Source organism: Gossypium raimondii, chromosome 4 (assembly GCF_025698545.1).
Source record: "Gossypium raimondii isolate GPD5lz chromosome 4, ASM2569854v1, whole genome shotgun sequence".
NCBI lineage: Eukaryota > Viridiplantae > Streptophyta > Magnoliopsida > Malvales > Malvaceae > Gossypium > Gossypium raimondii.
In genome coordinates, this window is record NC_068568.1 from 48,638,894 (window position 1) to 48,783,072 (window position 144,179).

The 144,179-nt window shown below is 33.3% G+C and overlaps 13 protein-coding genes, 2 long non-coding RNA genes and 1 other non-coding gene across 23 annotated transcripts in view; 6 read left to right on the top strand and 10 right to left on the bottom strand.

The window, feature by feature from the left end:
- The window catches only part of LOC105780966 (protein NRT1/ PTR FAMILY 5.4), a 3,868-nt gene extending 1,834 nt beyond the window's left edge, over nt 1-2,034 (top strand). Inside the window, exon 5 of the mRNA XM_012605517.2 lies at nt 858-2,034. Coding sequence (XP_012460971.1) covers nt 858-1,743 — 886 coding nt within the window. The 3' untranslated portion in view covers nt 1,744-2,034. The remainder of the gene's footprint in view (nt 1-857) is intronic.
- A 4,743-nt stretch (nt 2,035-6,777) lies between these two features.
- Nucleotides 6,778-7,637, bottom strand: LOC105780906 (aquaporin SIP1-1). Its single transcript, XM_012605439.2, has one exon. The coding sequence runs from the start codon at nt 7,501-7,503 to the stop codon at nt 6,778-6,780; it is 726 nt and encodes a 241-aa protein (XP_012460893.1). The 5' UTR covers nt 7,504-7,637.
- Nucleotides 7,638-10,938: 3,301 nt separating this feature from the next.
- LOC105779362 (uncharacterized) lies at nt 10,939-13,018 on the bottom strand. The gene is made up of 3 exons (XR_001128975.2): nt 12,486-13,018; nt 12,309-12,360; nt 10,939-11,407 (listed from the first exon to the last, which is right to left on the bottom strand). It is a non-coding gene; the product is annotated as an uncharacterized LOC105779362 (long non-coding RNA).
- A 13,270-nt stretch (nt 13,019-26,288) lies between these two features.
- Nucleotides 26,289-27,480, top strand: LOC105780318 (two-component response regulator ARR8). The gene is made up of 2 exons (XM_012604572.2): nt 26,289-26,585; nt 26,669-27,480. Exons 1-2 carry the CDS (start codon nt 26,480-26,482, stop codon nt 27,130-27,132), a joined length of 570 nt encoding a protein of 189 aa, XP_012460026.1. The 5' UTR covers nt 26,289-26,479; the 3' UTR covers nt 27,133-27,480.
- Nucleotides 27,481-27,820: 340 nt separating this feature from the next.
- On the bottom strand, nt 27,821-30,848 carry LOC105780317 (60S ribosomal protein L7-1). Its single transcript, XM_012604571.2, has 6 exons — nt 30,687-30,848; nt 30,406-30,610; nt 29,439-29,536; nt 29,217-29,354; nt 28,249-28,351; nt 27,821-28,161 (listed from the first exon to the last, which is right to left on the bottom strand). Exons 2-6 carry the CDS (start codon nt 30,604-30,606, stop codon nt 27,943-27,945), a joined length of 759 nt encoding a protein of 252 aa, XP_012460025.1. The 5' UTR covers nt 30,607-30,610; nt 30,687-30,848; the 3' UTR covers nt 27,821-27,942.
- A 1,713-nt stretch (nt 30,849-32,561) lies between these two features.
- Nucleotides 32,562-39,466, bottom strand: LOC105779932 (F-box protein At3g54460). Of its 2 annotated transcripts, none has more exons than XM_012603952.2 (9): nt 38,949-39,466; nt 35,338-37,956; nt 35,027-35,240; nt 34,651-34,938; nt 34,501-34,560; nt 34,282-34,412; nt 33,602-33,716; nt 33,192-33,339; nt 32,562-32,899 (listed from the first exon to the last, which is right to left on the bottom strand). In XM_012603952.2, exons 1-8 carry the CDS (start codon nt 39,410-39,412, stop codon nt 33,193-33,195), a joined length of 4,038 nt encoding a protein of 1,345 aa, XP_012459406.1. In that variant the 5' UTR covers nt 39,413-39,466; the 3' UTR covers nt 32,562-32,899; nt 33,192. The 2 variants fall into 2 exon arrangements, with proteins under 2 accessions (XP_012459406.1, XP_012459405.1); XM_012603951.2 differs by having other exon boundaries at nt 32,562-32,909.
- Nucleotides 39,467-41,527: 2,061 nt separating this feature from the next.
- LOC105779975 (hypothetical protein) lies at nt 41,528-49,075 on the bottom strand. Its single transcript, XM_012604010.2, has 7 exons — nt 48,607-49,075; nt 48,271-48,498; nt 47,717-48,052; nt 46,804-47,359; nt 46,158-46,344; nt 42,677-43,037; nt 41,528-41,892 (listed from the first exon to the last, which is right to left on the bottom strand). The coding sequence occupies exons 1-7, from the start codon at nt 48,886-48,888 to the stop codon at nt 41,749-41,751; spliced, it is 2,094 nt and encodes a 697-aa protein (XP_012459464.1). The 5' UTR covers nt 48,889-49,075; the 3' UTR covers nt 41,528-41,748.
- A 6,406-nt stretch (nt 49,076-55,481) lies between these two features.
- LOC105778821 (uncharacterized protein At5g39865) lies at nt 55,482-56,584 on the top strand. The gene has a single exon (XM_012602579.2). It carries the CDS (start codon nt 55,589-55,591, stop codon nt 56,384-56,386), a length of 798 nt encoding a protein of 265 aa, XP_012458033.1. The 5' UTR covers nt 55,482-55,588; the 3' UTR covers nt 56,387-56,584.
- Nucleotides 56,585-64,979: 8,395 nt separating this feature from the next.
- LOC105779525 (uncharacterized) lies at nt 64,980-67,163 on the bottom strand. Its single transcript, XR_001129027.2, has 3 exons — nt 66,625-67,163; nt 66,402-66,466; nt 64,980-65,123 (listed from the first exon to the last, which is right to left on the bottom strand). It is a non-coding gene; the product is annotated as an uncharacterized LOC105779525 (long non-coding RNA).
- Nucleotides 67,164-75,915: 8,752 nt separating this feature from the next.
- LOC105778856 (uncharacterized) lies at nt 75,916-82,963 on the top strand. The gene is given in 2 exon segments (XM_052629290.1): nt 75,916-78,761; nt 79,504-82,963. Coding segments are annotated over 2 exon segments (6,306 nt in total).
- Nucleotides 82,964-96,428: 13,465 nt separating this feature from the next.
- LOC105779523 (probable mediator of RNA polymerase II transcription subunit 26c) lies at nt 96,429-101,584 on the top strand. 3 transcript variants are annotated; one of them, XR_008195410.1, is made up of 9 exons: nt 96,429-97,125; nt 97,211-97,279; nt 97,376-97,458; nt 97,595-97,668; nt 97,787-97,839; nt 97,928-97,961; nt 98,069-98,190; nt 99,722-100,188; nt 101,025-101,584. XR_008195410.1 is itself a non-coding variant. In XM_012603310.2 (9 exons), the coding sequence occupies exons 1-9, from the start codon at nt 96,751-96,753 to the stop codon at nt 98,844-98,846; spliced, it is 1,014 nt and encodes a 337-aa protein (XP_012458764.1). In that variant the 5' UTR covers nt 96,432-96,750; the 3' UTR covers nt 98,847-99,220. The 3 variants fall into 3 exon arrangements, 2 of the variants coding, with proteins under 2 accessions (XP_012458764.1, XP_012458765.1); XM_012603310.2 differs by lacking the exons at nt 99,722-100,188; nt 101,025-101,584 and adding exons at nt 98,541-98,634; nt 98,737-99,220 and having other exon boundaries at nt 96,432-97,125; XM_012603311.2 differs by lacking the exons at nt 99,722-100,188; nt 101,025-101,584 and adding exons at nt 98,541-98,634; nt 98,737-99,220 and having other exon boundaries at nt 96,433-97,125; nt 97,790-97,839.
- A 426-nt stretch (nt 101,585-102,010) lies between these two features.
- LOC105779524 (F-box protein SKIP5) lies at nt 102,011-105,619 on the bottom strand. 2 transcript variants are annotated; one of them, XM_012603316.2, is made up of 5 exons: nt 105,216-105,619; nt 104,160-104,304; nt 104,000-104,078; nt 102,885-102,943; nt 102,011-102,528 (listed from the first exon to the last, which is right to left on the bottom strand). In XM_012603316.2, the coding sequence occupies exons 1-5, from the start codon at nt 105,343-105,345 to the stop codon at nt 102,183-102,185; spliced, it is 759 nt and encodes a 252-aa protein (XP_012458770.1). In that variant the 5' UTR covers nt 105,346-105,619; the 3' UTR covers nt 102,011-102,182. The 2 variants fall into 2 exon arrangements, with proteins under 2 accessions (XP_012458770.1, XP_012458769.1); XM_012603315.2 differs by having other exon boundaries at nt 102,011-102,573.
- A 3,887-nt stretch (nt 105,620-109,506) lies between these two features.
- TRNAR-ACG (transfer RNA arginine (anticodon ACG)) lies at nt 109,507-109,579 on the bottom strand. Its single transcript has one exon. It is a non-coding gene; the product is annotated as a tRNA-Arg (tRNA).
- A 2,059-nt stretch (nt 109,580-111,638) lies between these two features.
- Nucleotides 111,639-113,960, top strand: LOC105780534 (U3 small nucleolar RNA-associated protein 18 homolog). Of its 2 annotated transcripts, none has more exons than XM_052629792.1 (2): nt 111,639-111,734; nt 111,972-113,960. In XM_052629792.1, exon 2 carries the CDS (start codon nt 111,981-111,983, stop codon nt 113,655-113,657), a length of 1,677 nt encoding a protein of 558 aa, XP_052485752.1. In that variant the 5' UTR covers nt 111,639-111,734; nt 111,972-111,980; the 3' UTR covers nt 113,658-113,960. The 2 variants fall into 2 exon arrangements, with proteins under 2 accessions (XP_052485752.1, XP_012460376.1); XM_012604922.2 differs by having other exon boundaries at nt 111,640-111,734; nt 111,937-113,960.
- A 4,323-nt stretch (nt 113,961-118,283) lies between these two features.
- LOC128040615 (uncharacterized) lies at nt 118,284-118,799 on the bottom strand. The gene has a single exon (XM_052629793.1). It carries the CDS (start codon nt 118,711-118,713, stop codon nt 118,414-118,416), a length of 300 nt encoding a protein of 99 aa, XP_052485753.1. The 5' UTR covers nt 118,714-118,799; the 3' UTR covers nt 118,284-118,413.
- A 3,135-nt stretch (nt 118,800-121,934) lies between these two features.
- On the bottom strand, nt 121,935-130,436 carry LOC105780158 (BTB/POZ domain-containing protein At3g56230). 3 transcript variants are annotated; one of them, XM_052629796.1, is made up of 4 exons: nt 130,160-130,436; nt 122,868-122,901; nt 122,639-122,785; nt 121,935-122,543 (listed from the first exon to the last, which is right to left on the bottom strand). In XM_052629796.1, exons 1-4 carry the CDS (start codon nt 130,351-130,353, stop codon nt 122,097-122,099), a joined length of 822 nt encoding a protein of 273 aa, XP_052485756.1. In that variant the 5' UTR covers nt 130,354-130,436; the 3' UTR covers nt 121,935-122,096. The 3 variants fall into 3 exon arrangements, with proteins under 3 accessions (XP_052485756.1, XP_052485755.1, XP_052485754.1); XM_052629795.1 differs by lacking the exon at nt 122,868-122,901 and adding an exon at nt 129,809-129,842 and having other exon boundaries at nt 121,941-122,543; nt 130,160-130,435; XM_052629794.1 differs by lacking the exons at nt 121,935-122,543; nt 122,639-122,785; nt 122,868-122,901 and adding exons at nt 128,884-129,484; nt 129,580-129,726; nt 129,809-129,842 and having other exon boundaries at nt 130,160-130,427.
- Nucleotides 130,437-144,179: the final 13,743 nt, after the last annotated feature.

Sequence of the window (144,179 nt, forward strand, 5' to 3'; positions counted from 1 at the left end):
TACCCTTTTTATTGTTTAGTAATTTTCCAGCCAATTTCTAAATCTTGATTGATGTTCACACAATTAGAATAAGATCCTATTCTCTTGCTAAATTAATTCCATCTCATCTGTTTATACACAGTTTTTTTAACTATTAATTTGAAAGGAATATCAAAGTTAATCTATTAGAATTAAATTACTACATAATTTAAAATATATTTTTTATCTATAAACACCTTTCAAATAATTTATTTATTTCTTTTCAAAATTGTGTGAAACTGTGATTCCACGTCATCCTTATCCCTTTTTAATAGGATTTTAACTTTTCCTCCTCAAAATTTCAAATCCAACTAAAAATACTAAAATCAGGAGAAAAAAATCTTATTTATCATTTTTTATTGTAAATAGATAAGGATGACGTGGAATTACAATTTTATACAATCCTTCTCTTCATTTAAAAAAAAGATATTCAAATTATCATATGTATCTTTTATTCAAAATAATATAAAATATTATACTAATAAGATTAAAATTAAAAAAGTAAATAATTAAAATCAATATTTACTTTTATCAAACAACATGATTGTATTCCGTACTTATATTTACTAATTTACCAAATAATTTTCTAATATAAATTCAGCACTTATTAAATTTAACAATAAAAATTCAGTATTTAATTTTTCTACACTTAAAATTTTAATTTATCAAATACAAAATTACTATTTATATATTTTCATTCAATTAATAGCCAAAAGATCATTAAAATGAATTTTATTATTATTTTCATTTAGAATTTAATTATAGTTTAAAAGTTTTTTTTTAATATTTATATTCAATTTAAGAAAATGATGATTACTAATATTAGATTGGAAATGCAGATTTTTAGACAAGGCAATGATGATTGACAATGATGATGCGATGAGGAAATCCAGGAATCCATGGAAGCTTTGTTCATTGAACCAAGTGGAAGAAGTTAAGCTTCTACTTCGACTCATCCCCATTTGGGTTAGTTGCTTAATGTTTTGTGCAGTGATAACTCAATTACACACATTTTTCACCAAGCAAGGCAGCACAATGTCCAGATCCCTCGCCCCCAATTTCCAAGTCCCTCCCGCGGCACTCCAAAGCCTAGTAGGCCTCACCATCCTCATCGCGGTCCCGGTTTATGATTGTGTTTTCGTCCCTATAGCCCGAAAGCTAACCAAAAACCCCACAGGAATAACCATGCTACAAAGAATCGGTATCGGCTTGTTTGTATCCATACTTAACATGGTCGTTGCAGGCATTGTCGAGACTGCTAGAGTGAACACCGCTAGAAAACACGGCCTAATTGACACCCCGAAAGCAGTGATCCCCATGAGCATATGGTGGTTACTTCCGCAATATGTACTCACTGGGATCGGAGACGTGTTCACCATCATCGGATTACAAGAACTGTTCTACGATCAAATGCCGGAAGAAATGAGAAGCATTGGAGCAGCAGCTTATATAAGTATAGTGGGAATTGGGAGCTTTGTCAACACTGGAATCATCTCAGTGGTTCAAATGATCAGCTCAAAGCATGGAAAGGAATGGTTGCGAGATAATCTGAACCGTTCAAATCTTAATTACTTCTATTGGGTATTAGCAGGGTTGAGTGCTATTAATCTATGTGTCTATATGTGGATTTCTAGTGCCTTTGAGTACAAAAAGGTTGAAGAATATAATGAAATAAGTGAAGGAAAAGAGTTGGAAATGGAAGGGTATTCGGATGTTAGAGTATAAATTACATGATATCCAGATATACAATATATGCAAATACTCACTAGTTTACATCTTAGATATACCAACTAGGACTTGGAAGTAAGAATCTCAAATTAAAGCTTAAATGCAAAACTAGTTAGGGCTTTTTCCTTTTCTGTTTTTAATACTTTTAGGTCCTTTAATTTTAAGTGAAATACATGGTAGTATTATGCATGTAATATCTCATTTTTATATACTAGTTGTATAAAGTAAACATAGATATGTTGAGTTCATGAATATCAAACCTATCATCATGTTGGTTGTGTTTAAAAATATGTTGTTGTGTTTATTAATTGATTTCATATGTATTAAACCTTAATTATTTCCTTGAACCTGTTTAAAAATATCATCATGTTGGTATGTTTGAGATTAAGGATAATTCGTCGAAAATGTATTTTACAAAATTCAATAAGCACTTCTATTTCACAAATGAACAAGGAGCAAGAATAACAAAATATCACTTAGCTAAAAGAGGGATGAATGTCGATTGGGAAAGAAGGAGAGTGATAGTTGATTTCTTTTTGTGTGTTTTGACTACTTGGCAATGCATGGTATTATAAGTGCCATGTACTCCTAAATTTAGAATATCTCTATTTTGTCGTTGAAAGTTTTATTCTTTATAACCACTATTGTCAATTGACAATCATAATGCTCATGATTTGGGTTGTGTATAATGCCCAATCCACATACAACATATGCTATATTAGGTTGACTAAGATTCATTAAATGGATTAGACTTCTAATAATATGTGCATACTTAGATTGAGCAATGAGATCACTTTTATATTTCTACAATTGAGTTTTAGTATTATAAGGAGTACTCACTAGTTTGATATTAAAGTACCCAAACTTCTTCGAAAGTTTCTCAATATAATGTTCTTGTGACAACATTATGCTACCACGTTTATTTATGATTTTAGCACCCAGTATGGCATTTGCTTCACCCATATCTTTCAAGTCAAATTTAGGAGCAAGGAAACTTTGTTTCAAGTACTAACTCATAACTAGTACTAAAAATAAGCATATCATCAATATACAAGCAAATGACCACACAATATCCATCAACAACTTTTGTATATGCATTTATCTACTTCAACAAAATCATTCACTAATATTTGATCGAATTTCTCATATCACTGTTTAGGTGTTTGTTTTAAGCCATACAAAGATTTGAGAAGTTTACACACTTTGGTTTCTTGGCTTGAAATGACACAACCTTTATGTTATTCCATATAAATTTCTTCAAAATTCGATCCTTTTTAGCTTCCAACCTTATGAACATGCTTTCGGCTTTCGGTATATAACATTGTTTTCTATGACAATTAGATATATTTCTCAATATGGTAAATCTTTTTTACAAAACTCCAATACTTCGTTCAATCACATTTTGAATAGAAGATTGCCTTATGTTAAATCATTCTTCCTTTCCTCTTGGTTAATGCTTACTTATAAAGTCACATTGCATGATATGTTTGCCTACAATACTGAAGAAACTAGTTAGCCTGCCACTTAAATCAAATTGGTTGTCTAAACATGTGTTCAAATACGAAATAAAATAATCAACGAAACATAAATGAAAAACAGAGAAAGTAAGGAGATATTTGCACACAATCATTTGTTAACGCAATTCGGAAACAATCCTACTCTGTAGAGCCTCGCTCGGTGAATGGTTTCATTTTACAACTAATCCAACCATCTATTGGCTAAAACCCAATCTACCATTACACAAATAAGTAATTACAACCCCAGTAACTAATCTAACTTGTTACAACTACTCACCCAAAACCTCACTTACAAAAGTTCAATCTCTCAGAGAGAATTCCTACTAATAGATTACGAAAATACAAGAAAAAATTAACAAAGATAACTTAATCAAATCAGAATAGCGCTTCCTTAATCGATGCATCTTCACATACATATGAGCATAGTCTAAGATAAAATCTTCTTCTTTAATAAAATCATCAAAATAAATTGCCTCCAATCTTAACCCAAGAAAAAAAAGGGTTAATCTCCTTAAAGTCAACCCATAAATTTGCTATAATAATGATAAAGGATAAGCATAAGCTTTATCCATAAAGTCATGTCGATCTCACCCTCTCCAAGAACTCCAACTTCGTCTTAAAAATTTATTTGCTTGTAGAAACATCACATTAAAAATCCCAAGTCAAATAAGGTAACAAATAAAACACTTAAACTGTCCCAACATCTTAACTAATTAGGTGATTGATTAGACGTGGAGTTGTTAGTGCTGGACAGCCTTTGTCCTAACAAATAAAAATAAGTAAAGAAAGAAAAACTTAAGACCAATCTGGACTATCCACTCAATCCTTTCTCATCACATCTGGCATTGCAACAAAGATTTGTCTCCATTCTGCAGATATGAATTTTTCAACTGCTTTCTTATAAGAATGTGAAGGAACATACTCCATTTTTTTTCCAAAAGGTCCACGCACATTCCTATAGAATAAGGGTCGAAAACAATACTAATTGTAGATGCTTTGTATTTTTCAGCTTTTGTTTTACCAGTTTCTTCTTTTGCACTCAATATGGATACCCACTTATCCAAGAATGCTTTCATTTTATCCATCTTATCACCTTGCTAGATCAACGATCTTCGGAAATTGAATCGATACTGTGTGTGTGTGTGTGTGTGTGTTTTTTTACCTTTTTCAAACCCCTCACCATCTGAACTATTGCCGCCGAAGTCAACATGTATAGAACCAAATAAGAAGCATCTCTCTTCATTAGAAGATGGTGGATAATTGTTGAAGCTTTCTAATTGCAGTTGTTGTTTTGAATATTTCACCAAGTAATTCATAGGCTTCACAACCTTGTTTCTTCAACTTTTTGCAATCTTTATTTTCTTTTAAAGAAATCAGGGCTAAGAGCAAGTGCCACAGATGATTTTTAAGAACATTCAGCTTTGCTATTGGTGGCATGACATACCTCTCTAAATTTGTCTACTTTGCCTATCTCTATTCTTTCACAAGTCATTCATGCAAAGAAAAGAGTCTGAGTTTTACGCAGGTTGTGGCACCTCTTGAGCTCAATCAAAACCAAATTCTAGTGCTTGCATTCTTATGAATCGATCTCTTTGGTAACCAAAACAACAATTTTAAGTAAGTCAACCTTAAATCAAACAATCAAAGCAAATATTGTGGAAAAATAATCCCATGTTTATAGAATCAGATTTATATATATAATTAGATTAATTATTTACTAAGATAGTGACTCCGCTTGAATGATGAACTTAATAAATAAAAGATTTAAAGAATTTAAACCAAAATAAATTTAATGCATAAAATAAATTTAAAGATTTAAAGAATTTCAAAAATCATTTTCAGAAATTTTCCAGGAAAATCAAAACTTCAATTATTTTCTGAGACTCTAAGTTCTTGAGATTTAGAAAAGTTTTTAAATTTCTTTTAGTGAAAAATACTTAAAATTTAAAATGAAAAAAAAAAGGGAAAGAAAAATAAAAAGACCAAACCTTTCACCAGACCCCCCAAGTTTACTCAATTATTATAGAGACTTGTTTTGAAAATGGGCTTAGTATTGAAGCTACCAGCCCAAACATAAACCTTAAATATATGTGTATAGAATAGTCCAAATTTTCAATCCAAAATGTAAACCTAAAGATAAAATTGATATGAAAGCAATAATAATTATTAGGGTAAATTATATCCACAATTACTCAACTTTGATTAAAATAATAAAACAGCCATTAAATTTTGAAAAGTTACAACTTAATCACTAAACTTTAGAAAAATGATAAATTAGTCACCCACTAACATTTTCTATTACAGGCCTAATGGAACAGGTGACGTGGCTAGTTAACTTGCCACGTTGGATATGAGGAGCTGAATGGTCTCAATTTTGGGGGAAAAATAAATAAAAAATACAGAGAAAGAATTTTTAAGGAAAGTTGGAAACTTGAAATCTGATATTGTAGTTGAAATAGAGAACCAATTGTCATTGGTAATACAATTATACATACAAGAAAAAGTGAATATGGACAAGCCTATTATTGAGCAACAAATCTCAAGTAAAACCCTTTTTCCCTTCCCATACAAGCCCCAAAACAACTCATAATAAAGTCAATAGCACACATCAGAGCAGCAATACCTTAATTAGAAGAGTCAATCAAAAGGGATGCTAAGATAATCTAAAAAGAGAATCTTATAAGCAAACCATATGATAAAAAAGAGGGTTCTATCTTGGTTGGTCGAAACCAAAACCCCCCCATGAAATGAACAAAAAAGAATAAGAAAACAATAGAGAAAAATAAATGAAAAGGTGAGCAATGGCATACAACAAACTAAAGCATATTCCATTTAACTATTAAGATTTGGAACTAAAGAGGAACAAGAAAAGGAGAGGAAACGGGTCCTAAGTTAGCAACTACTAAAAACACCCCAAAACAACAATTGAAAAGGAAACTTGAATTCTCATATCTGAGAATGTGGCAGTTAAGATGTTAAAAATCACAGGATTCAGGCTTAGATTTAGAGCTTTCGGTGTTGATTTTGAAAATTATAAGTTTGACTTTAGGGCTTACAAGTTAAAAAGGAATGTTGTCAATTTTGGGAAGTTTCTAAGCTTATTGATAGCCATGAACGGTGGTTGCCACCACGAACGACTGAAGCTAAAGTGACAGAATCACGTACGACATCTCTATTTTTTCTCTTCTTCTTCTACTGCCTAGCCCAGTTAGAGTTTTTAAATTGGGGCTGTTTACACTATGGAATGACAGTCAGCTTTTCGTTACAGACGTAACGAAAAATGGTTACTAATTTCTAAAGTTTAGGGACTGTTGTAACTTTTCAAAGTTTAGTGATTGTTTTATTATTTTAATCAAAATTAAGTGAATATTAGTGTAATTTACCCTAATTATTACAAGGTTCTAAGTTTTGGTAAAACTTAAGAAGAAGATAATCCCAAGATGATGAATAAGGTAAAAGCAGGCAAAATGGAAATGTTTTCATAAGAAATAGAGAACAAAATTATTCATAAAAATCAAGCTTTTTTCTCCTTGGTTGATGATGAAGGAGAAAGCAAGAATCTAAAAACCCAAGCAGCCAAAGTTGCCCCAATCAAAGGACCCATCCAATAAACATAATAAAGCTCCCAAGAGTTATGCCAATTGTTAACATATGCCCATCCAAAAGCATTTGCAGGATTCATGGAGGGTCCTGTGTAATTAGCCCCTCTCCCAACAAATCCCACTGTTGATATCGCCATCAACAACAGCTTAAGCAAAGGGTTGTTAGGACCCCTCACCAAAATCACCAACAGAGCTGGACATAGCCCAAATGTCAACAACCCTTCAGCTAAAATCCCTGTCTGCATATCTACTTTCAAAGAAGGTCCTTTGATGGTTTCTTTATATTCCCTTGGAAGAACCCCCAGAACTGCCTTCACGCCCACCACTCCACCGGCGGCCTGCAAGGGAAAACGCACTGCCATGGAAAGGGCAGACCAGTCTTTCTTGAGGCCAGCGACGTAGAAAGCGACGGAGGCGGTGGGATTGAAGGTGGCGCCGCCGAGTGCGTTGCCGACGATGGTGAAGATAAACATCATAAGGCTAACCAAGAGGGTGGTGATGAAGAAAGCAGCCAAAGGGAAGGATCGAAGGCCGAGGAAAGCTGCAATTTCGAGGGTGAGAATCCTGAGAAAGGGCATGCTGAAAACCCATATGGATGTCAAAAGGGCGTCTGCCATGGCTGACTTGATGACTCCCATCTTTAAGCAGCTACACTCCTTCTAGGGTTTGGGGGGCTTTCCTTTTTAATGCTAAAAAATGCATAACAAACAAATACCAAGATACCAACTACTGATCTTCGGCTTTATGCGATGTAGTAGTAATTTCACGTGCTTCTCACCGGCCTTTTTTTTTTTTTGAGCAAAGTTACCGGCCAAATTATCAATAAAATAATTAATGGTAAAATATTTTAAAATGTTTTATAAACTCTGATTACTTACTAGTCAACCATTACTAGTTCAAATTACTTGAAAACATTTTTTTTTTTGTAAGAAGGAAGATAAAATTACAACTAAACTAGGCGAGGCCAAGCCATACTAGATTTATCATCGTGGAACTTCATCCTGTAGTTGCATAAAAATATACCTACTTAAAGGCCTTGAAAACACCATTGATGCCAATCCACCAGCTACCTTATTGTTTTCTCTGAAAACATATGTAATCTAAACCGTCTAAGATAGTTGAAGTAACCCCTTGATAGCTCATAGTATTGCTGAATGATGGTGCTTAGTTGAAAAGGTTTGAATCAACTGGATGGCTGCAACACTATCCATCTCAAGAGCCACCTATTTCAAGCCTAAATTCCAAGCTACTTGGGGGCACTCAAGTGCACCCCAAACCCAACATTAATAACAGAGCAATATCCAATATTTTTAGAAAAACTAGCTACCTAATTACCATGCTGGTCACGGACTAAGCCCCTTGTTATAATGTTCCCAATCTCGATACAAACAACACCATTCGTATTAACCTTGTGTCAACCTTCCGCAGGTGCATTTCAACTAATGAGTCTGCATGTTTTAGCTTGTCCATGCATCAACGAACATACCATTCCATGCTTCGAATGAAGAAACATGTCTCTCATCCAGTAGCTTTTCTCCAACACACTTTCCCATTCAATAAAGTCTATATTAAACACATAATTATTCCTCCTAATCCAGAGATGCCAACAAATGAAACCAAATAGAGCCTTCCATTCATTAGGGTCACATGCAAAATAAGCAGGATTTGAAATATTGACCTCGAATGCTTCCAAATTGATGGTGAAAATTTCATTATTCTTATTTGGCTTTACCACCAACACTTATGTCGACATAGTTGGAGTACATAACCATTGTACATGATTTATAATTTCTACCGAATCACCACAAACCCTGCAACTTGTATCAGTAGTAAGGTGCCTTCTCAACCAACATTCATTGGTAAGGACTTTGTTCATATATGCTAAACAAAGGAAGATACGTACCTTGTGAGGTACAAGAAAGTGTCAAATACGATGCCAAATTATGTCCCTACGAGCCAAAACCAGGCCACAAATACTAAAGTAAGATGAGCAAACAGTAAATACACACTTATTATCATATCTCCATCCAACAAAATCATCCACATCATGATCGGACGAAAGCTTATAGGCAGAAATACTCTTGATTACTGGAAGCGACAACACCAACGTAAACACATCCCAATTCTACTCCCCACTAGGAGGTACCATATCCTTAACAGGAACATGTTCATAAGGAATGTATAGGGGTTGGGTGCAAACATTAATAAGAGGACCCCATTCCTTAACCCAATTACCTTTCCAAAAGCCTACATTCATGCCCTTCCCTAAATTCTAGATAACACCATAAAAAATCTTACTCCAAGTACCACAAATTCCATTCCATATCCATGACACATTACCCACATGTAAGGATGTAGGTAGATTTCCCCTCCACTTATATTTGGTTCTAAGAACCTAAACCCATAACTGGTTAGGTTTTTTAATAAGATTAAAACCAATTTTTCTTGAGGAAAGCATCATTTTGACAATCAATCTTCTTAAAGTCAAGGTCACTATGTTTTGGAACCTTGCAGAGATCATCCTACTTTACGAGATTTATCCCTTTCTTCTCTTTAATGTGTCCCCACACAAAGTTATGAATAATTTTCTCCATTTCAAAGCAAACTCCTTTCAGAATAACAATCGATTGCATAGCATAATTAGGGGTAACTGCTGACACTACTTTGGCCAACGTGATTCTACCTGCTAACGAAAGCACCTTAGCCTTCCACCTTACTATCTTTTCCTCATGTTATCAATAATGTTATTCTACAAACCCGACTTTCGGGGTGTGACAGTTATTCTTGCTATTTTCATTTTTATTTCTCCACTCTATTATTAGGCATTTTTTGTGAGAGATTAAACCTTTGTAAATGAGGTTTTGGGTGAGTGGTTATAACAAATTGGAACTAACTACTAGGGCTGTAATTATTTCTTTGTGTAAGGGTAGATTCGGCTTTAGCCAATAGGTGGTTAAATCAATTATGGAATGAAATCATTCATTGTTTCCAAAATGCATTAACAAACGATGTGTGCAAATCTCTCATTACTTCTCTATTTTCATTTCTAGTTAGTTTTTTGTTCAAACTCGTGTTTGAACATGTGTTTAGGCAACAAGTTGAACTAGTTAAAAAACTCACAATTATCAACCAAACAAGGAAGGCTTCGGTGGCCTTTTCAAATGGTGGATTGAATATTCACATTTTTCTATAGTGAATGGTGCTAATAAGAGAATTGAGCTTCTTGCGAGTCTTTGTTGAAATATCCAGACCGCACACAATGCCTATATTTTTTTTTTTTGAGAAAAATAGGTGACCCAATCTCAGTGTGGTTTAAATATTTAAAACAAAGCTTATGAAGTCTTAGAAATTGTTGAAGCAAAGGTGCTTGGAAGCTCTATCACTTGAAATGGCAGATGAAACCTAAGCAAAAAGTGATTAAAATTAATTGTGATGTCACGGCTTTCTTAGAATCGTTTGGTAGTAGATATAGTTGTTGTTGTGAGGGACTGAAACAGTGTGTTGATTGGAAGTGAACGTTCTAGAATTTATGCCTCTTCAACGTGGATGACAGAAGGTTTGGCCATTAGACTGGTGCTTCCTTTGTCGCTTGCTACCATTGGACTAAAGTGGAGATAGAATCTGACTGCAGTGATCTTATTTCATCTCTTAGTCTAGTTTTTGTAATTTTTGGAAATGTCATGCTGTGGAACTGGGTATTAAGGGCCTTCTTAAGTCGATTGAGGTTTTGTTTCTGTATCCAGGTCTTGTAAGTACAAATGTGAAATCACTTAAAACTAGAACAATTTAAATTTAAACTCTCAAAATTCAATTCCTCACCCTTAACTAACAAAACCTCATTCACTATAATTATTTTTTCTACTTAAAAGAGTTTAAGCTTAAATCCTTTCATCCTTTAATACCATAATCAAAATTTGAATCTCCTTCTAGCCAACCCAAAGTTTAATAATCTAAACATTAATACTCTTAGTGATCAAGAGATGATAATTCAAATTTATTAAAAAAAAACTCAAATAAATCTTAAAGATTAAAACATTCAATTTATTTGAGTAAAGTTGTAACACCCCAAATTCGATTCGACCTAGACGTTATGACCAGATTGTGGATTGTGGAAGTTACATGATACGTGAAAACACTAATGCTTAATTTTGGTGAAAACCCACTTTCAGCTTAAAGAAAAACCAATTTTGAATAACTCGTTGAAAAGCGTATCAATTCTGAAACCCGTGAATATGTTGATGAAAATCTCGTTTACTTAGCTTTACTAATTGAGTCCAACTTAATTCATTTGCTTGATAAAACAAACTTTGTAACAAATCAATCTTATAACCCTTGTTTATTTTAGTTGTCTTGACTTAAGCACTGATTAAAGTTAAAACTTTTGCAAAACAAATGCCAAAATAAATTTTAATGTCCCAAACAAATTTAAAATGTCCAAAAGTCTGAAAATCCATAAAAGAAACAAGTCCAAAATATACTTAGACCAATATTTGTGAAATCCGGGCTCCAAAGTTGTCATTCAATCGTAAGTCCGAGGATCACCTGAAATAAAACAAACAAATGCGTGAGCTTTACGCTCAATGTGTGAATTGGCCCATATATCGTAGTATAGGTCAAAATATATCATATTACATATTGGTGCTTATCTTACAACATATTATAGCATATCAGATTTCGTAATGGAGCATAACTTACAACATATGATAGCATATCAGATTTCATATCGAAACATATCTTATAATATAACATATATTGCCCCCATTTGCTACACAACATCTCTGTCCAACCAATCATACCAATTAGGACTACGAGAATTCATCCATCCAATCACACCAATATGTGATGGTATGCCACTCATAATATGCAGTTGAGCTGCCAAACAGAAATTTGTGGTCTAGCTGTCATAATTGCAGTAATAACTGTCATATCACACTTCCTCCATTAAATCATAACCCACCCTAATGCATATATATAGCATAATAACATACAGATGTAACTCACAAATCATATAGCATGCACAACTCACGTACATGCTTATAAAGCATATCATATCTCATTATTATACTTATCGGAACTTACTTAACATGCTTCCTACACTTACCCATGTTTGTTTACTAAAACTTATGTTTTTCCGTGCCCACATAATGCTCATGGACCAAATTCTCAAGTCTTTTAATCGGCCCCTAATCGGGCCTTAAAATTGGCCAAAAAGGCCCACACAGATCGTGTGGTGCACACGGCCGTGTAGCACTGGAAAATTTCAAAAATAGCCCATGTTTCTCAATTTTCTCGAGTTTCGAACTATTTTTCAGGTTAGTCTCACACACCTAATTGTTGATTTGATCGGGTACACAACTGGACTCACAAAAACCTACAATGGTTCATTAAATGGCACTAATTAACAGAGATAAAATCCATCTAAAACCAAAATTCAATTACTTACTTCTCCTAAAACCGAGCCTACGTTGGAGGGTCTTGATTTCCACACCGTTTGCCTAATCCAAAACCACAAAAACACTAATCTTAACATTAAACGGAAAATATACCAATCAAAATCCCACTTTGTCCAAAAACGAACTAGAAATCAAAGAAGCAAAAAAAGATATCAAGCAAAACTTACACAGCGAACAAAATACGTTCCAAGTGTAACGGAACACCCGAAAATAATTGATAGCACCCAAGATTTAATCAACAAAGAAGGAAGAGGTCAAAGAAAAAGAAGAAGAAAAAGGAGCAAGAAGAAGGGAAAAAAACGGCAGACTTGAGGAAAGAAAGAAAATAACGTGGAATTGGTGAAAAGCTTGGACGGTTGGTCGTGGGAGAGAAAATAGGAATCGATAAATTCAAAATAAAAATAAAAATATTTAGAAACTCAACTTCCAACAACAAAAATTTCACAATTTGAAATAAGCTAATAAACATCTTACCACCAAATCAGCAAGTTCATTTTATCATAATTTGTACGGAAATAAAACTTAAGTCAAAAAATTAGGGATGGGATTAGAACAAAAGATTAACAAAATTTTCAGGAAAGGGCTTGAATCCAAAACCTCACACACACCACTACAATTGTCGACCTCTAATCCAAATTAAATTAACATTTCATAGTTAAGAAAATTCGGGGCGTTACAAAAGTTATATCCCATGCTACATGAATTATCTCCAAACATCTACAACCATATCTTGAATTCTATATATATTAAAAAAAAAACAATCTTATGGGATTTTACAGACTTAGAGAGTGAGATTTTATAAAGTATATTTTCTGTTCATTGAAGAATTGATCAAGTGATTTCGTTCGACACTTGTTTATTTTTTTCAATGATAAATTGCAAAGTGAGCTAGAAGAGTTCATACTAAATGTATTAGTATGAGGTTGCAATTAGACTCGGTTTAATCATCGCTTGTATTATGTGTTTAATAATAAATTCTTTTTGGATAAAATTATGCAGATATAAATTAAGCCTGAACTATATAAGCATTTTTTTATGGTTATTTTCTTTTTATTTGTACTTGACCTAGTATTTATGTCATAACCACAACAAGTTATTGCAACTAAACATAGTAAAACATTTGATCCTTTCACCCTTAATTTAATAATATATGTTATAGTAATTGATTCAATAATGTCTAAAGATTGAGCTTGAATCCTTTCATCTTATGCATTTGATTCAATCTTCCTACTTAAAAACCTAAAACTAAATGTGGAGTTGGAATTCTCCATTCATAGGAATTGGTTCAATTATCCTCTTCGAAACCTAATCACCATATAATCTAATAATAAGTGTTGGGTTGGAATTTTGATGGAATTTGGTTTGGATTTTGTCAGAATGGATTTTGTGTATTGGGATAAGGGGACATAACAAGATATGGCAGCTCTTCTCTTCAATTTTGATTCTACAAATTAAACAGCAAAGGTGACATCCCATGTGATGCTACATCTTATTCCCAATCTCACAAGAAATTCAATCATTTCACTCTTAACTTGAAGTTTAATTTAATTTACTCATTTCTCAATCCTCAAACTACACCACCTACTTTGTAAATTGTAAATTGTCACGCCAAATTTTTATTTTAAAAAAAAAAACCCATCCATCTGTTCAATATAATATTTATTTAGAAATTGTATTAAATTAAAGAAAAAATAAATTAAAAGGTTATATAAATAATTTAGGATTTTATAAAAAATATTTAATATTTTATCAGTAGAGTTTTTAGACTCCACAGGTTGACAAATGTCCTATAAAATATTTATAAAAAACACATATGTTTAAATATTTAAAATATTTAAATCTCACTATTAGTCATTTTAGAGAGGCATTTATAGAGAGACAATCCTTGGACCACCACCTATCTTTATTTATTTATTTTATTACCAACTTGATGTATTATTTTTCTATTCAGTCTCCTAAAAGTTTGGTTTTATGTGTTACTATAAATAATAAGGTGGATTAGGCTTTAGATAAAATCAAGAGAAAGTTCGAACAAGAAAAAAAAAGAGATCAAATCTAGAGAAAAGTGAAGATTATCAAATAAACAAATAAAATATCATGAGTTTAATTAGTACAAATACGATACAAGTATGTTATAGATATAAATATATGAAGAATTGAATAAAATTGAACTAATTCAGAAAGAATCGATAAAATTCATACATAACATATGCACATAATGAGAATGAGACCACACATCATAATTACGGGTAAAAACTTGAACCCAAATCAAAGTTTGGGGTATATATATTTGAGTTAAGTTGAGTCAAGATATTTTTAAAAGTTTTAGACAATCAGTTATCTACAACACTTATATATTTTTATGATTAAATTTAAGTGAAAAAATTAGGGTAAATTATATCAAAAGTCACTAAGCTATTAGTAAGTTTACGTTTTGGTCACTCAAATTCAAAATGTTACAAAATAGTCACTGAACTATTCAAAAGTTTTCATTTAAGTCATTGGACTGTTAAAATTGTTGTTGTATAATCTTCTCAGTTTGCACTGCCTACACCAATCAAAAGCTCTCCTTCCCCGTCTCTTCAACAAATCAATTTTTTTCATAAAATAGTTTTAAACATCACGAATCTACGAATCAAAATCCAAATAGCTTTCTTCTTCGATCTTCAACATTGATTGTCAAATCGACTTGGATCTAAGGTATGTTCTTCCATTTGTCAATGGATACTGATCCACTGTACCAATCATTGAGTCGTCGCTTGGAACTCGCTAGCCGAACTTTAAAAAAGAAAAACCTAATAGCCTAGTGATTTAAATAAAAACTTTTAATAGTTCAATAACTTAAATGAAAACTTCCGAGTAATTCAGTAATCATTGTATTACTGACCATAACGTAAACTTACTAATAGCTTAATAACCTTAAATGTAATTTCCCCTTGTTTTTTTTTTAATAATAGTAAATGAGAGGTTTAAGTTTTGAATTAATCTAATAGTCGGTCAAGAAATATATCTTTTAACAATTGAAGTTTTCACATCAAACAAATAATTAATTTTAAAATTTATTCAAAAATCGATACACATGATAAATTACATAAAATTACTAGAAGTCTTATCATATGCATATGCGTGTGGAAACTACGTATTTAAAACATAGATGTATTTTTAAAAATAACATACAATAAATAATTAAACATATGGTTTGAAACTAGGAGTGTTCAAATAGTTAACCGAACGGAATTAGTATTAACCGAAGTTTTTAATCTTTTAGTAGTTAACCAAACCAAAATTTTTCAAAAAAATTAACCAAACCGAAATATTTCGGTTAATTCGGTCGGTTAACCGAATTACCCGAAATTTATATATATTTTTTGTTAAAACAAGTATAAAACATATCAAAAAAATAAATTGATAATATTCATTTGACTGAATTAACCGAATTAATAATAGCCTAATACATATAATATATAATATTATTTATTAAGTTCGCTTAATTCAGTTAATTACCCGATTTCGAACCGGATTAACCGATAACTGAAATTTTAAAAAACCTTTAACTGACCTCCAACTTAACTAGATCAGTTAACCGACCGATTAACTGAAACTGATCTAGATCGGTTAACCAGCCAATTAACCGAATTAGATCGGTTCGGTCGATTAATTCAGTTTTAACCGAAATTTGATCACCTTATTTGAAACTAATTAATCATAATAACAAATTAAATATATACGATATTAAAATAAAAAATAGATTAAATTGTAAGTAAAACGAAATTTAAACACATAAATATATCATATTAACAATATTAAAGGTATTACAATTGTTTATTATGGTGCTATCATCAATTGTGAGTTAGTGTCAAGTTGGCTTGTGAAACCAACTCAATTAACATCATTAATACTAGAAATTAACTCTATCACACGTGTATATGTGTGAAAGCCACGTATTTAGAACACATATTTGTATTTCAATATAGCATACAAGAAATAATTAAATGTATAGTTTGAAACTAATCAATAATAACACATAAAATATGTACGATATTAATATAAAAAAATAGAGTAAACTGTAAGTAAAACAAAATTTAAACTTATGAATAAGTCATATTAAAAATACTAAGTGAATATAATTATTTACCATGATATTGTCACCGATACTAAGTTGGTGTCAAGTTAATTTGTGATATGGCTTAATCAACAATATTATTAATACAAAAATTCTATCAAACGCATATACGCATGTAACATATATACAAATATATAACAAATTTATATAAAATATACTTATTATATAGTTTCAGTATTAAAATTAAAATTGGTTTAGTTCAAATGGTAAAAGAAAAAGTTGTATAAATACATATTGTCTTTGGTTCAAATCTCATTATAGATAATTTCTTATTGATTTATAAAATATAAAAGTCAAAACAACCGCATAATCATATAACCTACTTTGCAAATAAAATAATTTTTGGTAATTTCCTAAGCGAACTAGGACCCGATTGATGGGTGAAACGAACTTAGTAAAGGTTTTTCTAAATAGTATAAATATACAATTGATGGAAGTAATAAAGTGTGCATAATAAAATTAAAATGTATAAAAAATTGAAAATAAAGCTTTAGTTTAGTAGTAAATTTAAGATTTTACGCGTTGGCGTGGGTTCAAATCCCACCATAAGCATTTTTGTTTTTGTTTTTTTTAATAGAAAAATTAAAGTATCCTCGAATAATATAACTTATTTTAAATTTGAAATGATATTTTTGTAATTTTCCTATCTAAGTTGTTGTCCGGTTGACTCGTGATACCAGCTCAATCAAGGGTTTAAATAATAGTAAGTATAGATATACAATTGGTGGAGGTAATAAAGTGTACATAATAAAATTAAAACGTATAAAAAGTTTAAAATAAAGCTTTGATTGAATGGTAAATTTAAAGCTTTATGCATTGGTGTGAGTTCAAATCTCACCATAAGTATTTTTTAATAAAAGACTAAGGCACCCTCGAATAATATAACTTATTTTAAATATGAAAAGATTTTTTGTAATTTTTCTAATTGAGTTGGTGTCTAGTTGACTTGTAAAACCAACTCAATCAGGGCTTAAATAATAGTAAGTATAAATTTATAACTAGTAGAGATAATAAATTGTGCATATTGAAATAAAATATATAAAACACAATGAAATAAAGTTTTGGTTGAGTGATAAATTTGAGGTTTTACCAATTTAATTGTTGTGGGTTCAAATCTTATCATATGCGTATTTTTATTTTTATTAATTTTTGTTAAAATAGAAAGATTAAAATACCCTCAAATAATACAAATGATTTTAATTATGAAAAGACATTTCTTTAATTTCTCTAACCAAGTTGGTGTCGATTAACTCGTTATGCAAACTCAATCGATGACTTAAATAATAGTATAGATAAAAACATGCATAAAATCAAATTAATTGTAGGCTAATTTAAGTATTTCCATATATATTACTAATAATAAAATATAAGATAATAAGATAATTGGCATGATGACTTATTTAGCCCTCCAACTCAAAAAGAAAGTTCATTTTAGCCCTCCATTTAATTTTTTGCCACTTTTAATTCTTGAATTTACGTTTTTTTGTCAAATCACCCCAAAATGGATAGAAAAGTTAATAAACGTAACTTTACTAATGCGGACTGCCACATAGATGTCACATGACAATTAATTACTTTTAAATTTTTTAAATTTTTTAATAATTTTATAATTTTTTATTTTTACAAAAGTTTTAAATAATTTAAATAACTTTCTATTTTTAGATTTTTTAAAATGTAATTAATTGTTGATGGCCATCCACGTAGTAGTCCACATCAACAAAGTTAATATTTTTTAATTTTTCCATCTATTTTAAGATGATTTGACAAAAATAAATTCAAAAATTAAAAGAGGCAAAATTTTAAATAAAAACTAAAATGATAAGGGCTAAATAAATCATTATACCTAAATAACTTTTGAAATATCTATATCTGAAAATATCTATTGGTCTTATTAAAAGATAAAATGTTTGATCGTAATGATTGAATAAAGATAATATCGAAGATTGTGGGTTGAAATTTTGAATTTACAAGTACTTTCAAATGCATCAATGGAAAATAACATCATTTGTAATTTCTTTGAAGAAGTCTTAAAAGTTGAATATTTGAATTTTATGAGATAATAAATTACGAGTTATCATTTGATATATCGTCACTAGAGTTTTTAGACTCTACAAATGGATTGAGGTATGACAAGTGTCACATTTATTAATATAATTATTTGTTTACTATACCTTATAATACACTTATCAAACTTTCAATTCGTTTGTGAAGTCGAAAAATTTTATTATAAGTGTATCAAATAATTTTTCATAAATTATTTATAGAATAATATTTCAAACTTTTCCAGTGGAGTTTTTCAACTCCACAAGTAGAGCCAAGGGGTTGACAAGTGTCCTATAGGGGTGTATAATATTAAAAATGTAAATATTAAAAAAAAGACATGTGGTAATTTTTTAAGGCTGCTTATGGAATAAAGAAAATATACTACCAATGTACCACATACTAACACATTATTTATATATCTATATATATAAAAAAAACCTTATTCTTATTCTTTTTTCTTTTTTTGATGTACAAGAAGAAGGATAAAACCACAACTAAGCTAGGTGAGGCCAAGCCATGTCAAATTTATCATCGTGCAGCAATTATAAAACTTCATCCAGTGGTTGCATGAAAATATACCTACCTAAAGGCCTTGAAGACGTAATTGACACCAATCCATCACCTACCTTGTTGCCTTCTCTGAAAACATATGTAATCTGAACCGTCCTAGATAGTTAAAGTAACCCATTGATAGCTCGTAGTACTACTAAATGATGGTGCTTAGTTGAAAAGTTTTGAATCAATTGGATGGCTGCAACACCATCCATTTCAAGAACTACCTATTTCAAGCCTAAATTCCAAGCTACTTGAAGGCCATCAAGTGCACCCCAAAGCTCAGCATTAATAACAATGTAGGATCCAATATTTTTAGAAAACTAGCTACCCAATTACCATGCTGGTCATAGACTATGTCACGCCCCAAAACATAAAGGGTTAGTTGTAAGGAATAGACAAGGAATGAGCCTTAGGCTTGATGGTTAAGTATTATTTCCTATCTTAGTAGTCCTAGGTTTAAGCTTCCTTCCTCCCATTTCCTTTTTTTTTTTTTTCAGCAACCTAAGATAAAAGTCACACTAAAGAAAATATTATTTAAAGTAAAAATTGAACAAGAAATGGGTAGTAGCTAAATAGCTAAGTGTTAAACTCTCTCCCTTGTATACCCAAGTCCAAACCATACCCTTCCCCCTAGCTATTTAGTCTTTCCTACTCTTATTTAGATTATAATAACAATCTTTTTCACAATTTTAGTTAAATCCCTCTTCATCCTCTATTTATTTTCTTCCTCCTTCTCTTTTCCTCCTCTTTTCTCTCATAATTGTAGCATATTTCCATCATTGAAATATTGATTATTTTTTTCTCGTTTCGAATCAACCCTACTTCTTGTATTCTTAACGGTGTTAGAATTATCGTCAAGTAGCATCCTTCATTTTTTGCCAAAAATCGGTAAGTACATCTCGACCCCTATGATTAAACTCTAAAATTTCGCAGTACTTCTATCTGAGGTTAATTCTTCATTCAAGCTAATAAATCTTTTACGATCTTTTGCTATTCTTGCCGAATCTTTCCACTAATCTCATTAAATATTGAAATCAATTGTTAATTCATGCGAATTTGTCATTTGAAGGACTTGTTTTAGGTACGTCGGATCAAATTTGAATGCAAGGGACGTCGTTCGGACATCTAGTGAAAGGTGTGTGTTCTTTCACAAGCGAATATGGGCAAACCATTCCTAGGATTAGGGCCATACGGTCTACCACAAGGGCATGAGGGCCACACGGCTATGTATATCTAGAACCCTAGGATAGTTCAAATCTCACACAGCCAGGAACCCTCCAACGGCCTGCCACACGGTTGTGCCCCCCTTGTAGCTTAATTTTGCAAATTTCACATGATTATAGTCTGTTACACGGCCTGACCACACAGCCGTGTAACCTTCCACACGATCTATAGCATCGCACACGACTGTATGCCCCTATTTTTTAGATTTTATAGTTTTACCCAAAATTTTATGATTTTTCCAGTTTAGTCCTTGAATGATTCCCAAGCTGTTTGTGTTGTATTTCATTCAATTAAGTCCCTGTTAATATGAATAATGTTGGAATCCATGATTTAGTTGACTAAATTATTATTGTATATACTACCACTGTAATTCTGATAAACTGATAATGTTTTTCATACCATTGTGTCACTGATTGCATGAAATACATGCCTACTGCTACCGTTAAATCGAAAACACGATAAGCAAATTTATTGCTACTGTTATGATCGGTCATAAACATGATAATTGATATTGTATATACTTTTTAAAAGCATGTTAATGCTACCACACTAATCTGTTATACCATGTCATGTTGCACTGCATGAGGTGGGACGATATGATTGAAGGAACTGTTAGCAGCTTGCCTGCACCGTTTAGTGGTTAATCTACATTGTATTAGTAGCTTTTATCTGTATCATTTAGTGGTCAATCCACTTCGTATTAACAGCTTTTATCTGCACCGATTAGTGGTTTTTCCACATCGTAATAGCAGTTCATTTGCAACGTTTAACGGTTCATCACACTGTGGTGTAAAGCTAGAAGAGCTTTAAGGAACTCCTACTATGAAGTGTAGTGGAGTTAGGTAGGACCTATTCTGATAAATTGAAATTGCATTGACTATATAAGCATTTACATGGCTATAAACTCTGAGATATTATGTTGATGAATTGTTCTGCACTTTCGGTATTTTGTATTGCTATCCAGTTGTGATTTATTCTATGAGTTGTTATTCTGTATGATTTTCCCACTATTTGCACTGGTATTCTTGTGATTGAAATCACACTGAGCTTTATAGGTCACGCCCCTCTTCTATTTCCATCTTTACAGATAACCCACCAGGTTAGGACGCAAACTTAGCATACGGAAGACTCAGCACGGATTGACCTTTTTACTATAAAAGTAGTTTAGATTTTTTATTTGAAATTTCTATTAATTTTGGAATTGTACCGCTTTATTTGAATTGTGGGATGGGACTTTTATTTTGGGTTCATTTAGCATAAATGATATTTAATATGAATTTAGGATAACAAAGCATGGATTTAGAATTAATTTAGCTTAAAACTATCCTGATTTTACTTATTTGAAATTGAGTCAAATATCACTTTTCCCCTGCTAGATTATAAATAAATTTTGAGTAATAAATAAATTGGAAATTAACTAAGTTTTCAAAAGTAATCACTGTTACAAGGAAAAAAATGTTTTATTTAATCGAGTGTTATTAAATAATGAGTTTTTTGAAAATAGGTCAATTCTTTTTCTAAAAGAATAAACAAATGTTTTAAAATTACAATTTTATAAACTTCAATAGCTTACTGGACCATTTCGGTGGCTAATGTAATCTTCCAAACTTGGGTCTAACATCTAGGCCGAGTTAGGGAGGTTACAGACTTAGCCCCCTGTTGTTGAGTTCCCAGTCTCAATACAAACAACACCATCCGTATTAACCTTATATCGTCTTTCTTCAGGTGTATTCCAACTAATGAGTCTGCATGTTTTAGCTTACCTATGCATCAAAGGGCTCACCATTCCATGCTTCGAATGAAGAAACATGTCTCTCATCTGGTAACTTTTCTCCAACACACTTTCTTATATAATAATGTTCGTATTAAAAATAAAATTATTCCTCCTAATCCATGGAGGCTAGAAATTGAAACCAAATAGAGTTTGTCATTCATTAGTGTCACGTAAAAAATAAACATGTATATATTAAGCTTGTTGAGCCATATGTTTGTATGTTCTTTCAAGTAAGGTAAGTTTAGTATTTAGCATTTGAACTTACTAAGCATTTTGTGCTTACGGGTTGTTATTTTTGTATGTAGATTCTCGCTTTCAAATCCTTGGAGTTATCTCTACTCAAAATCATCACACTATCAATGAGACCATCAAAAGTATGAACTTAGTGTAATTGTAACTCGTGGCATGTACCTAGGGTGTTAACTTGTATAAATAGGCTAGTTCATTATCTACTTAGAATTTTGAGTTGCTTGTTATTAAGTTGTTGTGTTAGTGGCTTTAATGGTTGTGTTTGATCATAATGCGTTTAAATTCTAGCTAAGTGTGCTTACATAGTACCTTATCTCCACTAGGGAAAAATTTAGAATGCCATTTAACTTGTTTACATGAATTTTTAAGGTATGGTTGAAAATTTTTTGGGATGGTTTTTTCTTGTGTTTGGGTGATCTTTGAATGATTTTTATGCATACTATGTGTGAAAGTAGTTTTATGTATAATTTGGTAAGTTTTGGGGTTACACAATAGGTGACATCGCGACCTCGGATCTTCGACGTTGCAACATCCTTCCATGACACTACAACCTTACATGTCCAACATTTTACACTTGCACTATTTTGACCCGTTTTGACTTTCAAGGGTCTTTTCTTGCCTCGCTCACTCTCAACCACCCACAAATTGACTTTAAATAGTTTTAAAATGTTTCTAAAGCTCTAAAATGATTTCAAATGACCTTTTACGATTTTTTTTGAATTGGTTTAAGTTTTAAAATTGTCAAGTTTTCAAAGTTTTGTTCCATTCATTTTCCGGTAGTATCTACTATTCACATCGTCTATTGGGACAGGTAAGGGACGTTACAAAAAGGCTGGAAAATGTTGGGGTAACTCGAATGTTAGGCCCAAAAATACCAAAAGGATGGTGAATTGGGATTTTGAAATTTTCTTACAAACTATTCTAAAATAATAATAATAAAACAAGGAGAATAGTTTAGGCACTTTGATTTATAGTGGTTCGACCTCAATTGCGTACCTTCACTAACTTGGTATACCCTAACCAAGGATTTCCCAATTCACTACTAGAATTGATACATTTCAAAGAAAATGTATAACCTTTACAATTCTTATATTTTTTTACAAGGCTAAGATAAAACCTTTCCCTTTAGTTTTTATAGCTAAACTAGAACCCTTCTTAGCTTTTACGGCTCAATTATAAACCTCTATAATCCTCTTAAGGTTTTATACCTCAAAAACCTTACCTATACTCTTTACAACAAAGAGAAAAAATGTAAACAATTAGAACCTCTCAAAGGTATATGTTTACAAGTGTTAGCTCTCTCAAAGAATAGAAATAAGAATGATAAAAGACTTGACACTAAAATCCTAGAGAATATTTACAAGAGAAATGAAAGAATGAGGATTTGAAGCTTTTCTATTGACTTTGATGCTTGGATATGTCTTGAATTCTCTTTGACTTTTATTTGTATTAAGGAATGAGTTTGAAGATGTTTGGAGTCGTTGGGAGTGATTTGGAACCATTGCAAGCATTAATTTCGACTAAAAAGTGTCCTTCTAACTCAAGTCTCAATTTTTATCAAAGAGTTAGCTATAATTGGCTCAAAGTTAGTCATTTATAGACATTATGACATCATTGTATCAATAAAAACAACAATGTATCAATGCATGATGTATTGATACATTTCCTTCCAGCTTTGTTATTTGGATATTGAATTGCAATGTATCGATACCCTAACCCTCTGTATCAATAATTAGCTATCAAAATGCTTTAAAAACATTTTAAAAACTTTAAAACACTTTGGTATTGACTCAAAAATATTTGGATAAGTTAAAGCACATTTGAAACATGTTTTTTGAGTTGCAAGTCCTTGAAATGCTTTGAAAATGTTTGAACACTAAATGACTTAGTAAATAAAATTTATCTTAAATATTGTTATAACAAAAGCTTTGGACATCAAAGCTAACATCAATGAATGGAGAATTTAGCCTGAAAAGTGGGTATCAAATTATAACAGGAATTAACATAGAATAGAATGCAAATCAGGGTGTAGACTGGAGATGGATATAGAGATTACAAATCCCTCAAAAAATAAATTCTTTCTGTGAGAATGTCTTTATGACATCCTACCTATAAAAGTTTCTCTTACACAATGGATTGGATCTATTTCAAGCCTACCCCTTTTGTAGTGCAAACCTTGCAATAATGGAAAACATTTTAAGATGGTGTCTTGTTAGTAGAAAATTGTGGGAGGAATCGGATCATAATCCCAACTCAATCAATCAATCAACCTTGGTATGGAAAGATTGGTTGAAGATAAACTTAAAATCCAAACTTTTTCACCACAAACATTGTATACCTTAGAAAACTATTTTTGGCTTTATTCTATGGGAAATTTGGCTATGTCGTAACAAAACTGTTTTTGACAAGGGTGATCAAAATAAAGATATCCCTAGAATGATTGCCAAGGTTGTGAAATTCTTTTTGATGGCAGGTAATGTTAAGAAATTGCCTTTGTGTGAGATTATTAGTGTGAAATGGGAAGCTCCAACACCTAGGTTGCAAGCTAAATACTGATAGTTCAACTATTGGAAACTCAGGTGTAGGAAGCGCAGAGGTTGTGATTAAAGACTATTGTGGGGATTGGGTTGTGGGTTCATATCATCACTTACAAGTAATTTCGAGTGTTGAAGCTAAGCTTCGGGGCCTTTAAGATGGCCTAAAGCTAGCTACTCAACTTAATATCAAATTTTTGGTAGTTGAAATTGTTCTTAACCTTATGAAGAATATTGATGTGAGAAAATGCTTTTTGGATGTGCTTATTTTTTATTGCAGCTCTTGCTATCTAAGTTGGAACAAAGCTCGCTCAAACACATTTATAAAGAGGGAGATAGGTAAGCAAATATGATGGCCAAATTGGGCAATATTTTATTGACTAATTAGAATGTTATGAATGTAAACTTAAAAGATATTTTATATTATTTCTATCCTCGAAACTGACGCTGATGAAATTATATTGTATCGCATATTAGATTAAGTTTAATTTATACCTCTTTCCTTATAAAATATAAATATCCAAGTCTAAATAACCTAAGCTATAAATCAGATAAAAATTATACAAAAGTAAAATAGCTTAGCCACCCATAAAAATATTTAGATATTGCACTAATTTTGTAATTGTTAAATATTGAATAGTAGGATATGGTTTTAAAGAAATGGCATATGGAGGGAGCATATGATTTTCCAACAAGGGAAAAGTTGGGCAGCTGAAATAAGCATATCCTTGAAAGGATTTGGTGGGTCCAACCCAACTCTTGCTCCAAACTCACCCACTCACTCTTTCCATCTTCATTTATTTAATTTTCAACCCCATTTTTCTTTCATTTTCACATTTGAATTATTATTATCTCATTTTACTTAAAAAAATGAGAAAAAAATAAATTTAAATACCAAAATATATAAATTTGAAGCTTGAAAGAAGCAAAAACAAATTGTGGAGACTTCATTATTCATACAGCTATCTATGTGAATGGGCAATAAATAAAGAAAATCCAAGAAGAAAATTTTTGAAAATGGAAAAAGGGAAGATGATTGAGAAAGGAGAAAAGATGAAGGCATGAAATGTTGGAAACCTAATAATTTGAATTGAAGTTTCCTCTTTATTTTCCTACAAAATTTCAAGATAAAGGACCCACAAATGTTCCCTTCAAAATCAACACACCATCAATTTCATGTCTTCCAACCCTTTCTTAATTTTCACTTTCAGGGACCCAATTGAAAATCCCCTTCAAATATTTTCTTCTTCTTTCCTTTTCAATACATCCCAAACATCTCATTTTTCATAAATTCAAATTAAATTGATATAGTAAACCAAATTAAACCAAGTTAAATTTTCCTTATAGAATAACCCCGATTGAGTCTTAGTTTGATTGGCATGAACATTATTACCAAAAGAAAAGGTGGAAACAGTATCCTTCCATGAAGCAAAAAGGCCAATAAGCTTTTAATCAAAGGGTCAAACAGAATATTATTATTAATATTTAGAAAAAGGAAAACACAGCATCATCTTTGCTTGTAGTCCAATTCAAAAATCAACGTAGAAGATCCGGGAGATTCTGGATGATATCTGCCGGATCTTGCCTTTCCAAACTGTCTCATTTTCTTCCATGTCTCTCCCCTTTTAATACTCCCTTCTTCTTCCCCATTTCTTCTTCATGGGAAATATGGCCACCCAGACTCGGTTTCATGTTCTTGCCGTTGATGATAGTCTCATTGATAGAAAACTTATTGAAAGGCTTCTCAAGACTTCCTCTTATCAAGGTACTCCTTTTTTTCCTTCTTTTCTTAAATCAGGAAAATATGAATGATGGGAACATGGGTTGATGATGTTTGTGTGTTTACAGTGACTGCAGTGGATTCTGGAAGCAAGGCTTTGGAGTTTCTGGGATTGAATGGTGAGAATGAAGATGAAGAAAGGAATTCGAGTGTCGAGTCAGTATCTGCTGCAGATGAGGATCATCAAGTGGGAGTGAATTTGATCATCACGGATTATTGTATGCCTGGAATGACGGGGTATGATCTCCTGAGGAAAATCAAACAATCTTCATCCTTTAAAGACATACCGGTTGTCATAATGTCATCTGAGAATATCCCATCAAGAATCAACAGATGCTTGGAAGATGGAGCAGAGGAGTTCTTTTTGAAACCAGTTAAGTTATCGGATGTAAACAAGCTTAGGCCTCATCTCATGAAAGGAATTACAACCAAAAATGAAATGCAATCCAACACTAATAAAAGAAAGGGTAGTGAAGAAATTCAATCCCCTGATAGAACAAGACCAAGATACAATGAATTGGAAGTTGTCTGATGATCTCCCGAACACTTTTTTTATATTTTCTCAGGAAAATTTTATTGTTTTTCTCTCTGTCTGGTTTTCTTTTTCTTTTTTTTTTTCGATCCAAAGTGGTGATCGGGATTCGGGTGTGGAGGCTGAGATCCCAACTCTGTTGACTGAATGAAACGATTGTGCTCAATTCTGGGGGGTTCTTCCTTTGCTTTATACAGAACCAGAGTATAGGATTTTGGTTTTCATTTCAAAGAAGAGAGAAACCTACTCTTTTTTTTCATGTTATGTTTTAGAATTATATGGAATCTAAGATTCCAAGTGTAAATTACCACAAGGAAAAATATAAACTCAATTTTGTTGGTTCATTAACAGATTTGCTCCTCCTTCGATTTTGGTGTCAGATTCATTACATTCTTTCATTACTTCATACCCTTTTTCGTCTGATCTGCAGAACAACTATTTTCTCAGGAAATTTTCCTTGGAAATTGAATATTCTGCTTGAATTTTAGAGCTTAACAGAGAGATCGATATTTGATCCAATGATAGGTTGATGTCTATTCTCCAGGTTCAAATCTACAACAATTAACAAAAATCTCTTTTAATTACTTTCTTCTTTCGTTCAGTTTCTCAGAAACCAAACACTATCCCTTTCTCTTTAAAAGGGAAAAAATTTTAAACAAGAAGACTCATAGGGAACTTTCTCAACAAATAAGAAACGGTAAATTAGTATTGATCTATAATGATAAAGCAAGGCAAATTTGTTCAACTTCAAAACTGGATTACATCCCATACAGGTGACGGAAAGGTACAAGGAACTAGGATATTGGATATTTAATTCATTTTGCTGATTAGGTCGTTGATTTCATCTTCACGATTTCCGGCATCTCCCCCTTCTCTATACGGCTGTTTCTTTCCCCGGAGTAATCCATCTTCTGGCTTGCTTAGCATTAAGGGTCCCATAAAAAGAACAACCTCCTTGAAATGTTGACCAACATTTGCAATTTCATGTATGATATCTTCTATGCATATGATGCCATACTTTCCCAATGTCTGGAAAAAGAAAAGGTTACATTGACAACTATGATACACATTGGGGCGGTTAAACCGGGAGCTTAGACTGTAAGACAACTACAATACCTGTTCAATGATGTTATTATCGGTCAGAGGAACTGCTTTCTTGTCAATCCTTGCATAACCCTTCTTGTAAACCAGCTCCTTCACATTCTTAAGGTTAGGGTATCTGCATAAACCGATGTTTGCAGTTAGATAAGTTGAAGAAACAAAAATAAAAGAACTAAGCATTCAAACTGAAAACTTAACCCTTATAGCTTGCATAAGATTCTATGGTCTGTATTCCTCAAACTCAGGTGCAAGTGTCAGATGCTGGTATAATTTCATGAAAAGTCATTTCTATTTTTGTACATTCTAGAGGACAGGTGGTTGCTAAATTTATGAGATAGCAAATTCCTCGAAAAGGTCTCCTATACAAAGAAAACCTCATGAACATCAGTTAGCTCTGCCAATGCTCCTAGTCCTAAGCTATCCAAGATGAAATCTTCAACTACATGAATTATTGGACGGTTCAACCTCTAAATAGGGCTTCTGAATTATTACACATTACGAAGGCTCACATCAAAAGGTCACACTAATGGTTTAAATGCATACGGTATGTGCTTGATAAAAAGTTCACAGAAAGCAGCATCTGATACCATTACACAAATGGCCAACAGCAAATCACACCCGATTCTAGCTATTATGATGCTAAGAACAATTTTCCATGGCAAGTTCCCTAGCTCTTTTCAAAAAAATTAAGCACACTGATTGCCAAGTGTGCATGTAAAACCTTTTTTCATGAGACTCAATATACATCTAGGCAGACAGGGGCCTTGCCCCACCCCCTTCCCCTCCTTCAAACATAGTAAAAACCTATTTTGGCAACCCCCCCCCCTGAACTAGGTAACCATAAAAACGATGATATATATGGCATTAGAGGATGAAAATCGTCAACACACAAGGAGTATAGCTTTGGTTTGTGTTTTCAGATCAGAAGATTCAGTATTTTACATTCACAGGAAAAGATAAGAAAACAGAGGCTGTTTTCATACCCATAAGTAACATACGGCTCCACCTTCTGCAGCATGTCTATGACACCCTCAGTGGCCTTCACAAAAACTCCACTGAAAACTTTCCTCAATCTCAGGTTGTATAGGATCTTTCTAGTTTTTGGATGCATGTCATTTTTGCTGCAAAACAAAGAAAAAGATAAGAGCTGGAAAAAGTTACAGGGAAATCTATTGAATAAGATCACAGCGGAAAAGATTGCCTACCCTTGTATACGGATAATGAAAAGCAACTTTGATTTTATCGTTGGTATCATTGATTTTGGCCTCTTTGCCCTTTGTTTCGTTCTGATCAGGTCCAATTCCTAAACCCACAAAACAATTGATTTTAAGATAATCTTATTTCCTTTCAAAATAGAACCACTACCACGGGTGTGAGTTCAGCTGAGCTGATATTTTGTCAAGCTCAAGCTCAGTTAAGCTTATAATTTTCTATCCTTGACCTCAGCTCAAACAAAACAATCATGCTACAGAAGACTAATTTAGGGTCAATTTAAGTAATCAATTCAAGGAACTTGAAACTCAAGTTCAAACAAGGAGTTCAGATTCCGCAAACATGAAAATAAATACCGAATCATATTTACACATGTATATTACATAAAATATAATGCTCGAAACTGCTATTAGGTTCATGAATTGCTCGAGAAAGCATTGGATATACTCAATCAGGACTCAACCCATCAAGCTGAGCAGAGCTTAAGCTATGAAAAGCTAGAGCTCTAGCTTGACCTGAAATTCAATGTTCAAAGGTCACTCAGGCTTGATTGAGTTTCAAGCATAAAACTTGAGCTCAATTCAAGAAAAAACCAAACTTCTTGAACTCACTTGATTAGACTGGATTAAAATGAGCTCAATTACAGTGCCCAACTGCTCAACTACAGGTTAGATTATTTATACTCAAGTTTGAGTTTGCATAAAAAAATTTCAATACTAACTAAAAACTAAAAAAGCTTGATTAAAAAACGTGTAGCTTGAAAGCACATGTGTCTCGATTAAACCCATAACCTTGACTACGAACAAGTGCAGTTTGCGTAGGTAACAAGTAGCTTCACTCATTTATACCCGTATCATTCCTTAGTAACATTATGAACTAAAGAGATGCATTGAGTGAACAGTAAAAACCCATTTCATAAAGTAGTAAATCAAAGAGATGCAAAGTTAGATCGGGCATTACCTTGTCTCTGAACTCTTTAATTAATTGTTCAGGTCTTTTGATGTCAGAAACATCGGATTGCTTCTTGCTCTTCTTGGCTCCGTATTTACCCAACTCCAACTGGGTCCTCCTCGTAATCGCTAACTCATCTCTTATTTTCCTTTTCTTCAATACTATCTCTGATACGTACGGCAATGACTGTCCTTCCTCTTCCGCCATCATCTTCCTGTTTCGTATAATCAATAAGTAAAAGATAAGATATTTACCCAATCCAAGTTGGGCAAAGAAAAGCTGAATTTTACCCAATAAAAGACGTTGACTTATGAAGGCGCAGGTGAGGAGCAACGGCAGCGGTGGCCGGTGAGGCGGGAAATAGCTTAAGGGTTTTAGAAGTGATGGGTAGCGGCGACAGAGAACAAAGAGACTGAAGAATAAAAAAAATTAGGTATTTAATATGGAACAAAAAAAGAAGAGTAAAAAATATATAAAACAGCGATTCAAACTGATTATTTTTCAACTTATTTTCCTTATAAATTACAAAGTTTAAAAAATATTATGATAAAATTATTCAAAACTAAATAAAAATTATTTCATTTTCTCTATTATCTCAATGACTTTTTCGTAAATTAATTTTTTTATATTCATGTTCGAGATTCATAATTGTCTTTTCCAATAATATTGTCTCCAAGATTCTGACTTAAATCCTCCTTTTGGGAATACATGGCACCCAACCATTTGTTGGTAAGTAATTTTTTATTTTATTTTGTATACACATATTTAATTATTTATATAGTTTAGCTTTTATTTTCTATTATTTTCTCTCTTTCTTTTCGATATATTAACAGAAAATTCCTTTTCAGTATATTAATAGAAAATTCAAATTTATTATAGTTTTTATGGATATATACTAGCAAAAGAATATATATATGTATTTAAGTTTAGCTCATATATATATGGATATCTATAGGTTAGTCTTTAGCTAAAATAAAATGTAATTTCAAGTATTTTTAAATTTATTCGAAACAAATTTATATATTTTAATTTTATATATGCATTATTATATTTAGAAATATATATATATGTAAGTTTGCTTTCAATTAAAATTATAAATTAAAAATATTTTAAATTTATCAATTAAATTTTATTATTAAATATTTAATCCAAATATTTGTTAAGAATATTATAAAATTAAATACATGAATATTATCTTTCATTTAATCGGTGTAAATTCATAAATTATTGTTATATTCTTAAAAAGTACTTAATGAACCAAACATGATAATGTAACTTTCTTAGGAATTTAATTGATATTTTCAATGTATAACAAACGTTGTAAAATAACATTTCCAATAATAATATTCCCAACAATCACATTCCATTTCAATCGTGACATGGGAAAGCAGTAAACTCTACCTAAAGTACAAAGTTTAAGAGCATATTGATAATTTTCAAAAATTAATAAAAAATATTTTTTTATTAAAACTCATGCTTGGAATTAACCTAGACAAGAGGTTGTTCTAATGCATTTGAATTTGAATTTGGACAACCATTTGTCAAGTTCATTCCAGGCTTGATTTTTAATAATCTTTAATTTTTCTTAATAATTTTTTATATTCTTATAATTCTTATTATTTTTAAATAATTTTACATTTTCCTATAATTTTTAAATAGTTATTTATAATTTATATATAGGGTAAGCTTAAATAATCTGTGATCTTTTAAAAATTATTTATCTTTTCAAATTTTTATTTTTAAATGTGTTGATGTGACATTTTGTTACATCAACATGATGTGCATGTAGCCTCCATGTGTCCCCGTTTGATTAGTTTATCAATCATATCAGTAAAAATTAATGGTCAATGTTAACAAAGGGGCTTGATTGATTAATTTTTTTATCTTCAATGGCTCAATTGGGGGCTAAATAGCCAATATATGTCAAAATTCTTTTTAACTGGCCAAATAGGCTGTTTTTTTGAAAGATTTAGAGAAATAAATCTATTTTAGAGAGAGAGAAAGCGCGTCCAACTAGATGTGCTTTTTTCTAACAATCATTTCCCCAACGGTACAAATTCAAATAGGGCGACAGTATTATTTTTAAATAGCCCAACAGTAACTTTAATTTTCTATAAATTCCAGACCATTTTTCATTCTTTTCACTCAAATCCAACTCTAAAATATATTTCAATTAGAAGCCTGTTTGGAAGATAATGCAATTAATGTTCATCCAGACATGTGACATAACATATCAGTAAAGGCACCATTATACACCAAAAAATGACCTAATACATACAACCTAGAGATAATAAATGTTAAATTATCCTATGTATTAGGTACCAAAAAATTAGCAACACCAAGGCATTTTCTACAACAATGAAAGATGGTTGTTAACTTTACCATGTTCCACCAAAAGGTACCAAGTATCAAGAAAAAGCTGCACTATATTTGTAGAACCGTCAACTGAAGTTGGTGCTAATATATTAAAATGGTGCCCTCCTATCCTTTTAGAATAACAGTCCTGTAAGTCACTGAAGCCACAAAAATCAGTTCAAATTTCAAATATGTTTCTTCTCCACTAACATTTTACAATGTCGATAGGTTGAAACAGCATCATTTTCTAGATAAATATGAGAATTAAAGATCTGCAAAACTTGGAAGGATTGATTTCTTGTAACTGGAATTTACATACATGGAAGGAAACAAATTGTCGCTATATTAGCAGAAACCAGTTCTTTCAGGTAATAGAAGCCATGTAAACCAAGAAAATTAAAGGTTGAAATTGTAGGATAAAATAAATTTATTGTACAAACCTTAGGATACTGAATTTCTATGCGCAAAGCTAAGTCGAGCCAAATAATTACTCTCGGCAAAATCATGTAGTGTTCGACAAGGTCGTGAACCGTCATGGCCTGATCTCTGGGACTCTTCTTTCAAAAATTTCCTACATGCATCAGCATCCTGAAAAAAAGACGTTATTAAAGACTGAATAGAAGATGATCATCCAGATAAAGATTTTATAAAAAAATATAAGTAGCCATTGAAATCAATAAAACAAGTTCCCAACAGCTGCTAGAAGTGCCATGGACTCTCTGTTAAGCATCCACCCATCCATGAACACAGAGGTCAGCTTAGCGGGGACTGGGGTAAATATTTACAATAATAGTATGGCAAATGATCAAGTCATTGCCTTATCAACAGAAGCTTGGACAAAGTGGCACACCTGTAAGAATTCCATCATTTGTTCTTCAATTGTACCACGCATGGCTAAAGTTTCCACATGAATTGGACGAGTAGCACCCATCCGATGGGCACGACTAATGACTTGTTCCTCCATGCTGATAACATTTCAACCAGTAAACAATGGCATCATTAGATTATAAAGAATGGCTGTAAAAGGTGGCTTAATGGTAAAAGATAGCCAGATGGTCATGGTTTAGACATATAACAGTGAAAGGTGGGATCCAAGACCAGCCTCTCCATTGATGTACCCTCAGCGAGGTAGGTATCAGGCTGTGGCTTAACCCCTTTGCCGTCCACTCATGGCCTTTGTGGCAGGCCACAAGTGTCCTTCCTAGAGGCTCTGTGCAAGCCTGTCTTGCCACAGGTTGCCCAGTGGTTAGAGGTAATGGTCATGCCCATGATGGGTTACTGCTGCAGGCCCTTTTTACTTTTAAAAAGAAAATACGGAAGATAAAACAATTGCATAAGCTTTGGTGTTAGATCCGAGCGTTGGAACACTAATGCTCTTATCTTTCACTCAAGAACAAAACAGTTTTAGCAGCAAAGTCTACAGAATTTTTTGCAGGAAACTGATGAGATAAAATATCTTCTATTTCAGAGTTCTTTTTCTAGGTAGGAAACACAAAAATAATTTTCAGTATAGAAGTTGGCTAAAATTACCTTCTGTCCCAAATAGGCTCCATTAAAAATACATGAGTAACAAAACTTAAATCAAGACCCAATGCAGCACTCCCATCCATCAAGAGAGCCATGCAGCTATCATCATACTGGAACATGGCCAGTGACTTCATCTGCAAAAGTGGAAATTAATTAACTCAAGGATTGCACAAATAAGGAAACAAAATAGAAGCTACAAAAATGGCTAGAGAAGAGAAGTACCTTGTTGCCAGAATGCATTGGACTATACATTCCGGCAAACTTGATACCAGCAAAAGTAAGCTTCCAAAAGAAAAAGGTCATCCATCTATCACTTGTAGAAGGAAAATAATAAAGTGCACTTATGCATAGTTAAAGTCAAATTAGATATACCTGCTGCTCAATAACATGTATATGCTCAAGAAATTGGGAAAATATTAGAACTTTCTCTGGAAGCATATTGCATGACTCATTGCCCAGTCTAGAGAGATTCAGCAGCAAAGGCACGCCCATATCACTCCTCTGTGAAGGACAAAGAAACTTATCTATGTGCTTGGCTTTATCATCTTCATCCATAGAGCAACGGACCTCTTTATTAACCTCCTGCAATGCCTTCAGCCTCTCCACAAGATAAGCAACTTTACTGCTAGAGGTTGATTGCCAATCAGGATTCCAGTCATCCTAATAACCAAAAGTAAATGTCTATTTGTAAGAATTCATATAGCATAAAAACTACAAAATAAAATGATTAAATCAAGAATCAACCCACCTGTTTATATGAAGGTTGTAATTCGATAAGATCTTTTGGGACAGGCCACTTGGGATTTGGATTTTCCGGGCGCGCTAATGTTTCAGGAGTCTGCATCTCATATAAGTGACCACAGCCAGGCAAAGTACACATTTTACTGTCCAAACCAACACAATCAAGGCACAAAAGATGCCTACATGGGGTAACAATTGGTAGACGGCACCATTCATTGCATCTATATCAGAAGACAAAAAGAAAAAAATGTTAATCGACCATATGCTAGGAAAGAGTTGAAACAACAGCCACAAAGAAACTCAAAAGCAAATGATTACCTCTGACAATTACCACCATAAAGGAGGTTATATTTAATAAAAGCATATTCTTCTGAAAGAGGATCCAGGCCAGTTTCAACTAAAATGTCCATTGTTTCTTGAATATCTTCACCAGCTTCTGTCACTTTTATCTGCCCAGCCACACAACAAGACAACCTGACATTTCTAATTGTTGTACTACGAAACTTCCACTGCTTCGGATTTAATAAACTTTCAACATGAGAAGGATCATTCCAGTCAGCCATTAGAATATTACGCCGCACTGTAACTACCAATTCATTATAACTTCTTGCATGCTCATCAGTGAAATTGACAAATGTCACCTTCTTAATGCAAGGAGGAATATTTTGCAAATCGATCTTTCTTGCACTAATCATGCATCTACGGAGCAACTGCAGTAAACGTGACCGCCCCTCTTCCATCTTGGCTTCAAATGGTTTAAGAATGCCAGCTTCCCATGACTTTTGGTTCTGACCATAAGCTTCTTCATGAAGGAACTTGAGTAATGGTTGAAGATGAGACAGTTGACTATTGGGTGTGTTACGAGTGGGTGTTCCTGTCAATAACCAACGACTAGAAGCGGTCAATGAAATAGCCATTTGCAATTTGTTGGTTAAATTAAGACTTGAGCCAAGGGTGTGCCCTTCATCTAAGATGACCCTAAACCAATGCACTTGCATCAGTGCACTTCTCTTACGGGGACCCCACTCTGCACTTAAACGGTTAAATGTAGTGATAACGATGTCATAGTCCCAAGCCAGATTGTGAACAGGAGGCTTTCTATGATCAATCCAGACATAAAGCTGCAATTGACCTGGCCTTACATGTTTCTGGATTTGTGTTTTCCAATGATCAACTAGATTTGATGGAACAACAACTAATGTTGCTCTGGACAAATATAACCTCACAGAATTTAATGGCTCACAGAGAGCAAGTCTGAGAGCAGCCAAATCAAATGCCAAGTTCTCAAGAGTCCTTGGATAATACCACCTGCTAATTCCCTTTTCTGCCCTCTTTATAAGACCAAATGCTTGGAATATCTTATGGAAACCAAGGGCATCTCCAGCAACACCACTGCCTAATATTGGGCTTGACAAACCAACTGTCTCCATTTCAGAGAGCCTTTCTGGAGAAAGTTTAGCTAACCAAAGTAAGGCTTTCTTTGTTTTAGAATTTATCACGTCATGGTGGTCCTTGAGAACACTCATGAAAAAAGATACATTTTCCTCCTTTCCTCCAGCTGTTCCTTTGGTGAAAAATCCGGGTAAGTATGTTATAGACTCATGATTATCCCATGCTTCTTCTGGATCAGTACAGCTCTGACGTGCAGGGTCAGTGTTCATGCTACAAAACCATGCTACCTTAGCATCAGTTAAACCTGAGCCTACAAGTTTCCTCCATTTGTAACAGGAATCGCACTGAACCCAAGTTTCAGTACACATTGCACGACCAGCATTGCCCTTCCCAGCTCTCATGCAGCCATCTAAGACCCCGAAGGATAAATCAACTGGTTTTCCCCTATAAACATGTCTTGATCCATTCCTTATAGGCATGTTCGTCTCAATGGTTTTTCCCTTACAAGAACCAGACAGCCCATCATATGCATACAGAAGATTTTTCCTGATGTGAGCCAAATTCCTTGAGGATCGAACTGCCCAGGTTACTGGCTCAGAGTGTGTAGCTGATGGCGATTTTATTCTTCCACTAGAACAAGAATCATCAAATTCAGCACTTCTCTCACCTGGACTCGTCAACCTGTGCCGTTTAGGTAAAGGGTAGTTTATGTCCTCCATGAGACAAAGCTTTCCTAAAGATGATTGCCCCCTGAGAACATTCAGACTTGTAGTCCTTTTCCCTGAAGTCATATTATTGCAGGTGATCTTATCACCTCTAAGCTCATAATAACCACATTTATCATTACCATTGTGTGTGCACCAAATTATCTGAACACCATCTGGTGGATCAGCCACTGTTCCTTGCGTTTTCAGAATTAGTGACAGGGATGTTATAGTCTTTCCCAAGCCAGGTTCATCACAGAACATCCCTCCACGAAAATCTCTAATAGTGGGAGCAGTGCCAGTAACTATACTGCCAACAACACTATTAACATAGAAAGGAAACCCATCTTCTGTTGAAAATTCCATGTACAAAGGATGTCGTAGAACATCAGCATTCCGCTCACGTCTTAACATCCATTCAACAGCTGCCTGCTGATGAGGGAAAAGTTTAAGTTTCATGCATGGCATTATCAATGCAGCCAAAGACCTTAGATGCCGACATGTTGCTGCTACCCTGGTAAGATCCTTCGGACCAAGTGCAGCTAAAACATAGATCAGAATATCATCAGTTAAGTCCCAAATGCCAGAATTAAGAATGTCATCAGTTGGTTGTACTCTAGAAGAATGAGCCATTTCATTATTTGTTACACTAGGTAAGCTCTTGAAAATGTCATGAAGCTCAAATAGCCTTTTCTTCAAAGGGTCAACACCATTGCAGTGCAACTTGCATCCTAGCACATGACAGTCAAAAACACTCCAGATGCTTCTTAAATTTCCATGAGCATCTTTACCAATCTCTGTACCATTAGTGAGCATCAAATTTCTCTCCTTCCAATCACAGCTGGAAATTACAAACAAACTACTTTTGAGGGGGAAATTTGACAAATTGGTGCAAATCTAATGGGAAAATAATCTATATAAATGATAAACCTACAGCTAAAACTTAGTTTATTTGTGCATGAAAATACTAATAGTTTGTTGAGGAACCAATGTAAATAAAAAATAATTGTTATATTGGATAGGAAATTACCCAGTTAGCTATGTTCTACAAAGTAGAAAGAAAAAAATGGTTTTCCATCAAGAATTTGTAGAATTAATAAATTAAGAAAAACAATGTAACATATCATAATATTGATACAAGTTGGTTTATATCCATTCATCTCTTCAGCTGCAGATTGGTCTAAGAAGAATGTTGCAGCTAACCAGTAGAACAGATGTGGCATGTAGAACATTTAATTCAAAGATGCACAAATGAAACTAACAATCAAGAATATAAGGGAAACAAAACAACCCCAGCTCCTAAATAAATACTAAAATTCCAACTCCAAGTAGCATGTATCAGCATCAACATTATTTTAACATTCCCTACTCATACTAGTTCAATGAACTTTTTATTTCTAAAATTGCACAGCACATTTGCCCCATCACTTTACCTCGCGACAAGACTCTCTAGCATCCTAATTTCCGCCCAAAACTTATAGCAAAAAAGTATTTTCCTTAGAATTGCAAAACTTTCCACAATAATATATAGTTGATCTTCAAGTCATAGTTGTTTCTTTTTTTACTATTTTTGTTATATTGCATTGTAAATTGTGCTTAAAAGTAAAAATTCAATTACTATGCTCGAATTAAATTATTAAACAATAATAACTATGCCTCAGCATTTAATCAGAATTCTTACTTTTAGAAAAGTAAATCCACGCATGAAATTCAATGTTTAATTATTAAAAAATAATGCTAATTTCTTTTAAGTTAAGCTCAAAAGCATCCACAAGACAACGTTACTACTAAGCATCAAATTGGCATTCAAAAAATGCAAAAAAAAAAAATTACCTTATATGCCTAAACAACGAACCAGCAACCGAAGCGGAACGGGGAAACTGCCAACCGGACCACAAATCAACCGGCAAATAAACATCCACCAGAACCACCGCCCTAGCCTCCTCCCCACTTTCCTCCACGCTCAAAACCCGCGCCTGGATCTTCAGGCACTTATGAGCCACCAATGCATGAATCTGGTTCACTACACTAATGCTCCCATTCACCATCCCAATATTCTTCCTCCCTCTCTTCCTGGAATTCTTGACATTGTCGGGACCCGAAACAGCGGCATTCCGAATCGCAGAAAGAACAACGCCGTTTTGGCATCGGAAGCAAACGCCGTTGTCGTCGGCGGTGGTGAGGTGGCAAGGACCGGAGAAGGGGGTGGTTGAAGCAATGGAGAGAGGGGGAAGCGTGAGGACGGCACAAAGGTAACCGCAGAGCTTGTGATCGGGTACCTTTTCGTCCATAGGCATTCACAAAAATTTTGAGGGATTTGGGCACGGTTGACGAAGACAGAATGAAGATTTGGAGGAGGCGGTATTTAAGAGATGGTTGTTTTAGATTGGGTAAGGTAAAGTGGGCTCCCCCGATTCTTTGGGTTTTATTACGCTGTTTTATGGTGTATCGCTTTTAATTTGGTACTGCTTGCTTTCATCGCTGTTTGCCGTTCGATGATAAAATCAGTGGGCTTGCTGTTTAACTGTTTTTGAGTTTCTCACCGTTCTTGCTTCCATGGTTTTCACTAATACAGTGAGCATCCATGTGGATTCCATTTTAATTATTTATTCAAATATTTTTTATTTTTAAAATTAATATAAAAACCAGAGAAATTAAAAATTAAACAAATGTATTTTTTATTAATTTTATTTTATAAAAATATTTATCTCCTCTTAACTCGATTGACGTTGACATTTTACCACAAAGACAATAGAACGTAAATTGAATAATTAAATCTAACATATCTTCTTATTCAGCATTGAGAAAAAAATTAATAAAATCAAAAATCTAGCACCTTTCTACTTCTCTTTCTGAAGTTTTTCTAAGATTGATTCGAGAGCATAGAGTAATTAACTAAAAGTATATTTATTAAGGTAGTAATTACACTCTCTTATAATTACTCAAACGTGTTTGGTTGGCTGATCATAATTACATCTAATTCCTATATCATATTTGGTAATAAAATTGTAATTATGCAATTATATAATTTATATTTTTTAAATATTAATTACTATAAAAAATTCGATACGATCAAAACAATTTCTAAACTAGCAATTAAAATTAAAATTAAATCATCATATGTATTATGTCAAGATAAAAGGTAGTCGATAATACAATTACTAATAAAATAGCTAGAAAAATAAAAGCATGTTTATTAGGTTATTGTTGGTCTTTGATTGAGTTTACCATCATTTGAATTTAAATATGCATCATTAAGATTATCAAGATCTTATTCTTCAACGTACTCTTCAAAGTATGAATCATCTCAATTTCACAGATGATTTAAGTTATGAAATATGCAACATAATAATTTGATCCAACCTTATTTTTTATGTCATACTAAGATGATTTTAATATGAAAAACATATTTTTAGAACAACAAATGTTTTTCTAACCACATTTTGAAGCCTTAAATGTCTCGTATTAAAGAGTTCATTAGTTATCTATGGTGCTTGTGTCTGTACCATTCTCTCAAATAATATCATACCCTACCATATGGTGTAAGAAAATCTTCTCTATTTGCAGAATTAAATCGACCTTATAATATTTGAGTTCACATTCCAAATAGTTAGTAGCTTTAATTATAAAAACTTATATAAAATTAATTTGAAGAAATACTTATGTTAGGTTATATCCCTTTTATATATTACTTACATCAAAATATACGAGCCTATCATCCAGTCAGAATTAAGTCTGCAACATTATGAACGCCACAAATGAATAAATCAATAAATAGATTCAAAATCTATTTTATTTAGATCCTATCCAATATACTATCAATCTAGCTAATCACGTCAAAGTATTTGGAATGAGTACTAGATATGAGTATCTTAGATATTTCCAAAATTTTCTATGTATTTGATCATACTTCTATATTCATGCCTGCATATGTGTTGGAAATGAATACTCAACGAAAACGAAGAATAGCATGATAAAAATTTCTGGGTAAAATAGGCTGCTCTTCTAGTTGTCGGTAAAACGAAAACTCTATTGTGGATGCATGCAAATGCTCCATCTCATTTATTCATCTTCCCAATACCCACATCAGATAACTCCTCTATATACCTCGTGTGTTCGTTGCTCTATCATGCATACATATCCCTTATCCAACACAATGGAAACTTGAATTGCTGTAGGCTATGACACTTTATTTTGGCCCATATTTGAAAATGTACATGAAAAATAAAAATAAAGGCACACCCATCTTGGATTCATATCCATACCGAACACCTATTCTTAAGGTAACATGGTTTATGAATATCCTCACTTTCATGGTTCCATTTTGAATGTACTTTCATGTATTTTATTTTTATTTTATTCTAGAGAATAGGGAAATTAAACCCAGTTTGGATGATATATGCATCTATCAATGAGTCAAATATTCGGATTCTTTTATGTAAATTGATTAAATAGAAATATTCTGCAAAAGATCATAACCTAACTAATAGGTTACAAGCTTCTGTTCTTCATTCGATGAGATGATACACTCCCCAAAGGGGTATTCTTTTTGCTATAATCTCTCTAATGTTATTCCTTTTAGTTGAATAACTAACAGGAGAAAAAAAGAATGGTTGTCTATTTTCAGGTTTGCTCACCGAGTGTCCAATGCTGATAAACTTGAAGTAGGAGCCATTGGCATTCGAAGAACTTGTTGCAGTAAGCGAGCTGCCAGACGCTGAGTGATCCCACCAACTACACGGCCACCTAGACTGCGTGCCTCGGGTTGTTGAAGGATCTGCTCAAGAACACATCATTAGCCAGAACCATAGAATATAATTCTAATAGCGTAAAGAATTAGTTTGGGGCTAAATGAAAACAGCCCAGAGTTCCTCATTCAATTGCAGGGTCTCTGGTGCTAAAAAGTAGTTCTGCAAATTCAGGATTTTCCATAGCCATTAAGGCATCAACTGCTAAACCATTAATTCGTACCTGAACCCACACAACAGCTATACCGCTCGATTCACATAGTAATTGTATAAGTTCTCAAAATCTATGTTTCTTCGACTCTTCATTATTCTTGAAATACCCATGTTTGTTGCATATTTGGACATGGGTACAAGGACAAGACCCTTTAAGAACCCTCTGAATACATTGAAAATTTAGATGAAACTAAACTTACCCTGTCAGACAGATACTCGAACTCACACCTAAGCCTAAGTAATATAGCTCAAAATATATACCTCCCAAAGCTGGAACCATGAAACATGGTCCATGGTAAAGACCATTCATTTTACTGGGTTGCCAACTTATGCAATTTTATTTCATCAAGAAAAATAAAGTAGAATAAAAACTTAAGCAATTTTAGACCATATATTAACTATTAATTCTAGAGCTCAATATATATCAACCATCCAAAATATCTTGGCAAAAAGAACTGACATAGACATTAAGATCAATGAAAAAAGAAATTCTAACAGTAGTTCAACACTGCTGCATCAATTATGGCTTCTGTGTCTGTGTCTTAGTATGTCTCTTTCTACTTTAGTGACTAAACTACAACACAAATAAAGTTTACTTACTTGTAAAATAGGCTGCAAAAGTGCTGGATCAAAGTTTTCTGACGACCGTAGAAGCCCCCAGATTCGAAAGACTTGGTCCCGGAGCTCCATCATGCTTTGCAATTCAGCACTGCTCATCGCCAGCGCTCCATTTCCATTGAATATTAGACTACGCATAAAAGAAGGTACGGAGTTGTATGTATCAACAAATGTGCATAGAGTAAAAGCTTCAGTAACACGAACAGCCTCTTTAATGACCAAAGTCCTAAGCTCTTCGCCATCTGGTCCCAGTAGTAGCTTTAAAACAGGTTGCAAAGCATCTTTCGCTGAGAAATCTCGGTCCTTGCTTCCTTGAACAAGAAGGTTTTCTAGTCTATTCCACCTGTCACAAACAGAAATCACGTATTTCAGGTCCACAGATTTCAACAACTGAATACACAAAGAAAAAGAGGATGTTGTAGAGATTAGAAGAAGTCTTTTGTAATCTTTTACTTTAGGTAATTAATATCCCTTGAGACTAGGATCCCTTTAATTTAAGAGACAAACCCCTTAAGTTTAGGATTTTAGTTTCTATTCTTTTGTATAATCTTTTCCTATAAGTACTATGGTGTAATATACTGCTGATTATACAGAAAATAAAATTTTTTTTTCTTCCACTCAATTCTTCATGGCATCAGAGCTAGAATAAAATTTCCCACTGTTTCAGGCTGAATCAGTCATATCAGAAAGTAGCAGACCAGCAGCAACAACAGAGAGCACCATGATTCTTGGGAGATTCATCTGATCATTCATTGCAGCTGACCCTTCATAAGCTAAATGGAAAAAAGTACCTGGAGTGGGTGCAATCCGAGAAGCTGGCCATTGATGGAAGGGGGAAGCTTGGGTATTTGACAGGGGATATGAAGAAACCAGAAGATGACAAACAGCTAGGCATATGGCGGTCCGAGAATTCTAGGATCATTGCTTGGCTTATTAACTCCATGGAACTTTCAATAGGTAAACCTTATCTTTTTCTTCCTACTGTAAAAGATGTATGGGAAGCTGTGAGAGAAACCTATTCAGACGTTGAAATTTTTTCTCAAATATTTGAATCAAAAACCAAGTTATGGAGGGTTAGACAAGGAAACAGAGAAGCTATAGAATATTATAATGAAATGGTGTAACTATGGCAAGAGTTAGACCATTATTATAATGATGAATGGGACTGTTCTTCAGATAGTGTAAGATTCATGAAAAAAGAAGATGATAGCCTATCCCTTTTTAGCTGGGTTAAATCTGGATTTTGATGAAGTCAAAGCTAGAATCCTTGGAAAAAAGCCATTACCTTCTATTAGAGAAGGCTTCTCTGAAATTAGAAGAGAAGAATCTAGGAAAGAAGTCATGTTAAAACTGACCTTGATCACAAATCTTCCATAAAAAGTTCTGCTCTAGCAACAATGAGAAATGACTGAAAATGATAGGAAGAAAAGGCCATGGTGTGACCATTGTAAAAAACCGTGGCATACACGTGAAACCTGCTGGAAAATCCATGGAAAACCACCAAATTTGAGGGAGAAAAAGGCTGAAAACAGATCCGCTCCAATCACTGACAAGCATTCCAAGCAGCAGGTGCAGAACAAGAGCAACAATCTACTCAGGAGACACCTCCCTCTACGAAGGAGCAGTTAGAACACCTCTATAGACTTCTCCAATCTCCGCAATTTCAAGTTGTGAATCCTCCAAACCAACCAACTCCCTCTGGCTCTGTTGCTCAATTAGGTAACGTTGCTTCAGTTTTTCTCAGTGAATATAAGCCTGATTGCTCTTGGATTATTGATTCTGGTGCAACTGATCACATGACAAGTTGCACCCAATTTTTTTCAACTTACACACCTTGTGCAGGAAACAAAAAGATCCACATTGCTGATGGTTCATTTTCGGTAGTTGCCGGAATAGGAACTATTAAACTCTCCCCTTCCTTAATTTTATATGATGTTCTTCATGTTCCAAAACTTTCTTGTAATCTTGTCTATCAGCAAGATCATAAGCACTTTAAATTGTCATGTTATATTTAACTCATCTTATTGCAAGTTGAGGACATAATCTCAGGGAAGATGATAGGCATTGCTAGAGAAAGCAGAGGTCTTTATTTCCTAGAAGATGGAACCAAATGTGAACAATAAGTTTCAAGTGTTTGTTTGAACACTAGTTTGATTTTCAATAATGTTATCATATGGCACTATAGGTTAGGACATCCAAATTTTTATTCTAAAACATTTGATTCCAAGTTTATTTTTGAGTAAAAATCCATCTTCTTTCAAATGTGAGTTTTCTGAATTATCTAAGTATCATCGCTCTTCTTTTCCATCTAGGCCCTACCAAACATCAAACCTTTCTTAATGATTCATAGCCATGTTTGGGACCATCTAGCACATCAATCTCGTATGGAAAAAAATGGCTTGTGAGTTTTGTTGATGACCACACTCAAGTTAGTTGGGTTTATCTACTAAGGAAAAAAATCTGAGGTGAAAGAAGTGTTTAGAATCTTTTATAAAATGGATGAGACACAATTTCAAGAAAAAAATCAGATTTTTCAAAGTGATAATGGTAGAGAGTATTCCAATGAAATATTACGAGATTTTTTCAATGAAAAGGCTATCGTCCACCAAAGCACATGTCCCGACACTCCCCAGCAAAATGAGATAGATGAGATTAAAAAATAAGCACATTTAAGAGGTTACTAGGGCATTACTTGTTACTTCTAATGTACCAAAGAACCTTTGGGGAGAGGCTCTTTTGACAGCAACCTACCTTATAAGCAGGATTCCTACGAGAACTTTGAATTTTAGGACTCCTTTAAGTGTTTTACAAGAATCATACCCCATGTTTAGGATAACAAGTGGTTTACCTTTGAGGGTCTTTGGGTGTAGTGCCTTTGTTCATATTCAAAATAAAAACCGTGGGAAGCTAGATCCTAGGGCTTGAAAATGTGTTTTTGTAGGATATGCACCAACACAAAAGGGATATAAGTGTTATGATCCACAAACAAAAAGAATGATTGTTTCAATGGATGCTACTTCTTTGAATCCAACTTTTCTTTAGATCTCATCTTCAGTGATTGTTTCAATGGATGCTACCTTCTTTGAATCCAACTTTTCTTTAGATCTCATCTTCAGGGGGATACTTATAATGAAGACTCAAAATTCTTGGTGGAAGATTCTAACTCTCTTGAAAAGCTTATTGAGCCAGAGATTCAAATAAATATGGGATCAAATTATTTAAATAATGCTAGCTTAGAAGAAATCTTTTGTAATCTTTTACTTTAGGTAATTAATATCCCTTGAGATTAGGATCCCTTTAATTTAGAAGACAAACCCCTTAAGTTTAGGATTTAGTTTCTATTCTTTTGCATAATCTTTCCCTATAAGTACTATGGTGTAATATGCTACTGAATATACAGAAAATAAAATTTAAAAAAAATTCTTTCACTCAATTCTTCAGATGTATTAATCATTGTTCGTACCTAAACCTCTCATCCTTGAAAAGCAACTCTATGAGAGCATCTCTCAAATATGGATTTGGATCTGTGAGAAGCCTTTTAGCAAAGTATGGGTATGAAGCAGCCAGCACTTTAAAATTCGGATCGGCATAGAGGGCCAACCCTTCTAGCACAGTAAGGGACCGCAATATCAGTGCATAATAGGGAGGTACTGCAAGCAAATTAAAAACCAAAACATTAGACTGCATAAATATACATATCAACCACTCCCTCCGCAGTCTTCAGAGGTATGTTAAAAAATAAATTGTTTCTTGAGACATTGGAATTTCAGGATATAAAATGATGATAGTGGTAAAATATTTCTAAAGAAAAGTTAATAGTTTAGAAAGAAACCATAGAACCAGAACTCCCACTGACTACAATCTACTTTACTCAGATTTTGGGGTGAGTGCCGGGTACCGGTATTGTGTGCAACATGGATATGTTTAAGTTTTCCATGTTTTTGGAGGATCTTTGGAGGATTATATTCCAATGCCTATGTTCGAACATGGTTACTAAATAAATAAAGAGTCAAAGCAGTATACTCTATAATAAAACAATCCATTATAGAAGCATACACTAACCAAACTTAAGGACAAGGCTCAAAAGTATATGGAAAGAATCAGCTCACCGTTAAATGGGTATTGGTATAAAACAGAACCCAAACCATCAACTAGGGTCTTGAAGTTTAGTTCACTAACAGTGTAGCTAAGAGCATCATCAAAGAAGTCCCGAAGTGCCGGCACAATTGGGGAAACATCTACATCAGTTGACAAGAAATCCAGAGCATAGTAATCACGGGCCATAGCTTCATAATCTCGATTGACCATGTGAACAACATGACCGATTATGGCGAATCTTGCTTCCTCCGGGGTCTCACTCATCATCCCAAAATCTAGAAAAGCAAGTTTTCCTTCAGGTGTTGCCAAAAGATTACCAGGATGAGGATCTGCATGAAAGTATCCATACTCCAGTAGTTGCCTGAGGCTGCACTGGATACCAGTGGTCACTAAATCCAAAAGCTTCAAACCTTGCCTTTCAATTGCGGCCTGTTCATTCAGTTTCACTCCATCAACCCACTCCATTGTCAATACTTTGCCACTCGTATAATTCCAAAAGATATCGGGAACAAGGATATCCTCCTTGTCAGCATACAACATCTTGAATTTCCTGGCATTTTGTCCCTCCTGCAGGCACCTGTCAAATTAACACTCATACCCCAAAAAACGGTACCGAGAATAAGAAATTGCACTTCTTTTTGTCTTTTTTTTCCACAAATTCAGAAAAGATAAATGTTTTCACTAAGGTTTTGAAACTTTTTAAGTATATTGCTTCTTAACTAATACGTACCTAGCATATGCATTACATTCTCAGAATTTATATAGCAAATTACATCTAAATCTAGTCTCTCAAATTAATCTTCCCGAACATAGCGTAAAAGAAAAGCAAGTTGATGGATTTTTTAGGACGTTTCTACTCTTGAAGACGAGAAGGGGAACCAATTGCAGAATGATGTCATAAGATTGGTGACCAGAAACACTAACCTGCACATAGTTGAGCTCTTGATAAACTCGACTGGCAAATTCATCGATGAGTGCAACAGCATCGGTGGTGATGATGTCAACATACTTATTAATGAAAAATCCTAGACCTCTTATGAGATAAAAATCGAGTCCAATGGCATCTTCAATACCAGGTCGTTGTACCTTGACAGCAACGGTTTGTCCTGAATACTTAAGTCGAGCTTTGTACACTTGACCTAAACTAGCAGCTGCAATAGGAGTAGGGGATATGGTGGAGAAAATGGACTCCAGTGGCATCCCCAACTCTGTTTCGATGCATGAGAATGCATCTGCATCAGGAAATGTGGGCAAAGCATCCTAGGAACATGTCAAAATAACTTAGTAAAATTTGTTCAAGGAGAAAACCTCCAAGCAAGTAGATCTCACAATATCAAACACAACAAAATTATAGGATATAAACACAACAGAACAAAATAGTATGAGCATGAGTGTCTCGAAATGCTCATATCATTAACATATCAACATTTATACAAATATAAAAACATCGATTACGACACCATAAAATACAGGAATACCTGCAGCTGAGCCAGCTCCTCGAGATACTCCGGAGGGCAAAGGTCAGGCCTAGTGGATAAACCCTGACCCAATTTTATAAAAGTAGGGCCTAGTCTGGTGAAGATAGTCCTCAATTCAGCTGCTCGTTTCCTCTTGTTTTGATCTAAGGTTCCATTCTTTTGGTCCAAAAACAGTTTCAAAGCAAAAGTACCCAGTGCTACCAAGATTTCCAAAGTCCTTTTCACTGCCTAAATCATAGCAATTTCCATTCCTCATTAACAAAAAAAAAAAAAAACCCTACTAAATTCCATTCATTTATAACGAATTTATGATGAAAATGACAAGTATATTATCACCTTGACGGGACGAGACCCATACTTTTTGGCAAGCAATTGGGGGCTGTAAACGGAGGCATCGGCAGCACGAGCCAAGGCTCGAGCCTCCGCCTTTAGTTCCTCGGCTCGGTCAGTTGCTAAAACCTGTATAGAGGTGGACGATGGCGAACCGTTGACTCTGGGTGTAGCTTCGACCAAAGCAGCTCGAGGACCGAATTTGTAGCCCTTGGGTTTGGATATAGGAAACCCTTTACCTGCTTGTAAACAGAAGGAATGACCCCCAGCTGAAACAACAAGACTCATGGCTGCCACTGCAACTACTTTCCCCCCTCCAACCAATGGATTCAATAAAACCAAAAAATGGTGGAAAGTGTCACCCTTTTGGTTGATTCATAGATTTTACCAAAGGGCAGTAAGTTGGTTTAGACTTTCCATAGACTCGTAAAATTTCTGACGTCTTTCGTTTTTGCTATTTTAAAATCTCTTCTAGAACTCCCATTTCTCCTATTCCGATCCATTTTTGTTATTTTGGGTAAATTCAAAAAAAAAAAAAAAACTTACTTTAGACAGTTAATAATATTAAAATACAATGTAAATATAATTTTTCATATCACCTCCCTCTCAAGCCCTTTCCTTTCTCTTTCAACTACCAATTTTTATCAGTCCACTCACTCTCCACTTCTCTCCACCACTTCCATTTCTCTTTCAACTACTTATTTGTATTTATATTTATAATTTTTAGGATAAATTACATCCAATTATTATTTTTTTTTTATCATTCAACTATCAATTTTTTTAATTTGCTCACTCAACTATTAACTCTTTTTTTTTTTTTCGTCACTCAACTAATCAATATCATTTTTTTTCTCTCTGATGGGAAGGTGATCAAAATCTCTCTCATCTTTTGTCGACTGTACTCTTGGAGCTGATGCTCATGCTTCTGCGGTCTCTTTCTTTCTTTCTTTCTTTCTTTTAGCAGTAGCAGTATTCTGTGTATATATATGCATATGATAATTCTATACAATGGTGGAATTGTAACTTTCTTGCATTACCAAAAATTGGGTTATGGTTGTTGTTCCTAGATAATCTACAATCCCACCCTGAACTCAAGCTTTTCATTGGAATGGATGTGGATCCGCTCCTTCTCGCATCAATGCTGCTATTTTCAATTCTCACCCTCATCCAAACTTCCAAGCTCACACTTTTCTCAAAAAAATCATTTGTAAATTTTGAGAGTTAATTTTTTAAAATTATAACTAAATCAATATGATATCTAAAAATTAAGGGCTAAATTTGTTGTTATACTAATTTTTTAACCGCCATGTTTAATGCCACTTATTGGAAATGGACTAAAAAGACAATCTTGATTAGTTGGATGAGTAAATTAGAAAAATTGATAGTTGGGTGACCAAAAAAGAAAGGGGACAATAGTTGGGTGATCAAATTAAAAAAATTATAATTGAGTGACCAAAAAAGAAAATGGGAAATAGTTAACTGACTTGTGGTATAATTTACCCTAATTTAAGGTAAATTGCAGCATGATCATCCAACTAATCCCATTTATCTTTTTTTGTCCCATTCCATTATCTTCCATTAACTTTGTGATGGAGAGAAGACGTGCTTGTTCTACATTGGCATAATAACAATTGTAGGTCTCAACTTTTGTGCATTATGTTAATTTAATCATAATTTCTTTTTAAAAATAATTCTCAATATTTACACATTATTTTAACTTGATCCTAAATAGAAAAAATTATAAATTATAAAAATACAAAAATTCAAGATTTCTTTTTTTTTTTTCGTTTTGTCTTTGTGCTTAAAAGGATTTCAACTTACAAATTTTGTTTTTCTTTCAAAGAATTCTCATTTCAACCATTCTTTTTAAAATCAGATCGATGGTCAAGTTTGTCAGACCATCGGTTCGATTAATAAAAAAAATCAGTTCAACTATCGATCCAATCGATTTGTAATCGGTTCAACTGGTCTTTTTAGCAGGTTCATATCATTTTTCGGTCTAACCAGTTCAATGTCACTTTTCGGACCGGTCCCTTGACCAATTCTCGGTCTAGCTGGTCCAATTCAAACAACACTGATTTCAACGTTTAAACTTAAGAGGTTTCAAATTTTTTAATATTTTCTTCATCTTTTTATCTTTATTACGTTTTTCCCTTACACGTTGTACACACATAATTTTGTCTGGATTACTTAACTCAAACTTTGTAATATCTAAGCTTCAAATCTACCGAATTGAATTTGGTTTAGTTTTAATATTAAGATAGTGTTTGAAAAGCCACTTAGTAATTGAATTTGGTGTAACTGTTTGTAATTACATAGAGATGGCATATTAGGGTAACCATTGTAATTGTTACGTCCCCATTAGATTGGCTGTAATTTGAGCACCCAATTACACTTTTAAATTCTTAGAGGGAGGGTGAGAATTAGACTAATTACACATGTAATTACAATCAAATCTAATTTTAAAAATTATTTTTTATAGAAATTTAAGTTATAAAATTATATTATGAGCATGAATACGTTTAACTATTTGGGATGTTTATGGCCAAAAATTATTTATATTATAAATCCTAAAATTATATCATAAAAATAATTTGTGTATTTTATAATGTTTAATAAAAATATTTTTAAATCTTACTAAAGTTATGATCAAAATGTTTATTATAAAAATAATTTACTTGTTATAAAAGTATTATAATGTATTCATTTATAAAATTTATGGTCAAGAAGTATGGACATAACTGATTTATGTGCCCATTTTATAGATTATAAAAACAATATACTTATTCATGAAAAAGTGTTACAACTTTTATCATAACTTATTTATAAAAATATATATTTTTAAATTTATGGTAAAAATCATATTTTTATAAGAAGGGTTATAAAATTATTGGATACTTTATAAAACTTTTTTATAAATTTCATATTATCTTTTTACTTATTTTATGTATTATAAAAAAATTATAACTTAGCATAATTTTTCTTGAAATTAAGTATATATAATTTTTTATAATTAAAACTTATGGACTAATTGCACCATGAACCCAAACATTAAATGGTAGATATTGATTATACAAATATAGAATGTTTTCTTACACCATATTGTGAGGTATGATATCATTTCATTTAAGAGAATGGAAGCAGACATGAGCGCCACAGACAACTCGCAAACTCTTTAATTCGAGACATTTAAGGCTTTGAAATGTGGTTGAGAGGACATTTGTTGTTTTAAAAAAATATTTCACATATTAACATCACCTCATTACAGCATAAAAAAATGTTGGATTGTACTAGTATGTTGCATACTTCATAACTTTTTTCATAGTTGGAATTGTGATATCTATACTTCGAAGAGTACATGGAAGAAAGAGATTGTTAGCTCAAATAATCAAATCGAAATTGTTAAGAGGGGGTGAATTGAATTTTTAAAAATTTTGTGGATGCTAGAGAGAAATGATAGAAAATTGAATATAAGAATTTAGAGTGGTTTGACTTAGAGGTGTCCATGGGTCGGGTGGCCTGGCCCGGCCCAACGGCCCGCCCAAAATATAAGAGGGTTTGGGTAAAAATATAGGCCCAAAATATAGGTTTGAGCAGAAAACGAGGCTCGTTTAGAAAACGGGCCGGGCCTTAAGCAAATTTTTTTTGGCCTGGGCCCAGCCCGGCTTGGCCCGGATATAATAAATATATATTTTATTTTTAAAATATATTATTACATTTCCCATTTCCCCTTTCCCCGTGCATCTGATAAATCCCTAAGCCCCTACCCTTCCCTCTTCCCTTTTTTTTTCCCAAATCGAAAATCCACCTCCACCGATCCACCATTCCACCTCCAGTCCTCCACGACTCCACCCAATTTGAAAATCCACCTTCACGACTCCACCACCTCCGCTCTAACGGTGCTTCTAGCCTTCTACGTCTTCTGAACCTCTCATTTCAAATGTGAGTTTGTTGTTAACCCTATTTCATGTTAACCCAATTCGAAGTAGTTTTTTGCTTTTTGATTTTGATTGTGATTTTGATTTTTGTTGTTAACGGTTTTCTGATTTTGATTTTGACAAACTCCCTCAAGGTTTCTACCCAAACCTTAAGACACAACCCCTCTCAAAGAAATACAAATAAGAAAACTAAGAATAAACCCTTACAATATTTGAATGTTTGCAAATTAAGGGTGGGTTTGGATAGGCGATTGGGTGCGGTGCGGTGCGTTTAGCTTACTTTTTATCTCACGCTACAGTATCTAATCTCACCGCCACCATTGTTTTTACACTAACCGCAGGTAAACTCACCGCCCATCCAAACTCACCCTAAGCTCAATTACAAAGAAGAACACTTGAGCTGATAGAATAACAATGAAGCTCACAAGTGTATAAAAGAAAAGTATGGGAATATTGGGCACAAAAGTTGTTTGGTTGATCTTTTAGCTTGAATATTCTTTCTTGCTGTTGTAGAACCTTCGGAAGCTGGTATTTATGCCCTCTAATTCATTTCTAACCATTGTGGTTGTTGAGGAAATAAATAGAGCCGTTGGGGATGAAAATATCAAATCATTTAATTCACCTACAACAAAAAAATATCGATACTTTTTCTATGATATTGATACTAGTAGCATTTAATGTCTGATTTAGTGACCGTTAAAGTTAGTTTACAATGATACCAAAGACGATTTGTCGGTTCCTGGCAAAAAATATTGATATTTTTTAAATAGGTATTGATACTTTTTTGTGATTGTTTGAAAAATCAACAAGTCAGAAAGTAAAAGTGGTATCGATATAAAAATATTTTGTCGATATATTTTGAAAAGTATCGTTACTTTTTGCTTTTGTTTTTCAAATTTTGTTTCAAGATAATAAACAACTTTGGTAACGATAAAAATATGGAATCAATAAAATTGTATGGGTATCGATACATTTTGAAAATATCGATACCACTTGTAGGAAGCATTTTTTCAATCGATTTAAAATGTTTTAATCGAGTTAAAGAGTCTCAAATTGTTTTTGAACTTATTCCAAAAATGTTTAAGTGTTCAAAATATTTTCTAAGATGTTTGGAAGTTTTGAAATGAATTTTATCGTTGAACTTTATAATATCTTTGTTAAAAATAAACTTTATTCAAAAACATTTTTGTTTGTTATATCAAAACAAATTATCAAATAAAGCTAGTTTAACAATCTCCTACTTTTTGATATAACAAAACATTTTGATAATGTTTTTATTGAATTTGTTACTCCCCTTGTTAAAGTTCAATTTGAATCAATGACTTGATTTTATGAATTTAAAACAAAAACTTGAGAGTGAAAATTTTGGCCACTTAGGTGTTGGCATTAAAAGATTGATTATAAAAATAATCAGTCAACTACCAATTAAATTTACCTTTCTCGTCTCTTCTCCCCCTTTTTGTTATATAAAAAAAATCAACAAATAAAACTTAAGAGAGAGACTTTGTTAGTCCAAGAATAGAAATTGAAATATATGAAAATAAAGAACTAACATTAAACCCTTTAAGTATCTATAAACAAGATACCAAAATAAGCATGAAGGTTCTAACATAAAGATAGGTAAATGTGAAATGAAAATGAGTAAGATGCATGAGAAAAAAAAATGTACGCTAGTCCTCTTGACGTGGAGGAGGAGGAGGAGGAGGGAATTGAGACATAAGATATGTTATATCTTCCTCCATCTTGGACATATGAGAGTTTAAACTACTAACATTATTATTAACTTGGTCAAATGCATCATCTACTTGAGTAAGGAAACATCTAAACTTCTCACTCAAAAAAGTAACAGCACTAAGGATGGCAGCAACCATGTCGTCGGAGTGAGACATAGCAGATGGTTGAACAGATGAAGAGGTCGGTGGAGGGGCCTGCTCGGTAGGAGGAAGATCGTCATGCTCTTCTTCAACGTCTTCATCATCAACCTCTTGAGGATTGGTTAGTCATTCTTAACCCAATTGTCGGTAAGAGGATCCAATTTAAATCCAGCACGATGAAGGGCAGCAAAAAAATTAAATTGTTCAAAAAAATAAAAGTATAGAGACTAGTTTTAACAAATGGAAAACATAAAAAAAACTACGTTAAAAGAAATGGAGAAGAGAGGAAAACAAAGGGAGAAACAGAAGAGAATGGAAAATAATAATAAAAAAGTTAAAAGAATAGAAAAGAAAAAAAATTAAATTGTTCAAAACGAAAAAAATATGGGAATCGATTGTATAAATTAACCTAAAATTTTTGTTTGGAATTATGATTTACCGTGCCACGTCAGCTTACTGTTACACTATTAATGGCTCAATGACTAAAATGTTACAACACGATAACGTAAATGACTAAAAAATAACATTTCAAATATAAGTGATTAAAATGTAACATGAGATAAATAAAAGTGAGTATTTTAGTAGTTTACCCTATACAGTATTATAAACTTAAAAATGGATCGAACTGGGACCTTGAATGTCTAAACCCGAACCCAACATATATTTTAAATGAGTTTAATTTTTGTGCAAAGCCTATTAGAGAGTAACTTATTAAAATTTTTAATGTTTTATTTAGTTTTTCTGTATTTAATAAAACATGATTAACAAATTTTGGTTTAACCGTAAACCCTTTTAAAAACTTTTTATTTTCTATTTATTGTGAAAAAACAAAATTTGGTTTAAAAATCATAGGGTGAAAATTATTCCAACACAAAAATATGAAAATAAATAATTTATACAAATAATTTCAAATCTGTAAACATTTTAAATTGTATAAAATAATTTAATTAAATAAAATTAAAATATAAAAGTAGTTAAAAAGCGAAAATCTTGGATTGAGGTTATTTCCCTCCATTTCTTTCTCAAGCATTTGTCTTTGGAAGGCAGAACAGAAGAAGGAACAAAACAATCCATTAAACCCCAATTTGTAGATTTAGAAAAGCTTCAATCTTTATTCATCGTCAAAGCAAAAAAAGTTTCTGATTTGAGTTTTTTCTTTTTGTGAGATTTGGGTTGATGGCGGAATCAGGGAAGAACAAGACGAAATCATCGTCACCCTCATCTGGGTTCTTAAATCGTTCATTTACAATGCACGCCTCAGTGGCGGAATCTAAGGTTCATCTTTTCTTCAAGAATCCACCTCCGTTGTCTCACAATCGAGCTGCTCCGCTTTCCAAATTCCACAATTCAATGGATAGCGTCAAAGGAAAAGTTAAAAAGCTTCGGAGTTTATTCGAATCTAAACCTTCATCATCTTCATCCACCTTACCCAGTCCTAAAGAATCTTGTCCTAAGCCTGTTTTGAGACCGACAAAATCAATTGGTTCCGGATTTATTAATCCTACCATAAGGTTACCCGGAACTGAAGATCGAATTGTTGTTTATTTAACGAGTTTACGAGGGATTCGAAGGACTTTTGAGGATTGTTATGCTGTTAAGATGATATTTAGAGGGTTCAGGCTTTGGGTTGATGAAAGAGATATCTCCATGGATGCTGCTTATAAGAAAGAGTTGCAAAACATATTGAAAGTGAAAAATGTGACATTGCCTCAGGTTTTCATAAAGGGGAAGTATATTGGTGGTGCTGATGTGATCAAAAGCATGTTTGAAATGGGTGAATTGGCTAAGATTCTTGATGATTTTCCAAGGAGACAACCTGGGTTTGCTTGCAATGCGTGTGGGGATGTCAGGTTTGTGCCTTGTGGGAATTGCAGTGGGAGTCGAAAGGTGTTCGACGACGACGAAGGGTCGCTTAAGCGATGCTTCGAATGCAACGAAAACGGCTTGATTCGATGCCCTGGTTGCTGCGATTGAAGGTGTTTTTCTTCATATATTGATGATGTGTATGCTGGTATCGAAATGATCATTCGATGTCCACCCCATATTGTCAATGATAGTATAATACAATAGCATCTTGATTCCTAAGGGGATGGGATTCTCCTTTTATGCCTATGGTATTGTAAATATTTTAGTGTCATGGTCATCTACTTTACTTACGGTCTTGTAACTGATGGGCTGCAATGAGAATAGACTATCATTTATGCTTTTACTTTTCCAATCTATCTACTTGCATTTTTTATTTTCAATCCATGCATGAGATTGATGTTCCTATTAATCTTATACATTATACCTCTTTCTCGTGGCTCCAATGAATTCCTCTACTACTATATCTGTTTCTCTAAATTCAGTTCCTCGAATACATCTCAACTTCACCGCCTAACTTGTAACTTGCAATTCCTTTAGCATTATCCGCCTTATACCTCTTGGAATTGCTTGGTAAAGCTAGAAAGAAATCCCACTATGGTTAAGAAAGGATGAGGTCGGAATTTAGTTTATAGAATTATCTTTTAAGGGGTGACTTCCAATATTAACAGATCCTATCTTGAACCTCCACAAGCTGACGATATTTCTATAGGAAAAAGTAAAAAAAAAAAAAAAAAAGAGAAAGAAAATTTAGATTTTAAAGATGATAAATTAATTAATCAAGCAATACATGATAGCTACATGTCCATCATGCTAATATTTTTAAAAAATAAAAAATCCTAATAAATAAATAATTTAAAAAAGATTAGGATGAACTTGGACACATACTTGTTCAGATTTATTTGAACTTAGACAAAATTTTGTCCAGATTCATCGAGATGTGATTTTATAAATCATTATTTATAAAATTATAGAAAAATTATAAAATAGTAAATTCTTTAAAAACTATAAGAATTATAAAAATTATAAAATATATTAAAAATAAAATATATTTAAAATAATTAAAACCATTGAAATTATCCAAGTTCAAATGCAACTAGACAACTAATTGTCCGAGTTTATTCTAAGCGAAATTTTATTAGTTTTTAAAACAACTATTAATTTTAATAATTTGAATAATTTTATTATAACTATCAATAATCTTCCATAGTTTTTATTTATAACTTCTTCTTTAGTTCTTTTTTTTTTTGTAATTTTTAGTAATTAGCTAAGGAACTACATGCATGATGAATTTGGACACGTGGTTATTCAGATTCAAATGAATCTAGACAACCATTTGTTCAAGACAACTACTTGTCTAGATTTGTCTTGGATGTGATTTTTTAAATAATTATCTAATCTTTTTTAGGATTTTTATTTTTTAAAATATTTGTTGATGTGACATTTTGTCAGGTCTGTATGATGTACACGTGGGCGTCACATGTCGTCATTCGATTGGTTTATCAAGATAAACCACATCAACAAAATTAATGGTCAAACTTAATCATCGTTAATGGATGAACTTAATTGATTAATTTTCATCTTTTAAGGGTTTACTTGGGTGTTAATTTGTTGAGGACTTAATTGATTTTTTAATTTTTTGAGATTTTTAAAACTAAGAAATCTATTTTATTGCAATTTCTTTGATGATTATTTGACACTTTTGAAGTGTTTTTTTTTTACTATTTTCCTTATCGAGATGAATACATGAAACAATAATTTTTTCTGTGTAATTGGCTTCAAATTAGGTTTAACTATAAGGGTGTTTATGATCATTGAGTGGAGTGTAAAAGGGTCTAAAACGTTATATTTTTGTAGGTTATGCATTTAAGGCATTTGGTTCATCAAATTTTACATTATGGTCTATAATGTTACATTTCGAATGAGGTTATAATGTTTGGATTCTCAATATTTTAGTCATTGAGTAATATCATATTCTTGAACAGTGTCAATGTGTTGTAGTATAATATGTAATTTTGTTACGATCCCTTCCTTTAGTTATCGAAGACTTCGAGCAGAATCTAAAATTTTAGACAAAATTACTTTATGCTCATACTACCGTATATTTATTGCATTGATTGTTAATGATTTGTTATTATTTTTTCCGAAAAAACTATTTTTTGAATACTCTAAGAAAATGAATTGTTTTTATAAATTTTGTTGTTGTGCTAAGCCACGGACTTCAATTTATTTGATTAATCTTTTTCTTTTATGGAATTGTTTGATTCTTTGTATGGTTTCTTTTTAAACTTGTTGGAAACTTTCAAACCGTATTAAATAAAACATAAAACTTGAAGGTTTATATATTATATAAAAGAAGAGATTGTATGAAACTGTGATTTCACGTCATCCTCATCTCTTTCCAATAAAAAAATGACAAATCAAAATTTTCCTCCTAAGAAAATTCAAATCTAACTAAAAAAGCTAAAAATCAAACTGTTATTGATATTTAGGCACATTGTTAGGTCAGATGTTGCTGATATTTCTGAGATTAATCAAATTGTTATTATTTTGATTCCTAGTATCTCTGCTCCCTTGAATATGACACATTTTCTTCCTCCTATTGGTCTTTGTAATGTTATTCTAAAGGTTGTTTCTAAGATTCTAGTGAATAGATTTAAATGGTTCTTCAATGATTGCATTAATGAGGCTCAAAGTGCTTTTGTGTCTAATCGCTTGATTTTGGATAATACAATGTTGCTTTTGAGATTCTTCACTCCATGAAGATTTGAAAGGAATGTTTGCGCTGAAGTTGGATATGAGCAATGTGTATAAGAGGGTTGAGTGGCATTTTATCGATGATATGTTGCTCGTTTAGGCTTTTTGAGGCAGTAGATTGACTTGGTAATGATGACTATTTCGACAGTAACATATTTGAGAATGATTAATGGCCAAATTTCTAGTTTTATTACACCCTTACGTAGGCTATGTTAAGGGGATCCTTTGAGTCTGTATCTTTTCTTGGTCTGCACAGAGGGTCGTCCGCAAAGGCCATTGTAATATGGGATATAATTTCGGAGTACACTACTTGTTCTAGATAGTGTGTTAATATGATAAAGTCCTCTCTACTTTTTAGTTCTAATGTCAATTTTGCAACTAGCGCGATGATTTCTTCAATTTTGGGAGTGGAAAGTTTGAGTTGTATAGATCATTATCTTGGTTTCGATTTTTTTTAACAATCTCATTATAAGTTTTGGCCATATCTTTTCTTTTTAACACAATGCCTAGAACTACCCATATCCCCCAGCCCATAAATAGGAGGATAATGCGCTTCAGCGCACTCAAACCCATGTCTTCCTGCATTAGTAATAATGCCATGCCAATTGAACTAAGACATCATCTTTTGTCAATTTTTTATTCACCTAACCTAAGACTTACTATTAATTATCTAAAAGAATGAACTTTTGAATACGGGCTTCTCTAATGTAATTTGGTTAGACTTCATCATGGGTCGGACCCATATAATATTTTAGGCCTATTTTCTAATTTCGGGCTCGACCCGACTCGAAAAATATGCTTAAAATTTTGGTCAAGCCTAGCCCATACTAAAAATGCTTAACATGAGCTCGACCCGGCTCGACTGTAATATATTTTTTATATAAATTTTTTAAAAATATAATACATCAAATACACTAAAAATATTAAAATAAATATTTTCTAATAAATTAAAAATACAAAAAAAAAGTATCGGCATGTGATTCAGGCTGGGCCAAGCCCGAGCTAAGAAAATTATGTCCAAAGCCTGACCCATTTAGAAAATGGGCCTTATGTTTTGTCCAAGCCCATCTTTCGGACTTATATTTTTGTCCAAAATCTCCTAATTTTTGGACGGACTTTTAGGTCTGGGCAGATGACCCATGATGATGTGTAATTTGGGTTAAATTTAATTTTTTTTTTCAGCTTTTAGGTGATGGAAACTTGAAAGATGAAATAGTTAGGGAAAAGGAATGTGGCATTTTCTAAAAAGATATTCAAAGCCAAGACCATCTTTATATATTCTTTTGTGCTTTATAACTTTTAGTATTTGGATAGTGTGTGTTATTATAATATAAAAATAATGTTTAATTTTTTAAAAAATTTTATTAATCGAATACGAATCCTAAAATTGACCCTAAGTTAAATTATGCATTAATTATTTTAAACACACCATTTTAAAATAAAATAATTAAGCAATAAAATAAACTTTTTAAATTGAAAAATCAATTTAAATATATTTTAAAGAATTTAGATTAAAATTGAATTATTATCACAAACTATACAAAAATAATATAAAATGGACAAAATATTGTGTGTGTTTTCCTTTCCTCGCCTTTTCTTTCTCTCCCTTTTCTCCCCGCGAACGAGTATGCAACAAACAAAAACTTAAAGAGACTCTAAAACCTCAGCAATGGGGATGAGTCATATTTATACACAAAGATGAAGAATAACACCTAACTGATTCTTGAATCAAATACAGCACCATACTTCTTAACTACACTAACTAATCTTTAATACACACTAACAACTTAACTATACCCTTTAGCTAACTATTTGATTACAACCACTCATCAATCACTAACATTCACCCAACTGGTTTAGCTTCTGCTAACCCTTGTCACATTCACCCAGCTTGTTTGGCTTCTGTGGAGCCTTGTAACTTCTGCTAACTCTCGTAGCCTTGCTGGAGACATAACACCAAGTTTGTTTCTAAAGCAAGTAAAGGATGGAGTTGTTGGGTTAAGTGTAATGTCGACGGGGCTGTATTCCCAACGGGATATGGGGCTTTTACATGGGTGTGTCGGAGTCCTGATTGACTGAGATAATAGCGGTGAGGGAGGCCATTTCTTGGCTCCGTTCACTACAACAGGATTTTGTCATTCATGAATCCGACTGTTAGGACGTCACTATGGCTCTTAAAGGAATTTGGTCTTTTGGTGGGCGATTGTTTGTGGCTGAGTTTTTCCTTCCGTTGGTCGGAGTGCTAATAAAGCAACTCATACTTTTGCTAAGGCCACTTTATCCTATATATCTGGCATTTATTGAGATTCTTGCCCATCTTTTCTTCATGATTTGTTAAATGTTGGTTTTGTTTGTAGTGTTTCTAATATCGACAAGGGGAGTAAAAGCGAGTGTATGGGGTAAGGTCATTGGCTCTTTATTTGGTTCTTGCTTACTTTTTTTCGGTATTTAGTTTAATGATAATGTATTTCCCTAAAGAAAAAGAAATAGTAACTTGTTAAAATTTTTGCTAACCGACTTATGTAAAATTTAAAGAATGCATCGATTTAGTCTTAACTCGATTGGTATAGGCATTGTTGTCAATGCAGGAGGACATGAGTTTGAGTTCGTTGAAGCACATTATCCTCCTATTTATGAGTTGAGCAGATGTTATTGGTAGTTTTAGATATTATGTAAAAAAGAATGATCAAAACTTATAATGAGATTGTTCAAAATTTTTTTTAAAGAATACAAAATTTAAAATTTCATATCTTATTTAATAGATGAAATCCTCGTGATTTAGACTACATTTTTTCAAATAAATCAATATCAATAGACTAATTACATACATCATTTAAATATTCAATTGAGTTGTTGCTACAAATTAACTGAATTCCAACTTAGTTGTAAAATTACCAAAATTCATTATTTTTAAAAGCAAAAATATTGCCATAAATGTGTTTATGTCATTTTATATTTTATATAAAAATCACACGTAATGGAATTAGAACATAAGACAACATGTTTTTTAACATTTTAACTTTATCATTTTATTTGAAAAATCATTTTTTACATATTTTTATAAATAAATTTGTTACATTTTTCTACCCAAGTGCCCTAATTTAGTATCTTTAATACCAAATTAATGTAAAAACCAAATTCTTATACTAACATCATATACAAAACCATAATTTTACTGCAAATATATGATGTGTTATTTGAGACATTTATATGTTTTATAATTTATATATTTGAATATAATATAAAAATCTACTTAATTTTTTTTAAGTTTTAGTGAAAATACATTAATTTATTTACTAACTGAATTTTAAATAAAAAAATGAAGTTATCCTCTATTAATCACTTATATTTTATTTAGTTTATTTTTATTTTTATTCAGTAATTTTAAATTAAAATAATAAAATTTTAATTATTTATAAAATTATTTAATTTTTATAAATATTAAATTATAAATTACATTAGATTCTAATATTAGCATATCTATAAATTATTTCTTTCTCAATTATCAAATGTAAGTTTATTTTTTTAAAATGTCAGAAATTATAATGATATTTTCATTTTTCCTCTCTTTTACTTTTTGTTTTATTTTTCATAATTTTTATGGTACTTTTAATTCAATTATATATATTAAATTTGAGATTAATTTAAATTTAAATTTAAATTTTTATATTTTAATTAATTTTTATTAAAATTTATAATTAATTATAATTAAATTAAAATTTAATAAATTCATATTAAGATAAATATATAATTGAATTGAATTGAATATAAGTATAGAATATTTAATTATTTTTGAAGTCAAATATAATTTAATTAGAATTTAATTTTACAATACTTCAATATAATTTTAAACCAATTAAATTTTCCTTATATTGTACCTAAAAGGTCAAATTTTGCTATGAGTTCCTATACTTTGCTTAAGTTAAGAATTTAGCATTTATATTCTAATTCGATCAAATATAATATTTATACTTTTGAATTCGAAATCTCAATTCCGCCCAATAAGTAGCAGTTAAATTCATTAATTCAAAATACGATATTAGTTATGTACTATGCTTAAGTTATAAATTTAGCTCATATTCTTCAATTTAATCATTTTAGTCCTTATACTTTTTAAACTCAAATTGAGATTCAAACAACAATTGCTAAATTTATTAACTAAAATAATGTGATTTTTGTGAGTATTATGTGCAAAAACAAGCTAACATGGTATTATATTTGTTGCATATGATTTTGGAAATAGTTATAGTTTGTGTCAAGATTAAAATTTAAAATTCAAAAATGTAAGGACTAAAATAATCAAATTAAAAGACATAAACTAATCCACAACTTATGTATAGTCCAAGAACTAATAGTTGAATTTGACCGATTAAAATGAAGGAAAGTGATCGGAATACATTATAAATAGTAAGTGTAATTATAAGTGCGGATCTTGAAGTTCCACCATATATAGGTTTAGTCTAATTAATTTAGTTTGGACTGTACCACTTTTTAGTTTTATCGTGCTGTAATACTTAAATTTTATTTCGTTGTAAAAACTTGATATTTATGGTTATTTAGATATGTATTTATACTTTATTTTTTGAACTATAAATCAGATTTATAAAGAAAAAAAAGAGAGGAAATTGCATAATTTAAATATTTACAAAAAGATTACATGATAAGGCGCAAAATCCTACGGAGATGCACGCGGGACCAAAATCTTCCCTCCACCCAGACAATATCACCTTCACCCCCTCTCTTAAAACTAATCACACTTTAGGTTACTTTTCACATTCTTATTTTAAATTAAGGGAATTTAGATAGAATCTCGACTTCCCAAGCTAAGCCATTAAATTCTTTCATTTGCTTCCATTTCCATTTTATTTCGTTAGATGATTTGATTTTTAGATATTTATTTGGATTTTTTGTCACTTTTTTTTTTTCATTCTAGTTTAGTTCTCGATCGCGCTTCGTGTTGGGTTAAAATATAGTTGCTTTGGTTTATCCGATGATGTACTGCGTGTGCTAATATAGTTGCTTCAGTTTACCCGATGATGCACTTATGTGCCCGTATATGTACGTCGGTTCGTTAGATGATGCACTCATGTGCCAGTATTATTGTTTCGGTTCTAGATCTGGATACAAGTAGATTAATCTATGCATTTAGTTGAGTATAAACCAGGTTAATCAAGTTATAACATATGAATGGGTTAAAGGGAATATGAATTGGACTGATATAGGGATCTGATGACTCGAATACAAATTGCGATATATAAATGTCGATAGCATGTGAAAGACCATGTGATACAGCTAAACGAGTCTAAGGATTGATAAGGAATGATAACAAATGAATTAATTTGATTCGGAAATAAAATTTCAGTACTCAAACATTTTCTCATGTAAATTTCGGGGATGAAATTTCTTAAGGAGGGGAGAATTGTTGTAACCTCCCCAACCCGGCCCAGGCGTTACGGCCAAATCATGAAAGTCACATTAGCCACCGAGATGACCCAGAAAAACATTCAGGTTCATTTAAATGGATTGTTGTAGAAAAATCTCAAGTTTACTTACAAATTATCTTTATTTTGTTAAAAAGATATCGATACTTGTTGAGGTATCAATACGATTTGGGTACTCTTTTAAATTGTGAAATCATTATGGTAAAATTTTGGTAAACAAATATATATATTTTAAATCCACTACTTTATAAAACTGATGAGAAACACTTTTAGAAAAACAGTGTTGTTTTTAGTCTCAAAACCACTTTTAAAATCGAATCTATCTTAAGAAAACATTGGCTTATTTTATTTATCTCATTCGTTTTGATTTTAGTTCCAAAGTTGATAGGAAAAATCATATTTGCACCATTTTAAAATAATTTAAAATAAAATCTTGAAAACCTTATTCATGTTTGAGTATATCATCAAAAACATATAATGCCAAATCCCCAAATTAAACACCCAAATAATTAATAAAGTCTATGCCATAGCCCGTTTAAAACAGTGCAAAACCCAAAAGAACTGATAAAACAATTTAGAAATATGTTTTTAAGGGAAAAATGATGACAGTGCTCCGAATACCGAGTCCGAGTCCTAACCCCACAAGTTATCTGAAAAGTTGGGAAAAACTAAAGAGTGAGCTATGAAGCTTAGTGTGGTCTTAACATAGGAACAAATAAACACATAAGCATAAATTATTGCTTACAAGCACATAGAAAATAGATCATGTCAGAATACTAATCTCATGGTAATTTTCAGTAAAAATACAATATGCATGGATAACAATATAATTTCCTACCCAACTAGAGGTGCCGCCCGGCCCGACGGCCCGCCCGAAATATGGGAGGATTTGGGTAAAAATATAGGCCCGAAATATGGGCTTGGGCAAAAAAATGAGGCCCGATTAAAAAATAGGCCGGGCCTCGGGCACCACTTTTTTGGCCCGGCCCGGCCCGGCCCGAATATAATAAATATTTTAATTTTTTTAATTTTTTAATTTTAAAATACTTTTTTTAAATACTTTTTTTAAATTTTAATTTTTTTAAAAATACTTTTTTAATTTTTTTAATTTTAAAATATTTTTTTAATTTTTGTTTTAATTTTTAAAATAAATTTTTGGTATTTATTTAAAAAACGGGCCGGGCCGGGCCCGGGCTTATGAATTTTTTTCCCGGGCCGGGCCTGGGCAAAATTCTAAGCCCATATTTCGGGCCGGACCGGGCTCGAGCCTAGGACCCGGGCCAAAATTTTTTCTGGGCCCGGCCCGGCCCATTAGCACCTCTATACCCAACCATCCGCCACACTTCACAGTAAGAGTTCCCCCATAACTCATCCATCCCTACACGCCAAAATAATATTTTTTGGATGAACTGCTAGTATAATAATAGTTTTGATCGGCGAAACAATCCGGCATTTAGAGCCTGTATTTCCACCTTCAATATCCCAATCCCAATGCAATATTATGACATGTTTTTACAAATCAAAAAATAGTAACAATAGCAGTATTGACATACAACTTTCATGCATTCAGTAATGATTTGTAATTTTAACAGTAGCAGTAAACATGCATCAGTAGCAATGGTAGATTAAACACAAATTTGACATCACATACATGATCAACATAACAATTCAGAAAAATGGTAGCATACAAAAATTAGATCTTCCGTACACAGTTTCATTACCCACTGAATTGAATCGATGATTTTTCAATACCAGATCAAAGTTTATTTTTAGATCAGATCTAGGGTTACTTAGAAAAATCGAAGCCATTAGAAACATTTAATCATCATCAAGATATGACATTAACAACCAAAAATCACAAGGGAAGCACGTATACATTCGGCCGAATGTTGACACACACACACGACAACATTAGTCAAAACACACACCTTCGCTACTAGTTTGTTCGACACTCCTCAAGTTCAAATCTGATCTGCCTCTCCCAGATTTGGCCCTTTAACATCGTTCACACAAAACCACTTAATGTTAGAACCAATTGACAAAGTTTTGGTTAGATCTAAATGTAATCGATTAAACTGAAAAGAAGAAAGAACAACAATTCAATTAAATTTCTAGGAATTAATGTCTAACCAATACAAATGTATAACTTACCGATTTGTTGCTAAAGACTATGGATCTAATCATGAATAGTGTATCGAGTGAATAAGGAATCCTACAATGAGGGAAGGAAAATCGGCAGCCCGAATATTAGTAGAGGCAGCAGCAACAAGGTAATAATCAAGAAGTTTGATGGTTCAAAGGTGTGGTAAGCAAAAACAAGAAAAAAAGAAGAAGGAAGAAACACAACAGTCTACCAATGTGGTAGTTGTGGCAATGATAAAAAGAAATAAGAAGAGATCAACAGTGTAAAGTAGGCAATTTTAGGAAGAAAAGAAAAGAAAACAATCGCTTAATGGTGGTGCAATGTGCGACGATGGGAATGGGAAAGAAAAGAGGACGACGACCCTATGATGGTGGGGGCAAGCGGCGACACTTAGGGAGAAAAGAAAGGAAAAATAAAAGATGAGAGCACATGGGGAAAGGTGAGATGCAGTGGTAGAGAGAAAGGAGTAGAGGAGCTAAAAATTTTAGGGTTAGAGTGACACCAGAATAGAGAAGGAAGTGCAAATGGTGGTTGGCCAACATAAGTATGTATTTACATTAGGTTGAGGGGCACCATAGGGTTTTAACCATAGCATATGCGACACCAAGGAGAAAAAAATATGATGAGGAAATTAGGTTTCACTAGCCCAAACTGACAGTTTCAAATAGAGGCCCAATTGTGTGGCTAAGCAGAAAATAAATAAATTCAACATTTATCAATTTAATCCTAGAAAATTTTACCCATATTTTGGGACATGACAATTGTAACGACTCAAAAGTTAGTGGTGACGAAAAATGCGATTTCGGGACCTTGTTTTTGAAAATCAAACCTGTAAATATTATAGGTGAATTGAATTTTGGATTGGTAATTTTGTTGAATTAATGATTAATTAAGGTACATGGACTAAATTATAAAATAGGTAAAAGTTCAATTATTATGACATTTTATTAATTAGAGATGGAATAAAGGCTAAATTGGCAATTATACCACTTTAGAAATAATAGTGGACGGTAAGTAGGTGTTTTCTTCATAATTTGGTTTAAAAATTTAAAGAAATAATAATAAATTAAACAAATAAAATAAAAATAAATGAAAGTGGGGGAGAACGAGAAAGAAGCTTTATCTTTCTCATTTTCCACCGAAAACACAAGGGAGAAGAAACTTTCGGCCATAGGGTTTTGAATTTTGAAGCTTCAATTAATTAGTTCAATTTAGTCATTTTCTTGTAATTTTTATATTTTTGAAATCCCAAGAGCTTTATCTAGTTGACCCGTGTGTTATTTTGTGAAACTATTAAAGTTTTGTAAAGATACCATTGATGGATTCTTAAATTTTTGGTTGTTAAATAGATAGATTTTAAGCTTAAGAGTGAAAAATGACTAATTTGTGAAGTTAATTTATAATTTTGTACAATAAGGACTAAAATGAATAAATTTTTAAATTGGTTTTAGAATTGAAGAATAGGAAGTCCTAAATAAAATATAGTGAAAATTGATTAAAAATATGAGTTCTAGATTGGAAGTTACGTTAGTCCTAGTTTTAGGGACTAAATTGAATAAAATGCAAATTTTTTTATAAATTGATGATTGATTCGAAATTGGTTGTATTTTGATAGTTTTATGTATTTATATTAACCCATAGCTAACGCCAAACTAGATTCCTCAAAAAGGAAGGGAAAGGATAAAGTCGTTAGCGAATAGCTCATAATGTACGGTTTGTATTTCTATAATCCGAACCTTTTCAATTGCTACATCTATGAATTGTGTTGCATGGTAAGACCATAAGGTAAGTTTGAAATGATAAAACAAGTTGATTTGAATTGATTTGGATTGATTGTTAGCAATAAGGACTAAATTGAATAGTTCTAAAAATATTGTATGTTGTAAATGTGCGATTGAATTTGTTTTGTGTTGAAAGAAGTTGTTACATATGTGGAATTGAGAAATTGATTATAACTGAAATTGAAATAAGGGTGGATAGTGGATGTTAGATTATAAGTCCGAAAATGTGAATTTCATATTACGATTTAATCGATCTGACTGATATATGGAAAAAAATGTATATGCTACAACTGTGTAACACCCCTTACTCGTATTCCTTGACGGAATAGAGTTTGAGGTATTACTAGATTTTTTTTTATAAATTTCGGCAGCATTTCTGCTTATTTTTACATAAAACCCCCTGCAAATTATCAAAACACAATACAACGCAATCCAAATTCTCAACCAATATTTATATTCTCACAAATATATAAAATCATATTTAACATTTAAAATACTATCATAAAGTTTGAAATAAAATATTTATCGAATATCATATATTACAACAAAATGAAGTCTTCTATACATGCCATAATATTAGAGTGTTGATTTCAAAATACCAAAAGTGGTGGACAGTGTGGATGAATTCCCGACTTTTCCGAATTCTCGAGCTGGACGGATATCACTATAAAACAATGAAAAGTAAAAGGAAAAAGCTTGTAGCTTAGTAAGTAAGCATATGATAATTAAACAAATTTCTAACATGAATTCAATGAAACATAATTCTATTCACACACAAATTTTATTATTTGTTCAATTTCCAACAAGCTGTTTTTCTGCATCACAGTCGCTAATTTATTTTTATCTAGAGCTACAGGACTCCAAATTGATTTCTGTAAATTTTCCCCGAAACTAGGCTCATATATATTTTTACCATAAAATTTTCATAATTTTTGGTTTATCCAAATAGTACAGTTTATTCTTTAAACTCTCCCCTGTTTCACTGCTCAACAACTCTGACCTCTCTTTACTAAAATTTATTTAACTCCATGTAAAAAAACTAATATAATGTTCTCGTTTGTTTCTCTTGAAAATAGACTGAATAAGGAATTCAAGCATGTAAATTTCAAACCACAATTATTTTTTTACATTTTTTGGTGATTTTCCAAAGTTGGAACAGGGGATTTTGAAATCAATTCAACCCTATCTCACTAAAATTCAAATATCTCAAAATATATAACTCTTTTGCATGCTATACTTCTTTTATACGAAAATAGACTCATTCAAATTCAATTTGATGTATTACTCAACCCCTAATCCAATTTCCACCATTTATGGTGATTTTTCAAATTTGCCCAACTGCTGTTGTTAAAAACTGTTTATAACCAAACTCACTCTTTTGTAATTTTGATATTTCCTTTCATCTTACACATGGATTGATTAAGCATCAAACCCAATATTCCCCACATAATCGTGTCTATTTTATATGTTCATTCACCCTTCCAATTTTCCTATTGAACACTAGGAATATTAACCGTTATTTGGTGGATTCAGCACTTCGCAACCACTAGTGATTCGGGGAATCAGCACTTAGCAACCCCTTTCACATTCGAAGATACGGTGGAATCAAACTTAGCAACCACCAATGATTCGGCGAATAAGCACTTAGCAACCCCTTTCACATTCAAGTTACGGTAGGATCAGCACTTAGCAACCACCGATGATTTGGGGAATCAGCACTTAGCAACCCCTTTCACATTCAAGTTACGGTGGGATCCCTTTCACATTCAAGTTACGGTGGGATCAGCAGTTAGCAACCACCGATGATTTGGGGAATCAGCACTTAGCAACCCCTTTCACATTCAAGTTACGGTGGAATCAGCACTTAACAACCACCAAGGATTCGGGGAATCAGCACTTAGCAACCCCTTGGGGGAATCAGCACTTAGCAACCCCCTTTTATATTTAATGTATCCCAGCTTATTCCGAGTGTTCAACCGGAAACCTTATTTTGCAACATTTTTACCACATTTCCCAACTTTCCAAATTTTTAGGATCTATACTAAGTGTAATCACTGAATTTTGTCCGGCTCGATTTCGTGCTTTTTTTAAAAAATATATATAAAAATAAAAAAATACAAAAAATAAAAAATTATATTTTGACCCCCTAAACTTTTTGAAATTGTATTTTAACCCCTAAATTTTCCTAAAATTACATTTTAACATATAAACTTTTTAAAATTACATTTTGACCCATAAACTTCCTCAAAATTATGTTTTAGCCCCAAAACTTTTGCTGATTTACAAATTGGTCCTTCGTCGAAAATCCCCAATAATCCCATGGATTTGCACCTGCCCCCACGATTTCTGGTCACGCCTAGGGCATGGCCTTCCCCACCTGCTACCTGCAAAAAAGAAGCAAAATCAACTATAAAAAGGAGTTTAAACTCTAAAAATCGGACCCCCCACCCACGAAAAAAATCAAAAAAAAACTTGCAAAAAGCTTTGAAAATAAGAGAAAAGGAGAGAAAGAGAGGAGAAAATAGAAGGAGAGGAAAGCCTCCGACGGCGGCTCGACGGCGAATACGACGGCGACGGCACCAGAGGCGGCGTGGGGGCTAGGGTTTTGAAGAAGAAGAAGCAGAAAGAAAAAAGAAAAAAGAAAAAAATAATAAAAAAATAAAAAATATTATAACAGTCGGGTCAACCCGACCCGACCGAATCGATCCGACCCGACCCACCGACGATCCGACCCGACCCACCAACGATCCGACCCGAACAGCAACCCCAGCACCCAGCAGTAGCCCACCAGCACCTCAAGCCCAACAAAAAAAAAGAAAGGGGAAAAGAAAAACAGGCCAGTCCAACAGGCCCAACAGCCTGGCAGCCCAGCAAGCCAGCAGCCCAGCCCCTAACAGGCCAGCAGCCCAGCCCCTAGCAGGCCAGCAGGCCTCCAAGCCCAACGCAAGCACCAGCAGGCCAGAAAAGAAAAGAAAAAAGAAGAGGAAAAAAGAGAAAAAAAAGAAAAAATAAAAAGGGGCCCAAGTTGTGCGACCCGTTCGATTAAGCTCGTATTTTCGAGCTTTTCGGTAATTTTCTTTTTTCATTTTTAATTTAATTTGTGCACTTTTATAATATCTCGTATTTTATATTATGCTTTTAATATTTTCTTTATTTTTATTTTAATTTTACAAAACATTAGTATATTTATTTTATTTATTTTAATTTTAAATAATTTAAATAAATGAGGCAACGAATCGATCTAACATTAAATCGTCGATTTCATCGCTATGTTGGGTGAATGTTACCGGTTTATGTTAAATACGATACGTCCTTTTAAAAATTGTAAATATTCAAAAAAATTGTATTTTCAAAAAAAATCCTCGGGTTTTGAAATTTTCGTGTCTTCAAAAAAATTTTCTCGTGTTTTCAAAAATAAGGTAACGAGTCGATTGACACTAATTCGTTGATTCCATTGCTATGTTGAGTGAATATCACCGATTAGTGTTAAATACGATACATGCTTAATATAAAATCGAAAAATTTTTCGTGTTTTCAAAATTCTCGTGTTTCAAAAAGTTTCATGTTTTCAAAAATTATCGTGTTTTAATCAGATCACGATTAAATATTAAATTGAACTTGTATTTTTGAAAATTAAGACAACATGCGTTTAACGAGATACCAATTTTGGGCGTCGCGAGGGTGCTAATACCTTCCTCACAGAATCGACTCCGAACTCTAATTTTCTCTGGATTTTCACGCAGACCTAAAATTACCTTTTTTTAAGAAAAATTTAAAAATAAATTTTTCTCTTAAAAAGAGAATTTATTAGGTGTCCGATCACACCTAGAAAAAAAGATCGGTGGCGACTCCTTTTTCAAATAAAATTGAGATTCAGTTTTCAAACTTTCAATAATCACTTCGACCAGCGCCCGTACCCAAAATTTTTAGGTCGCTACAGCTGGCGACTCCGCTGGGGACCTTTTGTGAGAGTCGAGTCTGATGTTAAACGCGTGTTGTCAAAATTTTCAAATTTTTCTTGTTCAAATTAATTTTTAATCGTGATCCTTGAATATTGTTTGGAAAAGTCATGCATTTGCATTCGATTTTTAAATTAATATTTTTCTAACGTGTTTTATTTTTCTGTTTTTTGTCAGCTCTAAGTTTTACGTTTTTTGTTTTAGTAAATAAAAAATAAAAGGTTTGTGAGTTTCTCCCCACACACCGTGCACTTGCATTTTTGCATAACATGATCTCTCTACCCGTGCTCCTTCCGTTTAAGTGGAAATAAACGCTACGCCTTCGTGAGTTAACTCGTCCCTCCGCACAGGCTAGTAATTACTTCCGGGTTACATATGACTTATGCTTTTGTGAGTTAACTTGTCCCTCCGCATAGGCATAAGTAAATGTAATCCCTCGAATTGAACTCGCAAGCCTATGACAGGCGATAACCGAGGCTCCGTACTTACCTTAGTAGGTGATAGTATGGATAATTCGAGTACCTTTCTAGAACCGAAGCCACATATAGTGAACCGTACGAGCCACCCAATTAGAGCTATGCCGAACTTCTGTCGGTTTGATAGTTACCAAAATAAGTACACGGGAGAAATACCTCTGACCTTTTATTTCTTTTACATTTACACTTAATTGCAAATGAATTGAGTCTGTTTAATAAATTGGGTCGGATAGATTGTCTGATGGTATGTGGGGTAGGTTTTTGTAAAGCTTGTTGGGGCAAAAAAAATGTGGGTCTGTTCCTCCAAATTGCATGATTGATTAGCTTAATTTGTTAAACTTTCCATAGTTCTTATTTTTCTTTTTTCCTCTGTTTATATCTGTTGTGATCACTAACCGAGGTTATTCGTTTTTTTATTATTCTTTTTGTCATCATGCATCATAGGCATCTCATTAGGAGGGTGTTGATTAGAGATTGGTTGCAAAAAACGGGTTTCTGATGGAGGAGTCAATTACACGAGTAACCGAGAAAAATACTGTAGTTCGAGATTGGTCTTTGAGGACTCAAAAAGCGAAAGGGGACAGTTTGAAGGAATGATACACCTCTGATATTCCCGAGCGTGTGACCTTGAATGTGCGTCAGAATGATCTTGAAGACTTGATTGGGATTTGGAAGCAGTGGGACTCAGATACTAGAGGCATCTTTACTGAAAATACGGGGATATAGCTCACTTGGTAGCAATCAATGTGAACAAGCAGTTGATCCAAGCCATGGTTCGATTCTGGGACCCTGCCTATCAGTGTTTCACTTTCAATCAAGAAGATATGACTCCGACTATAGAAGAGTATGTTGCCCTGCTTTGCATCGACAATGTACAATTCAATAAAATATATGTGAAGGAGCCTAAACCAATGACCTTCAAGAAGAAGTTAATGAAGTTGACGGGGATGACTGATACATGGGCTGAAAAACAAATAAAGAAGAAGAATGAAGTCAGTTGTGTTCCATGGTTTTCTCTTCGAGAGTTAGTTCAGAATCATCCAGATACTTTGAGAAGGATAGATCTGTTTGCTTTGGCTATTTACAGACTAGTCATATTCCCAAAGGTTCTCGGGCACATTGAAGTCGCTGTAGTGGATTTCTTTGAAAAATTAAGGCAAGGAATCAACCCCGTCCCAACCATATTAGCCGAGACCTTTAGGTCACTAAATGCTTGTAGGAAGAAAGGGGAAGGGCGTTTTATCGGATGCGCTCAGTTACTTAATGTTTGGATTTTTAGCCACTTTTGGAAAGTGGAGCGCACATCTTTCCATATGTTCTCAAAAACATTCACTCCTTTAAAAGCACACATTGAAAAAGATTGGCCAATGGATGTCACTGAACAACACTGGGTCTCAGTTTTTCAGAATCTCCGTGCTGAAGATATAACTTGGAGAGTACCTTGGATTCGTCCCTCTGTCTTGTTATACAAGTGTGAGAACCAAGACTGGGTGCCTTTGCTAGGATTATAGGGAGGAGTGGGATATACTCCGTTGATGGTTCAGAGACAGTTCGCTTCGCGACAGTTTGTACCAGTTACTAATGGATTGGCACAATCGGAGTTTGCCTTTACGTGAGAGGGTTACATGAAAAGGGTGCGAGATACCGTGAATTCTTGGAAGAAAGTCTACCTAATGGAGTTGCTCTCTATGCTAATACTATCACTGCAGATTATGACATATGGAGACAACGACGAGTGAAGCGTCAGCTAACCCAGCCGATTGATGTTGTTTGCCAGAATCCGTTCTCAAAGGAAATGCCGTCCGAGCTGGAATTGGCAAGACATGAATTTGAACGTGAAAAAGCTAAACTGTTACGAGATATTAGTTCTCTTCAGGAGGAAAACTACCAGTTAAAGATTGATGTTTAAATTGAAAAATCCAGAACCGAAAAAGTCTAAAAAGAAGTTGAGGTCATGAGAAACGATTTAAGGGACCTTCATTTGGAAAACAAGAAATTAAGAGGCACTATAAGGAATAGTGGTTTGGGCAAATCATCGGTAGGTTGGAAAGAGAAACTGAGCATTATCAAAGGTGGGATGGAATTTTGGAAAACCAAAGCGAAGAAGGAGGAGGAAAGAGCTACACGTGCTATGATAGAATTGAGAAAGAAGAATGTTGAATACGAAACTATGTCTGTAGAATTAACAACTAGTCAGTCTGAGTGTCAAGAGCTAAAAGAAAAAATTTAAAGTATAGAAAGTACACTGCAAGCTCATCAGCAACATTTGGATGACCTTTTGAGAGCTCTAGAAGAGAAGAATGGTCAGCATGACAGAGACATTCGCGCCTATGAAAGAGCCCTCCAAGAAAAGGATATGCATCTCAGTGGGTTGGTCAACGAAATTCGCAAGGCGGCTGCGCAGGTAGTGCAATTATCAGATGAAGCGGAAGTTCTCAGTTGCCAATACCCTCCTAACCAAAAGTCAAGCATATCGGAGTTCCTGGAGCGTATAAAGAAACAAGGCGATGTGGCTAATAAATTTGTGTAATTGTTAAAACTAGGATGGTGAAACTTTTTGTAATAGACTCTTTTGATTAATGAAACGGCTAAATATGGGGCTATCTTGAAATCAACACCCATTTCTTTAGCATATTTTTACATAACTAACATTCAACATTCATTAGTCATTCATTCATTCATTGCATGTACATATCACCCTAATAATTTGCTAAGGTTAAAACCATCTAATCTACAGTCGCTACACTACGAGTCTGGAATCACGTCACTCTTATAGGACGCGCCTAAGAGCTAGAGCTATGGATGCCGAACTCAATGAAAGAATGGAAAGGATGGAAATGATGCAAAGAGAGTTGCAAGAACAACTAGCCAAGTCACAGCAAGAGGCAAGAGATTTGATGGTGAGATCTCGAGAGGAATAACTCGAGCAAAAGGATCAAATGGCCAAAATTATGGAAATGATGACGGCCTTGGTCAAAGGAAAGGGACCTATGCAGAGCCCTGATATCGTAGAACCGCCTCAGTCACGAGCTAACTAAGATCCACTTTACCCCCCGGGATTTACTCCACCTCATGCCCACGCAATGCAAAGAGAATACCCCCAAAGAGAACCTACAGGCCTGGAACAACATCCTGCTCCATCTGCTCATTTAGGACAAAGAATATTTGTATCGAACCCTGCGGCTAATCCTTCAGATCCAATTGTTCCAGACCTAGATGATCCTGTAGAAGTAGCAAGGCTGAGAATTGATGACAATAACGCTCAGGATAAGTATAGGATCCTGGAAGAGAGGATCAAGGCGGTAGAGGGTGCCGAAGTTTTCTCTACTTTGGGTGCCAAAGAGCTTAGTTTGGTACCTGATCTGGTTCTACCCCTAAAATTCAATGTGCTAGATTTTGAGAAGTATGATGGAACAAGATGTCCAAAGGCACATCTGATCATGTTTTGCCGAAAGATGACTGGTTATGTAAATGATGATAAATTGTTAGTACACTGCTTTCATGATAGTTTGGCTGGCTCAGCTCTTCGATGGTATAATCAGCTCAGTAGAGAGAGAATTCGATCATGGAAAGTTTTGGTGTCAGCATTCTGTGAGCAATATAGGCATGTATCGGATATGGTGCCTGATCGATTAACTTTACAAATGATGGAAAAGAAGCCGACGGAGACTTTTCGGCAATATGCACAAAGATGGAGGGATATCTCTGCTCAGGTGGAGCCTCCGTTAACTAAGACAGAGATAACGGTCCTCTTTATCAACACTTTGAAAGCGCCGTTTTACGATAAATTGGTGAGGAGTGCCATAAAGGACTTTGCGGATATTGTAATATCCGGGGAGCTTATTGAAAATACCGTCAAGAGTGGGAGAATGGAAGGCTCCGAGAGTTTAAAGAGGGCGGTACCCGCAAAGAAAAAAGAGGCAGAGGCCCATATGGTTGGAACCGAGAGTCAATGTACCCCCAATCCGTATCCCGCCCAATCACGACCTCATTATCGCCCACCTTCAAACTTCTACTTTCCTCCTCAAGGTCCTTACTATCAGACACCTATGTCTTACCCCGTTTGTACTGTGAATAACCAAAGACCATTCACCGTGTTCCCACCAAACACCATGTCTGCACAAGGCCAACCCAAAAATGAACAAAGACCAACAAGACCCAATCCTGAAAAACCTCAGTTTACTCCAATTCTTGTATCATATGGAGAGTTATACCTGAAGCTGTTGGAAAAACAATTAATTTCCCCACATTACATGGCACCCCTGAAGCCTCCATACCCGAAGTGGTATGATCCTAACGCTAATTGCATGTATCACGCTGGGAATCAGGGACACTCTATAGAAAACTGCATTGTGTTTAAAAGGAGGGTTCAAGGTCTTATTGATGCCGGTATTCTACGATTTGATGGTGTTAGCAATGTGACGGGAAATCCTCTTCCTAATCATACTGGCGGGAATGTAAATGCGGTAACAAATGAAGACAATTGGCAAGCCAAAAGTGATGTTACCGAAGTAAGAACACCTTTGCAGAAGGTATGGGAGTTGATGGTTGAAAATGGCTTGCTCCACCTGTCTAGTAGAATTCTCAAAGAAGCTAGTACAAAAGACCAAGGTTTTTGTGATTTCCATGGCGTCGAAGGGCATGAAATCCAATCTTGTAAAGAATTTAGAAAGTTACTTCAGGACATGATGGATAACAATGAGGTCAAGGTCTTTTATAAGGTGGAGGGGACCGATGAAGGAGAAATATGCGCATCTGATAATCAATCGATGGCTTTCCCTTACAGCGTCGATAGACCTTTGGTGATTTATTACGAGGCAAAGAAGGAAAAAGTCAGTCGAGAAGTTAAACCAAGTTTGATAATCGAAGTACCTGCTCCTTTCCCTTATAAGGACAATAAGGCAGTGCCGTGGAATTATGATGTCAATATCATTGTACCTGAGGGTGACAAGTCCAATGTTGTGAGTGAAGGTGTTAGCGGAGTAGGACATTTTACTCACAGCGAAAGATGTTATTCTCCCGAGACGGTTGAGCCAAAGAAGAAAGTTGTTGGTCCGAGCCAAAAAGGAAAAGCACCAATGTATGAGGTTGAGGACGATGTTGAAATACCACCCGAGCAAGAAGTCAAAAAAGCTGTGAATGAGGAGGAAGCACGTGAGTTCTTAAAGTTCATTAAGCACATCGAATATAGCGTTGTAGAACAATTAAAAAAGTAGCCGACCCGAATCTCGGTACTATCTCTATTGTTGAACTCGGAGCCACATCGAAATGCCTTGCTAAAAGTGTTAAATCAAGCTTATGTGGCGAACAATGTATCTGTGGAAAAGCTTGATAGGTGGGCAAATAATCTAAATGCAAATAATTTCATCTCCTTCAGTGATGACGAAATACCGCCAAATGATAGGGGCTCCATAAAAGCATTACACATCACAACCAATTGCAAAGGTTACATATTACCAAATGTGCTCATCGACAATGGATCTACACTCAATGTTATGCCTTTGGCCACACTTTCTAGGATGCCGGTTGATATGTCCTACCTAAGGCCTTGTCATTCTATAGTAAGGGCATTTGATGGGACACGGCGAGAGGTCATGGGAAAGATCGAAATTCCTTTAAAAGTGGGGTCATGTGAATATGATATCGAGTTCCAGGTCATGGATATCACACCTTCATACAATTGTCTCTTAGGAAGACCTTGGATCCATTCTGCTGGGGCAGTTCCTTCATCTCTCCATCAAAAAGTAAAGTTCATCATGGGTAGCCGCTTAATTACTGTTGGTGGTGAGGAAGACATCGTCGCATCTATTTCTACTGATGCACCCTACATCGAAGTAAGCGAAGATGCTGTAGAATGTTCTTTTCGCTCCTTGAAATTTATCAATGCTGCATTTGTTGCTGAAGGGAGTAAGATCCCCATTCCCAAATTGTCGAGGAATACCAAGATGGGAATTAAGCTGACTGTGGGAAAATGAGCTCGAGCGAGAAAAGGCTTTGGAAAATATCAAAAGGGATGGTTAGAGCTTTGAAACCAATGCACCACAAGGGTCGATACGGTTTGGGGTTCAAACCAGATATTTATCAAAGAAGGAAACAATTGCAGAAAGATCGAGAAAGAAGAATCATAAGAGCTTCAGGCCAGGAGTTGGAATAGGAGCTATTAGCGTATCCTCATTTGTCAAGAACATTTACATCAGCAGGAGTGATGTACCCAGCGCAGAACAATTCGCATGTCACATTACTGATTGAAAATGGTCTTCAGAATATCAGCCTAAATGCTATTGACAATGAGAATGATGCAATTAAGAATGCTTCAATGATACGCCCTTGTCCTCCAGGATATGTTTTGAACAACTAGACTGCTGTGGACCTCCTTGTAGTTTCTCAGTCCTCTTCAGAGTAATGCCTAATGTTAACCCTTTATTTTGTGTGTCCTTAAACAGTAAGGTTCCTTTTGTAAGAGCTTATGTTTGCTCTTTATAATTTCAATGAATATTAATAAAGATGCATTTTGTTTTATATTGTCATGTTCTTTTCATTTCCATTAACTTTGAGACTACTCCTTTTATTCATTTTCTTTTCCGACATATGTCTCATATCATCTCATATCATTGCGTGTTGTTTCCAATACCTCAATGCTCTTCTATAGTTTTTTTTCATTCACCTTTCAGGTGCTCAGATATCAATGGCATGAATAATCCCGTTATGAATCCTGAAATCAATTTTGAGAAGGCTGTTTGTTTAGGAGAATTCGAAGCTGACGAAAATGCTGAAGATTGTGTCTCGTCTCCTGACTTACTGAAAATGGTAGAACAAGAAGAGAAACAGATCCTACCCCATCAAGAATTTGTTGAGGTAGTGAACTTGGGGAATGAAGAAAAGAAACAAGAAGTGAAGATTGGGACTTCTATTTCAGAAAACACAAGACGGGATTTGATCACCTTGCTCCATGAGTACAAGGATGTGTTTGCCTGGTCTTATCAGGATATGCCAGGATTGAACACAGATATTGTGGTCCATAAGCTCCCACTGAAACCAGACTGCAAACATGTTCAACAGAAGCTAAGAAGAATGAGACCTGAAATGCTGTTGAAGATAAAAGAAGAAGTCAAGAAACAATTTGACGCTGGCTTCCTACAAGTCTCAAAGTATCCAGAATGGGTAGCTAATATAGTCCCAGTGCCGAAAAAAGATGGCAAGGTGCGGATGTGCGTGGATTATCGTGATCTGAATCAAGCAAGCCCTAAGGATAACTTTCCTTTACCGCACATCGACACTTTGGTGGATAATACGGCAAAACATTCTTTGTTTTCTTTCATGGATGGCTTCTCAGGTTATAATCAGATAAAGATGGCTCCCGAAGACATGGAGAAAACTACATTTATAACAATGTGGGGAACCTTTTGCTACAAGGTAATGCCGTTCGGATTAAAGAATGCTGGGGCAACATATCAGAGAGCCATGGTGACGTTGTTTCATGATATGATGCACAAAGAAATAGAAGTTTATGTCGATGATATGATTGCCAAATCTCGGGAAGAAAGAGAGCATGTGGGGAGTCTTAAGAAGCTGTTTGAAAGATTAAGAAAGTTCCAGTTGAAGCTTAACCCGGCTAAATGCACGTTTGGGGCTACCTCAGGAAAACTGCTAGGTTTCATTGTTAATGAAAGAGGTATTGAGGTTGATCCAGATAAGATAAAAGCTATACAAAAATTACCTCCCCCGCGTACACAAAAAGAAGTCAGAGGATTTTTAGGAAGGTTGAATTACATTGCTCGATTCATTGCTCAACTTACCAATTAGTGCGACCCAATTTTTCGACTCCTTCGAAAACATAATCCGGGAGAATGGAACAAGGAGTGCCAAGTGGCCTTCGATAAGATAAAACGGTATTTGTCTAATCCTCCTGTGCTAGTACCGCCGACCCCTGGAAAACCCTTAATATTGTACCTGACCGTGTTTGAGAACTCAATGGGTTGCGTACTGGGACAACATGACGAGTCGGGGAAAAGAGAAAAGACAATTTATTACCTCAGCAAGAAGTTCACAGAGTATGAAGCAAAATACCCTTCAATTGAAAAATTTTGTTGTGCATTGATTTGGACGGTTCGAAGGCTCAGACAATACATGTTGTATCATACGACATGGTTAATTTCAAAACTGGATCCAATAAAGTACATGATGGAGTCACCTGCACTCTCAGGAAGAATGGCACGATGGCAGATCTTACTGACTGAGTATGACATCGTGTATGTGAGCCAAAAATCGATAAAGGGAAGCGCGATAGCTGACTTCTTGGCAAGTCGAACAGTAGAAGAATACGAGCCTTTGATATTTGATTTTCCAGATGAAGACTTGATGTGCATTTCAGAAAAAGAGAGTGAGTCATCAAAAGAAAAATCATGGAAGATGAGCTTTGATGGTGCATCGAATGCATTAGGCCATGGGATCGGAGCAGTCTTAGTGTCACCAGAAGGAGATCATTACCCGCTCACTGCCGGATTGAACTTCTTCTGTACCAATAATATAGCAGAGTATGAAACTTACATCATGGGACTTCATGCAGCTATCAAGAGGAAAATTGAAATCTTAGAAGTACACGGGGACTCAGCATTAGTCATTTACCAAATTCGTGGAGATTGGGAAGTGAGGGATTTGAAATTAGTCAAATATCACGATCTCGTTGTGAAATTGGTCAAAGAATTCAAGGAAGTGACTTTTAACTACTTTCCACGAGAAGAGAACCAATTGGCTGATGCTCTGGCCACCCTGGCTTCAATGTTCAAAGCAAACAGAGAAACTGAAATAATGCCTATCCAAATGAGCATATATGAGACCCTCGCACACTGTTTTAGCATTGAGGAGGAGTCAGATGGACGACCATGGTTCCATGATATTTTAGAGTACATCAAGAACCAAAGGTACTCCGAGGAAGCAAACGAGAATGACAAAAGAACAATCAGAAGAATGGCAATTGGATTTGTTCTTGACGGGGATATTCTATACAAAAGGGGAAAAGATCAAGTGCTCTTGAGGTGCGTGGACGCTATTGAAGCTAGAAAGATACTTGAGGAGGTTCATGAAGGAATTTGTGGAACACATACCAGTGGTTTCACCATGGCCAGGCAGATTATGAGGCTTGGTTATTATTGGCTGACGATGGAAAGGGATTGCATTGGTTTCGCACGAAAGTGCCACAAATGTCAAATTTATGGTGATAAAATTCATGCAGCTCCGTCGCCCCTTCATGTCATGACTTCTCCGTGGCCTTTTTCTACGTGGGGCATGGATGTTATAGGGCCAATTTCCCCGAAAGCTTCCAATGGGCATCGATTCATCTTTGTGGTTATAGACTACTTCACAAAATAGGTAGAAGCCATTTCGTTTGCTAATGTGACAAAGGCTGCAGTCTGTAGGTTTTTAAAAAAGGAGATTATATGTCGATATGGTCTGCCTGAAAGAATCATTTCAGATAATGCTTTAAATTTGAACAACAAGATGATGAAAGAAGTATGTGAGCAATTCCAGATAAAGCATCATAATTCTTCACCCTACCGCCCGAAGATGAACGGAGCAGTAGAAGCCGCTAATAAGAACATTAAGAGGATTATTGGGAAGATGACTGAGACGTATAAAGACTGGCATGAGAAGCTACCATTCGCTTTGTACGCATATCACACCTCGGTACGGACGTCTACGGGGGCAACTCCTTTTTCTCTGGTCTACGGGATGGAAGCCGTTCTGCCTATCGAAGTAGAGATCCCATCCCTGCGCGTCTTAATGGAGACAAGATTAGAAGAATCAGAGTGGGTTCGAGCTCGATATGATCAGCTAAACCTTATTGAAGGGAAACGATTGAAGGCAATTTGTCATGGATAGATGTATCAGAAAAGAATGATCACGACCCATGATAAAAAGGTGCGGCCAAGAGAATTTCGTGAAGAGGAGCTTGTTTTAAGAAAGATCCTCCCGATACAAAAGGACTTTCGAGGAAAATGGTCACCAAATTGGGAAGGGCCATACGTTGTAAAAAAGGCATTCTCAGGAGGGGCTCTGATTCTCACTGAGATGGACGGGAAAGAATTACCTAATCCAGTGAACTCAGATGCTGTGAAGAAATATTATGCTTAAAAAACAAAAAAAATAGGAAAAAATAGAAAAAACAAAAAAAACAGTCAAAACAAAAAACAAAAAAAGGAAAAAACAAAAAAGGAAAAAACAAAAAAAAAGAAAAAATCAAGATGAAAACCCGAAAAGGGCGTCTTGATGAACAAAAAAGATTAGGATGAAAACCCAAAAGGGCGTCCTAACAAAGTGGGCTCGGGCTTAAAGGAGCAAAGTGACTTGAACGGGGAGTTGAATGACGAAGTCGTAATATTTGAAGCATTCTCAGAAGCTCGAAATCTTCTACACAAGAAGCCGTGCTCGAAAGGATCCAGGATGAAGAAATGCAGAGAAGTTCATGCATTGGATATCTAGAGCATTTCTGGCCATTGAATTCGCTTTCTTTTCTTTATGACGATTCATTTGTTAAACTTTCTCAATTTTTTGTTTGTTGCTTTTGAAAAAAAAAATGAATGTGAAGTCTTTCTTTCATGCCTACTTTGTCTTTTTATGCATCTCATTTTGGATTCATTTAAATGATAAATAGCAAGATGACATACTCTAAACAAAAGGAATGTTGAGCATTACCTGGATGAGAATTTGATAAATACAAGGACCTTGAAGCAAGAACAAAGTTCAACGAGGGGGCAAGAGGGTGATATACGAGGAAATGTGGATCACTCAACAAACTTGGAGATGGGCACAAAACCTGAGAGAAAGTCAAGAATTGAGGAAATGAATGCGGATCCTCACGAAAATCAAAAGTGGGGGCACGTGATAAACAGCCCAGGGTGCATGACATGATCATTTAGACACAAAAGCATTTAAGACAAACATGTGCATATCATAATAACATCATACATGACATATACAGGTATACCAGTAGAGCAAGGAATACTGGGAGAAAGCTGCACAGAATTAATGAAGAAGAAGGCTTTTTAGTTTCACCAGATTTTTTCTGAAACCCTGTTTCTTTCAAGAAATATTTTTCAATTTCTATTTTCAAAAATCAACTCATATTGCGAGAGGTGAGTTGAGTCTTGGGTCGCACGCTGAGGTATTTTAAATTTCTGTTTTTTCAAAAATCAACTCATATTGCGAGAGGTGAGTTGAGCCTCGGGTCGCACGCTGAGGTATTTTAAATTTTGCTTTTTCAAAATCAACTCATATTGCGAGAGGTGAGTTGAGCCTCGGTCACTGTTGAGGTATTTCTTTTAAATTTCTGTTTTTCAAAAATCAACTCATAATGCGAGAGGTGAGTTGAGCCTCGGGTCGCACGCTGAGGTATTTTAAATTTCTGTTTTTTCAAAAATCAACTCATATTGCGAGAGGTGAGTTGAGCCTCGGGTCACGCTGAGGTATTTCTTTTAAATTTCTGTTTTTCAAAAATCAACTCATAATGCGAGAAGTGAGTTGAGCCTCGGGTCGCACGCTGAGGTATTTTAAATTTCTATTTTTTCAAAAATCAACTCATATTGTGAGATGTGAGTTGAGCCTCGGGTCGCACGCTGAGGTATTTTAAATTTCTGTTTTCAAAAATCAACTCATATTGCGAGAGGTGAGTTGAGCCTCGGGTCGCACGCTGAGGTATTTTAAATTTCTGTTTTTTCAAAAAAATCAACTCATATTGCGAGAGGTGAGTTGAGCCTCGGGTCACGCTGAGGTATTTCTTTTAAATCTCTGTTTTTCAAAAAAAATCAACTCATATTGCGAGAAGTGAGTTGAGCCTCGGGTCGCACGCTGAGGTATTTTTTTTAAATTTCTGTTTTTTCAAAAAAAATCAACTCATATTGCGAGAAGTGAGTTGAGCCTCGGGTCGCACGCTGAGGTATTTCTTTTAAATTTCTATTTTTCAAAAAAAAATCAACTCATATTACAGAGGTTAGTTGAGCCTCGGGTCACGCTGAGGTATTTCTTTTAAATTTCTGTTTTTTTCAAAAAATCAACTCATATTGCGAGAGGTGAGTTGAGCCTCGAACCATGCCGAGGTATTTCTTTTATATTTCTGTTTTTTTAAATCAACTCATATTGCGAGAGGTGAGTTGAACCTCGGACACATGCCGAGGTATTTCGTTTAAATTTCTGTTTTAAAAAAAAATCAACTCATAATGCGAGAGGTGAGTTGAGCCTCGAGTCACATGCCGAGGTATTTTCTTTTAAATTTCTGTTTTTCAAAAAAAAATCAACTCATATTGCGAGAAGTGAGTTGAGCCTCAGGCCACACGCCGAAGTATTTTCGATTTCTATTTTTCAAATAAAAAGAAAATTTTGGACAGTCGAACAAAATTCAGTGCTTTTAAGTCTTTGCTCTATCCCTGTTTCACAGCGATGAGCAAAGAGGGGCAACTGTAATCACTGAATTTTGTTCGGCTCGATTTCGTGCTTTTTTTAAAAATATATTTAAAAAAAATACAAAAAATAAAAAATTATATTTTGACCCCCTAAACTTTTTGAAATTGCATTTTAAACCCTAAATTTTCCTAAAATTACATTTTGACCCATAAACTTTTTGAAATTACATTTTGACCCATAAACTTCCTCAAAATTATGTTTCATTTCAAAACTTTTGTCATTTACAAATTGGTCCTTCATGGAAAATCCCCAATAATCCGTGAATTTCGTTACACCTTACGATTTCTGGTCACGGCCTAGGCATGGCCTTCCCACTGCTACCGCAAAAAGAAGCAAAATCAACTATAAAAGGAATTTAAACTCCAAAAATGGACCCCTCACCCACGAAAAAAATAAAAAAAAACTTGCAAAAAAGCTTTGAAAATAAGAGAAAATGAAAAAAAGAGAGGAGAAAATAGAAGGAGAGGAAAGCCTCCGACGACGGCTCGACGGTGAATACGACGGCGATGGCACCAGAGGCGGCGTGGGGGCTAGGGTTTTGAAGAAGAAGAAGTAGAAGAAGAAGAAAGAAAAAAAAAAGAAAAAAATAATAAATAAAAAATATTATAACAGTCGGGTCAACCCGACCCGACCGAATCGATCCGACCCGACCCACCGATGATCCGACCCGACCCACCGACGATCCGACCAACAAAGAACCCCAAAGACCAAAGAAGAAATTTCACCAAAGACCCCAAGCCCAAGAAAAAAAAAAAGGAAAGGGAAAAGAAAAACAGCTAATCCAACAGCCCAACAAACTGGCGATTTCAAAGGCAATGACCAAATTTAGCAGCCAATGAAGCCTCCAAGCCCAACGCAAGCACCAACATGCCGGAAAAAAAAAAAAAAAAGAAGAGGAAAAAAGAGAAAAAAAAAGAAAAAAGAAAAAGGGGCCCAAGTTGTGCGACCCGTTCGATTAAGCTCGTATTTTCGAGCTTTTCGGTAATTTTCTTTTTTCATTTTTAATTTAATTTGTGCACTTTTATAATATCTCGTATTTTATATTATGCTTTTAATATTTTCTTTATTTTTATTTTAATTTTACAAAACATTAGTATATTTATTTTATTTATTTTAATTTTAAATAATTTAAATAAATGAGGCAACGAATCGATCTAACATTAAATCGTCGATTTCATCGCTATGTTGGGTGAATGTTACCGGTTTATGTTAAATACGATACGTCCTTTTAAAAATTGTAAATATTCAAAAAAATTGTATTTTAAAAAAAATCCTCGGGTTTTGAAATTTTCGTGTCTTCAAAAAAATTTTCTCTTGTTTTCAAAAATAAGGTAACTAGTCGATTGACACTAATTCGTTGATTTCATTGCTATGTTGAGTGAATATCACCGATTAGTGTTAAATACGATACATGCTTAATATAAAATCGGAAAATTTTTCGTGTTTTCAAAATTCTCGTGTTTCAAAAAGTTTCATGTTTTCAAAAATTATCGTGTTTTAATCGGATCACAATTAAATATTAAATTGAACTTGTATTTTTGAAAATTAAGACAACACGCGTTTAACGAGATACCAATTTTGGGCGTCGCGAGGGTGCTAATACCTTCCTCGCGCGTAACTGACTCCCGAACTCTAATTTTCTCTGGATTTTCACGCAGACCTAAAATTACCTTTTTTTTAGAAAAATTTAAAAATAAATTTTTCTCTTAAAAAAGAGAATTTATTAGGTGTCCGATCACACCTAGAAAAAAAGATCGGTGGCGACTCCTTTTTCAAATAAAATTGAGATTCAGTTTTCAAACTTTCAATAATCACTTCGACTAGCACCCGTACCCAAAATTTTTAGGTCGCTACACTAAGTATTTATTCTATGTTCAATTAAATCTCAACATATAATAAATAATATCAAAATAATGCATTAACTCACATGCTTACTTACCTCGGTGCAAAATATTGAAATTTTGTAATTTACTCCACGATCTTCTCTTTTCCCCGATTGAGGTTGCCTCCTTGTCTTTCTTGATATATAATAGAAAATTTAGCTTATTTAATTTTCAAATTTATTAAAACAATCCTCGACTCAACTTTTTGCAAAATTACAATTTTATCCCTAAACTTTTGCATATTTTCATTTTCATCCCTAAGCTCGAAAATTAAATTTCTCACCTTATTCTTATGTTTTACAACGTGCTGAAAACTTTTTCCTTCTATGACAACATCAAATTCTCACTCTAACATACACTTATGAACAATAGATATTTTTACAGATTATGTCAATTTACCCGTTTTCACTTAAAACCGCTTAGCAAAAGTTGTTTAACATAATTTCTAGCTTCATATTCTACCATAAAACATCAAAATAAACACATTTAACCTATGGGTATTTTTCCAAATATGCACCCTAACACAAATTAATGGTAGAATAAGCTAAATCGAGCTACGAGGATATCAAAAATACGAAGAACATTTAAAACGGGGCTAGGATGTACTTACTACGAGCTTGAAAAAGCAAAGAAACCCTAGCTATGGTGTCCCTTAAAATTCGGCAGCAACATGGAGAAGATGACACCATTTTTCCATCTTTTTCCTATTTTATTTCCTTTTTATTACTAAATGACTAAAATGCCCTTACTTAAAAATATATATTTCACTAATTCCATACCCATTTTTGTCCATAAATTAACTAAGGGTCTAATTACCACATAAGGGCCTCTAATTTAAAATTTCATAACAATTAGACACTTCTAACATGTAGAACTCAACTTTTGCACTTTTTACAATTTAGTCCTTTTGACTAAATTGAGTCCCAAACGTCAAAATTTTCGAACAAAATTTTTACGAAATTTTTTCGTGAAATTGTAGACCATAAAAATATAATGACAATAATATTTTCCCTCGCCAGATTTGTGGTCTCGAAATCACTATTCCGACTAGGCCCAGAATCGGGCTGTTACAAACTGTGATAGCTCAATTTAAGATAAGCAAAAGGAATTATATAATCAAGTAATGTATTAGGACTTGTAGATTGACATATTAACTTGCATTTGAATTTTTGGTTTGTTTGTTCATTGCATTACATGATTTATATTATGTTATAATGCTCGAATATAAAAATACCATTGAGTTATACTAAACGTACAAGTTTGTTTCCCGTACGCAGGTTAGGTTTCAATCTTATATGCTCGTCAATATCAGCATCCAGCTGCAATCCTGGACTCAACAAGTTGGTGATGTCTTTTGTTAGTTAATGGCATGTACCTAAAAGAGTCTTTTGGTTATACAATGTTGTATTTTGGATGATGTTTTGGCATTTTGAATATCATGTATATATATATATATATATATATATATATATATATATATATATATGTTGGCAATGATATTTGCTAATGGTGTCCTTGTTGAGTGGATTAGGCATGTATGGTTAATAGCTTAAATGGTGGATAGGTGTTACGCTATGAACTGGATTTAGTAAAATAATTAGTTGTGATGCTTGAATGGTAAAATTGATTCATGACATGTTGATTGTTTTGGGGTTCCATTTGAGGCATATTGGTATTTGGTTTGAATGTGGTATGAATGTGGTAAATTGGTAGATGACCTATTGAATTTATGCAGGTTTTTAAGTTGGTATATTTGTGCTAATGAACATAGATTTGGCCATGGACATGGTTGGCATGAAGTAGGCCCTAGATGTTATATTTTATGTCACATGGCCTAGCCACATGGCTGTGTGCCACTGAAATATAGAATGTATAAGAAGCACACGATTCTCGATTGCCACACGGGCTAGTTGTACGCCCGTGTGAATACTATAGATTCGTTCATTTAGTTTTCACACGACCTTAGTTTGTTACACGGCCCAGCCATACGGCCGTGTGACTTTTGTTGAATATTTGCAGTTTGACCTACACAGCCTTAGTAAGTTACACAGTCTAGATACATGGTCGTGTGACTCCAGTTCTACACAGTTACAACTTGCCACACGGCCTGGGCACACAGTCGTGTGTGTAACACCCCTAACCCTTATCTTTCGCCGGAATAGGGTTACAGAGCATTACTAGAATTTATAGATCAAATACAGATAATTTCATATCATTACTCATTCACATAAAAAAGCAATCATAATCAATCATATTGTCCTTTATATGAGCCATCGAGGCCCAAAATACATGTTAGAATCAGGTTGGGACTAAACCGGGAACCCAGAGAATTTTTCGCAAAATATCAAAAATTTCCCAAGGAGTAGGGGACATACGCTCGTGTGGCTCACACGGTCAAGAGACACGCCCGTGTCTTAGACCATGTGGCATTCGAAATAGGGGCACATGGTTGTGTCCCAGACTGTGTCTAAATCAGGGTGCTTACTGACTTGGGTCACACAGCCAAGCCACACGCCCGTGTGCTAGGCCGTGTGACCATACTGACTTGCATTTAATAGGTACAGGGGTCACACGGCCAAGCCACATGCCTGTGTGCCAGGCCGTGTGATCATTACTGAGCATTCTGTTTTGAAATTTTTAAGATGCAGGGGATACACAGCCGAAACACACGGCCATGTATAGACTCTTATATACTATTCAAAACATACCTATCACAAGCCATTCCAATGGCTAGTTACAACCAAAATCACATACATGCCATTAATGGCCCAATTCAACTTATACATGCCATTATAACCAAAAGTAATTTACTAATTATACCAAAATGAGCCGAGGGATAGTGTGATGTTGCTCTGGCCAACTTCCAACCAAATTGAGCTTCCGAATTACTATAAAACACAGGAAATAAAAACAGAGTAAGCTTTAAAGCTTAGTAAGTTTGTATAAAGGAATTTAACTTACCAATTAAATTCACATTTAAAGTAAGCAAATAAACATGCTCAAACCAATTTGGCCAATTGCATAGCATATATCCTCATCAAGCATGTTAGTCAAGTAATTCACATAAATACCAAGAAACATGAATGAGCTCATCAATATTCAATTTCCACATACATGTATTTATACTTCAAGTGTCCATGAACATGTACATATCATATCTTTATATTTCAAGTATTTATCATAGTAATTCATCTTGAATTCATATCATCTCACATCAGAACTTTACCCATTAAATCATTTAAAATATTGATGGATACAAGGGTAGTACACATGAAGTGTACGAATTAGAAATCCATCAATGCATATTTGGGGGTGCTCATTTGAGCTCATAATCGGGAAGCTCTCTCTCTCGCCATATAACAGGAAGCTCCGTAGAGCCATTAACGGGAAGCTTATCCAGGCTGTATAATGGGAAGCTAATAAGAGTCATAATCGGGAAGCTCATGCAAGCCAATAACGGGTAGCTTCGAAAAGCCATTAGTCAAGAAACTCCGAATAGCCATATATCGGGAAGTTCAAGCAAGCCATATCGGGAAGCTGTAGAGAGCCATATATCGAGACGCTCATAAAAGCTGTGGTGTGTCCACAACACACGCAGGATCACAACCAATCGGAATGCTCCGAAGAGCTATTAACAGGAAGCTCACAAGAACCATGTAACGGGAAGCTCGAGAGAGCCATATATCAGGATGCTCATAAGAGCTAATAATGGGACGCTCTTTTGAGCTGTGGTGTGTCCGCAACATATGCAGGACATAACCAATTCGAGAACCCTGTATCCATCGAATTTTATTTATTCAATCGGGACTTAATATTTATCGAGCATTATCAGATATGTGACTGACTTTCATACATGTCAAGTATACAATACACATACATAATATTCAATTTAATCATATAAATATACACAATTTAGTTACACGAACTTACCTCGACAATTGTTCATATACGTAAAATCTACTAATCCAACACTTTCTTTTCCACGATCTAACTTCGTATTTGGTCTATCCTGATCTATAAGAGTAAATTTAGCTCAATTTAATACAATTCATGTTCAATTTAATCCAATTCACATCTTAGGAAAAATTACCATTTTGCCATTATACTTTTATTTAATTATGATTTCGTCCCTAGGCTCGGAAAATAAAATTCATGCAATTTAATCCTTATTCCAAGTCTAGCCGATTTTTACATGTAACAATAACAGCCCATGTATTTCAAAAAATTCAAAATTTTTCCATGAATTTTACAACTTTTCAATTTAGTCCCTAAATTATAATTTTATCAAAATTCACTTTACAAAAGTTGTTTATCTATCAACAACCTTTCATTTTCTACCATAAAACTTCATAATTCATGCATACTCATCCATGGAAAAACTTTAATACTTTAATAAATTTACAAATTAATCCCCGAGATAGCTAGATTAAGCTATTACGATCTCGGAAATATAAAAATCATTAAAAACGGGGCAAGAATACTTACCTAATTAAGCAAAAGAAGTTGGCTTGAGCTTAGGTTTCCATGGCTAGGGTTTCCATGTTTTTAATTTAGGAAAGATGATGAAAATTATGATATTTTGTTATTTAATTAATTTATCATCTTTCCAATTTAATCTTTTTCTTTATTTAATTTTTCAAGGAAGAATCATTATACTTATCTACTAACTCATCTTAATGGTATATTTTCCATATAAGGACCTCAAATTTTTAATTCCATAGCTATTTGATATCTATAGCTACTAGAACTCAACTTTTGCATTTTATGCAATTTGGTCCTTTCCATCTAATTAGACATGTAACCGATAAAATTTCTTTATGGAATTTTTATACGATATTTCAATCATAATGCAGACCATGAAATAATATTAAAATTATTTTTCTTTCGGACTCGGATTTATGGTCCCAAAACCACTGTTTTGATTTCACTGAAAACGGGTTGTTACAGTATGACCCCTGTTTTGCACAATTGCTTTTATCTTTTGAAAATGTTACAATTTAATCCTTGATTGTTCTTGAAGCTTTCTTAAGCTTAATTTAAATCTGATTATGTTTACAAAACATGATATATGTGAATGTATGCGGTTATTCATTATATAATTGAATTTTTTACTTATGAATTGCGTGTAACTGTTCTGTTACTTGTCATAACATCTTATCACTCGGGTCTGGCGACCGAACTGGGTGAGGGTGCTACAATACTATAGGTAATAGATAAGTAGTTGTTTAGACTTCTTATTGCATGTTTTCCTTCTGTCCAATTCAATTTTAGTTCATACCTCCCTTAGGTACAATCCTCGAAATACTTTTGTATTTTATTGTAATAAAAAAAACTATATTACAATTTGACCTTATACTTGAAATACACCACATTTCCATATCTATTAGTAAAATTTATCTGCCTAAGTGCACGCACACCAAAGAGCGGTCAAGTTGTTGACGCCATTTCCAGGGAGGTTTTCGGTGCTTAGGATTGAGTTGTTAGTAGTAATTCAATTTTGATACTATAGATTTGGCGTTTTAGTTGTTTTCATTTGTAAATTTTATTTATTTTTACTGTTTAATTTAGTTACTTTCTTGGTGGTGGTGTTTCATAGTGAATGGCTTAAAGTAGAAATGAGTTGCTTCTATTTGATCCTGAACTTGAGTGAACTTTGCACAATGCAAGAAGGGGAATATTTTTTAGGGAAGATCCACCGTACATTGATCAAATACGAGAAAATCTACTTTTTGAGGAAAGCAAGTCTGAATTCCACAAATCGAAGAGCAAATGGAAAACCGTACATTAAAGGACTATGCCATGCCCAACTTGGATGTTGTATAAGGTAGCATCAACAGGCCTACAATCAACGCCAATAATTTCAAAATAAAACAGGCCACGATCTAGATGATTCAGAGTAATCTATAATTTCGAGGATTGATGAATGAAAACCTGAACTAGCATTTCAAGTGATTCTTAACTCTGTGTGATACTTTTAGATATAATGGTGTATCTGTTGAAGCTATTCGTCTTCGGTTCTTCCCTTTTTCATTATGCGATGACGTGTTCATGTGGTTAGATTCACATGCTGTAGATTCGATATCCACTTTGGAAGAACTTGCTCAAAGTGTAAAAATTATCAAAAACATCAAGGATCTGGTAAGTCGTCCTTATCCAAAATGAGAACCAAAGAACATGGTGGTTGTCCTGAGCCAACCTTTACAAAACATCTCTTGTTTAGCATGGGTAGCAACCTAGACTACTGCTTGATTAGCTCCTCGTTTAATTGGAAAAATCTTGAATGAATGAATTTGTCACTCTAAGAGTTCTAACTTACTCAAAATAGGTCTCAACTTCTATGTGATTATGCTACTTTTTTTAACCTCATTTACTATAAATTAAGAATTCGACTCTAAAATCACTTTCTTCTATTTGTTTTGCATAACCAACTCTTCTCCTTTACACGTTGAAAATGTTTCTTCCATTTCTAGTGATTCAACAATGATCTTTTTTCCAAATCCATGAAGAATTTTACCTTAACTATTTTGGCATATGACCTCGATCCCAACATTTTTAGTTTTGTGATTATAGGCGCCATCAATGTTCATATTAACCCAACTATCCAAGAGCTTTGTGCAAACAACGTCAGATGTTTCCTGCTTTGTTTCAACCTCCCTAAGAACAAGCTCATATGAATCCAGGTACTCTTTAGAAGCAAACTTTATTCTCCTGATAGTGGCATCAATGTCAATAGTCCTTCCTTCCATCAATTCCTCACACTTGACTTTCTAGACCATCCAGCAAGAAAATGCAATTTTAGTCAAAAAGTTATCATCCCTGTCTATCCTCAAGCAATTTATCAAAAGTGTTGATTTCTTCCTTAACAATCCACAAACCATCTCTTGCAATAAACCATACTCCCCGAACCCATTCGAAGCCCATAATTAAGTGCTCCACAGTTCTTCCTCCCTTTGACAAATTCTACAAATTGAACTTTAACAACATTTCCTTTTGAAAAAATTCCCTAATGTGGGCAATGCATTTTCATATAGTTTTCATAAAAAAATTTGATTTTCCTAGGCATATTGAGACCCCAAACCACTTTCTATGTTTTCTCATCAATAATATGAGAAGTAGAAGGCACTAAATTTGAAACATTCCTCTTCTTTTTTTTTTGAGTTCCTTATAACCTAATTTGACTGAATGTAGACCATCAGAAATAAAAGGCCAAACCAATTTATCGTCGCCATTAGAATTGTTAATCGGAACTCCAAGAATATCCCTTTTAACATCCTTTGACAACCAACATTCAATACTCGAAAGATCCCAAACTCCTTTGTTCATTATCTCACCAACTTTTAAAGGTAGAAAAGTACTAAGAGGCCCAAGGAACAAAGGCCTTCCATCATTACAATTTACCAACCATTGATCATCCTAGATTCGCACACACTTCCATCATTCCAAATTCACTAGAACAAAGTCTTCTTCATGAATTCTTGCTAGTATCAAGAAAATTGTTGATACCCCTTGAGGCTCAACACCCATTCCTAGTATCAAGAAATTTGTCATTTGGAAAGTATAAACTTTTAAGCAGTTTTACCCACAAAAAAATTGGTTCTTGCAATAACCTCTAGCATTTTTTCGCAAGGAGCGCTAAATTGAATAATTCCAAGTCCTTAAAACCAAGGCCATCAGTATCCTTTCCTTCAGTAAGCCTGTAGCATGGCTTCCAATAAATTTTGTTTTCATTCCCCTTTTGTCTCCATCAGTAGTTGGTCACAGCCGAAATCATTTGAGAACACAACCTCTTTGGAAATTTAGAACAAGACATCGTATAAGTTGGTATGGCCATGACAACTACCTTAATCAAGATCCCCTTACCTTTTGGTGAAAGGGTCATCTTTTTCCACTCCTTAAGCTTGTGGATAACTCAGCCTCTCACCTGCCTCATAGTTTTAGATTTTTATAGAACAAGCACACTTAAGTAAACTATTGGATTTATAATAGTTGGGGTCTTTAGTATTTCTAAAGTCTGTTATTGCAAGATAGTAGAAGTGTTGGAACTTGAAATCGGAAGATTTGTCATAATTATAAATTGTATTTGTTTAGTACTTTATTTTTTTAATTTGAAGTTACAAGTACTTAATTATATCAATAGTCATAACCAATTCTTATAAGCATTAAATCAAATGATTTAATATAATTCATAGTTTCAACCACTCATTATAAGTACTAAATCAAGTAACTTTAAAATAACTTATCAAAGTGAAGTTCAAATCAAAACACTAAAAATCTCAAAACCACAATCTTTCCCATATAATCAAATTGTCCTTGTCATCATATTTTCAAAATAAACATTACAAAAAGGCAATAATTAACAATAAAATAAAATCACCTTGTGTGTTTTAGTAAATTGAACAACTAATATTAGAGCAGATAGTTGTAATTTTTGTATTATAACTTATTAGATTTTGATATATTTATTATGCAGTGAAAAAGAAACCGATTCAAATATTATGAAGTCTTGAAGAACATTCTACAAAAGTTTATAAAATTGACTCTAATGTTATTTTAGTAAAAAAACTAAATATAACTTAAATTTTTCTAAACTTATTGCAAATTTTCAATTCATTTAAATTATTTTCAAAACTTAAATTGTGAAAAAAGTTATATTTCAAAATTTGTTTTCTTATAATGAAAAAGGCATGTTAAGAAACAAATGAGGTAAGACAAAAACCAAAAATTTTGCTTAATGTTTTTTTAAATTTTTTATGTTTTTTAAAGAATGGATATTTGATATTTTTATATAGATAGTACATAGAGAAAATTTGGAGGGTTTAAAATAGTTTTCCTCATTTTCTCTCAGTATATCTATTTAAACTATTTTATTAAATTTTATTTTAATTTATTTTTAATATTTTCTAATTTTTAAAAAAGAATGTCAATTTTATCATTTTATATATAATCATTGTTAAACTGACAGAAAGTATAAAAATTGAGGAGTAAAATTGTTATTGTACCAACTAAAAGGTGCCATTTCACAATTGGGTGACAAAAGAATAATTTTGAAAAATTTAGTGACCAAATTGTAACTTTTTAATTAAACATATAGATAATTTAGTGACCAATAGTGTAGTTTACCCTTATAATAAATAGGTGAATAGATAATTTCAGTTTCACTCATATGTAATTACTTCTATTTACATACGTTTGTGTAATTATAACGAAAAGAATACACTTATCTAAGATTCTCTTCCAAATAAAGAAATATCATAATCATCTTTCATTTCAAAAAGAAAAAGAAAGAAAAGAGTTTTATCTGTTCATTTGGTTGATTCCAATTCCCACACAAAAATCCAATTCCATTAACAAACTCAAAATCATCAAGTTGTTCAAAAAAAAAAAAAAAACCATTTCAGCTTTGACTTTAAGGAATTGTTTTTCTTTTGTCAGCTGAAAAAAATTGTAAATTTCAAGCTTTGGGCGTTTTTGTTTTCAATCAGATCTGATTATGTTGAAGGTCAAATCTTTGATTTGATACTTGGAAGAAATAGGCGTTGGAATTTGCAACATAATCATCAACTTTTGGTTTTAATTGTAATGGATTTGGATGATTTCAGATCAGTTCTTGAAACTGCTGGTGTTGATGTGTGGACTTTTATAGATACCGCAATCCTGGTAGCTTCTTTGGATTATGGCCAAGAGTTTAAGCAAAGGAGAGATGGGATTGTGGAGAGGCTTTATGCTACTTCCATGGTTACCAGGTGTAAAAGCTGTGATTTTGGTGAGAGATCAAATGTATATCAAGTTAATAAAGAAGATAGCCCCCATGAAGGTAAAGAAGGAGGAAAAGGGTCTCCTTTTACGCCTCATTCTGATAATGAAGATGATGATATGGACCCTTATGGAGGCTTGTTTGATGATGAACAAAAAAGGGTTCTTGAGATTAAGGAGCGTCTTGAACTACCTGATCAGGTCTTTGAATCTTTTTGCTATTGTATTGTTGATTTGATCATTTGTTTTGGATTTTGATTTTGATTTGAATAATTTGTTTTTACAGTCTGAGGATTCTTTGGTTGATTTACTTCAAAGCTTGGCAGACATGGATATAACATTTCAAGCTCTCAAGGTAATAATTATGTGGAACAGTTTTTTTTTTTTTTTTGGTTTAATGTCTTGTTTAGTTTGATTTATGTCAATTGCCTCGTTGTGATACTATCTTCAGGAGACTGATATTGGGAGACATGTTAACAAATTGAGGAAACATTCATCAAATGATGTTAGGAGATTAGTGAAGCAACTTGTCAGGTTTTAATGAACTTGCTGAAGTATACATATATGTTAAATATATATATATGTATGTATGTATGTGAGTGTGTGAACAAACTGAGGAAGCAATTATCAAAGAAAGAGTGTTATGTGATTTGATTTCTTGTTTCTTCAGGAAGTGGAAAGAAATTGTAGATGAATGGGTAAGGGTGAATCAACCTGGAGAACCAGAACCTGCTGGACTTATGGGTAAATTTATTATCTCAACTGTAATATGAAGAATTTTTTGTTTTTGTCAGAAAATATTTCAAAGGTGAATGGAAATTGACATGTCAATAAAGTTAAAATGACTATGAATATTGTCTAGCAGCCGATGGCGATTCACCACAGCAAAAACTTCCTCAAAATGGTCGTCAACAGGTGAAAGGAGTTGTTTTTCCCTGTGAAAGTTGTTTTAAAATTCTGCTTTGTTTATTTTTTATCGTTCTAAGATTCTGTTCTGTTATAGGTTCCTGATTTTGCATACTCTCCTAATCCCCACAGTGAGTATAGAATCTGATTCAAAGTTGGATATGATCTTTGTATCTTTCATTTGTGCTTTTAATCAATCAACCTCCTTTTTAATGCTTTACCGTACAACAATTGACAGATGGGAGTTTTGGTTCGGAGAAGAATAATTCAGAACCTGAAAGGAAGCCAAAGCCAATCCCTCCTTGCCGAAAAGATCCTCCATCAAGACATACTCACTCAACTCCTCCACAAAATGTACAGGTATTAGTACATACCAAATGGGAGCATCTAATTGCATCATTACTTTGTTGATGGACATAGATGTCTGATACCAAATTTAGAAAGAAATGCTTTCAAAATAATTGATGATGCGAAACCGGTGTTTTGACAAATTCCTGTAATTTTGAGGCTTTCGATTCTCAAGGAATGAGAAGTTATAGTTACTCGCCACACCCTAATAGTTTATCTTAGCAAAAGGCCAAGGGAAAGTTCAACTTAACTTAGCAATTTTAGCATTGCCGGTTGTCCTAAGGATTCAGTTTGATGAGTTGATAATTGGTATAAACTTTGGCATTTCTATTTGTTGAATCGCCTTTCTGGGGATTTCGTAGAGACAGAGAGAACAAAAGGAAAGCAATTTTGACTCTGAAAGGCTGGCTTCTGCGAGGAAAAGGCTTCAAGAAAGTTACAAGGAAGCTGAAAATGGTTTGCTTTCTTCTCTTCTTCCACAGTTTACTTGATCTTGAATCCCTCACTTTGGGTTCATACTAAATGTGACTGTCTGCGATTTTTGTGTGCTTTTTGAAGCCAAAAAGCAAAGAACGGTACAAGTGATGGACATTCATGAGCTACCAAAACCCAAGAATGCCTTCTTTGCCAAAAACAAGGGAGGTGGTTCTCAAGGGAGGCACTGGTGATTGGGTGAATGAGTTGGGATTAAACGACATCCTAATTTAGGATTTCATTTCTATTTTTCTGCTGTGATCGTTGTATAAGATAGGAGTACTCTTCATATCTTTTATAGGTTATCTTTCCATGTTCTTTCATGGATATGTACTGAACTATTATCGATCATTTGAAATTCTTGAGGGCCGTGGACATCCATAACCGTTCTATTGGGGGTGAACTGTACTTCTTTGTTTGAGACATGTTACCTTCCCCCACCCCCAAATGTGCGATATTTTTAATTTGTAATATATGTGAGTTTTCTTAAAAGATAACTCCTTGTTTTGGAAGTATGTTACCATCTTTCATTTTTTATCAATGCAAGCTGACTCTACCTTGAAGATAATAGTTGATATACTAGGCAAACTGATAGTTTAACTTAATGCATAGTAAGGGTAGCAGTACTTTGTGGGATATGGTTATAACGAAAATTTACTCTTTTTCTTTTCTTTTTTTTCCTTAAAATTCTTTTGTGCGCTACTTTTTTAAAGATTATGCAAGAAGCCAGCCATATGGATTTTGTTTCATTTGGTAGATACCATCTGTCTTTTGAAACATTGATGAGGTGTGCAGAGAAACCCTTTTTTAATTCCAAAAAGTTTTCTGCCTCAACATTTGCTGGTTATATGATAAGGCTCCTTAACTTATTGCATCTGTTGAGAGGGTCAAGGGGACTCTGCACAGCTAATACAGATGTACACAAACAGTGAGGTTGATCTGTCATATGTAACTGCTCTTTTGTGGTTCATGCATTGTGGTTGATGACTTTTAGATTATTTGTTTAGGGTAGTTGCTTGTACTTCAAAGGATGCTTGAATGAAGTTTCTTATTAACTCTTTAAATGCAGCTTCTTATGCAGTAGTCCTAGTACTTGCTTTCCCCTATGTCGCAAGCTTTTGCTCTCAGTGATTTCATTTTGTGGGACTTCTCACTCAAAGCTGAATGCTTAGGAAAACAAGACTCCCTTCACCAGCAAACTCCAAACCATAATTCGCTCCAGGAGCAAAAAGAAAATAACAAGAAGAAAATATCAAACTTACATCCACCTCTCTCCACCTTTCTGTCTTCTCTAACATGATGTTTAGTTAACCATTTTTCTTGTCATTTTTGCTTGCAGGTGGTGTGGATTAAATGGCTATATGAAACTATGTTTTGAGTCGAGCAAGAGAGTAATAAGGCTCTCTTTAACTGGTATTCATCTTTATGAAGTGATCAATTGCACTTTGGCCTTTATGCTATGACCATAACCAACAAGATGAAGTGGCCTTCAGCTTGTTATGCGGGTTGGTGGATGTAATCAATTGGACTTTGCAGGTATTCTCACTATAACCTCAATAGACTCATTATTATACGAGTTCTATATATGTTGAAGGCAGCAACTTAATACGACATTTTGCTGAAACTGAACATGCATGAGCAAGATATGTTAGGGAACCTGTGGATGACATCCATGATTCATAGCTTTTGTAAAAGTTCTACTGCATAAAAATGTTGATAACCATGAACTTAGTTCTGTTGCTACATGAACTCTGGATTGCCATTTGTATAACTGTTCAGGTTTTGATGACTGCAACATGCATTGCCTTATGTTTTTGCTTAATGAACAAAATGTTTGACTTCTCAAAAAATTGAATGTTATATAATATCAAGTTCTCATGTTCTTTTACCAGAAATATTACTCAATACTTTTCCCTGTTATTTTGTTTTTTTCTTTCCTTATTTCCTACAAATTTACTTATGCAGGTATCTATTGTCAAGTAAAGTTACATAAATATAATTTTCTTATTTACAAGTATATATATGTATCAATTTATATCACTCAGACTTGGTTGAGGATTGGACATGGGTACATGTCCGATAAAAGTATAGTCAATTATCTCCAAGATTTTTATGTATTTGGAGAGTCCTTTGAGGCTTATATCCTGATAATCATGTCTAGATATGTGTTGGTTTGCTCTAGGTGCATGATAAATACAGCTTTTTTGACAATATAAAGTACTAGGACTGATTGATGAATATTTGATAGATGCAGGTACAATTGTCATAGTCTGGCTTTGAAGCATGTTTATTTCACATTTCTTTGACCAAAAGCGGAATGTGTTAAAAAAAATAGCATGTTTTTTGTAACTTGAGTTTTTCTTGGCTTGCAGTCATCATTAGTTTCTTGTTTCACTGTGGAGGCCCAACCGGTGACTTGTACTTGCTTAGATGAGCTTAGCATTGAAGATTGTTGAACCTGAAAGAGCATATGAAAGAGCTTGGTCGAATACGTGCAGTGCTTCGTTTTCGATGTTTTAGGAAGCTAGATGGCATTCTACTTGGATAAAATTTCTAGATATCATGGAATTGTGTTGAACAATAAGCATTAGTGGGAAGCTCTGGGGAGAACCTTGGCTACATGGTTTTCGTTATGGAATCATCTTAGACACATGTATTCACAGTTCACACACCCGCAAAAGATGTCGAACCTTGAAGACAAGGGGATGCATATGCAGATGCTGAACTAACTTGTTAGGCCCTAAGTTCCGTGGATGTAGTACTTTGCTATTATGGTTTTGATTGGAACTCCAGAATTGCATTTTATATGTATTGGAGAGAAGAGGAGTGTAAACTTGAAACATGCTAGAAATTTGATCTGGCAATCAATGTAATATGTTATTTCTGTGTCAAATATTTAAATATAAAAATACATTGGATTTCAGTAGTTAAACCATGTAAAAAGTGCCATGCTCCATGTCTCTTATGGGGGGATTCTGGAATTGTACTATTCCAAGCATTGTATCAGTTGCACGAGATTTGAAACACAATACATGCACACATATATATATATGATTAAAACATTAATGTTTAAAGTTATAAATATTTTAAAATTTTATATTATGTAATTTTTAACATATCAACCAAAAACGATAAATAAGAATACGAATTATCAAATTTAATGCAGATGATGCTTGCCGTCCGAACAAAACTGATGCAAGTTAATGTCCTTTTACGTCAGGTAATTATTAGGTAAATGTTTCAATGAATTAATTAGGAATTTTTTTTCCAACATTATATACATTATATGTATCATAATATGATGGTCGCAATTCCAGATCTAGACCTTAACCATCTCATGTCCAAAGCTCAATCTGCATTGGACCAAATTCATGAACAAATCTACTAAAAAATAGAAAAGGAACGTTTGTTGCAAATGGTCTGATAACATACAATGCCTTTGGCTATGGCTATGGCTATGGCTACATTAGATATTGTTCCTACAGAAAACAAAACAACATTCAGGAATTAAATTGAATTCCCTAATCCAATTATCTACAACCAACGTCGAACCAGAAATAGAGACTAGTTCGAGCATAAATGACTCGAACTTGCTGTAGTGCTAGATCTCCACTCGTCAAAACAGCCTTTGCACCTCCTTCAATCCGAGTGTGCGATACAGAAATGCTATCACCATCACTCTTCAGGTTGGAGGGAAACACCCCACTTCCGGCTGTACTCATGATCGGGCATGACAGATAGTCCAACGGGTTTGATTCACACTGAAGTATGCATTCATCTATAATTAGCCTTCCACTCCTATGAAGCAAGCAGCAACCTAGCTCCGCCTTCACCGTTAAGTTTGTCAGCTTGCAGGTTGATAGAAACTCCAGTGCACTGCTCCACCAAAATGAACAGCACAAACGTGCAGGTTGTTTCTCTCTATTAAAAAATAATAATTGTGACCTTATAGAGCCATCTCCAGACTGTTGAATATCCATATTCTTTCATAGCAGGTAGCATGCAATCTGCTCCTTCAGTTTTATCATAAATCACAACAACAAATAAAAGAGAACATTTCAAGCAAATCGCATGCTGAAAACATCATCCAGGCCTTTAATCGTGAAGCTGCTAATTTTAAACAATATGGAGGTGGCTCGACACAAGATTTCTAGATATAACATGGAGAAACCTCTCAACAAATTACCACATTCAACATACGAAGCAAAAACATAGTCAGAAAATTTGCAAACCTGTCTGAACCTCGCAAACAGATGACAGTTGTTTCATCAGGAAGCTCACCTCCGCCGATCTGAAGAAAGTAGTTGAGATAGAAGTGAGGCAAAAACAATAACTTTTTATACAATTATTACAAAAAGATTATCTTCATTCTCATCTCAAGGCCTTGATCTCTTTATCAGGAGATAAATAAGAGAGCTGAGTAGGGGATGGGGAAAGAGACTTTTAAGAGAATCATGTCCTACAGCTCATTACGAGTGGTTCAAACATCTTTTGAGCGTGGTCTCATGTCATCTATGTTGAGTTATCTATAACATAATCCTAAACTCAAAAACTCCTAACCACAAATAACGAGAATAGGTTATAATTTAGTGCAAGAGGGATGGAACAAAATCAACAAATGTAGGTAGCACTAGGTAGCACTAGGCAGAGGTTACCCACAGCCCGATATTTGAATCAAATAAGTTGCTATTGCTTAAATGCAGTTTTAAATCATCTCAGGCCAAATAGTAGGGGTTCTAGGCCTATATATTGACTCCATACATCTTTTGAAAACATAAGTAAAGCTCTAAAGTAATCACCCATTGAAAGATCCATGATCATATATATCTCATAACAAAATATTTGGCATAAACAGGTCTTGTATTTCAAATAATACTAATAAGAAACATCTTTGCGTGCATTTTACAGAAAAACTAAAAAGAAACTAAAACAATAAAATGAGAAAGAACTTAAAGCATCTCCATTATCAAATATAATGGTATCGCATTAAAAAAAAGGGTGGCAGAATGTATAGGACAGCACATTCAAAGTCAATACTTGTGGAAGTTCCCTGCATTACTTCGATTTGAGTGTTAGTGTCTGATACAGAAATGTGTCCGAGACACGTATGCCCAACTTCAGGTTTAACACCCATGGCCATTATTAAGAGGCATCCATGTTGAGATATCTATAATGGATCACACAAAGGGTACTTGAAGGGTTACATCCCCATGCTATGTAAGAATATGCGCCAGCCATGGGTGCAGATCCAAGTTTTTTTCTCAGAAATTTGTATTTCAAAGAGTAAATACATACCAAGGAAGCAATTTATCTGTAAACTGACTTTTGCAGAATCATAAGGACATACCAGGCAGAGAGGTTTTTTAATCTGAATATTAGAGGCAAGATGACTGCCGCCAGCTGCAATTAGAATAGTGTCGCCAGGTCTAAAAGGGAGAGTTTGGAGATACGGTCTCAGTAATATACCATATAATCCCAAACCACAAATTAGAAGTAGTTTTATGTACCTGGCTGCAGACACAGCTTCTTCAATATTGGGGAAAACACCAGGTTCAGAAAAATCCTGAACAGATCTATCTACTCGCAGCCACAGTCGAGGGTGACACGCCAAATAACACCATCTGTGGCAAACGAGGGCGGTGTTATACCGATCTGCAACTCAATAGCAATATGTAAAAGAGATCGCACTTGGTACCAGGATTAAAAATCATCAGAAATGACGGTGCCTGCTAAAATGCTTTCAGTGTTGCTAAAATGTGGAACTTCCGAACGCCAATGGAAAAAGAAAACAAAGGAAAAGACAAAATAGGAATGCTATTGGAAAGCAAATTACTTGAATGGATTCTTTTCAGACATTTTTACCTCATTAGCATCAAGTTCTCTTAGGAAACAACTAAACATCCTATCATTAGCACCACATAACCAAAGTTACAAGAATACCCACTAATTTGGAAGCATTCAATAAAAGAAATCTTTAGATGACGTTACATAAATCCCAACATTTGTAAAGTTTTGCTCGCCTCCACCTTAGCATAAGTAGTCAAAGCCTCAAAAACCGGGAGACATCCACCAAATACAAGAAGAAAAAGAGTGTAAAGATATGTCATTCCATGCATTTCACAAAGAATATCCAAGTTCATTTCTTCTAAAATAAGAACTATCTGGGCCAAATACCTTACATATGCTTTCTCACTCCATCATAAGAACTTGAAGAGAAATTCCCAATAAATATAATTAACCTAAAATAACTTGAATTAACCATTACTTCACTTCCTATAAATCTAAAAATAACAGAAATTTCTAAACACCAATATAAAATGCCAACAAAAAATCCAATTGCATCGTTACCTAAAAAAAAAAAATTGACCGTAAGCCAACTTCCTATGAAACCAAAACCAACGACTGAGTTAAAATTAACATAACTTGCTTAATACCCAGATGAACAAATACAAAATTGAAGATAAATAAAGAACCGTAGCACCAAATGAACTAATATTTGCAGAGATCAATCAAATGAAAAATATTCATTAAGAAAAGGGTTTATAGGGGGAAAAATACCCAACCTGGAATGGGAGACAAGAAGCTGAAAATATGCATAAGGCAGCCATCATCAAGGTTATTTATAAGAGCTGAAGAAGGAGAAGAAGACGTAATCTTTCTGGACTTTCTCTTCTCTAGCTCTTCCACCTCCATGGCCCGTCTTTGCCTTACGAAAAGTATATTTTTTTTTCTAAGATATTAACTATGGTATGCAATGAACAATAAACCGACACGACAGTCAGACACGAGTTAGTACTTCGGTTGGTTCTTTGAGTTTAGCTGAACTGCTTAATTAAACCCAATCGGGATTTATAGGCCGAAATTTGGACAAAGATTTCAGGGTCTTAAAGCCAACTTTTTGTAAAACTGCTTAGCAAGCTAACATGTTGTTGAAAAAGCCCATGATCCTAATGGCTTTGTTACACATTTTGTTAAAGTGGATGGCAGATTGTTGGAGATGAAAAGAGAAAAGTCAAAGATACTTTATAACCATAAGAATAAAACAAATTCACGATAATTTCCTAATATATCAATTATGAATCTTCATTGTTGGAGATGCAAAAGGAAAAGTCAAAGATACTTCATAACCATAAGAATAAAACAAACTCACGATAATTTCCTAATATATCAATTATGAATCTTCAATAGTGACGGAAATTTGTTTTAAAGTAAGCTTCAATAGTATTTTTTGAGTAATTTTCTTGAGTATTATTTGGCGGTTCCTTCCTATTTTATTATTTTTGTCATATATAGTCTTAGAATACTTAAAAAAATCGTGATTTTTTGCTGTTTAGTACATAATCCCATGAAATCGACACGACATACCACATGCTTGAATGGCCTGGCCGTGTGAAAAGGTGCAACTCTTGTGGCTCTTCAGTTTGCTTTGATGCTTTGGTTTTCGCTCATTTTGTTCTCAAGTACTTTATTAAGCATTAAAACATGAATTTAAAGGATTGGGAGTATCACAATTGACATCAGACAATCACCCAAAACACGTTAAAAATGAGGTTAAAAAAATATTATTTTTAGCACTTATTATTGGTTAGGGTTTGTTTTGTTCTTACCTATGCATTTAGTTACATGCCATTGCATGGTTGTTACTAACAACCCATGATAACGTAAGTGGCTAAAATGTAACATCTCAAACATAAGTGACTAAAATGTAACCTGAGACAAATAAAAGTGACTATTTTAGGAGTTTACCTTAGAATAAATAATTGATTAAATTTATGAAATTATAAATTTTTAAAATCAAAATTTACCATTATCAAACAAAATAATTAATATATCAAATAGATTTACAATGCTTAGTTTTTCTGTTTATCAAACACATCTTAAAATTTATTAATAAAAGCATTTTTTATTCCGTAATATATGTCAATATTAATATAAAACATTATATATGAAATTTGATTTAATATATCGTATGATACATGCAACTTTAGCTTTAGCTCAATTTTACAGAAGGAATTTTTATTTTTATTAAATTGGTTGTCACCTAAAATTGAAAAGTCCTAATTGACAGGTAACATAGTACATACTGATGTTGACGGGGATTTCATGAGAAATCGACGCAAGATCCAATGACTGGATGAAGAAGATGGATTGGGACTTGATTGCAAAGCTTCAAGAATCTCAAGAAATTTCCAACAAGATTTTAGAGTAAAATTGTAACTTTTGAGATTACGTGAAGATGAGAGTAGAGGTAGGGTTTTTATTTGCTAAAATGACTAACAGGAATTTTAGTTGATTAGGAGCTTGAGGTTTAATGGGATTTAAAATGTAATAGTTGGCTGTTTCTCTCCACTTTCTACCGAGCTCTTAACCATTAGGCTAAGATTTGACTCTTGTCAAAACTTTGTTTTTCTTTTTTTTGTAGGAGGGAGTTATGACCTTCTGTCGTGCGTTAATTTACCCGCGCGCGCGGGCGGGGGTGGCCTTGCGGACCCTTTTGGACTATAAAGCATTTTAAGTCTTTTAGAATCGGTTTGATTAGGAGCTTGAGGTTTGATGGGCAAATAGGCGCATTTGTAAAGAAAAATTTTGTTGTAGGATGACGGATGACCGTGGATTGGATCTTTTGGAAGGGTGGAAAAAATAAAACGGTATTTAAAATGTAATATTTGGCTGTTTCTCTCCACTTTCGATCGAGCTCTTAACCATTTTGACTCTTGTCGATTTCTAGAAATCTAATATGGGGTGGTTATGACTTTTTTACCCCGTGGGGGGCGAGGCCCTTGGACAACCCTTTTTTTCTATAAAACATTTTCCGCCTACATTCAATCACTTGTCAATTGGACTAGATTTTGATTTTTGAGTTTTAGTTTCCAAATATGAGTGATCCCAAGTATTTTTGTCCTGACCCTTACCCTCCTCAAGGTTATCCCCCAGCGATGGCACCACCTCCACAGTATGCTGCTGCACCTCCACATTATGCTGCTCCTTACCCTGCTCAAGGTTATCCCCCAGTGATGGCACCACCTCCACAGTATGCTGCTCCACCTCCAAGGCCTGGTTTCCTTGAGGGCTGTCTCGCGGCTTTGCGTTGCTGCTGTCTAATTGGTGAGTGCTGCGCTGATTCTTCCATAATCCCCGTGAGCTGATCATCTCTGTATCAGTGGTTTTTATTTTATTTTGTTGTTTATGTGTCTTTTTTTATTTTATTTTATTTTTTCATCGAGAGAACAGAGCAATGTTAAAAATAAGAGAACAGTCGAAAATGTTATCTGATGAACAATATTCCTGGTATTTCTGTAAGAAAAAGATTTTAATTAATGTGTAATTAGGTTTCTTTTTTGATCATCTTATGGTGGGGCCCACATGTTCTTCATAATTTGACCATTTTTTGCAACCTACGACGCTTCCTTTGTTTTTCCCTTTTCCTTAACGGCCTCTCGTTGTGAGTGCCTTGGAGCCTGCGGATCTTTGGATGAAACAATGTTATACTGGAATTAAGCTATAATGGAATAGAATTGTAAATCATATCTTAATAGAATTTTTATTAAATACCCAACCTGGAATGGGAGATAAGGCAGCCATCATCAAGGTTATTTATAAGAGCTGAAGAAGGAGAAGAAGACGGAATCTTTCTGGACTTTCTCTTCTCTAGCTCATGGCCCGCCTTTGCCTTACGAAAAGTATATTTTTTTTTTCCTAAGATATTAACTATGGTATGCAATGAACAATAAACCGACACGACAGTCAGACACGAGTTAGTACTTCGGTTGGTTCTTTGAGTTTAGCTGAACTGCTTAATTAAACCCAATCGGGATTTATAGGCCAAAATTTGGACAAAGATTTCAGGGTCTTAGACCCAACTTTTTGTAAAACTGCTTAGCAAGCTAACATGTTGTTGAAAAAGCCCATGATCCTAATGGCTTTATTACACATTTTGTTAAAGTGGATGACAGATTGCTGGAGATGCATGTTATAAAAGATTGGGAGAAACATTTTCTCAGAGTTTTTATTTCTTTTTCTTATTTTAAAGATTTAATTTTTAATGTTTGGTTATACCCCTCTAACTTTGGACAAGTGACAACATAGCAAGTCATTTGAGAAGCACCCACAAGCAATCCTTCGTTTTCCATTGTCCGGGTGGTCATTGAATGACCAATGTCTTGAAAGACCTACAACCTCTCGATTTTTCTGAAAAGGTTCTGGTCATTCACTCCTATAAATAGACTACCCACTCTTCAAAGCACTCGCTTTTTTTAATGTGAATATTTCTCTTAATTGGGAGAATATTTGATACATGAGTGTATAAGTCTCATTAATCATCGTTTAATAATATGACATTGCATCATTAAATAAAAAAGTATTTTTTTAAAAATAAATACTGATAATTTTATTTAAGCATACTTAAATAATTATTAATTATAAATAAATGCTAAAACCAAAACCCTAAATTTGAGACCCTAGATCCTAAACTCCTAAACCTAAGATCCTAAACCCGAGAGTTATTAATATTTATTTATAAGTTCTCCATTATTTTTGTTTTATTTGATGATGATGTGACATGTTATTATTCACTGATGGTACATAAAATTATTACACCGACGGTGCATAAAATATTGTTCCATTATATTTTCTTTTATATTGTTAATAACAATTACCTAAAGGTAAAAATTCTAATTACATTGTTTATATGACTGAATTAAAATGCTTATTAATTCAAAACATTAAGACTAGTTTGAAATTTGCAAAAAAGAAGTTGTAGACTTCAGTTTTGATGGCTGTCGGCCTAAAAATATGACACCTTAAGGCCTGGCTCTTGTTGTCGTCTATTGGGGGCCAAAACTTTTAGATAAACAGCGACTCCACTGGGGATCGAACCCAGAATCTCTGGTTCCGTAGACCAGCGCCTTATCCATTGGGCCATGGAGTCCTTGTTGCACCGACGACGAGTATACTCATATTTATTAAATATGTTGATGTCAGCAAGATGCATAGACAAACCAAACCAGAGAAACTAGAATTCTTTCCCAGCTTTTAACTAAAAAAATAATGTTTAATATTATTTTCTTTTAAGGTTTTTTTTAATTATATACATATTCATCACTCTTACTTTTCACCCAACAACTCTGATAATAAAATATTTAAAATTCATCCAAACCTAAATTTTTCATAACAAAACTCAAATTTTGGAGAACTTATTTTCCGTTTTAAACTTGATTTTGATTCATTTATCATCCCGATTCAAAACTCATGTATTATTTTTCTAAAATAACTTTTTCAATCGTTTTATATACTTTGTATAAAATAATTAATGTTGAGTGAACTTTTATAACGAAAAATAAACTCAAATAAAGTATGAAATCCAAGACTACGAAGAAAGTGAGTAGAAGAAAATGGTAAGCGAATTGTAAAGAAAAATTAACTAACAATTAAAAATGCATTAAAAGAAAAGAAAGAATCCTGAGGAGGGCGGTGTGTAAAAGAATTGAAAAGTTTTAATTTAATTTAATTTTTATAATTAAATTAAATTAAATTAAAATTTTATTTTATTTTTATTTAAAAGTATCATGTGTCATAAAATAATTGGTTAATAGATTTTTTGATGACTTGGGGTAATTTGAGTATCAGAATATAATTGAGGTACCACTTGGGAAAAAGAGTATAATTTAATTAACATTTTGTGATTTAAGTTTATATATATATATATATATATATATATATATATATTTACATAATTTGGTTCCTCTATTTTTGTAACATCATTAATTATTCTAAATAATTAATATTTATGCTGACATCAATTTTCTTAAGAACATTATTCTAACAAAAAATTATTTTCATGAAGAATTCTAATGAGGTTTTAAAAAAAATAAAAATCTATATCATTATTTTTAATGTAATTATTACAGTTACATACTACCAAGTAAATTTTTTAATTTCAAAATATTAAATAAGTGAATTTAATAAAAGAATTATAACGGTGTTAATAATACAAATTTTATGTAATTATTCTCCTCACATCGTATATGTACCATAATGTTGTAAATACTTGCCAAATTGCTATCATAAAATAATTTAAAAAAAAATCAATTGAACACCAAAGCAAAATATCTAATTGAATCTAGACCTGTCCATGGGCTGGGCAGCCCGGCCCGGCCCGACGGCCTGCCCGAAATATGGGAGGGTTCGAGTAAAAATATAGGCCTGAAATATGGGCTTGGGCAAAAAAACAAGGCCCGTTTAAAAAACGGGCCGAGCCTCGGGCACCACTTTTTTGCCCGGGCCCGGCCCGAATATAATAAATATATATTTTTTATTTTTATTTTTTAATTTCAAAATACTTTTAAAATAATTTTATTTTTAATTTTTTATTTTTAAAATGATTTTTTAATGTTTTTTAAAAAATGGGCCGGGCCAGGCCGAGCTCGGGCTTATGATATTTTTCCCGAGCCGGGCATGGGCAAAATTTCAGGCCCATATTTCGGGCCGGGCCGGGCCCGGGCCTAGGAGGCAGGCCGAAATTTTTTCGGGTCCGACCCGAACCCGGCCCGGCCCATGGACAGGTCTAATTGAATTCTTCGAATTATGAATTGCACTTCATTAAGACCTTGAAATAAAGTTTTCTATCAAGCCTTTGATGGATCGTTAAGTGATGACGCAATGGCTTAAATTAAACATTTTAATTATTTTAGAAGGGTTTAATTGATTTCTTAAATTATTTTATGTTGATTTTTAATATTTAAGCCTAAAATTGAATAAAATATTACAAAAATTTTAAAAATTATTAGAAAATATATAAAATATAATTATAAAGAATTTAAAATATATAAAATGTTAAATTTTTAATAACTTTTAAATTTTTGTAAAATTTTAAAATTATAAAATTAAGATATTGAACCGTTTATTAAATTCAATTTTAAAAATAATTTTAAATATGTATATATATATATGTGAGTGATATGTTAATAAAATTTAATAATTATTAAATGGGCCAACAAAAAAAAAAAAAATTGTAACCCAACGGATTTTAACTTCGAACTGACCTTATTTTCTCAGCGGCCGCCCCCTCCCTGGAAAAACATCAGGTAGGCCTTACTGTGTTTCCCTTCGTCTTGTTCCGTATCACTTTTCACAACTTGGGTTTTTAAATTTTATGCATGTCATCTAAGTTTGAGTTTGACATGGCGGTGTATCTATGATATGGTGTTTGTGTTGTTTTTCGTATTTTGATTTAATAATTATTTATATGCTGCTCAGGAATTTGGTTTGTTGACCTTTATTCATCAGGTTTTTGTTTGTTTTTTATTCTGAACCTTTGAAAGAGGGAAAACATGAGTTTGATATCTCAAAACCCAGTGTCTAGAAACAAGGTGAAGTTTAAAAGGGATGATGAAGTGGTTTCGATTAATGGAGATATCAATGATACTGAGAATGGGTTGGAATCTGATTTTGAAATCTCTAAGTTGAAAAAGAGAAAGAAAGAAAAAGAAAATCAGATTGAGGTTGAGCAGGAGAAAGAAATTAAAAAGCTTGAAAGTTTTCTTTTCGGGTCGATTTATTCCCCCCTTGAATTTGGTAAACAAGTCGAGGAAAAAGCTCACGATGTTGTTGCTGAAGACGGTTCTGCTTTGTTCTTCTTGGACAGTTCCACGAACGATGTGGAGTTGTCTGAGGAAAGTGATTATGAGCAGAAGACTTGTAAGGAAAGGAAAGCTGCTTGGGTGGATGAGGAGGAGGAAAGAACCGTGATAAACATAGCTAAGGTCAATAGGTTGAGGAAGTTGAGGAAAGAAGAGGATGAGAGTGTGATTTCTGGTTTGGAGTATGTTTCGAGATTGAGGGCTCAACATGCTAAGCTGAACCCCGGGACAGAATGGGCCAAGCTAGATTCAGGGTTAAGGAACGATCATGGTTATGATGATGAATCATCAGATGAAGAAAAGGGTGTAGTGGCAGCTTCTGGTTATGGAAACGGTGAAGTTATTGATGATATTCTTAGAACAAATGAAGATCTTGTGGTGAAGAGTAGGGTTAAATTGTTGCCAGGGCTTCTTGAGTATTCGAGACTCGTGGATGCAAATGCTGAGGAACCTTCCAATGGCCCGATAAATTCAGTTCAGTTCCACAGGAATGCTCAGTTACTACTTGCTGCTGGATTGGATCGAAGGATCAGGTTTTTCCAGATCGATGGTAAACGGAATACCAAAATACAAAGTGTTTTTCTTGAAGATTGTCCGATTCGTAAGGCATCTTTCGTGCCTGATGGTTCCCAGGTCATTATAGCAGGGAGGAGGAAGTTCTTCTACTGTTTTGATTTAGTGAAAGGAAAAGTTGATAAAATAGGGCCACTGGTTGGTAGGGAGGAAAAAAGCTTGGAAGTTTTTGAGATTTCCCCCGATTCTAGCACAATTGCGTTTTTGGGAAATGAAGGTTATATCTTGTTGGTTTCATCCAAAACAAAGGAGCTGATTGGAACACTTAAGATGAACGGAACAGTCCGCTCTCTAGCTTTTGCTGATAACGGGAACCAATTATTGAGCTCTGGCGGGGATGGAGAAGTCTACCATTGGGACTTGAGAACTAGAACATGCATCCATAAGGCTGTTGATGAAGGCTGCATTAATGGTACGGCTCTTTGTACATCACTGAATGGAAGAATGTTTGCCGCTGGTTCTGATAGCGGGATAGTGAACGTTTACAATAGGGATGAATTTTTGGGAGGTAAAAGGAAACCAATCAAGACCGTCGAGAATCTAACCACCAAAGTCGATTTTATGAAGTTTAATAGTGATGCTCAAATACTAGCTATCTGTTCTACCATGAAGAAAAACAGTTTAAAGCTGATACATGTCCCATCATTTACAGTCTACTCTAATTGGCCTCCACTGAATAAGAACTTACAGTATCCCCGCTGTCTGGATTTCAGTCCTGGTTGTGGTTTCATGGCTGTTGGAAACGCCGCCGGCAAAGTGCTACTATACAAGTTGCATCACTACAATCATGCATAGAGTGGATCTTTACCCCTCTTAACTTGTTTGAAGCATCATTTATTCTTGTAAGGTGAGTTCATTCAGCTGCAGTATAGTTTCAATCGTCCTCTCTGGTGGATGAACAACCTTTCTTTTCGTTAATTCGATCTTTTGGGTTTTGCCTTTACTTATAAGGAATGATCAAAGAGCTTAAGTTTTGGGCACAGTAGCTTCAAACATGTTCTTAGTGTGAACTTTTTGGTTGTTCTAGTTTTTTTCTGATCTCTGTTGTAATTTCTCTTAGTGATATCTTATTTAACAATTTTGCCTTGCTTTATTGAATATTTGGAGACTACTCTTTTTGTTTTTTATCATCAAGATACTGGGGTCATAACGGGGAGGGGGATGACAGGGTTTAAAGCTCTAATCATTATTCCAAGCAAGTTTTGGCAATATTTGGTGATAATCTTTTTTTGGAATTATCCTAATATTGGGTTTTTGATGTCTAAGGTTAGACTTCACATATATCAGCTATATTCTTGCTTGCTAATATGATTGTGCTCTGTATTGCATATTTTGTAATGATTAATTTTTTTATATAATACACAATCACACATACACTACGCTACTATACAGGTGAACTTGGGGATCAAACCATGCTCTCAAGTATGGATAAACGAATTTATTTTGATTATAATTGATTCGGACATGCATTTTTTAGTAAAAAGAAAAGCCAAAATCTTCATCCAAGATGACATTTGGGAGTTCCCCGACCATAAAAGTGAGATTCTTTCTTTCTGTGGAGAAAAATGGTTTATGTAGTGACTCTTAACATGTGACATCCAATACATACAGAACTCAACATTGCTCCATTGCTTATGCAAAGGTAACCTGTGCTTTTCTATACTTGGGCAAATAATTATATAAAGCAAGACTGAAGAAAAACTACTGAAGGTTTAAAAATGTGTATATTTATTTTGTTTGAATAGATAAAATTAATACGGTTTTTAATTGATTAAAAGAAATGATTGATTATGTTGATTTTAATTATATTTTTTATAAAATAATTTAAATAAAAAGTAATAGAATAAAAATATCCCCAAATAGGGTAAATAAAAACTCTGAATTGAATAATTATTCGGTAGAAATGGAATAGAGAGATAATATGAATTACATGGTTTGGTTGATTAAATAGAATGGTCGGATACTGTAAAGTTGAAGGAATAAGTAAATAATAAGAATAGAAATAACATTATTACCCTTAAATAAATAATATTTGTTTATTATTTCAATTATATAAATTTAATTTAATTATATTGAACAATAAATTAAAAATATAAAAATATAAAATTTGCCTTTAATGAAAATATAATATTTTAATTTTAATTAATATAAAATATTTTACTTTTTCGTTTTTAATTAATATAAAATATTAAAATTATATAATAACGATAACATAATATTTATTTTTATTCTATCTTTTCAAATAAATTCTCCCTGTTACATGGTGATACGACAAGAAGATATGGAGGAGAGAGTGGTGATAGCGATGGAGGTCAGTTCACCTAGCCGGGGCGAAAAGCTGAAGGTTATTGAGAGTGGAGACGAAGATAGTAAAGGTAAGTTGGCAGAGTATAGGCTTGGTATTTTAGCGAGTCGATCCCTTCTTCATTGTTCTTAGAAGTATTTATAGGCGAGGGTTTCGTGTAAGATAGTGTTAATGAGTCAAACTTGCTATTTAGTCATCATTGCGGAACACGTAGGTGGTGTTTTCGGTAAGATGAGGATGTCTATGATAAAACAAATATTGTCATTCATTCTGACTAGATGGAATAGGGCAGTAGATCCCATGTGGTGTTTAGTGACAAAAGACTTTACGTTTTTTATGAAGACTCTAAGACTCAGACAACATATGACTTGTACTTGTCCAGATGGTCATCCCGGGAGGGAAAATTTGCAGGTGACCTCCTGGTTCACTGGTGATAGACTTACTGTTTCGTGCCTTTCTGGCTTGTCACGTGTCTTAACGCAGATGAGGATATAACAATATTCCCCTTTTTCAAGTTTAGAGGAGGGTTATAAAGTGGCCTTCCTCGAGACGTTCTAATCCATTAACTTTCTCCTTTACAGGTTGTTCCAGATAGTGACATTGTTTTACAGTGAAATGTTATATCAAAACCTTTTGGATTCTACAATAAATGTATTTTGAAGACGGCATTTGTAAGGAGTCGTGATAATGATAAATAACCACCTTTTGGAATGGGTGGTGAGTTGCCATTGAACGTTGTTTATTCTTCAAAACGATTCGTTTTATGAGGCAGGTCTATATATTCTTTGGGTTTTTTCCTTTTGAGCTTATTTTGCCTCCTTTTATTTTGAAATTTCTACAACTACTATGAATTGTTTTTTTTTTTGTTGCTTTTCTGCAACGATTTTTGCATTTCAAGGGTTTGTTTGCTTCGATTTGCCATGCGGTGCTTCTTCTTTGCCATTGTTAGAGTTATTTTTTACTTTTTTGCAAGAAAAAAAAATGATCATTAGGGGAGATGAATGGCCTGGCAAAACCTAAGGCAAGGATGATGATCATATTGGTCGTGCTCTTGGAAGAGCTGAGGAAGAGTCAAAAAACAACATCAACAAAGTTTGACTGGGCTACTGCAGCAAAGTCTGAGAGAGTATGAAAGCTGAAAATTAAAGGGAAGTTGCAAGAGTATAGGCTCGGTATCTTGGAAAGTCAATCTCTTTTTCATCATTCTTATAAGTATTTATAAGTGAGAGTTCCGTGTAATATGGTGTTAATATATTAAATTTGTCATTTAGTCATCATTACGAAACACATGGAGATGTCTTTGATGGGACGAGAATATTTATGACGGGACAAATCCTGTTATTCATTTTGACTTGATAAAATAATACAGTTGTGCTTACGTGGTGTTTGGTAACCAACAATTTCACGTTCTCAATGCAGACTTTGAAACTCGAAATAGCCTAGACTTGTTGGGATGATCATCCTAAGAGAGAAAACTTGTAGGTGACCTCCATATTCGTTGGTTACAAGCTTATTGTTTGGGGGCCTTTATGGCTTACCGCATGTCTTGATGTAAATGGGGCATAACACCTACAAAATTCTCTGTTCTCGTTCATCCATTACTTCTCTCTACTTACCTCACGTCTCCCTATCTTTTCATCTTCTTCCTTTGTTCTCCATCAAATTGAAGAACCAACCTAGAAATAGCTTCATTTAAGGAAAAAAAAAAATCTAAAAGTAGCCATTAACCCAGTTATTTGCCGCCAGCCGCCGTGACCTCGTTGTGATCCGTTGTCTGTCGTCCATCCCAAACTCAGAAAACACCTCTTGAAGCTTCCTCTCTATCTCCTATTTTTCAAAATTCCAATTTTTTAAAGGTCTCCCAAAATATGTAAATCTATCAAAATATCTCATGATTTCAAACTACTTTTATTTTGCTCCTCTACACGCTTGACTTCTTTTATATGCTGTTCCTCCACTCTCTAAATTTGAAACATCAATTCCTTTTGTAGCTATCTAATTTGAAACTTTAGAGAAAGAAGTTCTCTTTTGATTTTTCTTTTTAACAAAAGGATGGTCTTTGCATGTTTAAATAAATTCTAATTTTGATCTTTTGATAACAATTAATTATATTTTTGCATGCATTTGATACTAGCTAAAATATTTTGAGAATCGGGTTTAGGCCATATTAGTTGCTCCTGTTGTAATAAATCATTGGTTGGGAAATTTTCCAGAGAACTTAAGGAAGAGACATGGAGTCGACTCAGTGGTCTACCAGTGGGAGAATGAGATACTTGAACATGTTAGGTTTTTTTTCCCTTATGCAGAAGCTGTTTGGAAAGTTTCAACGTTGGGTTACAGTCCAAGTAAAGAGGGGTTTAAAGGATTCACACATTGGTGGTTGGAGATTTTTAATTGGTTCGGAAAATGGGTTGTGGCCTAAAGTTGGTTTGATTGCTAAAACTTGTTGGTCCCTTTGGAAGGCATGGAACGAGTTGATCTTTGACAACTGTGCTTGCTACCCGGTTGTGACTTGGAATGGGATTCGGGTTCTCAAATGACTGGTATTGCAGCAATTGCAAGAGATTCCAACGGAAAAATTCTTGACGAAATCAACGCACTTGTTCGAACTAAATCCGTACAAGTACCTGAGGCTTTGGCTTTAAGGCTTGGTTCGGTTCTTGCAAAAAGATGGCAATGGGAATCCATTATCTTTGAATCTGACAACAAGGAGCTGATTCGCTCTGTGAAGAACAAATCTTTTAACTGTTGGGGATCACTCGCCATTGAACAAGATATTGTCTCTTTGTTAAATTCTGTTTCTGCTTGCTTGGACTGCTAATAAAGCAGTGGATTGGATTGCTCAATGTACTAGAAAAGGAATTTGCCCTCTAGACTGAGTTTCTTCTGTACCGTCTTTTCTTTCTAGTTTGCTGGAAAGGGATGCTCTTGTTTCTAACCTATTAATGGAGATGTTCTTATGTCAAAAAAAGAAAAAGAAAAAAGATTTGTCCTTTGTTTGTGATAGCATACCCTATGCCACGTACAACCATAGACATTGCTGCTAAGCATCCATGAGCATGCGTCATCAAAGTGGGTGCCCTACTTTCTTACTATCATACATTTATGATAAGGAATTTATTTAGAAAAATCTAATATCATTTATAAATTTGTCACATGATAAGGAATTACAAAGAAAGATGTTTCATGGGGATTACAAATACCCAAAGAATAAAAGAATAGTTTAAACAAACTAAGCAAATAGATCTAAGTTTGATAGTGTTGAGCGTGTTGTTGTAGAATGGGTGATTCCAAACCCCTTGAGGATGGCGATGAAGACGAAGATGGGGATGGCTCAACACCTTGAGGTAAATCGGAAATGGAGGCGAGAAGACGACGAATGGACAAGGAACGAGGGGGCTTGAAGCTTAATGATGTCATCATCAACTTGTCATCGGAGAAGACATTGGAGGATTTAGAAAGGATGAGATAGACCAGCGCTTGAACAATGAGGAACATGAGAACCTTGAGTGATGATGAATCTGCCATTGACATCTCTACTTCCATGGTTTCTTCAACAACTTAATAGGATTTGTGGTGATGAGGAATTGGGATGTTTTACAAGGTGTTTAGAGTTGGAAAATATGAAGATCAAATGGAAAGGGAGGGTGGATTTATAGTATAGAGATAGGGAGGAAGAAGATTGGAAGGCGGGCATGTTTGACTTGTAGCCGACGCCTCCACCGGAACTCATATTTTGACTACACCCCCCATTTGGTTGACCTACTTCTCACTTCCACGCTATTATTTAATTCAAGTCGTCTGGTCTTCGGTGCTTTCAGTTTCCTACTTACCTTTTTGGATGCACGTTATTATTTAGGCTAAATTGATAGAATGTGTAAATATTGAGAGTTAAATTTATTTAATTTTTTAGGATTAGAACTAAATTAATAGAATGCGTAAACATTTGAAAGCTAATTTATCATTATGCCAATAAAAAAAGTTCACATTAGTGGTTAGTGACTTAATCGAAAAGTTAATTGACTAAAATAGAAATACTCTCATAGTTGGGTGGCTATCTATGTAATTTATCCAATAAATAAATAAAACTAAAATAATTGACAATTTAAAACAAGAAATTCCACATCTTTTGCCACGTGTCAAACATACATTAGTTATTTCTACCATCCAGTAATTTGTATTATGTCACATTGGACCCAAAAAAATCTTAAATATCAAATTAGAAAAGGAAAATGTTAAATTTATATATAAAATATTATATTAAGTGTTTTAAATATTGAAATTTGAATATAAAATTTATAATAAATGCTAAAATTTAAATGGAACTTTAATGATTTTATTGTTTAGAAGTAAAAAGTATGAATCAATTAAATAGAAAATTAAAGAATGAATTATATTTAATACATTTTTTTAAAGGGTATTAAAAAATTACAAAGAAAAATAGGAGTTAATGCCACCATCAAAATTCTAAATTCAACACATCAACAAGGTCTTAATGTAGACATCTTTTCTCTCGTCGAATGAACTTGCTCTTTTTATTATTTTACTTTATAGAGGGAAAATTCCACAAAACTTATCAATTGGTCGGTTACCACCGACTTAAAAAGTTGGCAATTTATAAACATTGTAGCAATATTGATTTCGAAAGATCGATTCTTTCTTCATCATTCCTCAATGTATTTATAGGAGAGATTCATTTATCCACTGGTATGACGTGGTTGGATAAGCTTTCAATCCTGCCAAATATGTAAAGGATATCTTTGAGCATATATCATAGGACCTTATTATTATGAGGTTGTTGCACCTACACAGACTCCTTATTATATTAGGAGTGTGTTCACACTTAGAGAATGTTCATACCTAAAAGCAGGTGAATGACTCCTTTTGAGAAGAATGAGTGATCTTACCTAAAGGTGTTAAAGTGGGTGGCCTATCGAGGCATTACCTCAAATGGAGTTTGAATGACAGAAGGGCATAACAATGAAGTTAAATCCAATGTGATTAAAAATAATGGTGATGGTGAGGTTGAACATTGTAACAGTGAAATGAGTTCTATAGCAGTAAGATTTAAACTTATAATAAAAATATATATTTAAATTTAAACACAACCATAATGATAATTTAAGAATATAAAATAACTATAAAAGATATTACATAAAATTTTTCTACATGTAAAATAATTAACCAACTATTTCTCTATCATCAAAAGAAAAAGGGAGAGGAAATTAACCTCTGTGGTTGAATTGGTTGACTCTGAGATTTTTTGTAACATCACCTTCAGTCTTACATTTTTTTCTTTCACTTTATCCACATAAGCTTTTGCAGATTCAAGTTCATCCCTTAATCAATATAATTATATATTTTTTTCATTAATCATATATTAGAGGTTAGGACTTTCAAAAATTTGAAATTTGAAATTTTATTTTTATTTTCCTAATTTTAACTAAAAACAATTAACCTTGCTTTTAAAAAAAAGTTATAGACCGGAACAAATTTGGTAACATTTAGCACAATGGCAGGTGCGGTTGGTAAAGTGGAGAAAGGGAAATGTGGTTGATGATAAGGTTCAACAAAAAAAATAAATTGAGAGAATTTTAGAGAGAACTTTGAGAGTTAGAATGTCAAGTGCCAAAAGTCCTTTCACTAGTTGTGAAATGCTTCTATCTATAGTGTCCAGAAAATGAGAGTTACAAAGTTGACAATTAATAGGAATAATGGAATAAATTTTAGTTACAATGGAATTAATGGTTAAGAGGAGATGATGAAGAGTTTTGTTGGTGTTGATGATGGAAAATAGTGAAGAAGAGCCTAGGAAAAAGGTTAAAAGGAAAACCTCTTAACTACCTCCATATATGATCCACCAAGCCAGACTCTCTGAAACATCGCAAGAGTGAAGATAACCCAATAATCTTGCCATTTTCCGGGTTACTTCCATTTCTTCCACTTTGGTGAAACACCTTTCGTGGAACATCTCTTGAAACACAAGATGATAGTTGTTTTTGGATAATGGTTATTATGACTTGTTCCAAAAGTGAATTGGTTTCAACATAGTTGTTTTTAATGTAAAGGTTATTCCGAACTTTAGTTGTTCTTAACAAGAATTGTTTTCAAATAACTACACTGGATGACAATCATTCTAACTAAAGCCTTGTTCTGAACATAGCAATTCTTGAACAATAGTTGTATACCTATTGTAAACAAGAGTTATTGTTTCAAAAGAGATATTAAATGAAATGAAAATGCTAGTAGTCCTACTTAAGTAGCACAATTTTCTGAAATATAATAGTATTATCTTTTCAAAAAATAAAATGTTAATAGCCAAAACTGGGAATCTACAGCGGTCAAAAACAAAGCTTGAAAAGAGAAAAACTACCCTCTTCACGACGCTGGAAGCCGAGGAAAAGAAAGTGGGCGAGAATTGTAATTATAATGCTGAGAACTGAAGAGGGAGGAGTAACAGAGTAATGAAGGAAGAATTATTGCTCTGCTAGTGCTTAATACTTAAGGTTGTAGATAGGCCATCGCCTCTGCTACCAAAGGATTTACGGTGCTCTCGTTTTGATGCATGCATGCCGCCTTAAACTGCTCTGCTCTTCTCTTCATGCTCTCTGTCAATCATCCCCGCACTTGCTTTATATTTAAATTTAAAGGTGTTCTTTAATTACCAAGTAAAAGATGTAATCTTTTCCTCTCCCATCCAAATCCAACCATATATGTAACTATTAGTCTAATCCCTACCTCAGTTGTTTATAGTAGAATTCCAACAACATTCCTTTTAGTTATGAAAGTATTTGGTCAATATCGACATACATACTAATACTGCGATTCATCAAAAAGGATCATTTGTTCTAAAAGTCATAGTTACATAGATGTTTAGACATTGTTCCCATACCATTGGTTGCATGTTATTACCATTCCCATCTCTTCCATCAAAATTTGGCTTCAACAAACGCCCTTGAAACCTCAACACAAAGATGGGGGTTGCTGGATGCAAATTCTTCATACTTCTGCGACGAAACTATGCTCTTCATGTTCCGGACGATGAAGTTCAAAGTTGTTTCCTTCAGTTTCTTCTTCGAATACAAATTCGATAAATCTAAAATATCGAGAGCGTTCGATGCATTCAAGGAATTCAGCATGTATCGCTCGCACGACTCCTGTAAGTACGGAATCTCATACTTATCAGCTGCAGCACATAACGCATAAACATGCTTCTTAAACTTATCGGCAGGCAAATCCCCAGTGTAAAGAAACTCTAGGAGGGACTCGAGCTCTTCGGTGCTTAACTCTGATAGTGTCATCGTATCAGTATCGGTCGGTGGAGCCTTGAAGTTGTCTGAGCTTAGTATGTTCTTAAAGATTTCTGATCTTGCTTCCTACACATCGGTCAATCCATGATCAATGTTTCAGTCCGAAGGGTCAAAGCAACATAATCTGAGAAAGAAATAGTTAGGGCCTGTTTAGTGTTTACCAGTAAAGATCTGTGAGCTGAAATGCAGGGGCCATTGTTAGGCTTAAGCTTTATATCGGTGTGAATTTGGTCCTTGAAAGCCACCATAAATCCACTTAAGAAACTTATTCTCTTTCTCAAATCATCTTCAGTATCCGTCAATGGTTTCTTGAAATATAGACAGAAACAGAGTAAAACAAGATTGACAAGGATATCGCAAAATTTGGAAAAGAGAAAAAGACATTATTACCTCGTTCACGGGTGTAGTGACAGTTGACTTTGCGCTGAGATAAGCAAAGAAAGAAAACAGTAAATCGCGGAGGGAAATCCCTTAAACTCACTTTTTTGGACGCTGTGAGGCAATTGGTTAACACTTGTGTTAGCTAACAAGCAACGCAGGGGGCCTATCAAATATTTCAACAACAAAGAAAACAGACAACAGACGTGGATAATTCAACAAACATAAGCTTATTAACCCCTTATATGCATGTAATTATCTATTTCTTTCAAAAAAAAAAAGGCAACAAGAAGAGGGTGATTAAAGCAGCAGCGACGGGTTACAAAATGTAGCAGCAGAAAGTTAGAAAGATGGGTATAAATACCTTCTACGGGAGAAAGAAGAAGGGTATAAACACCTACGGGAGAAAGAAGAAGGGTTTAAACACCTTCTACGGGAGAAAGAAGAAGGGTATAAAAACCTTCTACTGGGTGATGATTGGAAAGGATTTGGAGCCCCCCAACCAGCAGTTGTTCCTACAGACATAGACAACATTAGCTAAAATAGAAGTTGATGAAAATTTTTGCAAGACATGTTGTGAGGTTGTAAGGGAAAACCAGATAAGCTTGAAGTTGATGAAGGGAGTCCAGCGAATAAGCTTGAACCGGAGGAGGCAGAAGATGAAAAGACGAATGGGTTGATTGATGGAGTAGAAGATGAAGAGCCGAAGCTTGAACTGGAGAAGGCAGGAGTTGATGAGCCGAATGGAGACGACATTTCTTTCTCTTTTTTATTTCCAAAACAATAACTGGTGGTGGGAGCTTTTATAAGTGAAACTCCATGTTAAAATATGAAATAAGTATTTGTATTTTTCATAAATTTAGAATTTAGTCATTATACTTTTAATTTCAAAATTTTATTCTCTTTATTTTTCAGATTTCAAAATTTAGGTTAAAATATTAACATCTTTTGTTTGATTTTACATTGAAACTAAAAATATGTCTTAAGTGCATGTACTGTTCACAAATTTAGAATTTACTCACATTATATAAAAAGAAGCATAATGTGCTTCAACGCACTCAAACCCACATCCTCCTATACTAATAATAATGTTGACGCCAATTGAGTCACCGTAATAGGTGTTGAGCATAATTGACATTATCATTATTGTCAGTATAAGAGAATGTGAGTTCGAATGCGCTGAAGCACACTAATGCTGATGCTTAACATTAATGTACTCTTCACGAATTTGAAATTTAATCACGTTATATATATTTGGATTGGATTAATTTCAATTATACATTTTACCCAAAATGATACTCAACACCATCTTTTAATAGCTTTAGTTTCACATTGGACCCAAAAAAATCTTAAATATCAAATTAGAAAAGAAAATGTTAAATTTATATATAAAATATTATATTAAGTGTTTTAAATATTGAAATTTGAATATAAAATTTATAATAAATGCTAACATTTAAATGGAACTTTAATGATTTTATTGTTTAGAAATAAAAAGTATGAATCAATTAAATAGAAAATTAAAGAATGAATTATATTTAATACATTTTTTAAAGGGTATTAAAAAATTAAAAAGAAAAATAAGAGTTAATGCCACCATCAAAATTCCAAATTCAACACTTGAACGAGGTCCTAATGTAGACATCTTTTCTCTCGTCGACTGAACTTGCTCTTTTTATTGTTTGACTTCATAGAGAGAAAATTCCATAAGACTTATCAATTGGTCAGTTACTACAGTCTTAAAAAGTTGGCAATTTATAAACATTGTAGGAGTATTGATTCCAGAGAGATTCATTTATTCACTGGTATAACGTGGTTGAATAATCATTCAATCCCGCCAAATGTGTAAACGATATCCATGAACATATATCATAGGACTTTATTATGAGGTTGTTGCACCTAAATGGACTCCTTATCATATCAAGAGTGCGTTCACACTTAGAGAGTATTCATACCTAAAAGTGGGTGAATGACTTCTTTTGAGAAGAATTGATGATCTTACCCAAATGTATTAAAGTGGGTGACATGTAACAACCCGATTTTGGGGCTAGATGGAACAGTGGTTTCGGGACTATTAATTCGACAAGGAAAATTTTATTTTAAAATTATGACATGGGTTGCATTATGATAGGAAGGTTGTATGAAAATACTGATATGGTAAAATAAGGAAATAAAGTGATAAAAAGGGTAATTGAGTTATGTCAACATTAGAAAGTATATTATGACATATTAATCCAAGAAAGGATTAAATTGCAAAAGTGAGAAAAGTTTTGTTACCCAAGAGTAAATACTCAAAAATTGAGGGGTTAAAGTGTAAATATGAAAAGTTGAAGGACCAATAGTGTAAATATTTTAAGGGTGGAATAATCTAGAAACTAAGAAAGATGGATGAATTGGGACCAAATTGAATAGAAAAAGGAATTATGAGGGACTAAATTATAATTTTACCAAATTAAGTGATGACTTAATGATGGAATTTTAAAAGAACATAAAGGGAAAAATGGTCAATTAGAAGAGAGAAATCTAGAAGGCAATGTTGGTGATATTTTAGATTAATTAATTAAATAAATATTAGTTTATTAATATTTTAATTTAATTTTTAAATGATATTTTATTATTTTATTATTAATTTATTTAGTATATATATATGTGGAAAGAAAGATGAAAAAGCAACCATTCCACCATCTTTCCATGCATTTCATGTTAGAAGGGAAGGGAAGAAAGAAAATCTTGCTTCCTTTACAATTTGGTCATTTTACCAAAAAATTATCATTTTTACCTAGAAATCAAAAGAGTTTCCATATCCATCAAGAGAGAAAGATAACAAGGAGACTATGGGGAGCTAGAATATCAAGTTAGATTCAAGAAATAGAAGCTGGAGGAGAGAGAAAATCAAGTTAAAGATTGAAATCAATAGCAAAAGGTAAGAACATCAAGATTTTTATGTACTTTTGAGTTTGATATTATTGAAAATAGCATGGAAAAGATGTTATAGTTGAGTTTTCTTATATAAAGTCTTATATTCTTGATATATTAGTGAAGAGAAATAAGTGAAAGTGATGGGAAATATTATAGAGAAAGGGAATAAGGAAGTTATAAACTTAGTAATTAACATGTTGCACTAAAACAGTTTTGGGCAACAGCAGTAGGTTAACTTTGAAAAATCACCATAAATTGTGGAAAAAATTAAAGCTTATTGAGTCTAGTTTCTCATAGAAGAAACATTGTAAGCAATGGAATTATAAATTATGAGATATAATAGGTTTTGTGAGATAAGGTCAGAATAATTTCGGGTTCCCCTGTTCTGACTTTGGAAAATCATAAAAATTTGGAAAAAAATAATTAGAGGCTTAAATTTATATTTTTAAATCCTTAATGAGTATATTTTCAATAAAAACAAACAGTAACATCATTTGAATTCTGTATGAAGAGATAATTAAGTTTTAGTGAAGAAGGGTCGGAACTATTAGACAGCAGAACAGGGATGACTTTAGAGAATAAACTGTACTTATTGGCTAAACCAAAAATTCTGAAAATTTTATGGTAAGAAGATATGTTAGTCTAGTTTCATATAAAATTAACGGATCTCAATTTGGAGTTCTGTAGCTCAAGATATAAATAATTTAGTGACTATGACTCAAGTGGACAACTTTGAATAAATATAAATAAATGTGAAATTATAGATAATGTTACATATAAGCATGTTATATATATTAAGGATGTGGAATGGAGAGGATGAGGAGGAAAATATATGATTACTCAACTAGCATGAGTTTTCATTAAAAATGGCCAATTTACATGTTTTAGGTTCAGGGACTAAATTGAACAAATGTGAAACTTTAAGGGTAAATTTGTAAAAATATCAAAAAGTGACCAAATTGCATGAAATGAATTGTTTTATTATTTAAATTACTAAATTGAATAAAATATTAATTTAGATCAAGATTGGGTTTGAAGCTTGTTGGAGATATATCACTTTATCCATTAGTTCTATCGGTAATTTTGGATGATTTGATTCTGGTTATAATGACTTGTATAAGTTAAATTGGTTAATGTTAGCTCATAAATGTTTCGATTTTGATTGGTTATAAATATGAATGCTCGATGAAATGAAATGTCTGAAAATTTATTTGTAAACTCCGATAATGCTCTATAACCCTATTCTAGGGAAGGATACGGGTTAGGGGTGTTACATGACCTATCGAGGCATTACCTCAAATGGAGTCAATGAGGAGGTCAACAATGCATTTGGTGCTAACATGTGTTTGAATGACAGAAGGGCATAACAATGAAGTTAAACCCAATGAGATTAAAAATAATGGTGATGGTGAGGTTGAGCATTGTAACAGTGAAATTGAGTTCTATAGCAGTAAGATTTAAACTTATGATAAAAATATATATATTTAAATTTAAACACAACCATAATGATAATTTAAGAATATAAAATAACTATAAAAGATATTACATAAAATTTTTCTACATGTAAAATAATTAACCAACTATTTCTCTATCATCAAAAGAAAAAGGGAGAGAAAATTAACCTCTGTGGTTGAATTGGTTGACTCTGAGATTTTCTGTAACATCACCTTCAGTCTTACATTTTTTTCCTTCACTTTATCCACATAAACTTTTGCAGATTCAAGTTCATCCCTTAATCAATATAATTATATATTTTTTTCATAATCATATATTAGAGGTTAGGACTTTCAAAAATTTGAAATTTGAAATTTTATTTTTATTTTCCTAATTTTAACTAAAAACAATTAACCTTGCTTTTAAAAAAAAAGTTATAGACCGGAACAAATTCAGTAACATTGAGCACAATGGCAGGTGGCGGTTGGTAAAGTGGAGAAAGGGAAATGTGGTTGATGAAGGTTCAACAAAGAAAACAAATTGAGAGAATTTTAGAGAGAACTTTGAGAGTTAGAATGTCAAGTGCCAAAAGTCCTTTCACTAGTTGTGAAATGCTTCTATCTATAGTGTCCCAGAAAATGAGAGTTACAAAGTTGACAATTAATAGGAATAATGGAATAAATTTTAGTTACAATGGAATTAATGGTTAAGAGGGGATGATGAAGAGTTTTGTTGGTGTTGATGATGGAAAATAGTGAAGAAGAGCCTAGGAAAAGGTTAAAAGGAAAACCTCTTAACTACCTCCATATATGATCCACCAAGCCAGACTCTCTGAAACATCGCAAGAGTGAAGATAACCCAATAATCTTGCCATTTTCCGGGTTACTTCCATTTCTTCTACTTTGGTGAAACACCTTTCGTGGAACATCTCTTGAAACACAAGATGATGGTTGTTTTTGGATAATGGTTATTATGACTTGTTCCAAAAGTGAATTGCTTTCAACATAGTTGTTTTTAATGTAAAGGTTATTCCGAACTTTAGTTGTTCTTAACAAGAGTTGTTTTCAAATAACAACTACACTGGATGGCAATCATTCTAACTAAAGCCTTGTTCTGAACATAGCAATTCTTGAACAATAGTTGCATACCTATTGTAAACAAGAGTTATTGTTTCGAAAGAGATATTAAATGAAATGAAGATGCTAGTAGTTCTACTTAAGTAGCACAATTTTCTGATATTAGTATGTTACGAAAAAATAAAATGTTAATAACTAAAATTGGGAATCTACACCGGTCAAAACCAAAGCTTGAAAAGAGAAAAACTACCCTCGTCACGACGCTGGAAGCCGAGGGAAAGGAAGAGGGCGAGAATTGTAATTATAATGCTGAGAACTGAAGAGGGAGGAGTAACTGACTAATGAAGCAAGAATTATTGCTCTGCTAGTGCTTAATCACACTTAAGGTTGTAGATAGGCCATCGCCTCTGCTACCAAAGGATTTACGGTGCTCTCGTTTTGATGCATGCATGCCGCCTTAAACTGCTCTGCTCTTCTCCATCCCCGTACTTGCTTTATATTTAAATTTAAAGGAGAAGACATCTACTTGTTCGTTTAATTACCAAGTAAAAGATGTAATCTTTTCCTCTCCCATCCAAATCCAACCATACAAGTAACTATTAGTATAATCCCTACCTCAGTTGTTTATAGTAGAATTCCAACAACATTCCTTTTAGTATATATACCAAATTCATGAAAGTATTTGGTCAATATCGACATACATACTAATACTGCGATTCATCAAACAGGATCATTTGTTCTAAAAGTCATAGTTACACCTCTAGATTCAACAAACGCCCTTGAAACCTCCACACAAAGATTGGGGTTGCTGGATGCAAATTCTTCATACTTTTGCGACGAAACTATGCTCTTCATGTTCCGGACGATGAAGTTCAAAGTTGTTTCCTTCAGTTTCTTCTTCGAATACAAATTCGATAAATCTAAAATATCGAGAGCATTCGATGCATTCAAGGAATTCAGCATGTATCGCTCGCACGACTCTTGTAAGTACGGAATCTCATACTTATCAGCTGCAGCACATAACGCATAAACATGATTCTTAAACTTATCGGCAGGCAAATCCCCAGTGTAAAGAAACTCTAGGAGGGACTTGAGCTCTTCGGTGCTTAATTCTGATAGAGTGATCGTATCAGTATCGGTCGGTGGAGCCTTGAAGTTGTCTGAGCTTAGTATGTTCTTAAAGATTTCTGATCTTGCTGCCTACACATCGGTCAATCCATGATCAATGTTCAGTCCGAGGAGTCAAAAGTAACATAATCTGGGAAAGAAATAGTTAGGGCCTGTTTAGTGTTTACCAGTAAAGATCTGTGCGCTGAAATGCAGGGGCCATTGTTAGGCTTAAGCTTTATATCAGTGTGAATTTGGTCCTTGAAAGCCACCATAAATCCACTTAAGAAACTTATTCTCTTTCTCAAATCATCTTCAGTATCCGTCAATGGTTTCTAGAAATATAGACAGAAACAGAGTAAAACAAGATTGACAAGGATATCGCAAAATTTGGAAAAGAGAAGAAGACATTATTACCTCGTTCACGGGTGTCGTGACAGTTGACTTTGCGCTGAGATAAGCAAAGAAAGAAAACGGTAAATCGCGGAGGTAAATCCCTTAAACACACTTTTTTGGACGCCGTGAGGCAATTAGTTAACACTTGTGTTAGCTAACAAGCAACGCAGGGGGCCTATCAAATATATCAACAACAAAGAAAACAGACAACAGACATGGGTAATTCAACAAACATAAGCTTATTAAACCCTTGTATGCATGTAATTATCTATTTCTTTCACAAAAAAAAGGCAACAAGAAGAGGGTGATTCAAGCAGCAGCGAAGGGTTACAAAATGTAGCAGCAGATAGTTAGAAAGAAGGGTATCAATACCTTCTACTGGAGAAAGAAGAAGCCGAAGATGAAGAGCCGAATGATGTAGTAGAAGATGAAAAGCCGAAGCCAGGAGCTGTCGATGAAGTAGAAGATGAAAAGCCGAAGCCAGGAGCTGTCGATGAAGTAGAAGATGAAAAGCCGAAGCCAGGAGCTGTCGATGGAGTAGAGCCGAAGTTGAATGCAGAAGACATTCCTTTCTCTTTTTTACTTCCTACTTCCTTCTGATCGTTTTAGATTAAAAACCAATAACTCTTTGCAGTGGCTGCTCTGGTGGTGGGGGCTTTTATAAGTGAAACTTCTAAATGGTTAAAATATGAAATAAGTCTTTGTAATTTTCATAAATTTAGAATTTAGTCCTTATACTTTTAATTTTAAAATTTTATTCTCTTTCCTTTTCGGATTTCAAAATTTAGGTTAAACTATTAACATCTTTTTTTTAATTTTATATTGAAACTAAAAATATGTCTTAAGTGCATGTACTGTTCACAAATTTAGAATTTACTCACCTTATATAAAAAAACATAATGTGCTTCAACGCACTCAAACTCACATCCTACTATACTAACAATAATGTTGATGTCAATTGAGTCACCTTAATGGGTGTTAAGCATAATTGACATCATCATTATTGTTAGTATAAGAGAATGTGAGTTCGAATGCGCTGAAGCGCATTAATGCTGATGCTCAACAATAATGTGCTCTTCACGAATTTGAAATTTAGTCACGTCATATATATTTGGATTAGATTAATTTCAATTATACATTAATCCCAAAATGATACTCAACACCATCTTTTAATAGCTTTAGTTTCATATTTAAATTAGAATACATATATTTATCATAATTTTTAGTTTCATAAAATACAATTAATTTTTTAATTAAATATATTTGGAGTGATATATATCATTTTGCTAATTTTAATGTAACTTTCAAAATTTTAATTATGTTAAAGAAGTAATTTGCATGCTGGTGTTTAAAATTGTTTCATTCTCTTTACAGAATCAAAAATTTAATCAATCTGATATGTACCAAATAACCAAAAATAGAAAGAAACGTTGTAATCCTGTCAGCTCCGTCCCTGTTTCCATCGTCAACAAAAATATTAACGGTTTAGTGACTAAAACGTAACATTTCAAAAATAAGTGACTAAAATATAACTTGAGGTAAATAAAATTAACTATTCTAATAAGTTTAATCCTTTAGGGTAAAAAATGAGGACGTGCCACTGACATTTCCTTCCTTGCTAAGAAAGTTAGTGGAATTGGCTTTTCTTAGTTTTTCGAGAAAGAGTGAATAATTGATACTTTTAAAGCTAAAAAGGGGATTTGTTCAAAAGTAGTGTTGTCCAGCTGGTAATTTAGGTTTTGCGTTAGGATAAGGTATTTTTTAAATTTAAATTAATATTTTTGCTTCAATTTAAATATTTTTTAACATTTTATTATAAAATAATTAATTTGCGTCTATCAGGACCCAACTTGATTTACGAACATCGAGTTCAAAAAGGAAAAAATTTAGATGGATTAATTTAATCTTTTTATTTATTATATCTAAATCTTCTCTTAACAACAAATTTCTTTTACTAAAAGAATTAGTATTTCAAAGACAATTTTTTATATCATTTTGAATTTATATATAAAATTTAGTACCAAAAACAACTACATTATGTATATATAAAGAAAAGCAACATTAAAAGCTATGTGGATGCTTAACCAAATATTGTTTTTGATATATAGTGGATTAATGTAATTTTTTTTTTGGGTTTTTTACCCCATTAATACAGAAAAGAAATATTAATTCAAATGGTACCCTAATCCGATTATTTATCAAGATGGAACGTTTGCAATAGTGATAATGGGCTGTGCTTGACAAGGTGGTTGCACTGCCCAAAATATTCCACAATCATCATGCCATCATTAGGTCATAACTGGGTTAAAAAAATCATATTTTATTATTATAACACCCCTAACCCTAAACCGTCGCCGGAATAGGGTTACGAGATATTACCGGACATATTAAACAATTTACAAATAATTCTTAAATAATAACCAACATATTAAAATAAATAAAAAATTCTTATGTTTGTTTACCAATTGACTTTATTTCATTTTTTTTATGTTATATATTTTTATATTTTTTTATAAAACTTTAATGACATTTACGCTTATTTTTACATAAAACCACCGCAATTAAAATTATAACATTTTCAAATATAATCAAATCGACCAATTCATGTCACATTCTCATTTTCTATTCTAAATACATTCTAATCAAACTCAATCAACATAATATCAATTTAAATTTTACAATGTACTAATTAAATAAAAATAGATAAACTTCTTTTATTATAATTCATAAACTTGTAATACTAACATTTTTAACCATTTATATTAAAACATAAAAATCTTTATACACATCCTATGTACATGCCACATTGCTAAAAGAAAGTAAACATCACCAAAGTTATGCTGAAGCCGGGATTAATCTGGATGCTGAACCGGGACCTTTGACTTCTATCGACCTGTGCACGGAAACAACCGTACGCTGAGTATTTCATACTTAGTGGTATTACCATAATTCAAATTATAACAATAATAAACATATAATGCATAAATCTTATATACAGATTTTAATTCAATATCTCAACAGTAGCAATTCATCAATTAATATCATACATCCACAATTTGATTTTTAGACATATCATGAACCTTAGGTTCATTTCTTAATCTCATATCACATTTCAATTCATAATTCAACTTTTTCATTTCATTTCAGTAGCGCATTTGATTAACTCGTTCCATTTATCATTTCATTATTTACCCTATTAACAAAACTCGGACTTTGGCGGATACACGGATCCAACCAAACACACCAGAATGGCACCCAATGCCTCATCGGATAGTTCGAAGTAATAGTTGACACCCAGTGTCTCATCGGCAAAGCCAAAGAAAGTTGGTACCCAGTACCTCATCGTATCTATCCGAAGAAATATAGTGACACCCAGTGTCTCATCGACTCGAGGTCGAAGTATCCCTAAACTCTTCCAATCTTATGGCATGCCAACTATATCCGACTCAGCCTGACTAGTTAATAGGGTCTCCAAATTCACATTTCAATTCAATTTCACTTTTTCACTTTCAATCACTATTCGATTCAAAATTCACTTTTCCATTTTCAAGTCAACATTCCTTTCAATACCAATTCATATTTCAGATATTCACATATAAACATACTTTGATTCAATTCAAACAACTTTTCAATCAATACACAATTCACATATTCATACATAATCATAATTTAATTCACTTTTATTCAATTCATATTTTTAATTCATTTTTCAATCAAATTCAAATCACTAATTATTTTCAATCAACAAACAATTTAATTATTAATTTACATTAACTATTCAATTTAAATCTCACTCATAATAATAATAATAATAATAATAATAATAATAATTATACTTACCTCACATTTTATTTACCAAACATATAAATTAAATTTAACATTTAATAATAAATAACTTGAATTATAGTAATACAAACCGGAATTCTCCTCAGATTTAATCCTCAACGATCTTTTCTTTTCCTTTTTGGGCCGATGCTTCAGGCTCGATTAGAGGTTCTCATGGGCCGGGCTGGGCCCATAAAAAATTTCGGCCCGACCCAAAATATGAGCCTAAAATTTTGTCCAGGCCCGGCCCGGGAAAAAATCATAAGCCCTGGCCCGGCCCGGCCCATTTTTATTTTAAAAATTATAAAAAAATTAAAAAAGTATTTTAAAAATATATTAAAATTTTAAAAAAATATTTTAAAAAGTATTTTAAAAATATTTTAAAATTAAAAAAAAGTTTTTTAAAAATATTTTAAAATTAAAAAAATTTTAAAAAGTATGTAAAAAATATTTTAAAATTAAAAAAATAAATATATTTATTATATCGAGCCGGGCCCGGGCCGAAAAAGTATTGCCCGAGGCCCGGCCCGTTTTCTAAACGGGCCTCGTTTTTTGCCCAAGCCCATATTTCGGGCCTATATTTTTACCCAAACCCTCCCATATTTCGGGCGGGCCGTCGGGCCGAGCCGGGCCGCCCGGTCCATGAGCACCTCTAGGCTCGATATTAGCTACGAACAATTAAAATAATTTCACAATCATTAACACAAAACAATTTAATTGCTGAAATTTTTATCTAACTTTTACTTTAATTCTAATTTAATCCTAACTAAACCTATATATTTTTCTTTCTCAATTCATACCTTTTTACTACTTAATTTCTTACCAAACTCACATTTAACTATCTAATTTTTATCATATTTTCATAATTTCGAATTTCTCTCAATTTAGTCCCTAAAACATAAAACTTATAGTTTCTTTTGCAATTTAATCCCTTTATCAATTCTAACTTAAAATTCATTCAATTAAATCCCTAATTCAACAATTTATTCAACATGAACCATACTTAAAACCTATAAACTTTCAAAACCTCAACTTAATTTCATCAAAACTCTACTCTAAAGCTTCTAAAACATCAAAATTAAAAGAAAAGAGCTTAATTGACTTACCAAATTAAATTTCAAGCTTAAAAACCCTATTTTCCATTTTTCTTTCTTTTCTTCTTTCTTTCCCTGTTTCGTTTGCTTCTCTGTTTCTTTTCTTCTTTGTTTCTTTTTTTACTTTCTTTTATTTTATGTTTTGTTTATTATTTAATAAATGTAATATTTTAATAATACAATATAATAATATTTTCTTATATAATAAGTAATTACAAAATTTTATTACAAGTGTATTTTTACAATTGTTATCATGACACATGTGTAAATTACTACCATACATTTGTCACCATCTTATTTATTTTATAATATAATAATAATAATAACAATAATAATTTAATAACATATTTTAACACATAAAAATCTTAAATTTTTATGCTTAAGCCGCCTCAAATTTGGCAATTGGCATAATTGCCTATTTTGTCCTTATTATTTTCTTTTAATCTATAATTAAACTTTTACTTCTATTGCAATTTAATCCTTTTTCCTAATTACTCTTAATTAAGTTAAATTCACCTTTCTAAAGACTAATTAAATACACAACTAGTCTAGTAAATATTTCTAATAATTATTTTCAAACTCAGTTTACTAAGACGGAGGCCCGATATTATACTTTTTCGATGCCCGTGAATTTTGGGTCATTACAGGTGGAGGGTATTTATATGACGACATCAATATTACTCGCCAAAATATAGGTAAAATACGGGTTTGAATCGAGTTGGAGGGGTGAAGGTGACATGTCAGGCGACACCCAAATTGAGGCACTTTGTTAGGCAACACCCATGTGGAGGAGAAATCTCACCCGGCACCAGACCTTATTAAAATGACGTCTTTTTAACCGTTTAGCAGTTAACTGATAAGAAGAAAGGAGAAAAAAAATTTGTAGAAGAGGAGAAAACAAAGAAGAATTCATAAGGTTAGTAGAACATTTATTTTATTATATTATATTTTTACAGTAGAATCTTGTTTTTAAAATAATTATCGAGAAATTTAATAATTTTTACAGATTTAGTATTGAAGATGGATAACCAATTCTTCATATGTGTTTATTTCAATGGAGTAATTTTAACAACAATAGTTAGTTTTATATTTAAATGTCGCCAACAAATAACAATGAGACTTAATAGAAATGTGTTGGTTGATGGTAAGAAAGAAATGATCAGTGCAAAAATTGTTAGACGTTATGGGAGAAGTATCTCGAAACTATTCTACAAATTCTCAGTTTTGTCAAATCCCATCAAATTCACCGATATGGAATTTGTAGACGATGAAGATGTGGAGACAATGGTCGCACTTTATTGTCAGAATTGGAGTGGCCATATTGAACTGATTTAGTTGTTTGTTGAGTTAACTAATGTAACACCCCTTACCTGAGACCGTTGCCAGATTCGAGCATGAGGCGTTACTTGACTTAACTTAAAAGTTCGGGGCATAAAAATTTACTTTTAAAATTAATTTCACCATTCACAATAAAGCTGTCCACCTGCGCAGTAGTTACTAAATTAATTATAAGTCGAGTTAAGAAACTAGAAATTTAGATCCGTAAATTTTTTGAAACTAGACTCATATATCTTCTTACCATAAAATTTTCAGAATTTTTGGTTTAGCCAATTTGTACATTTTATTCTTTTAATTCTCCCCTATTTCACTGATTGACTATCCTAACCTCTAGTCACTAAAATTCAATTATCTCATTGTACAGACTTCATATGGTGCTTCCACTTATTTGTACTTAAAATAGACTCATTAAGGAATGAAGACATATAAATTATAACTCATAATTCCTTCTGTACAATTTTTAATGAATTTCTAATTTCAGAACAGGGGACTTCAAAAATCATTCTTACCCTGTCTCACTAAAATTCAAATATCTAAAAATATATAACTCTTTTGCTTATCTATTCATTTCATGTGAAAGTAGGCTCATTTAGCTTTAATTTCATATCTCACTCAGCTTCTAATTCAATTCCCACCATTTTTGGTGATTTTTCAAAGTTACAACAATGTTGCTGTCCAAAAACTGTTCCATTGCAATTTTATTATTATGTTTTTTAAAAAAAATTCAATATAACCCCTTTATTATTATCTAACCTTCCCTGCAATTTTCAAATCACAACCAATTTCAGTATCTCAACTACTTCATTTAAATGCTAATAAAGTTCAACCAATCAACCATTTCAAGCTAAAAACATGTATATTTCAATGTCTAACACAACCATCACATTCAGATTTACTTTGCATACTTAGTCATTCATTCTATTACTTTTTACTTCAATTCCCTATACATGCCATATAAATCAAAAATTTATTTAACAAAATCTATCGAAGTAAATCTGGATAGTGTGATTCTTGATGTAGATCCGATCCTCTGAACGTATTTATATGTCAATCTACAAGAAACAATAAACACACACAAGTAAGCTTATAGAAAGCTTAGTAAGTTCATAGGCGTTTAAGATAAATCTTACCGAACTAATCATAATACTTCACATCTTATTATTCACTACACTTCCTGCCATACACAATATCCAATTGATGAAATCATTTAATTGAGCTCAATTTCAACAACTACGATAAATCTACCACTTGAATATGAGTTTATGTAACACTTACCGACTTTATCAAAATTAGTGAATGTCTTACGGAATTGAGTACTTCATTTCTTCGATGCCATAGTCCAACTATGGTCTTTCACATAATCACATAACACATACCGATGCCATAGCCCAGCTATGATCTTACACGGAATCACTTATCATTTATCTATTATCTCTGATCAGATAAGTGTAGCTAAGCTACCACTTATCACTTGTTACTTGTCACTTATCAGATAAGTGTAGCTAAGCTACCACTTATCACTTGTCACTAATCAGATAAGTGTAGCTAAAGCTACCACTTATCACTTATCACTGATCAGAAGTACTCAAATTCGACGTTCCGCTCAATTTGATCATTTATTCGGTTTTCGCATTGTTATTTTATTTTCAATCCATCAACAAATATTTTTATCATACACTATATAATTCATGAAATTAAAATTTAATCATTAAATTTCAGCCATATGAACTTACCTGACTACTTTGGAAAAGTTGCGGAAGTTTAGTGACTAATTGATAATTTTCTCCTTTCCTCGTTTATCTTCGGATTCTTGATCTAAAATACAAATTTACTCATTCATCAACATCTAATTCAATTCTAATTCATTTCACAATTTATACCCCTTTAATTTTCGAAATTACACTTTTACCCCAAACTTTACAATTTTATAATTTGGTCCCTACTCAATTAACCCCTCAATTGATCTAATTTTTCTCAATTAACACCTTTTCCAATTGTTTTATACCACTATGTAGCCTTCTATATTCAAAACCACAACACCAAACCCTAATTCAAAAAATTTTCACAATTAGGTCCCTAAAATCAATTTTTATCAAATTTACTTAATAAAATAATCATATAATAAAATTAAAGCTTTAATTCCATGTTCATTCATCATAAAATTCAGCACTCATCAATGGTACTCTCAAAATCATCCATGAAATAAAAAACTAATGAAATAATTAGTTGGACCTAATTGTAAAAGTATCAAAATCACAAAAATTAGAAGAAATAATCAAGAATTAAACTTACATGAGTAAAATATAGTAAAAACCAGCTTGTTTCAGACCTCCTATTGCGTTTTGCTGATAAATTGTGAAGAAATCTCTAGATTTTTCACTTTTGTCTTTGTTTTATATATTTAATTTGTTAAGTTTCCAATTTTGCCCTTGTTTCTCCTTACCATCTTGCTGATTTTTCTTGCCCAACCATCCAGCCCTTATAATTTTAGGCCTAATTGCCTTTTAAATCCCTCCTCATTAGTCACTTAAGCTATTTAATCACAATTTAACAAATTTTACACTATTTTCAATTTAGTTCTTTTTAGTTAATTGACTATCCAAACGTTAAAATTTTCTAACGAAAATTTAATACCAACTCAATGACACTCTATAAATATTTCTAAAAATATTTATAGCTCGATTTATGAGTTTGAGGTCTCTATACCTCATTTTCGATTCTAATTATTTTAATATTTATTCCTAGCACACTATTCACTATTTCAAAATTTTCCTAACTTCACATTTAACTTGTACTCACTAAATTAATAATATTTTCTACTCATTTTTTAGATTTAGTGATCTCGAATCACCATTCTGACACCACTCAAAATTTAGGCCATTACAACAAATGTAGAGCCAGGTGAAGATTTCACTCCATTAAGTGAAGAATATAAAGTTTAAGATTCGTGTACAAAGGTTTTGAGAGCGTCTATTGATAGAAGATTGTCTATACACAGGTTCAACATTGATCTTAATGCTCCACTTGCGTCTAAGAACCTTAACCTAGGTCTCTGTATATAAATACATTCGGTGTTGATTGAGACCGATGCAGATGGTGAAGATGGAAATGATAATAATGATTCTTCTGATCATGAGGTTGAAGATTATAATGATCCCGATCTAGACGAGGTCTCGGATGATATCAACGATGAATGCATGAATGACGATGGAAATGTTTATGCGTCTTCAATTGGGAACCTAAGTCGAGGCATTGTCATACACAATAATCTTGAGGCCCACATGTCGATTGTAGATTCCAATGAAACAAATGCATCCGAGTTCCTTGAATATCTCGATATACTACTTGCTCATCGATTGGCCGTAGATCCCAAACATGAGGAGTTGTTTGTGTTGGAAAAATGGATTTTGAAAACACAGCGGAAAATAAATTTAGGGAAAAGCCGGAGTTTTAAATTTTTTTCTAAAACAAGATATTGGTTATGATATTTAAAGTAATAAACACTTAATCAAAATTGTACATTTTCGATTCGTCTAGGATGAGAGCTTTGACCGAGTAATCTTCTCTACTATCTTCAAGCTCACGTTTGCCGAGTGTGGGCTCGTTTTGAATCATAAAATTTTTACAAAAATTACCAGTGGGGTAATTTTATAACATCTCTAAACTTTTGGGTCAAATTGTAAGTCAAAAAAATATCTACAAATTTTTTGGAATAATCTCTTCAGAAAATTTTCTCTATACAACTTTCTCTTGAATTTAAGTGCGTGTAAATAATGACCCACGACTCTTTTTATATAGGGAGAGTTTAAAGATTGCAATTATGATTAAACTTACTCGTTTTAATATTAAATTAATATAATATTTATAAAGATAAATATTAGATTAAATTTAATATTAAATCTTATTAAAATAATAGAATGTTTATCTACAAGATAGATGTCGAAACCACTTTTTGAAAACAAAAATTAGTTGTCGACTTTAAACAAAAATTAGAGCCGCCACCGAACCTTTATTGAGGTGTGATCGGCTCACCTTAAGATCAATTTTGGTCTGCAAAATTTGAGAAACAGGTTCGGGATTCGATTACGTACGAGGAAGGGTTAGCACCCTCGTAACTCCCAAAATTAGTACCGAATTGGTTGTTTAATGTCTTAGTGTCAAAATTTTGAAAAGATTTTAAAATACAATCCTTTTAACTTGAATAAATTGAATTAAATAATAAAACACTCTTATTTCAAAGAAATAAAATGTCACACCCAGTGAGTTAGGGCGCAACATTTTTAATCTTCAAAATTAAGTTTATCTTTTGACTTCTAAAACTCATGCATTTTGAGAAGGATATTTGGTTATTTAGGTCGAACGAAAAATCAGAACCCAATAAGTTAGGGTTCAATCTCTCGAAATTTCCTAAACGCCGAATATTGCATTTATTTTTAGAAATCCAGTGAGTTAGGATCCAACATTTTGAAATCCCGAAAAACTTTTATTTAAAATCTGTACGATTTTATTGAAAAAAAAGGGATGTTCGGCTACTTAAAATTAGCGAAATAAATTGAAAGGCCAGTAAGTTAGGGTACAATCTTTTCAAAAATTTTGGATGCCAAATGTTTTGAAAACTTATGGCTAAAACGATTTCAATGTTTAAATCAACTACAATCTTTTAAACAAGTGAAATGCAATTGGTTAATAATATGCAACATAAAAGAGATAACACATAAACCCAAAATGTACGCTATTGATTAATGAACGAACAATAGATAAATGCAAACAATCATCTATTGTGCAAATACTAACATTATCAACATTCAAAAAATAAACGAACTATCAATCTATTTTACAAGATACACTAAATATATAAAAATGACAAGAAAAATAAGACATATTGATTTTTTAAAATACATATAAAATGAAAGATTTAATTTAAATGATAATGTACATATAATAACGCATATAAAAGCTGAAATAGATAAAATATAATGGAATAGGGCTTTAAAATATAAATTATATGTACATATTAAATAATAAAAAATCTTTTACAAACATAAACATATTTAAATGTCCTTTAAATTAACATAATGATGTAAAATCAATACAAAAATAAAATAATTTATTATATGTTAATGATAAAATATAAAATAATATCACATGAGAGTTTTATTTTTTTATAAAGAACAATTTAAAAAAAGAAATAACAAAATGTGAAAATGAATTTTATAAATAAAATGAAAACATTAAGATATGTACAAATTATGATTAAAACAATAAAATAAATATGAGATAACTTTAAATAATAATACATAGTAACTTTAAAATAATAATACACAATAATTTTAAAACAATAATACATAATAGATTTAAAACAACATACATAATGAACTTAAAATAATATAACACCAATTCTATAACAGTGACTGATAAATTTATAATAATAATATACAATAAATTAAGATTAGTAATAAATTTTAAATGACGTTATGTTTTAACATCAAACCATTATTAGAATTAAAATTAAATATATCAAGAATAATGGAATAAAAAATGATTAAATAAAATAGGAAACAAGCAAACTCAAACAGATTAAAGGATTAAATTAAAATCATAACAGAACCGGAAGGAGAAAAACAAAAATAAATCAAAATGGAGGGCAAATATGCAATGTGCGTGTAACATGGAGGGCCAATTCGGAAATATTCCCAGCCCCCCAAAACGCAGCGTTGCATTGGAGTAAAATGAAATCCGATCAAACTACAGGGCCAATTTCAAATTAAAGAGAAAACATAATTGAAATGATAAAGGAAATCAGAGGGGCTAATGATGCTAATACCCCATCAGGCCTAAAACACGCGGGTCTCAGCCGCATCTGGGTCGGGTCATCGGGTATGGCTCAATATCGTGTCGTTTTGGAGCCATTGAAAATTGGCTTAAAATGACGTTGTTTTCGAGGCTATATAACGGTCACTTTAAACCCTAAGTCAGAATCCCATTTGCCATTTCGAAATCGCGCCGCAGCCCTCGTCCTCTCCTCCGTCATTCAGACCCCTTTCCATTCCGATTACGACGAAAGGAAGAGGTATTCCGACGGTGCTCACGACGGTAAGTCCTTCTTTGCTTTTTTTTTCTTTTCATTTTATGCATAGAAAAAAAACAATGAATCAAAGAAATAAAAGAAGAAAAAAATTGATAGCCGAAGAATCACCTTAAACGAGTGAAGTATTTTTATTGCTTTTTTGATTTCTTTTTTTGCTGATTCAATAATCGTGGGTTCCTTTACAAATTTTCGTTTGGCTCTATATAGCCTAAAATGTAAAAATAATAAAAATACAGTATGTTCTTTCTCTTTTTTTTCTTGTTCGTTAGTCCATTTGCTGCTTTTGTTGTTTTATGTTGCAAGTACGGCTTGGAGGGAGGGTGGCGTAGAGGCACACGTGTGAGAGCAGAGGCTGGTGTGCGGTCATGCGACGCCTAGGGCCTTTCTGCCTAGGGTTTTCTAATTTTGGTGTTTGGGGCTTAGGAGATTTGGGCCAAATTTTGTAATATGGACTGTTATATTTATTTTATAAAATTAGGCTGGGCAAATTGGGTGATTGTGAATCTGCCAAATTTCGAGTGGATTTATAGTATATAGATAGGCAGGAAGAAGATTGGAAGGCGGGCATGTTTGACTTGTAGCCGACGCCTCCACCGGAACTCATATTTTGACTACGACCTACTTCTCGCTTCCACGTTATTATTTAATTCAAGTCGACTGGTCTTCGGTGCTTTCAATTTCCTACTCACCTTTTTGGATGCATGGTGTATTAAAAATAGTTGTCAAGGTATGATTAGATACTAGCTTGAAGGTAATAAAATTAAATTAATGTAACCAAAAAAAAAAAAGTAAAATAAAATAAAATTGAACTCATTGTTGTGGAATTTCATGGGATTATTTGAATTAACAAATAATCAAATTAATTTCGATAATTATTTAATTAATTAAATTAATTCAATTTTAACTATGCAGAACTTAATTGTGGAACGTATGTAGTCTTTGTTTGCTATCATCGTGAAACCTAACATTTGTATGCTAAAAATTTCTCATTCTAAATGATTTCATCACTAATTGAAATTTCAGATTTACTATTTTATAATAAATTATTATTATAAATATTTATATAGTTTTTATAAAATTTTAGAATTTTCATTTAAAATAATTTCCTATTTTTAATAATTTTATTTTTAAAATTTTTGAAAAATTTGGGCTAAATTGAAAGAATGTGTAAATATTGGGAGCTAAATTTGTTTAATTTTTTAGGATTAGAACCAAATTGATAGAATGCGTAAACATTTGAAGGCTAATTTATCATGCCAATAAAAAAAGTTCACATTAATGGTTTGTGACTTAACCAAAAAGTTAAGTGACTAAAACGGAAATACTCTCATAGTTTGGGTGGCTATCTATATAATTTATCCTATAAATAAATAAAACTAAAATAATTGACAATTTAAAAACAAAAAGAAATTCCACATCTTTTGCCACGGGTCAAACATACATTAGTTATTTCTACCATCCATAAAATTAACAGTAATTTGTATAATGTTGGTCAAATTTAAAATTCACATTGGACCCAAAAAATCTTAAATATCAAATTAGAAAAGGAAAATGTTAAATTTATATATAAAATATTATATTAAGTGTTTTAAATATTGAAATTTGAATATAAAATTTATAATAAATGCTAAAATTTAAACGGAACTTTAATGATTTTATTGTTTAGAAATAAAAAGTATGAATCAATTAAATAGAAAATTAAAGAATGAATTATATTTAATACTTAAAAATTAAAAAGAAAAATAGGAGTTAATGCCACCATCAAAATTCCAAATTCAACACTTGAACGAGGTCCTAATGTAGACATCTTTTCTCTTGTCGACCCAACTTGCTCTTTTTATTGTTTGACTTTATAGAGAGAAAATTCTACAAGACTTATCAATTGGTCAGTTACTACAGTCTTAAAAAGTTGGCAATTTATAAACATTGTAGGAGTATTGATTTCGGAAGATGGATTCTTTCTTCATCATTCCTCAAAGTATTTATAGGAGAGATTCATTTATTCACTGGTATAACGTGGTTGGATAATCATTCAATCTCGCCAAAT

Excerpts from the sequence above, each read along its gene's own strand:
- LOC105780906 (XM_012605439.2), bottom strand. The coding sequence starts at position 7,503 with ATGGGAGTCATCAAGTCAGCCATGGCAGACGCCCTTTTGACATCCATA.
- LOC128040615 (XM_052629793.1), bottom strand. The coding sequence starts at position 118,713 with ATGGAAGTAGAGATGTCAATGGCAGATTCATCATCACTCAAGGTTCTC.
- LOC105779975 (XM_012604010.2), bottom strand. The coding sequence starts at position 48,888 with ATGAGTCTTGTTGTTTCAGCTGGGGGTCATTCCTTCTGTTTACAAGCA. Across the intron at positions 48,499-48,606 it reads ATGGGTCTCGTCCCGTCAAG|GCAGTGAAAAGGACTTTGGA; the intron begins GTGATAATATAC and ends GCTATGATTTAG. Across the intron at positions 43,038-46,157 it reads TTCAAGGATGAGAGGTTTAG|GTGGAATAGACTAGAAAACC; the intron begins GTACGAACAATG and ends TGTTTGTGACAG.
- LOC105779524 (XM_012603315.2), bottom strand. The coding sequence starts at position 105,345 with ATGGAGGTGGAAGAGCTAGAGAAGAGAAAGTCCAGAAAGATTACGTCT. Across the intron at positions 104,079-104,159 it reads GAAGCTGTGTCTGCAGCCAG|ACCTGGCGACACTATTCTAA; the intron begins GTACATAAAACT and ends TCTCCCTTTTAG. Across the intron at positions 102,574-102,884 it reads TGTTTGCGAGGTTCAGACAG|AGAGAAACAACCTGCACGTT; the intron begins GTTTGCAAATTT and ends ATTTTTTAATAG.
- LOC105778821 (XM_012602579.2), top strand. The coding sequence starts at position 55,589 with ATGGCGGAATCAGGGAAGAACAAGACGAAATCATCGTCACCCTCATCT.
- LOC105780534 (XM_052629792.1), top strand. The coding sequence starts at position 111,981 with ATGAGTTTGATATCTCAAAACCCAGTGTCTAGAAACAAGGTGAAGTTT.
- LOC105780317 (XM_012604571.2), bottom strand. The coding sequence starts at position 30,606 with ATGATGGCGGAAGAGGAAGGACAGTCATTGCCGTACGTATCAGAGATA. Across the intron at positions 29,537-30,405 it reads TTAAAGAGTTCAGAGACAAG|GAATTGGACCTGATCAGAAC; the intron begins GTAATGCCCGAT and ends TTGTGGGTTTAG. Across the intron at positions 28,162-28,248 it reads ATAATAACATCATTGAACAG|ACATTGGGAAAGTATGGCAT; the intron begins GTATTGTAGTTG and ends TTCTTTTTCCAG.
- LOC105780158 (XM_052629794.1), bottom strand. The coding sequence starts at position 130,353 with ATGTCTTCTGCATTCAACTTCGGCTCTACTCCATCGACAGCTCCTGGC. Across the intron at positions 129,843-130,159 it reads TCTTCTTTCTCCAGTAGAAG|CGCAAAGTCAACTGTCACGA; the intron begins GTATTGATACCC and ends TGCTTATCTCAG. Across the intron at positions 129,485-129,579 it reads CAGCGCACAGATCTTTACTG|GCAGCAAGATCAGAAATCTT; the intron begins GTAAACACTAAA and ends ACCGATGTGTAG.
- LOC105779932 (XM_012603952.2), bottom strand. The coding sequence starts at position 39,412 with ATGCCTATGGACGAAAAGGTACCCGATCACAAGCTCTGCGGTTACCTT. Across the intron at positions 37,957-38,948 it reads TCGTTGTTTAGGCATATAAG|CTGTGATTGGAAGGAGAGAA; the intron begins GTAATTTTTTTT and ends TGTAATTTCCAG. Across the intron at positions 35,241-35,337 it reads TATGGTGGTAATTGTCAGAG|ATGCAATGAATGGTGCCGTC; the intron begins GTAATCATTTGC and ends CTTCTGATATAG.
- LOC105780318 (XM_012604572.2), top strand. The coding sequence starts at position 26,480 with ATGGGAAATATGGCCACCCAGACTCGGTTTCATGTTCTTGCCGTTGAT. Across the intron at positions 26,586-26,668 it reads CAAGACTTCCTCTTATCAAG|TGACTGCAGTGGATTCTGGA; the intron begins GTACTCCTTTTT and ends GTGTGTTTACAG.
- LOC105779523 (XM_012603310.2), top strand. The coding sequence starts at position 96,751 with ATGGATTTGGATGATTTCAGATCAGTTCTTGAAACTGCTGGTGTTGAT. Across the intron at positions 97,669-97,786 it reads AGAACCTGCTGGACTTATGG|CAGCCGATGGCGATTCACCA; the intron begins GTAAATTTATTA and ends AATATTGTCTAG. Across the intron at positions 97,962-98,068 it reads ATACTCTCCTAATCCCCACA|ATGGGAGTTTTGGTTCGGAG; the intron begins GTGAGTATAGAA and ends AACAATTGACAG.